The sequence below is a fragment of the Pelodiscus sinensis genome, chromosome 4 (genome assembly GCF_052426305.1).
Source record: "Pelodiscus sinensis isolate ZL-2025 chromosome 4, ASM5242630v1, whole genome shotgun sequence".
NCBI lineage: Eukaryota > Metazoa > Chordata > Testudines > Trionychidae > Pelodiscus > Pelodiscus sinensis.
The window spans coordinates 136,480,749-136,623,134 of NC_143055.1; the positions used below are offsets into that span (position 1 = coordinate 136,480,749).

Consider the following 142,386-nt stretch of genomic DNA (forward strand, 5'->3'; position numbering starts at 1 on the left):
GGATCTGCGTGCGCCTGGGCCAGCCCCGCTCACTGCCAGCCAGTTTCCCCCCGGCCATCCCTGCTCCCCCTGACCTCCTCCCTGCTGGCTGGTTCCCCTCCTGGCCAGTCCCTTTCCTCCCAACCCCTCCTGGCCAGCCCCACTCCCCTCAAGCTCCTCCCAGCCAGCCCTGCTTCCCGCCGGCCAATTTTCCCCACTCCCCCCCCCCCGATATTCCCCCAGCCAGCCCCACTCCCCACAACCCTCTCCTGGCTGGTTCCCCACCCCTCCCGTTCTGCGATCACGTGTGTCCAGTATTTTTTTGAAACCCATCTGGTAACCCTAAAGGCCAGCCCCGCCTGGAGAGTAGCTCTGTCCCTCCTGCCTGGCCCTTCTTTTTCCTCCCCCGTGCCAGAAGGAGGAAAGCGGCGTCCCCCGGGGAACCGCGTCACTGGGCGCCTGTTGGCCATTGTCAGGGCGTGCTGCAGTTGGGCAGGGTTCGCATGGTGCAGCACCGGCAGCTCACGAGAGGGTATCCCAATGGGCAACCCATCCCAGGGCATCTGCCTGCCAGTGGCACGGTAGCAGGCGCCCTTTCCCTGCAGAGGGTTGGCTGCTTAGCCATGAAGGGGTGTGCTGGGGAGGAGATGGAGCCGCTTCTAAACCCACAGGCAGCAGGGCGTCCGGGGTTCCCCTAACCCCACGGTGCGAGCTGCCCCACCAGCCCAGTCCCTGCATGAGGCCAGGGTGTTAGCATGTGTGGGACCAGCCCCACTGAGGATGGGCTGCCAAACTGGGCCCTGTGTACAACGGGCATTGTTCAGCAGCCATACACGAGACTGGGCTGGCCCTGTGCTTGCAGCCCACACCTGGAGGGGTGGCTTTAGCTGCTACCATGGGCAAGGGGTGATCTGCTGCCTTGGGAAGCCTCGCCCATGAGCTCTGCGCCTGCTGCCTGAGAACGCGCCACTTCCACGCCCACTGGAGCCCAGTCTCATTGTGGCTGCAGCCTGTGCTACATGCCTCTAGTCCCCCGCCCCCACGCATCCCCCAGCCCTGGAGTGCAGATGCCAGGCAGCATGGCACCAGCGCACCAGAGGCCCAGCCACAGCATGCCAGGAAGGCAGGCAGCATGGCACCTGCAGCCATGCTCGTGTAACCCGCATGCCTAGTGTGGGTCACTGGCCCACGCAGTGGCACCGAGACCACAGCAACAGCGAAGAACAAGAGACCTTCACCGCATGGGCTGGGAGCCAGCTGGCTTTTAGCTCAATGGGTAGCGGCTCCTGGACTGAGCGCCAGAGGTCCCAGGTTGAAATGCACCTGGTGGCGGTTACACTAGCACAGGGGAGGAACTGAGGGCAGTCACGGCTGGCTGTTTGGGGCGACTCCCACTGCTCAGGGTTGCCATGCTGCATTGTAAATGTGTTTGCCCACTTTGGTATCTTCCATGCCGTCCAGTAAAATGCCTTTGCCTCCTTTCCAGACTGGCTGTAGGGCTTAAAATCTCCCAAGCTGTGTCTACACTGGGCCACTTATTCCGGAAAATCAGCCGCTTTTCCGGAATAAGCTGCGAGCTGTCTACACTGGCCCTTGAATTTCCGGAAAAGCAACGACGCTCTACTGTACAAAATCAGCCGCTATTCCGGAAAAACTATTCTGCTCCCGCTCGGGCATAAGTCCTTATTCCGGAACACTGTTCCAGAAAAGGGCCAGTGTAGACAGCCCAGAAGTCTTTTCAGGAAAAAAGCCCCCATCGTGAAAATGGCGATTGGGGCTCTTTTCCGGAAAAGCGCGTCTACATTGGCCACAGACGCTTTTCCGGAAAAAGGGCTTTTCCGGAAAGCAGCCTGCCAATGTAGACGCTTCTTTTCCAGAAAAGCTGAAAACGGAATAGTATTCCGTTTTAAGCAGTTCTGGAAATTCATGCCAGTGTAGACACAGCCCCAGGGTATTTCCTGGAGCCCCAGGGCTTCTGCCCTGCCGGGGCACCTGGGCTTGTGACGTCTGCCCCAGAGTTCTGCTCTGGATGACTGTAGTGTTAAATAACAAAAGGCCTACAACCACTTCACCATGCCGTGTAAAAGCCAAAATGCCCAGCAGGGCCAGGCTCTCACCCAGCATTACGTTTTGCTTGTCATTCTTCGGCCCGTTTTCAGTCCATTTGTGCACGTAGAGCCCAGGGCTCTTTCCGACCACAAGGCCCTCTGCTAAAAGACAAGCATCTTATGTTTCCGATGTTTGGAAATGTTTCTCCTTTTTGGCAGGCTGCACTCTATAAACCAGTGCTGCTTCTTGGGTTAGTTCCACTATTCTCCACGGCCCTGGAAGATTTTCCCTTCCTATTTATTCCATTCCTTTACTGGGAACTGAAGTTAGTTAATAATTTACTGGCTGCTAATTGCCAGAGTCACCCTTCTTTTATGTTTTGATGACCCGTATCCTAAAGCCTGGGGTCAGGAGGAGGAGGACGGATGTGTTTACTTTGTTCTGCTGTGGGGCGTTTATGCATTTCTAGCACAAAGTTTTAAAGTACTGCATTGTACTCAGGCTAGTACAAATGGACCTTCTGTTTTCCAGCTGGCTTGCTTTGGAGCATAGGCAGTGCTCCAGCATGATCAACATTTAAAATCTACAAAAGCTTCAGAGGGAGAGCTGAGTTCGTCTGTAACTGGAAAAATGTACAAAACAACAAATAGCACTGTAGAGACTAACGCAACGTGGAGATGGTGTCATGAGCTTTCGCGGGCACAGCCCACTTCTTCAGCGGGGCATAGCTGCAGTGCTGAGGGGTGTGAAAACCCACCTCCTCCCATGCCAGAGCTGAGCTGACTTGCCTCCACAGCCCAGCTGCCAGCACTCAGGAAGGGGAAGCTCCTGTAGAGGGTGTAGGATGCATCTACCTTGGGGTGTGGTGCTAGCCCTCTTAGCCCCTGGCTATTGAAAGACAAAGCAGGTGCGAGAACATCTGTTATTGGACCAATTTCAGCCCTGCAGTGTTCAGCTCGCTCTGCTGGCCACTGGCGTGTCACGGCTCCTGGGCTAAGGGCCGAGGTGTCTGAGAATGCAGGAGCACAGACTGGGCCAGTCTGGAGCTGTGGGGTGGGGGGTTGCATGTAGCCTATATCAGTTCATCGTTTAATCGGATACACCATTACATCCCTACAGGAAATAGGGTGGGATCAGCTCAGCCACAGGAGAGATTCCTTGACGCTGAGCCTTGCCAGCTGCTGAGAGCAGACTAGAGAAAAGGCATCAGAACCCCCTCTCCCTCTGGGATGTTTCAACCCTGCAATCAGCAGCTCTCTGGCCAAATGCACAGCTCATGTTCAGGTGCTGGCCCACAGAAGAGCCCCTGGGGAATCCAGGGGACGGAGGATGAAAACGAGGGCTACAAACATGCAGACAAGAGCCCTGCTGACCTCTGCAATTGGGATTTGCCTTGCAGGTGGTAAAACGTTGCCCACGGATCTGGTATAAGCAAAGCCTGTTATTCTTAGAATATGCTTGGCCCACGGCTCATGGCTCCACCGCAGTCTTCAGTACAATGGATTGAAGTGTGGCTCGAGATGCCTACCCACCGATGACCAGACACGGCTCTGAACAGTTCCTGTCCTCCTTCGAGCGCAGAAGAGCAAGAGCTAAGGCCGTGATCTCAGGTGCTCACCTTTTTCTCTCTGCAGAGCGGAGCTCACAACTGAGAGCAGGCTTGGGGAGAGGGCTGTCCTTAGAAGTTTGGTCCCCTCTGCAGGGGGATGGGGCTGGCCCTTCCACTTGGGGTGGGGAGGAGGGGCTGGGTGGACAGGAGCAGGGCAGGGAAGCAGCAAAGATCAGGCCCACCCTCGCACTCCCCAGCCATGGCAGGAAGAGAGACTCCACTCCCATCTCCCAGCTGTATCGCTCGAGGGAGGCTTTGAGCAACAGGTGAAACTGGCCCACACACTCACCAGCCGTGGCGTGGTGTTGGCTGGGGCTGGGTCCTCTGCTTCCCTCTGGAGAGTGCGGGGGGACTCGGCTGCTAGCAGCAGGCACCCCCCACTAACCCTGGGTTGTGTTACTCAGAGGATGGGCTGGAATGGGCGTGGGGCAGGGATGGCCCTGCGGGGTGCCGCGTGCAGGGGGGCAGCCAGGGACCGGGGCTGGCCAGTGCAGCAAGCACCACCCCATACACAGCTGCTGGTGGCACAATGCAATTTGGTGCCCCAAGTTCAAGGGGCCCAACCTGGCTGTGCCTGTGAGTAGGGATGCTGCTGGGCGAGCTCTTCTTTTACTCCGTCATCAGACAATCTGGCAGCCCCATCTCAAGAGACGCAGGTGGCAGGTGACTCCCCAGTGACGAGGAGTTTGAGTCTAGTTCGAACAAGCACCCTACAGTCTGATCACTGATCCCCAGTCCTTCCCCTGACAGGCCAGGTTCCCCTGCCACAGATACGTCATCCTCAAAGGACCAAAGCCCCGAGTGCTCCATACAACTATGCTCTTAGCTTCTGGTGTGCAGTGGGTAGACGTGCGCCTGGGTCTCTCAGAGTCCTTGGAGATTTCTGGAACAGCATTATTGATTGCCAAGATGGTCATTGGCTGAAAGTCCAATCAGCACCTACTGCAGTCAGAGGGAGCTCAGGAACACACCATCCATCTCTAGGCGCTGTTTGAAAGATTCAAAATGATGGGCTCAGAGTTCCATCATCTCCAATCCAGAGTCAGGACTTGGTTAGACACCCTGACCCTTCGCTCTGGTAGGAGAGAGACTATTTTCTCTAATTACTGTCATTTCTATTCGCCAGTTTTATCAAGCCTTAAAACAAAGCCAGCTAAAACTTGAAGGCATCTCTTCTCCCTTTGATGCAAAGCCTCAATTTTCATGGATGCTACTGGAGATTACTTTTGCATGGAGAGAGGAGGTTATTCCCCTTATTTTATAGGCATCAATAATATTCATATAGACACTGATGAAAGCTTGTCCTGATATTCCCGTAAGATAACCTGGACTGTACACTTCACAAACAAAGAAGGAGCTGTGATCTGCCTCTGTAACATAGTATTTTGCTCCCACTAGCAATGACAGATCAATGGTGTCTATTAAAGGTGGTGAAGCTAAACAACATGGATTTACGACCTTTCAAACCAAGGACAAACTGAACCAGGAGGCAGTGATCAATATCAGAGCTTGGGAGACAATATAGCTTCTGACTTATAGCAAACATAAATCAAAGGAGAGCACCATTGTATCCAATTAATGTGTAATTCACCAGAACAGAGGAATTGCATTTGGAAGGAGATCAGTGGAACTGGAAGTGACCAGAATAAAATAAGGATGTAAATTAATTGCCATAGGATACAGTTTAGGATAGGAAGTGTCCAAAGAGTCAGTGCAGTTCAAATAATCAGTGTTTTGGGGTGCTAATTCAAGTGGAGGGGGCCTGGAAGTCTCTGGGGAAAAGGAGTTCTTCAGGAGAGTTTCAGCATCTGGGAAATGGTTACTTGTCTGTGACCGCAGGTCTTCTACAGGGACTCTGCACAGTCTCTGCAGCTGCACAGTTGGGCCCTCCAATCAGCATGAATGTGCAGAGGCCACTGAAAGAAGTGCCCGGCTCAGATGAGTAGCCCTATACAGAGCAAAGCATTATTCCTGGAAGCGAAGCACTCACCAGTGTGCATTTAGCACAACCATCAGGCCCAAGAACAGTTCATTGAAGTCCAGCCCTGGCTGAATGCAGCAATTGCAAAGATACGTGAATATTTCTAAAGTTAAAAAGTTGCTTAATTTTTTCCAAGCCTGCCATGGAGTTTGGATTCACTTCAGGGCAGACATTTTGCCCAGTTCTTATTTTATCCAAGCTTCTCTCTAGCAGGGCTTGATGATATTACTACCAAAATAATTCTAAATTCAGAGGACCCGTGCACTCTGATCCAATTCAGGATCCAGACTCTGTCTCATTCATGTCTATGTCTAATATACTCATGCCATGGGAGTCCAAAAGGACAAAGTGAGGGCAAGCTGGAGTCACAAGCTAAAGAGACGGGCTGAGTTTTGAGCTGAAACATGAACATCAGGAGAAGAAGAGCAGGGAGACAGACCCCAGCATCTGTCACCCACTGTGAAAGAAACCCAGAGAGGCAGGAAGAAATCTGGCATTTAAAGAGCAGAGAAAGAAGCTGGAGAGTGGGGCAAAAATTAGAGAGGTGGTGGGCCTGAGAGGAAAGCAGAACTGGCTGGAAATCTTCTGACAGAAGCAGCTGAGTCAATGGCCTGAAACATTTCATCACACCGATTGCAAATTTGCCAAACCAGTTCTTAGTTTGGTCACATTTCACAGTTTTGTTTTACACCAGTTTCAGGTTTTCTTCCAGAAATACCATGTTTCCAAAGCGAATCTCTTTGATTTCATCAAAGAGACTTAACTACCTGTATCCTGCTTTAAAGACATTTTAACACCAGACTTGAAAGAGAATCCTCTGAACTGTCATTCATGCTTAAATTTGACACTTTACACCCAGTTCTCAACAAAGATGCTAATTATCTTACCCATTACAAAGATAGCTTCCCCAATTATCACCTCTAATATCATTAGCTCACAGACATTTACCTACCTCCCTCATCCCCCCTCTCTTCTGAAATTTGATTTGTCCTTTTCATATGTGTTCATGGATGGTCATGTCAGTTTTCTTCCACAATTTGATCTGAGGAAGTGGGTCTGGCCCACGAAAGCTCATCACCTAATAACCATCTTGTTAGTCTTTAAAGTGCTGCATAGTCCTGTTTTTTTGTTTAATCAAGAATGTCAGTGGTTTGGGATTTGTTCCAAGATGGAACTGAATGGAAAAGCTAGAGGTAAGAGAGGCTCTGATGTGGAAAAGAAGCCCAAGCTCCTGAAGATGGTGACAGTGTTCTCTTTTCGTGGGGCGGGTGAAGTTAGGGGAGGGAAAAGTTTTTTGGAAAGATGAAATTTAGGGAGTGTATGAAAGAAGGGAAAGGGGATCAAATTTTGTAGCAGAATTTTTGAGTAACATCTAAGACAGATGATAACGTGGAGGTGATAAAATAAAGACTAGGATGTGTGGGAGAAGAGACAGTTTGGCATCCAAGCACTCCAAGGCTCCTGCTAGAAGACAAGTGAGGTATGTAAACAAAGTGAATATACATCAGAAAGGAGTTAGTCCAGGAAGAAATGAAGAAAATGGAGAATGCAGTAGTCAAGTTGGGGAAGGAGTATCCAATCAGTCACAAAAACAAAGTTGCTGGTACTTTTAGTGCATAGTGCACTTCCTGAAGAGCATCTAGGGTCCTCCTTTGCATACACACAGTTTGTCCTGGTGGGAATGGAACTGTACATTGATGGGAAAACACAAGCAAAGATGTTAGCAGTGATTACAGGAAAAAGGGCTGGTGAAACTAAATACGAAAGCAATTCATGTTGGTGAAAGAGGTCATTGCTCAAGACTCCGAGTCTTATGGACCCCTGCACCATGGTGGAAATGTTGATGAGAATCACGAAAGAGCAGGGAGTCCAGGATCACTGTGGATTTTTTTTCTGTTCTAACTGTGGCATTAACCCAAACTATAGGTTCAACCCCATATTCTAATCCATAAAAGAGTCTAGAACATTATATTTCTTTTCCCCTGGGATGTTGATACATTATTTTATAACTAGGGAATTTCGATGGCTAGCTTTACATAATGACTATCTTAGCAACAGCTGCTACCCAAAACATTCCAAAAAAGATTTGTGGATGTGGCACATAAACACTAAAGGATAAAGAGTACTGAGTTTCATAAAAAAAATCCTGAGTTCAGGAGCTCAGCAGTCTCTGAAGAACTCACAAAAGGTACTCAGTTATTGCACAGACTTTGCTCCTGGAAGATTCTGGCTTCAGGCACATGGTTTGCCAACATTCCAGGGGAAAGGAATGCCTTTTAATTATTCAGCCCCAAAAGTCATTACATAGAATTACGAGCTCTGAGACCTTAGTATCGTGCTACAGCCTGTTTTGTTTGCTGCTGAGTGAGGGCCTTTGTGATGTATTCATGAGGGCGAAATCCAGTGGCCAGAAAGGTGCATTAGGTGCTTGTGTGCATTTCTTATGCTTATGTGGAGGTGAGGCAAGGAGGGCCTGGGGAGAGAGCCCACACGATATTCCTGAGAAATATCACAGTAGCTTCATCTCTAGGAACTGGGACGAGTACCCTTAGAGGTACTCGAGACAAGTCTGGGGGGTACGTCAACACAACTGAAATTTGGAGTAAACTGATTTTTTGTTTAAGTTTTACAGCGTTTTATCATTTTTGTACTTTTTACACCCAAAAATGTCATCACCTGCCTGGCTACAATTAAGTTGTTTAAACAAATATGTTGCAATGGTAGAAAAAAACCCTGTGTGTGTCTGAAAACTGTAGGCACTGGGGGTACTTTTTTTTTTTTTTTATTAGAGGGGTACTTGATAAAAAAGGTTGAGAAACACTGGTCTAGCCTGCATCTATTTGCATGTCCACATGCGTTTCCTAGGAAACAGCGCTTTGTCCACATATTCATTCTGCTGATACCATTATTGGACCTAACCAAGTGAGTTATAAGATCAAGAACACATATTCCTGCGCATCCAGAAATATAATCTATGCTATCGTGTGCTGAAAGTGTCCGTCTGCTATGTACATTGGACAAACATCTCAGACACTTCGCCAAAGGATTAATGCCCACAAAACAGATATCAGACAAGATCACAAAGAGAAAACAGTTTCTTGCCACTTTAACCAGAAAGGACGCTCTCTCAATGACTTAACCACCTGCATTCTGCTACAAAGACCTTTTACATCTGCACTTGAAAGGGAATCCTCTGAACTGTCATTCATGTTAAAATTCGACACTTTCCAACAAGGACTTAACAAACATTTGAACTATCTCACCCATTACCAAGACAGTTTCCCCAATTATCACCTCTAATACCATTAACTCACAAACATCCCACTCTCCCTACCTCTAATATCATCAATTCACAGACACTTACCTTCCTTCCCCCTCCCCCCCACCGCATCCCCCTCCTGTTCTGCAATGTGATTTGTCCTTTTCATATTTGTTCTTTTTTTTAATTGTATCCTTTGGTATATACGGTTGTGACTACTTTCTTCCACTATTTGATCTGAGGAAGTGGGTCTGGCCCACGAAAGCTCATCATCTAATAAACCACCTTGTTAGTCTTTAAAGTGCTACATTGTCCTGCATTTTGCTTCAACTACCCCAGACTAACACGGCTACATTTCTATCCCTGATACTGGGAGCAATTCCCTCCTATGCTGTGACCATCACCCAGTGCTCCATCTGGTTATGCAGAGGTGCACCAGAGGAGCCTGTCGCAGCTTGCACAACACATGCTGGAGCTGGCACTATCTAAACGAGACAGCCATTAGTTGTAGCAATCATAATCCATGACCAACCATTATTCCAAAGGGTGACTTACTCTGCAGTAGTTTGAAATGGTGTAGTCAGTGCACTCCCATGTGATGGCCTTAAGGGTAGGGAGGCCATGATCCTGCCTCAGTCCCCCCTCAATTCAAAGCCTGTGTTAGCTCAGGACTCCAAAAGAGGGATCCACATTGACTACAGGATCCCCCAAAGCCATGGTGCCACAGCCAAGTCCTGCGCAGCCAGACCGAGAGCCGGCCCATCTATAAAATGGCTTGGGACAACCACCTCGGGTCCCACGCTGTGGGGGTCCCCGTGGGGCTGCAGGCAGCTCGAGAGACTAGCAGAGGGCCTGGTGTTAGCAGCAGGGGTTGGTCCCACCCATTCACTCACCAGCGACAGGAAGCAGAGTGAACCCACCCCAGTCCACTCAGCTCCCCTGGGTACAAGCCATGTTACTCAGAGGAGGGGCTTTGGGGAAAGAGGTGGGACAGCCTCCCGCATTCACTAGCAGCAGGAGCACAGCAGGGGCTGGGGGAATTGTGGGCGGGGGAGGGGGAAGAGTTGTTCCAGTCCCTGTGCTCTCCCAGGGATAGCCCTGGCCAGAGCTAGCAGTCAGAGGTACAATTAGCAGTCAAAAGGCAGGAGTCAGCTGGGTCAGGATAGCAAGAGGTCAGAGGCAGGAGACAAAACTGGAAGTCCAAACCATTAATCCCATGCCAGGAGTCATGGCAGGCAAGCAGGGTTAGGAAGCAGTCTTACCGTCTAGAATGGGCCGGCTTAATTAGGGCCAGCAGCTGTCCTGGGACTGTCAATAGGACCGCAGGGCAGAGCCTCATACTGGGGCTAGGCTTCATGGATCCGGGGTAAGCCAGTATCAACGGGATGTTGAGTGGAGAGCTGATTCAGGGCTGGTCCTCTAACCCTGTAGGCCTAGGTGCAAGCAGTGTGTCAGTGTGATTCCACTGCAGATGACTAGCAAGCAGTGTCCTCCTTGGATGGTGACAATGTGATTTCAGCCGCTTCAGTCAGAGCGATTGTAGTACTGCCCTCCAGAACTTGGCATCTGACCTCACAGCTAAGTCCAAGGCGCAGCACTAGATGGCGTTCCCACCTTGCAGATCTCGGAGAGCGGTGGAGGCCAGAAGCAGGCAGAAGAGGTCTTACTGATCAGTGGGAGAAGTGCTCCAGCCAGCTAGTAACACAGGGGGAAGCAGTGTCTCTCCTGTTTTCCGTCTTGAGACAAGATGCCTCGCTATAGCCAGAAATACAGGGAGTGTGTGAAAGAGTTAGTCCTGTCATTAGAGTAAAGCAGAGGCCTAGACACACATCCAGCAGGAGGGTTACAATTTCTTTTCTCCCAGTCCCAGCTGTGGTTCTGGGGAGCTAGTGGACTGGTTCCAATGTAATTCAGAGAGACCTTGGGGACACATTTGGCGAAGCCTCAACACCATCGCGTCCCTATAGAATTTTGTTTGGGGAGGTTCAGCCGTAAACTCGGGCTGCTCCCTCGCTCTCCCGGCCAAGGCAAAGGTGACGAGGAAGATTTTCAGTGTGACAGTGCAGGGAGTGTTCTGAGAGGGGTTAATGGAGGCCCTGGGTATCTCAGGATGATGTTGAGATCACACGGCAGGAGGGGGTCTCTGACTGGTGAGCGGGTAGTAACCCTGAGAAACGTCAGTATTGTGGGGTGGGAGGTCGCTGCGGCTGCACCAGCCTGAGACAAGGAGAAAGTGTTGCAAAGATGAGTGAGCCCAGGCAAAGGCCGGTTTGCTTGGAGGCAGTAGGTAGTCAAGGTTCCTGGTACGGAGGTGCAGGCTGGGTCCAGGCCTTTTTGGACTGCCCATCTTGAGAACCTCTTCCACTCAGGCCCACGTTCTGGTGGACACGTTCCTGTCCTGGGCTGTATGAGTGAAGGAGCAGACCTCTCCAAGGTGCTCATCCACTCTACCTAGTCACTAGTAGATGCAGCAATCCTGGCTCTGGGTGGAGCATTTGGCTGTGATATTGAGCCCCAAACAATACACAGACTCATTCCTTTCTGCAGTTCCCAGGAGAGTGAATGAGAAGGGAAAGAGATCACGGGGCTGCTCAGACACTGCATGCCTGTTTGAAAATCATCCCTTCACACTCCCACTGCAGCCCCGTTCATGTCATGTTGGGTATACCACCACCTGAGGCCTCTCTGCACTCTTATGGCCCCCAGGCTACTGCCCCAGCCCTCTCTACCTCTAGGGGTGAAAGTAACTTACATTTCCTACAAGTATTGTCCCATCGCAGTCCCCTGCCCAGGGTGGGGAGGCAGGGCAGGGCACGAGGAAGGGGGGCGTTGAGATAGGACAGTACCTGTAAGAAATGTGTGTGGGAAGCTCCAGGCAGGGGTGCAGGAAGGAAGTGTATTGCCCAGTCACCTGATCCCTGGGGCTGGCCTGGGCAGCAGAGACTGCACAGGCTGGCTACCAGAGCACCAAGGCACGCCCAGCTGGCCAATCTCTTACCAGTGTGCTGCACTGGGGCATACTGGCTTACTGCTCTCCCTCTCAAACTCAGCCCTTCCTGCTTCCTGCCACTCCAGCCCTGTGCATTCTCACATGTGCTTCCCTGCCACAGCCTGCAACCCTCTCTGCTCTACTACACACCTCTCACCCCCAATGCTCAGCCCTCAGCGCGCTCACTCCCTGGTCTGCACGACTCTCGCCTGTTTCCACTGTCACGACTCCAAAACAGGGCCCCTGCCTGTCTGCTTTCCCTCCGCTTTGTAACACCCTTTTAAGGTACTTCAATTGATGAAGTGACAGTTAAAATACTAGACATACCCTGAAGTGAATGCCAGTATTACGTGTTTTTTAAAGAGCAAGTTAAGTAACTATTTTATGAGTTTCTAAACTGCTTTATTAAAGGGTTATGCACTTGCGAAGTAAACTGGCCAATATGAACACCGCATTCAAAATGGATGAAAAGTAACAACATTTAGGTCTGCTTCTAATCTAAATTACTTTAAAGTAAACCTGGAATGGCGCCTTTCATTTTGCTAACTGAATATAAAAAGAGCTACTTCAGATTTCCAGTAATGTACACAAAAGTAGAATCTGGTCATTAATGTTTGTCCCACATTTCAAAATTTCTTTGCAGATATTTGCCAAAAACCGTCAGCTCTGTGCTTAAAATAACTGATACCAACTTGCAACTGTCCGTCACGTATTAAACCTACAGTATAATCTGTAACTAGGCTGGCATTCATTGGCCTAGTTGCCTCACAATAAATAGGTAAATAAGGTAACTGCAACTTGATCTAGAAAGGAGATGCCAATGTTTGATGAGAATGTTTGCTGGACTCAGCTGAATTTCACCATAAAGACCTTTACCACAATGATTAATCATATAAAAAAAGTTATTTTCCAAAATGTTTCCAAAAAGAGAGGACACTTTGTTTAGTACATGGAAAATCAAATATAAAAACATTTTGTACACGTCTGCAACCTTTTCAAACCAGAGCCAAACTACATCACAACTCAGAATAAGTAGTCAAAGAGCTGAATAAGAATGCCCATTTGTAGGACTGAAAATACACAATTTATTATTAATAATTGACATGATTAATAATAGCATAAATGAACCATTGTTCTCACAGACATTATGTAATGGGACTTCTGCTGCTGGGGGTGCAGGAGACAGGGATTGGGGTGTGTGGGAGGTGCAGGAGGCAGGGCAGGGCGCTGGGGGTTGGAAATAGAGTACCTTACCTGGCCAGGGCTGGGCTGCTGCACCTGGGCAACAGTGGCTGGATAGGAGACTGGGCCAGGATTGCAGCAGCCAGATTGCGGCCTCCCCTCCTACTTGTGCCACAGCAGGAGAGGGGCTGCCACCAGCCCTTCCTGTGGCCAGATGGGGGCTGGACAATGGGGCGTGCTCCAGGGTCAGGGCTGGGGGCAGCCCCCCACTTCTTCACCAGAAGCTGGATAAGAACATAAGAACGGCCATACTGAGTCAGACCAAAGGTCCATCTAGCCCAGTATCCTGTCTGCCGACAGTGGCCAATACCAGATACCCCAGACACACACAACAGGGAATCCTCATGTGATCCCTCCCATCACCCACCTCCAGAGAAACAGAGGCCAGGGACACCATTCCTACCCATCCAGGCTAGTAGCCATAGATGGACCCAACCTCCATGAATCTATCTAGCTCTTTTCCAAACCCTGTTAAAGTCCTGGCCTTCACCGCATCCTCTGGCGAGTAGTTCCACAGGTTGACTGTGCGCTGAATGAAGAAAAACTTCCTTGTGTTTGTTTTAAACTTGCTGTCTATTAATTTCATTTGGTGACCCCATGTTCTTATATTGTGGGAACAAGTAAATAACTTTTCCTTATTCACTTTTTCCAGTCATGATTTTATAGACCTGTAGTATAGCCCCCTTTTGGGTATTTCTGCACTTGCACCCTCTTTCGAGAGAGGGATGCATATGAAGACATTCAAAATTGTAAATGAAGCCGGGATTTAAATATCCCGTGCTTCACTTGCATATTCACATTATGGCGCTATTTCGAAATAGCTCTTGTGTAAATTACATTGCCATGGGATAAGAGCGAAGGTCCTTTCTTGGATTGAAAACTGGTTAGAAGACAGGAAACAAAGGGTAGGAATAAATGGTAAATTTTCAGATTGGAGAGGGGTAACTAGTGGTGTCCCCCAAGGGTCAGTCCTGGGACCAATCCTTTTCAACTTATTCATAAATGATCTGGAGAAAGGGGTAAGCAGTGAGGTGGTAAAGTTTGCGGATGATACCAAACTGTTTAGGATAGTCAAGACAGAAGCAGACTGTGAGGGACTCCAAAAAGATCTCACCAAATTGAGTGATTGGGCAACAAAATAGCAAATGCAATTTAATGTGGATAAGTGTAAAGTTATGCACATCGGGAAAAATAACCCCAACTATATGTACAGTATGATGGGGGCTAATTTGGCTATGACAAATCAGGAAAGAGATCTTGGAGTTATTGTGGACAGTTCTCTGAAAACTTCCACACAGAGTGCAGCGGCGGTCAAAAAGGCAAATAGGATGCTAGGAATTAGTAGGAAAGGGATAGAAAATAAGACCCAGAATATCTTACTGCCCCTGTATAAAACTATGGTACGCCCACATCTTGAATACTGTGTACAGATGTGGTCTCCTCACCTCAAAAAAGATATTTTGGCCTTGGAAAGGGTTCAGAAAAGGGCAACTAAAATGATTAGGGGTTTGGAACGGGTCCCACATGAAGAGAGGTTAAAACAACTGGGACTTTTCCGTTTAGAAAATAAACTGAGGGGGGATATGATAGAGGCATATAAAATCATGAGTGGTGTGGAGAGGGCGGATTAAGAAAAGTTATTTATTAGTTCCCATAATAGAAGAACTAGAGGACACCAAATGAATTTAATGGGTAGCAGGTTTAAAACTAATAAAAGAAAGTTCTTCTTCACACAGCGTGTAGTCAACCTGTGGAACTCCTTGCCAGAGGAGGCTGTGGAAGGCTAGGACTATAGAGTTTAAAGAGAAGCTAGATAATTTCATGGAGGTTAGGTCCATAAAAGGCTATTTGGTGGGGGATAGAAATGGTGTCCTTGGCCTCTGTTTGTCAGAGGCTGGAGAGGGATGGCAGGAGACAAATTGCTTGATCATTGTCTTCAGTCCACCCTCTCTGGGGCACCTGGTGCTGGCCACTGTCAGCAGACTGGGCTAGATGGACCTTTGGTTTGACCCAGTACGGCCATTCTTATGTTCAAGAAGATATTTTCTGTCTTATTCTATCCCTTTAATGACTCCTACCATTCTATTCGCTTTTTTGACTGCTGCTGCACCTGAGTGGATGTTTTCAGAGAACTCTCCACAATGACTCCAAGATCTCTTTCAGGTAGTTGTAACTAAATTAGTCCACATCATCTGGCAGGGCGGTTCAGTGTTTACCCTCCTCTCCTCACAGGAAGCTGGCGCTGGCACTCCAATCTTGCAGGGGGCTGCGAGGCTTGAGTGCCAGCGCGGGCTCCCTGCTGTGAGGGAGCAAGGGGGTAGTTGAGCTGGAGCTGAAAGAGAGCTATATTTGGCTCCCCACTGAACCATGTTTGGCTCAGGAGCCATATGTTGCCAACCCTGTTATACTTTAATGTCCAAAGTGCAGACAATGATACACACATGAACTTTAAAACCAAGATGCTCTCTTCATGCACTTAGTCCTGAGATCAAATTGATTCATATCTCTACTACATGAAGGAAAAATAATAGTTTCAGATTTATATTGGCTTGGTATAGAATTCAGCGTGTGTGGAAAAATTCCCCATCAGCTAGACAGTGATTATTTCTGAAGAAAGGCTATTTATGAATTCAGTTAAGCACCAGCAGCTTATTTCCTGCAATCTTGATTAAGCTATGAATACAAATGACAGATGAAGGATTAGTGGAATAGTCAATATTTTAAATATCTGTACTTCCGTCTCTTTAGACTCCAGATGATACATATGGATTAGACAGCTACACTTAATTTCAATTGGAATGAGAAGAGTAGAATACCCATTACCTGGAAGTATACAAAACCTGAAGCCGGTGAATGAAAGCTCTTTATTCAATACACAGTTTTTTGCCACCCAATCCTACTCAATTATTTAAGAGACAGAAACTGACAACTATATTCCTTAAAAAGTACGCTCCTCTCCAATGCTTTTAAAGTAATTAAAACAGTGAAGACGGTCCCCACTGTTCTTCTATGTTACATAAAAAGAGAAGGTTGTCTGCTACTGTGAAATGTGCACAGTAATAAAGCCAATCTGGTCAGTATACTGTACAGTTCTGGAAGTGCAGTATATGTAGGCAAAGCATTGTCAAGATGCTAAAAACTAGTGCAGTACATTGTGTTTTAAACAGTACTACAACATCACCTTTCCTATGACATGGGTGAGGGACGGCTAACCATGTGTTGTATTTTTCATTTAACTTTCTTTAAAAAAAAAAAATCTCAACATCCTGCAGCATACTATACATCAACCTTATACGAAAAGGTGTCAAGGTGACTTACAAAAAATATGATCAGGACCAAAAATGCTGTGGCACAAGTTTTAACAAAGAGTTTATATACTCCCCCATTATTTTAACAGCAAAAGTTGTTCAAGGTGCTTTTAGATTTTTGCATTGCAGAACTGATTCGCTGAAATGACCACTTGATAAGATGCATTAACAATTCATAGTTTCAGTCTTCACTATTGGACCCAAATGCAGCATGTTTCAAAAGCTAGTTTCTATAACGGGGCAGTTGTGGAGCAGGGGCGCCCTCTACTGGGGCAGAGGATGACACAGTCATTAGCTGCCCGCCATGCATTCTCTCATTCACACGCAGCTCACACCCATCCTGAAGCATGCGGATAGCTATCCGTGCAATGTTCTTAGAGTCATCAAGTCCACTATGAGGGCGTCCATCATAGTTCATTCCCAACTTTTCAAGCATGATTGTTAGCTTGGTCTGGTTTCTGGGAACCTGACAAAGAAAGTGAATCATGTTAAAGAAATCAGACCAAAAAAAAATCATCTCAGCATGAAACATTTGTCCTGCGTAAGTTCTCATACTGCAGTGTGTTTACACTACTGCCTAGTACTGCTGACACACTTTTGGTCCATATTTCAAAGAACTCTGCATACAGTCTGAACATGTGTGACATAGCAAAGGAATGTCCGATTCCTTTCATAGATGAAGACAAGGAAACAGAGATAAGAATGTTGTCACCCCAGTATTCCAAGCACCATATTACCTGACATTCCTCGAAAAGCATCTAACTGACATGGAGCAGATTCTCAAAAATACCCAAGGGAGTTAGAAACATTACAAGGGAAAATTTTCAAAACACTGGTGGCCCATCTACGCGTGGATAATTAATATTACTACCACTAATGTTAGCAATGGTGAGAAATTTTTGCACAGACTTCCAGTGTAGTCAAAGTTTAAGTGACTTGTCCAAGGCACCGGGCACTCTAGCATCAGAGCCCAGAAAACCATGAGCCTGGATTCCTAGCCCTCCACTCGTCTAATAACTAGATGAGCTGGCAGACTGCTCCTGGGGAGCAGTGCAGGGCTGGCTGCCAGTGCCTTGCCAGCTCATGTTTTGGGGCCACTGCTGGCTCTGGGCTAGCAGTCTTGGAGCTGGCACAGGCACTGTGGCCAGGGTCTACCCCTTTAATGGCTCCAGGGCTGGGGGAGAGGAGAGTAAGTTTTCCTGATTGTGCCCAGAGTGGCCACCAGGCCTCCCTGGGAAGGGCTGGAGGCCCCCTATTTCGAATTAAGTGTCTACACAGCACTTAATTCGAAACAGCTATTTCGAATTTGGCGTTACTCCTCGTAGAATGAGGTTTACCAAATTCGAATTAAGCGCTCCGCTTAGATAGTGCCTCAAGGAAAAAAAAATCATACATGCAAACTGTGCGGCAGTATTTCCCTTTCACAATGATGCAGTATTATACACAATTCAATTTAAAAAATATGATACACAACTAAAAAGCAGAGTAAGTTACTCATTACACATTTAACGTAACATTAATTATAATACCCCTACTTTTTTTAGTATTTTAGATAACCTCTTCCAAACACCTAAAATGTATCAAAAATTTTGAAATGTTTTCAATCCAGCAGTCTCTTAAGAAAATTTTTGGAAATCTAGAGGAAATGAAGAATTAATTCCAAAACTGATTTATAGCAGTTTTTATGTAATCTAGTAGTTTCACTGCCATTTTGGAATCAGACAGTAAGCCAGGCCCTATTCTGATTTCATCAGGGCAACCAGGCCACTAAACTCAGAGCTCATTAAAGCCTCAAAGAATCAATGTACACCATGTCAGGATAAAAAGCAGAAGCATGGTATAGTAGTCAATAAGTTCCTTGTTTAAATTCTAGCTCTGCATGATTTGTTGTGACTTTAGGCAAGTTGTGCAATCTCTCCTCCCCATGGCCCCTATAATACTATGCCTCAGAAAATGGGTAATACTGCTTGCCTACTATAATTCAGATGGGAATAGTGAGATTGGTTCTTTGCAGTATATAGTTTTTGAAGATGTAAAGCAGTAATTGCTACAGTAATACTAAACATGATCACATCTGGGTGAACTACTTCTAGCATGGTAGAACTGCACAACTGCCAGAGCACTATTATAGTACAGGCAGTCCCCGACTTACGTCGGATCCGCACTTACGAACGGGGCTTTTCTCGCCCCGGAGCTCAGGAGTGGCGGGTCGCCACCCGTGTCCTCCGGGGCGAGAAAAGCTTCTCCCGGTCTCCCTGGTCTGCTGGGGGGGGGGGGGGTCCAGCAAAGCCGCTGGACCCCCCCAGCAGACCAGGGACACCCGAGCAAAGCCGCCACCTGGGCGGCTTTGCTCGTTTGCCCGGGAGCAAAGCCGCCCAGGCGGCGTGACCCCCGCCGCCCGTGTGGCTTTGCTCCTGTCCCCCTGGTCTGCTGGGGGGGTCCAGCGGCTTTTCTGGACCCCCCCAGCAGACCAGGGGGACAGGAGCAAAGCCACACGGGCGGCGGGGTCCCTCCGCCTGTGCGGCTTTGCTCGGGTCTCCCTGGTCTGCTGGGGGGGGGGGGGGCGCGCAGCTAGTGCGCCCTCCCCCCCAGCAGAGCAGGCTTTTGTTGCGGGACGCCTCGGGTAGAGCAGCTGGGGTGCTGCCGGGTTGGTCCTGTGGGAACCTACCGGGCAGCGCCCCAGCTGTTCTGTCCCAGGCTCCAGATTCAGCAGCTGTTGAAACTGATCAGGCTGATTCCAGGAAGGTGGGGGCAGAGCAACTCTGCCTCCGGCTTCCTGTAGTCAGCCCCTGGTCAGTTTCAGTGGCAGCAGCTGAATCTGGAGCCAGTTCCGACTTGCATACAAATTCAACTTAAGAACAAACACACGAGCCAAGATTTTCAAAGATGAGGGGGTGCTCAAAATTAGAGCCCTTTGGCCTAAATAAATGCTACCAAAATTATCCCAACTGGAAGGTCTTACAACTTGACCCTGCACAGTACAAAAGGTCATTTACATAAAAACTCGAGCAAGACTTTAGTTATTCCATCTTTAGACTGAATATTCCCCTAGACAATCAGCAATCAATTCTAACCTTGTAGAAGTTTCCATAGGATTTGCGAATGTTGATCCACTTTTTGGCAAAAGAGGGATATTTGATACGGCTGATACGGCATTGGATATTCAGGAATTTACTCATATCCCAAGACCTTTGGGGGGTGGGGCGAAATCAGGAGAAACAGGGAAAAAAGGTAAAGAGAACACTTTAACAGAAAATCTTAAATGGAAGCAAAACAGATAAATGTTGCCTTTCGTTTGTGTTCATGAACAGGAGGTAAACCATATTGCATAAAGAAAATCATATCTCCTGTACTAACAGCAGCAAAGAGAAAGCAGGAGCTTTTGGGCTATTATCTTCAGTCACCTCTAGATACTAAAGTAAGAGCTCTTACTTTTAAGACCTTAACCTCACTCAGAGGATGTAGACATGGCCTGAGACATTTCCAACCCTGCATTCTAAAGCCAGTCATGCTTCCAATCTCATGCACATCCACCCAAAAGATGTGTTTTTCTACCTATACAGCAGACTTCTGGGGAATCCTGTTGTACTTTCTCCCCTTGAGTGAAAATCAATTCAGGAAGATATCTGAAGGTTACTTACTTTACTGATTTACATAACAAAACTGATTTATTTTTGTCTTTGGATAAGATGTAAAAACTGAAGTTATTATGACAGGTGACCAAGATGCCATGGTACCTTAAAACAAATAGGGCCAGCTCTCCAACCAAATTCTAAATCTGGATGAAAAGCAAAAAATCTGTTGTAGCAGCCTCCTCAGCATGCACTACATTTAAAATGAGTGAAAAACTTCCATTATGTGTTTTCATTCCTGTCTTCAGATGTTCGTGACCTTTTCAAATATTCACCTTTAGGCCTGAAATGTTTACTTCACCAAAATGTAGCCCTCTGGAAGTTGTTGGTAAGTTAAAGTACACTTTTTCCTCAGATACTATCTTGATGGGCACAATAGCAAGATAGTATCTGAGCCTCTAGCTATCATCTTTGGAAAATCATGGGAGATAGGAGAGATTCCAGAGGACTGGAAAAGGGCAAATCTAGTGCCCATCTATAAAAAAGGGAAATAAGAACAACCCAGGAAACTACAGATCAGTAAGTTTAACTTCTGTGCTAGGGAAGATAATGGAGCAAGTAATTAAGGAAATCATCTGTAAACACTTGGAAAGTGGCAAGGTGCTAGGGAACAGCCAGCATGGATTTGTAAAGAACAAATCATGTCAAACCAATCTGATAGCTTTCTTTGATAGGATAACGAGTCTTGTGGATAAGGGAGAAGCGGTAGATGTGGTATACCTAGACTTTAGTAAGGCGTTTGATAACGGTCTTGCATGATATTCTTATCAATAAACTAGGTAAATACAATTTAGATGGGACTACTATAAGGTGGGTGCATAACTGGCTGGATAACCATACTCAGAGAGTAGTTATTAACGGTTCACAATCCTGCTGGAAAGGCATAACAAGTGGGGTTCCGCAGGGGTCTGTTTTGGGACCAGCTCTGTTCAATATCTTCATCAATGATTTAGATATTGGTATAGAAAGTACGCTTATTAAGTTTGCAGATGATACCAAGCTGGGAGGGATTGCGACTAATCTAGAGGATAGGGTCATAATTCAAAATGACCTGGACAAATTGGAGAAATGGTCTGAGATAAATAGGATGAAGTTTAATAAAGACAAATGCAAAGTGCTCCACTTAAGAACAATCAGTTTCGCACATACAGAATGGGAAGCGACTGTCTGGGAAGGAGTACGGCAGAAAGGGATCTAGGGGTTATAGTGGACCACAAGTTAAATATGAGTCAGCAGTGTGATGCTGTTGCAAAGAAAGCAAACATGATTCTGGGATGTATTAACAGGTATGTTGTGAGCAAGACACGAGAAGTCATTCTTCCGCTCTACTCTGCACTGGTTAGGCCTCAGTTGGAGTACTGTGTCCAGTTCTGGGCACCACATTTCAAGAAAGATGTGAAAAAATTGGAGAGGGTCCAGAGAAGAGCAATGAGAATGATTAAAGGTCTAGAGAACATGACCTATGAGGGAAGGCTGAAGGAATTGGGTTTGTTTAGTTTAGAAAAGAGAAGATTGAGGGGGGACATTATAGCAGTTTTCAGGTATCTAAAAGGGTGTCATAAGGAGGAGGGAGAAAACTTGTTCATCTTGGCCTCTGAGGATAGAACAAGAAGCAATGGGCTTAAACTGCAACAAGGGAGGTTTAGGTTGGACATTAGGAAAAAGTTCCTAACTGTCAGGGTGGTCAAACACTGGAATAAATTGCCCAGGGAGGTTGTGGAATCCCCATCTCTGGGGATATTTAAGAGTAGGTTAGAGAAATGTCTATCAGGGATGGTCTAGACAGTATTTGGTCGTGCCATGGGGGCAGGAGACTGGACTCGATGACCTCTCGAGGTCCCTTACAGTCCTAGTATTCTATGATTCTATGAATATTTATAGGTATAGAAGTGCCTATGAATAAAATACAGATTGAACCTCTCTAGTCTGGCACACTCTGGTCTGGCTTTGGTGGTCCAGCATGATTTTAGCTAGACGTACACTTAGCATGGGTGTGACAAAGTTTCCCGCAGTCCCATAAAGTTTGTTTACAGCCACCAGTCCTGTTTTCAGTGTTCTTTGCTGTTATTTAGCTCTAATTTACCCCCATATCTAGGAACCCAGTAAGCAGTGGAAATGTTGTTAATGCTGCTGAACAATATTTACCTCAGGTGGTTTGACAAATTCTCTGGTTTGTCACCGGTCAGATCCTAAGGGTGGCGGACTACAGAGGTTCAGCCTGTACTAATAAATATCTTAAAGGACTACAGCAAACAAATACAGGCAGTCCCCAGGTTACGTACAAGATAGGGACTGTAGGTTTGTTCTTAAGTTGAATTTGTATGCAAGTCGGAACTGGTACATATTGTAGGGGAAACTCTAGCCAAATATTTCTCCAGAGCTCAGTTTTATTCTCCCACACCTCACTTCCCTCAGTCCTTTATTCTCAAGCTGAGGTGTCTGCTGAGAAAAGCCGCTTCGCGTCTCCCTGGTTTGCTGCGGGGGGCGCTAGCTTCGCGTCTCCCTGGTCTGCTGGGGGGAAGCAGCTAGTGCGGGGTTGCCTCACCCTGTTTGTAAGTAGGGATCCGATGTAAGTCGGATCCATGTAACCCGGGGACTGCCTGTATTGAGACATTAGGCTTGGTACAGGTGAGTCTTCGGTGCAAACTAAAGTCTTAGAAATTAAAAAAATAGTTAAATGAAAAGAAGTCAACTGCTGAGCAAGACACTGGCATCTACTGAAATCTTCGAGCTAAAATAAACTTAGCCCTCTCTGTGACATTACTGCATATTCTCTCAGTGTAACACAGAGGGGAGTAAAAGGGGAAAGGGCTACTACTGGGACAATTTACTTAAAAAGAAAGATTGCATCCTTCTGAAATTTAGCAATCTTAAATTCATTTTAAAGGATACCTTCACCCCCAGAGCAGGAAAAAGATATGGGCAGAGAAAATTGTTTTGCTGGTCCCCTGAGTAAGGGTTCTCTATATTTTTACTAAATTACACTTCTTCTGTATATATATTCTAGCATCAACTTCTGGCAAATGATACAGCAGTAACAACATAAGCTACACCAGGCAAACAGCAGCAATGATAAGAACATGATTGTCTTGGACACGGTGACGGGTGTCCATCCCACAAAGGACTGGAAGGGGTTAAGACGGTCAGACAGTCCAATTAACTTCCCAGGCTGCATCTGGAGGAGCCAAGGAGCAGGGCACTAAGCAAGGTCAGCTATACAATGACCGATAGGACCTGTATAAAGCCAGATAGTGCTCAAAAGGAAGCTGAAAGGAGGGAGCAATTGCAGTCTATTTGAGTGGAGGGTGATGAGGGGCTGTCAAACCTGGGGGCGGGGGTGTAAGTCAGGAAGATAGATGAAGGTTCAGGGGAATAGGAGCAAGGAACAGGAGTGTGGAGACTGTGGCTGCTGACCAGAGGGCATATGTTCCCCTGCCAGCCTCTGGGAACATGGCAGAGAACCAAGGACTGCCTGGGATAATTTGGTCAAGGAAAAACTCCTCCCTGGAAGGGGAAACAACAGTGACATTAACTGGTAGGCTGAGTGAGGAAGAGGAGGATGTGATTCCTGGCATGAGCGCTTCAGAGGACAAGACAAGGACAAGAGATCCTGTTGAAGGAAGGTACAATGCTTGGCCAAAGCTAATCCCAAGGATAGTCAGGAGGAGGTGCCTCCAGCAGAAAGCAACCCTATGACAGACACCATTCACTGCACTAAAGTGTGCACTGCATTATGAAGCCCAAATGGGAACATGTAAAGTTTGACACTTAAAATGGCCTATCCTGTTTCTCTCATTTTGAAAAAGGGATTGCAATAGCAGCTAACAGAATGGTGACATTTCTCAGTTAAAAAGAGATACACTGGCTTTGATGCTCTAGCCTGCACTATGCAAGTTAAACAAAAATCACCAAAACTGTTCCTTCTGACCTTAAAATATGTGAATCCATGACCAATGTTATGTTGGCTACATTGCACATCTGGCTATTTATATAGTCCTCATTGCCATTCTATCTGAGCACCTCACAATTAGTAATGTATTTTAGTCTCAAAATCCTTGTGAAATAAGAAACTATCAGTTAAGAAGCAGAGGGGCAGGGTAGATTAAACAGTGTTCTTGTGCGACAGGCTCTAAATGCTGGTCTCCTGACTCCAACTTCAATATTATATTCACTTGGCCACTCTTCCTATCATGTAGTATACAACATTTTCTAGTCCTGTTTTCTTGTTAAATATTAGCCAATATTACAGAGAACGGTAATGTAAATAAGATGTATTACAGTGAAACCTCTGTTATCCGGTACTCTGTTAACCAGAAAACTTTGTTAACTGGCATTGCCCCCAGCCACAATACTGACACATCTTCAGGCACACAGGCCTGGCTTGGTTTATCAAGATTGGCTTAACAATTCTTTTTTTATTTAAGTAGTACTAATCATCTTTGACTCAAAATAGAAATGTGAGACTAACTGCCTCACACTACAAAACTACCAGTATTAAAAACTTGAGTTTTACTATTATTGTCCATTGTTTTTTCCTAGGTTGATGGTACCTTCTGATAACCGGAATTTTTAGACAACCAGAATGTCTTAATCCCCAAGCCTGCCAGATAACATGTTTTACTGTATAAAGCCAATTTTAACACTGCTTTTAGATCAACATTCATATTTTCATTACTTTGAATCTAACTACACAACTTCAATACTACAGGTTATATTTTACATTCATATTTGTTTATTTTATTAATGATTTGAAAAGTGACAAGCTTTCATTTTGGGCTTACATAAGCCAGCATATGAGAATGCTGGAAAAAAATTGATGCCACGTACTACATTCAAACTTTAGATCCTACTCAATTTCATTTTAAGAACTATACCCAAATAAAAAAAGAAAGTACTCTAGTATGATTTTAGGACCAATGTTATATTCTAATGTTGGCAATACTAGTTACAAAAAGCAGATTAATTTAAGAATTGCTTTGCAATTTTAAAATGCATTTAATAAATTACTATATAAAACATGCACCCTGCTTTCCAAGACATACCCATCAGTCAGTATGGTATAGCTATATTTGGTTCCCAGCTCTCTCTGTTTCATCCACTCTACAACATTTTGTAGAACCTGAGGAAATGCATCAGCTTTGTCTACGTGGTCCTGAAAATATATAAACACAAAAAAGTCAGTTATGTTTGCTAAAGAAAATGTATACTGTAAAGCATTACAGTTAAACTAATGTACAGGAACAAACATCACATACTTTCAACAAACTAAAAACATTTAAAAAGGAGGACATACAAAACACCTGTGAGATAGCTCCTCATTATCCCAGGTTTCAGAGACAAAGAGAGCTTAAAGGCCTGATTTTCATAGGTAGTAAGTACTCAAAAGATCTAATTCACACCACTTATGGAAGGATGGGGATGAAAACCAGATCTTACAGCCCATATTTTTAAAGATATTGAGAAATTGCTGCTCTGTTAAAACACCTAGTTGATTTAACAGCCTAAATTCCACTGACAGTCAATTTAGGCTCCTAAATCATTTAGGCATTGCATCACTGAAAACACAGTATTTCAAAAATCTGGGTATAAGGGACTTGGCAGTAAGTCACACATTTAGCCACCAGCAGAACTTAAGACTAAAAGAAGTCTGAAGCAAAATGCAGGACAATGTAGCACTTTAAAGACTAACAAGATGGTTTATTAGATGATGAGCTTTCATGGGCCAGACCCACTTCCTCAGATCGATTTGATCTGAGGAAGTGGGTCTGGCCCACGAAAGCTCAATCTAATAAACCATCTTGTTAGTCTTTAAAGTGCTACATTGTCCTGCATTTTGCTTCAGCTACCCCAGACTAACACAGCTACATTTCTATCACTAAAAGAAGTCTGTCTCCCAGTCCACAATCACTGCCAGTCATCTTGCAACCATTTAAAATTCTTTGGTCTGGTAGGAAACTGGCAGTTAGAGGATCCATGTCCAGCTACGAGACAGCAATTATCACGGATGCACAACCATTAGTGGTGATAGAAGCAAAATCAGAAAACTCCCTATTCAAAAGCCATACCAAAAAAATACCCCCCTCAAGCAGCAAGTTTTGATGTTTATCAGATACCTAGCTGTACATACTCATGAGGTCTAAACACAAATTAGAAACACCACCTAAGTCTGTGTACCAAAGACGGATTGGATTGTTCTCAGTCCAGGAGCTCATAGTAAGACCTCATTTACACCACCAAGTTTGGTTAAACTTAATTTAACACTCAATTTTTTTTTCCAGAGTGTTCACACTTGTTCTGTCATCAGATCATATCATGGACATGTGAGCAAGCACTGTGGGTATGTATCCCATAGGGCAATGTTGTGGGAAGGCAGAGCCGATAGCTGCCCATCTTGACATTCCCTCTGAGTTATTCCATATCCACCTCAGCTGGCAGGAGAGGCATCATGAGTAGCTGTGAGCTCTCCATGCTCAAAGCAGCACAGCAGTCTTTTCAGTCACCATCCTGTCCCTTCATCACCCTGCAACAGCAGTCTGCAAGTTGCTATGTTCTTAGTGCAGGGCAGAACAGAAGCCTTCCAATGATTTTCTTTTTACTCTCCAAACTCACCTGTCAGATACTTGCAAGAGCTTTGAAAGGGGAGGGGCACATGTATGCAGGGCAGCAGACATCAAAACACTGAGCAGAGCACTCAGGATAGGCATTGTGGAATACTGGCGGAAGCCAGTTCTCTGGACAAAACACAGTAGTGTCTAACACTGGCTCTGCTGACAAAGGGAGGAGAAAAGAATAGTCTCTCCTAGGAGTGGAAGTTTTTTGTCCCCAATACTAGGTGTTTTTCCTGACAAGTCGCACTGCGGTTTGTATACCGTTTTGTTTCCAAAAGGCAGTTTTTTCCCCCTACAAAACTTGGAAATGTAGACAAGACCTAAGTTTTAAGATGATTCATAAAGTGGAGAGACTTTGCTCATTACATCATTCATGAACAAATCCAAACTGCTCAAAATGGCTAAACTCTTCATTAATGACATTACAAAAGTAGTAAAGAAGCCTTGGAATTGGTAGAGACTGAGAAAACTACTGAGGACTTCAAGAGTTTTAGGCCTCGAACTGTACTTACTTCCAAAGTTGTGTTATACTTCTAAGTCTCCATTTCCAGGTCTCCAAAGTATTACTGTTTCAAAAGCCAATCTTCAAGCAGAAAAAGCAAGATTTAAATCTTAATAGTCAAGTAATTCTTGGGCTACCTGCATAGGCCAGCAAATATTTGGACTTGGAATGAATCTGTGCTTTTCCTTTCAGCTCCCAACTTTGCTGCTTGAAGGACTGATAAAACCAAATTCTGAAACGTAAGTCTAAAAGCTTTGACAAAGCAAACTTTCCATTCATACTTGTGTCTGGACTCTCAGACACGTTACCTGAGTGATTCCTGTCAGACTGATGCAGAAGTTTGAAAGCTGAGGATTAATCTCTGGTTTCACATATTGTTGAAAGGTATCCTCCTACAGGAGGGGATAAAAAAAGTCAAATGTTTTACAGCCATATGGAGAAACACAAAATCACAAATCAGGTCTCATAGAAGTAATAGCTTTGTATCTGAAAAGAATAGTTAAATAGCAAACAGCAAGATAATATTCATATTTGGGCTCTATTAGCCATTGTTCATTGTTTACCAAATAAATGGGACTGCAATAATAGAAGTAATATATGATAATCACAGTTTTGATGACATATTGTTCCAAGGTAAAAGACATTTATCACAAACAAAATCTACATACATATATATATTTGCTTCCCTTTGTTATCCTTGATAGATGACTAGCATTTGCTAAGTTTTCCTTCATCAACTATAAAACCTGGGGATGATGAGCATTATGTTCTCTATGAAGTTACAGGGAAGCCATGGGCTGTATTCTAATGTAATATATGAGTGTTGGATGACCTCTGTTCCTAAAGCTTCCTGAGATATCCATAAGTTGAAGTGCACATATATGCTGGGTTTCATCACGTTACTAAGCACACGCTCCTCTCTCTTTTGCACTCCAGGAAACGGAAGGCTCAAGAGTTAATCTTTGGCCATATGAAGTACCCCTTATAAATGCTAGACAGTTTTGCTGTTGTAGTTATACTAGTATAGCTATACCAAAATACTGTCTAGTGTGAATACAATTGTCAGTATAAGAGAGCTCATATCAATATAGCTGAATATACATTAGTAGCTATGTTGTTAAAATAAATAAGCCATATCCCTAACCAACATAACTATAGATCAGGGATGTCAACATGTAGTGACTACATGATTAACCTGGGCTTGTTGGTTAATCCTATCGACTAGATGTCTCCTCCCTCCCCATAACTGCCTCTGTATCAGAGGCAGCAAGGGGGTGTGCAGGCAGGAGCTGGCATGCGTGGGGAGCCAGCTTTAAAGCCATTCCTCCACATGTGTCGGCTTCCACAGAACCACCTCCTGCTCCAGCCCCCCTGAGAGGCAATGAGGAAAGAAGGGAGGTGGGGGTCAAGCGGGAACTGATGCCATCTTAAAATCCAGCTCTCCACAAGCATTGGCTCCCGCCTGCCCCCAAAATGTATCTGCTAAAATTTCAAGCAATTACACATTTACACAAATACCTGATAGTTAACTTCCCTACTACAGATAGCAGCTAAAGTTTTAAGTATAAACCAGGCCTTTAAGATTATGCACTGAGGTCCTATGATCATTTGCCTTCACTGCAAAGTGAACCTGGACTCTTCTTCAGGCGTGGCTCCTCATTCAGCTCCCATCTACATGCTCAGCCACTAAAATGCTTTTAATTCTCCAGTGCCATCCCCAAATTCCACCCATGTGACCAGAGGGAAAGTTCTCTAATTCACTGGGAAAGAATCAGAACAGTTCAACTTACTACAGCATAAAGAAAAATGTGACCCCCCCTCCCCGAAGTCCTAATGAAACGCATCTGAGTGCAGCACTAATGAAATAGTGATTTGAATGTGGCTTTGCAGTGTGGCAGCTCATGGTCAGGCTAAGCTAACCTGGGTGCTGATGATCTGAAATAACTCTGCAGTGAAGACATACCCGGTGTTCCCTGTAAGTTGTGTGCTTGTGTCCCCCCCATAAGGAGAAATTCTAAAGCTGTCCAGCTGATTAGCAGAGTGCCCACAGCCAGGTTTATGTTTTTCTTGATGATGCACATTCTCACATGCTTTGGTGCGCATAACAATGTATTCTACACCTGGATGGGAAAGATAAAAGGGAATACTGGACATACAACTAATGATCAATCTGACCAGTACTAGACAAAACAAAATGGAGAAATAACATGCTGCCTCTCCTGGAATAAGAACTCAGGGCTGGAAGTCAAGAACTCCTGGGTCCTAAACCTACCGTGTGTTGACAGAGAGATGTAGATTAGTCACACCGAAATTGCTAATGAAGCAGGGATTTAAATATCCTCATTAGCATAAACATGGCTGCCGCATTTTTCAAAACAGTTTTTTTGGAAAAACGGCAGTCTAGACGCAGATTTGTCAAAAATAAAGCCTTTCGACAGATCCTGTAAACCTCATTTTTTGAGGAATACAGGATCTATCGAAAAGGGTTTATTTTCGACACATCGGGGTCTAGACTACCGTTTTTTCAAAAAACTTTCGAAAAAAGTGGTGGACGTGTTTATGCTAATGAGGTGTGGGATATTTAAATCCTGGCTTCATTAGCAATTTCGATGTGCCTGATTTGCATCCCTTTGTTGACAGAGGGATGCAGTCTAGATGTAGCCCTAGAGTTGATTGGCAACAAAGTCTTCAGCAAGTCCCTTAATCTGTTTTAAGTATCCCCATTTTATAGCTTTAGGGGGTAGCCGAGTTAGTCTGTTACAGAAAAAAAAAAAAAAAACCAGCACAGCAAGCAAATGGTCTTGTAGCACTTTATAGACTAACAAAACATGTAGATGGTATCATGAGCTTTCGTGGGCACAACCCACTTCTTCAGATGATTGGAGTTATGATTAGAGGATAAGGAAACTCGAAATAAATAGGAGAAGGGAAGGGGGGGGAGGAGAAGAAAGACCTTCTGTCGCCCACCCCCCTACCTCTATGCATAAAGTATCAGGAGAAAGGGTGCTAAACCTGAGTAGATAAAGATCAAAGTCAGTGGATGAATAAGGCAGGAAGAATACCATTCAGAAAGTAATAGAAATGTAGCCGTGTTAGTCTGGGGTAGCTGAAGCAAAATGCAGGACAATGTAGCACTTTAAAGACTAACAAGATGGTTTATTAGATGATGAGCTTTCGTGGGCCAGACCCACTTCCTCAGATCAAAAAGTAGTTAGCACCTTCATTGATAAAGGTTCCACCACCCCATATCTTGATTAAGTCCATAATTAACTGAATTTGCATATGTATTATAATTCCAAGCTTTCCCTGTGGATTTGACTTGAGGAATTGGCCTGTGACAAGACGGCCACCTTCAGATCTGTGAGATTATGGTTAAGTAAATAGAAATGTTCTGCTACTAGCTTCTGAGTATTTTCTTTACATATAATTAAACCACACACAGTGCTTCAGGTAGCCAAGTGAGCATGACTTTGAGGATCTAGACCCTCATATACAAAGTATTAACCCTAGGGAAGATATTCTAAATTAACTTGCCCAAGGGAACTCATTAATGGACCTCCCGGGCACCATATTGTTTCAGGCCAATTTCATAAGTCAACTCCACACGGAAGCCTTAGAACTTAACTTCATTTACAAGTTTGATTCCTATAACAGAAGTATGAATAAAGACATTGGCTGGATGGCCTGCTACATTCCACATCCTAATGATGTAAGAAAACCAAACAATGGGTACTGAAGAACAATTAGTACCTTCTCTATCAGCTTCCTGTAGCATGGACACTAATTGACTTTCTCCATTTTTTCTTTGTTTTCCTTCTCTCCACTCCCCCCCCTTTTTTCTTTAAAGACCTTTAATAACACCATTCATCTGAAGTGGATTGTGCCCCTGAAAGCTCATGATACCATCTACATTTTTTGTTTGTCTCTATGGTGCTACAAGACTATGTGTTATTTTTTAAAAGCTTCAGAGGGGTAGCCAAGTTAGTCTGTGCAGGATAACCTTAAAAAACAACAAATAGTCTGGTAGCACTTTAAAGACTAATAAAAACACATAGCTGGCGTCATGAGCTTTCGAGAAGTTAAAGTGGGCTCTGCCCACGAAAGCTCATGATACCATCTACATGTTTTGTTAGTCTTTAAAGTACTACCAGACTATTTGTTATTTTTAAATGTATGTTATTTTTTAAGTTTTTCCAGTTACAGAATACCGTGGCTACCCCCTGAAGCTTCTAAATTACTGTTAGCTAAACATGAGAGGTACACAAAGATACAGCAACATCTACGTTTCTGCCTGATTATTTAGAACATATAATTATAATCTCTTCCATATTAGAAAATTTGCACCAGTGAAACTAGATTGCTATTAAATTGACCTAATTACAATAGTGCAAATTTTCTAATATAGATTGCTCTAAGATTATCCTAACTGAAAAAAAGAGAAAAAATAATATTTTATTTGAGAATACTGTTTCTCCTGTTTGCATTTATCTTGGCATAAAGCAGGTATTTGAAAAATGGGAAACTAAACAAGGGCAAAAGAACTCAGTAGAACCCAGATATAAAAATGCAAATTGTAATTATTTAAGGTACATGGTCAACTCGTCTTTTTTTTAAATGCCAAAGCAAATATCACACCTGCCTCTCTCTCAAATAAAGAAAAATTGTCCTTTAAACTCCAAGTTCTATAATTATTTTAAAACTAATCAGTCTTTACTTTTTGAAGCAATGAGACAAGAGGTAGAGCAAGTAGATCACTTACTATTTCTAGTGTATGAGTATTTAATAAAACAATAGGAAATTCAATTATTTCATGCTTAAATTCAGGCTGATTGTCCTCTTCACAGGTCGCTTCAAAGTCAATAACACAGATATAATCATAGTAACTGTCTTCATTACTGGGCTCCTTCTGCATCAGCTTCTGTTTCTTATAGTAGTTCTTCAATCTCTTTTTCAGTACATCTTTTACTCCCCTGTAGAGGAATTAGACAGGATATTAGAACTCATATTCCAATCCAAATCTGTTCATATTAATTCCTTCATCATTCCAGATATGAAGCCAAATCTACTGCTTGAGCTTACTCAGAACAGGGTAATAAATGATGTACAAAGTCAATATGCAATGTTCAAAACAGCTGACTGATCCTACAGTGGAATTATTTACTTCCCATTATTTTGAAAAAAACCTTAATGCTGGGATCCTGCACCCTTGAAGGCAGAGGCATTTTGGATGATTACAATGGCAGAAGGTTAAAAACTGGCAAGATGTTTATTTTGTAACAAAATTACTTTAAAACTATTATATAAGGATTTAGATGAGAACTGTCATGTTACAAACCAAGAAGCAGATGAATTATTTCAAGACATAAGGCAAAATTGCTCTAAGAGGAAAATTAAGCCATTTTGCCATGATTACACACAACATAGGGTAAAAAGTGATATCAGACAGTTATCACAGTCAACAAAATGGAATAGATGAAGTAAATTTCCATTCACAACCAAGAAAAGAGGAAATTGTGGACGTGCAGGGGAGAAGTGGTAGAGCAAGAGAAACAATAGCAAGGAATAAGACTTCTTTCACTGTTACCTTTCTTTAAAATAAATCTAAATCTAACAGGAAAATGTCTGATTTTTTCAAATCTACTGACAATTTCAGTTAGGATTTTCTGATTTCCCCCCCCGCCCCCCTCACTCCACAGCTTGTCAATTACCTTCCTCCTAGTTGAATACATGTACATGAGGAGAACAAAATGTAAGTGGGGAAACTCAAGCATTGGGAAAGTAATACATTCTTTATAAGTTGTCAACATACTTAAATCTTCTATTACTTAGTATTCTAAGTATACAAGCTAAATAGCTATTTAAAAAACCCTAGTTAAGTTAGGAAAAAGTTAAGTGACAGCATTTTTCAGATAGTTAACTAGCAGAAATGCTATCTGAGAAAAAATAATCTCCAATCCTTCAAGTATGGTCAAATGTCACAAGTTCACTGTCTGGATCTGGTTTGTCAACTGCAAAGTTCAGCAAGATACTGGCATAGTTTGTGTATGAACCCACACCTCAAGAACATTTTTTTTACAGTAAAATATATTACTCACCCTGTGCAGTAACTATGGTTCTTCAAGAGTTGCGTCCCTGTGGGTGTTCCACTTCAGGTGCTGGTGTGTCCCAGTGCTGACTGGAGATTTACAGTGGTAATGTCCATGTACAAGAGGTGTCTTGTAATGCCATGGGTACTATACGTTCTAGAAGATGCACAACCCAATCCCTCCAGTTCTCTCTCTATTGTCGAGTCCTTACTGCAAACTACCAGCTAAGGTGGGGACAGTAGTGGAGCACCCACAAAGACACACATCCCGAAGAATTTCAGTTGCTGCACAAGGGGAGTAACCGTCTCCTCTTCTTTGAGTGCTGTCCCTGTGGGTGCTCGACTTCAGGTGACTGTACAGCAGTGTGTCTCAGACAGCAGAAGGGACATTGGGTTCCTTTGTGTTGCAGAGATTAGACAGGGCATCCAATCTGGAGACGTAAGTGATTGCATAGTGATAAAAATGTGTGGACAGTCAAGACTGAGGTACTCTCCATTGCTGTGAATGTTGTCATTGTCTTTGGTCCTCATATTGCCGCTGTTACTGTTGGCAGGATGAGGAATTTGTTCTTCTGATAAGGCTGTAATCAGTGTAGGTCCCCAAAGTGTAAAGAATAGCTCTAGGATATTTCCAGTGGAGCACCTTATCTGTCCTTGTTGAAAAGTGTTTCTCTTGGTCGAAAGACAAGTACTCAACCTTGGTTTGGAGTTCTTGAGGTATGCCAAAGGATTGTAACCAGGATGCTAGAATAACCACAGCTGTGTCTACTACTTCTAAGGATGCTTAGGAGTGCTGTTCAAGTGTGAGTTGGCCCTCCTTTAAAGCAGGCTTGAATCGTGCTTGTTCCTCCTCTGGAAGCTCCTCAGTGAAAAAGCTCAATTTCCTATCAAACATATTTAGCTAATAAAGCAAAATAGTTGGTAATGCTAAATAGTAGCATCATTGAGGAATAAACTGTTCATTGAGAGATCAAGCTTTTTGTTTTCCTTGTCTTGTGGGTCAGGTCCAGAATATGCCAGACCAGGGAGGTCCAACCCCTACCCCAAGTTCCTTCCTGGCCAGACACCCTACCCCCAGTCTGCTCCTACACCCTCCCTCAAGGCCACCCTTTAATGTGTAAGCAGAACTGAGACCAGGGTCTGCCAGAATGTATATGCTGGTTCCAGCAATGCATCGTTAATGGGCAGAGTGATTTTAAAAGCTGAGGATGTTTGCAGAATTTGGAACAGTTCGTGTTGGTTTGCCTGAACTTCCTCCAATGGACCGTGTTGCTTTTGAATGACAGGTTTGAACTGTTCCAGGAACTGTCTGAAGTCATCCACCATGGTAGCAGGCAGCAGCATGATTACTTCAAGACAGGAGGAGGAAGAACTGTGTGCAGGAAATGTGACTTCCTCATTCATGTCTGTATCAGTTTCACCCTCAACAATCTGAGCATCAGATGTCTGTGGGATAGACAGAGGATTTAAGCTCAGTTTACCTCTATGAGCAGGGAGTGGCCTCGAGTGATGGCCCTTGTGCAGTGCCCAATTTTCCCATAATGGCCACTGCATAGAAAAGGCCATCGGGTGGGTACATCCAGAGGGCCAATACCACAGTTGAACTACCCACCAATATTGGTGTTTTGGTCTCATATGCCCCCAAGATTTCAGAGATGAATGATGTAGTGTGAAGATGCAAAGCTGTATCCAAGCTCCCAGCAGACAGGCTGCTCCAGCAACCCACGAAGATGGAAACTCCATCTAGTGACAAATATATGCCAAAACAGAAGCCAGGTGAACTCTTTCAAAACTAGACAAACCTGATTATTTCAAGTGCAGGAAAAAATCCAGCACTTGCATAATTTCAGTAAAACGGGGTTAACACTTGGAATAGTGCCCAAAGAAAAATCTTTTCTACTTTTCTAGTTTTGCACTGGTCTACTGCAGCAGTTCTCAAACTATGGGTCGGGAGCCCAAAATGGGTTACAATGCCATTTAAATGGTTTCTCAAGGGCTGTCACAGACTTGCTGAGGCTTGGAGCTGAAGCCAAGGCTTGCGTTGCCCCAGGCTTTGGTGTGTCCCTCCCCCCCTCCCCAGTCATGTAGTAATTTTTGTTGTCAGAAGGGAGCTGTAGTATAATGAAGTTTGAGAATCCTGCTCTAATGGGCTTCACTCTGTCCCTCCAAACATGGCTCTCATGTTTTTCCCATGAGTGTTCCAACAGAAATCATCCATGTGGCAGGGTAAAGAGATTTGAAGTTCCGATGCAGAAGGTTGTAACAAGTAATAGTGAACCAATGAAGAGACAGGTTGATCCATAAGCTTGTAGTGTCTTGGCCAGGACACTTCAATAAGGATCAATCATGGTTTGTTCTGTTTCAGCTTCCTGAGTACTCTCAAAATGAAACAAAAGAGAGAGGGCATACAGTAGCTGATGTGATTAGGGAAGAAAGTCATGCTGAATAATAGAGCATAAATTTACCATTTAGATACAATATGGAAATAGGGTCACAGAAAAACTTAAATACCCTATCAGATTACAGAAGATGTTCTTTACTTTACTAAAGCAATCTTAAAGGTGGTCAAATAGCCTCCTCTTTACAAATGTAACCAAGAAAATGACATGGAGGCGCTTCTCAGAAATGATGTAAGATTAATAACTAAATCTTACCTGGTTTCAAGTTTGAATTCTGCAAGTTTAGCTCTGAGTTCATCTCTACTCATTCTATTAATGTAACCATTGGTCACAGCAATTTCTTTGTAAATTGGGTCACTGTAATCACTTGAACCAGAAGTGCAACATTTTCCATTATTTTCTTGGCCATCAAGTCTACAATGTTGCTTGCCCTAGAAGAAAAAGTCTGCAATTAGTTTTAAAAACTAAATAGAAATTAAGTAACTACTATTGACGTGTACCTTCATCACCAAAACTCAATGTAGCATTCATTATGCAATTTTCCTCACCGATGTATTGTTTTATATAACTAAATACATCAGTATACCAACTATCAGTTTTGAAAGGCCATTCTGTCTCCTTTTCACCATATATCTTTACAATATATAGATGGCAGAAAGAAAAGATAGATTTAAATTTGTTTGGTATAACATACCAATGGAGCATACGTTTGTCACACTGTAGCTTAATGAAAGTGTCACTTCTCCTAGAAATGTGAACTGTCATAGGCTTAGCTGGATAAGGGAAAATATAAGCATTTCTATACCAAGTATGACCAAGATTTGGTGGCAAATGTGTACACTATATATTTGAGAGAGTTTGTCTGAGTGTCTGTTCAAGAACACCTCCTAAGCGGCAAGAGCTAAGACCACCAAATTCAGTATACAACTTCTTACAGTAACTTAAAGCAAGGTAAAGGTTTGGTTGTGCCTGGAAAATGCAATGTGCCTGGAATCGGACTGCTTCTCATAAAACCATACAGAAAGGAAGCAATCACAAGCAGGTGAAAAGAGCTAGCTGGGGATGCGCTTCCTGCAAGCCTACCAATCCCAGTCACCCTTTAGGGAGAAGTGGAGTGGTATTCGTACAGGAACATTACTCACTGTTCCCCTTCATCAGGGAAGAAGGGGAAGTTCTCAGTTTGCTGTGTTCATCAGCCTGGCTGGGAAGCACAGAGGGCAGATGAGCCTGGACTTTCACCTGCCTGCTGGAGCTGCAGCAGCCATGGAGAGGTGCTTCTCACTTGGCCCCACGCTGCTATGGTGAGAGGACCAGGGTAGTAGGGCAACCTACATTAGGGATATAAGAATGCAACCGACGAATCGATACGCGGATGCTTATTAGTTCTAGTTACTGGCTGAACTGCAATCCTCAGGGCCATGCACCGTGCAACCAACGGAACTGTAACCGGCTCCATAGTTCACATGTTTAGCCAGAAACGCCCCTCTCCAGCCCCACCCAGAGCAAGGACGGAAAGGACCCGAGCTAAAGAGCTCAACTCCCGACTCCAGCGCCGCTTCCTCCCGCCCAGCTCCCCGCGGGGCGCGCTCGCTCCGGGGAACGGCCGGCGCACGCCCCCCACCCCCAAAGGCTGCGGCCGACGGCGCTCGGCTGCGACCAGGCACAGCCGTTACGCCGTCCCCTGATGGCGGTTAGGACCGTTGGGCGGGCGGACAGGCACTGACCGGGGGGTGGGCGGGGGACTCGGGCCGCTCGTGGCGGGCACCCTGCGGCCAGTTTTCCTTCTGCTCCTCCATGGCCGGCGCCAGGAAGAGGCGGGGCACCCGCCCTCCCGTGCACTGGGCACGCCGACAATGACGTCACGACGCAATCCCGCCTCTTCCGGTGGGCCGGCGGGAGGCAACACGGTGGCAGGTGAGTGCCCGTCAGGGGTGCCCTGCGCACCGTCCCCCACACGCGCGGCTCGGGCTGCCCACCCCCTGCGGAACAAGGGCGTTCGAGGCTCCCTCCCGAGCTAGGCCAGAGACCGGGCCGCAGCGGCGGCGACTTCCGGCCAAGCGCTGTGTTTTGCTTCCGGCGGGGCCTGGCGAGGTCAGGAGCAGCCGCTCGGCTGCGCGGCGTGTTCCTGCGCCTGCGCACAGAACGCACCTTTCGGAGCCGCTGTGACGTCAGAACGGCCAAGCGGCGTCAGAGCAGCTCGCCTGCCCAGCCTGGCTACCAGCCTGCATGGAGCGAGCTAGAACCCTGCGCCACATCCTCTGGCGAGGAGTTCCACAGGTCGACGGCGCTGGGTGGAGAAGACCTTCCTTTGCTTTGTTTTAACCCTGCTGCCTATTCCTGGCATTTGGTGACCCCTACTTCTTACATTGTGGGAATAAGGAACTAACTTTTTTCCACACCGGTCATGATTTTATAGTCACACCTGCCAGTACACACGGGAGGGGAATGAAGGGCCTCCACCCCCATTACCTAGTCTGACATTGGCCCAAAGAAATGGTAAGAACTGGTGTCTTATTCTTACGCTTTAATGTGATACAGCATCATTGTGCCTATGCTGAGGCCAGGGGCTCTGGCAATATAGCTAATCCATCTTGCTGCGCAGCTACAGCTAGGTAGGTGGAAGAACTCTTCCACCGACCTAGTGCTGTCTACGCCAGCAAGTAGGTCAATGTAACACTGCTGCTCAGACATAGGCAACAAAAGCCTTGTTTTGTTCTCTGGCTTGTGGAATAAGCTGGTGCCTCCATTCAGTTCCTGCTGGATGGGCTTCCCTAGGCCAAAATCCCCACCACAGAAAGCACTCACAGGGACTGCTCAGCTAGGACGTGAAGTAGTGACTTAAGCTGGGCCCTACCTCCCATAGGTGGTAGCTTCACATTAGATTGAAGTGAATCGACACATTACCTGGGCTGTGCTTATTCTGTGAATGGATAGGACTTTGTGTCTACAGGCTCTTAATGGGGGGAACATTTTTTGGGGCAGGGGCTGCTGACCCACAGAAAAATTAGTTGGGGGCCAAATACAATTGAGAAACCAAAACCAAACGCTCCCTGATGTGTCTCGTGACTGAGAAGGAAAAAGATGCTCCTCACATTCCCCTCATTCATAAGAGCCTAGGGGATCCCAGACTGGAAGAATTTGTGGGCTCCAGCCCTGTGGTGGGGCAGTAGGGGGGCTGGAGTGCCAGTGCAGGCTTCCCAATGCGGGGGGGGAGCCCTGAGCCCCAAGGGCCAGATCCAGGCAAGCCAGGGGCTGTATCCAGCCCCTAGGCTTGAGATTCCCCACCCCTGCTCTTAATCAAGCACCTGGAAGGAAAACATACAAAATGCTTTGGGTAACTCAAATAGCAGGTGACCCATAACATATTTTCAGAGAAATTAAAATTGCTGTACCACCATTGCCGTGGAAATATTTGACTCAAATCCAAGTGGAGATAGCAGAAAGCTTGTTTATCAGAGCCTGGGGGCAGGGAGAGGGAATTCGGCTGCAGGTCCATTACAGCATACCAGCAGTGGCCAGGTTTACTCAGCCTCTTATTCCAGTTGCATGGAGAGCAAAGGAGGCAAAAGTAGCCACTAATTCTGGGCTGCAAGAATGTTGCATCTGTCCATTTTCCCCCCAGAGATCTCATCCTGAAAGTCCTATATGAGAGTCGGATGTCCAGCCCTCTTCCATGTCACTCATCATTCTTTAACCACAAAGGAAAGGCTGCTCCTAAATGAAATCCCTGGAGAGAGGAATTCTCACGATACATAGAAAGACCCATAAAGCATCCTTGCCCATCCCTATTCCTGCACCAAGTGCTCCTCAGGTCCCCACCGTAGACAGGCTGTGAGTGGCAGTGTCCCATTTCTGGAGATATCTAACTTGCTCTTAACTAAGTTTATCAGGAATGGTCCTGCCATGAGGGAGGGGACTGGATTCAATGACCTCTCGAGGTCCCTTCCGGTCCTGGTATTCTATGATTCTGGGCCACATGCCCTGATCTCTCCTGCATTGAACAAGCATCATCTACTACACTGCCTCATTGGGCTCCAGGCCGCTGCCACCCTCTACTCCCCAGCGAGCCACAGCCCCACACCTTGCTTTTTGTCATGCAGGCTCAGCAGAACACTGCTCAGGGATGTTGTGTCTGGCGCCTCCTTCCTGATGCAGCTCCCCTCATCACTAGGGTGGCTTCAGCATGCATCCGTCATCCTCACTGCCTGCCAAAAAATGGGGTGAGAATGCGCAGAGCCCAGCCCTTCTTGTGGTGCAAGACAAGGTTGAGTGCCAGCCTAAGGCCACAGAGACACTGCCAGAGCTGAGTGCACAATATGCCAAAATAGGCACCTGCTGCTTGTGCCAAGAACTATAGGGCTGCGTCTAGACTGGCATGATTTTGCGGAAATACTTTTAACAGAAAAGTTTTTCTGTTAAAAGCATTTCCGCAAAAGAGCATCTAGATTGGCACAGATGCTTTTGCGCAAAAGCATCCATGGCCCGTCTAGACATGATTTTGCACAAGAAAGCCCTGATTGCCATTTTCACCATCGGGGCTTTTTTGTGCAAAACAGTTCTTCTCTGTCTACACTGGCCCTCTTGTGCAAGTATTCTTGCGCAAGAGGGCTCCTCCCCCCCCCCCGAGCGGGAGTGTGAAAATATTTGCGCAAGAAGCACTGATTTTGTAAATTACAGAGTCAGTGCTCTTGCGCAAATTCAAGTGGCCAGTGTAGACAGCTGGCAAGTTTTTGCGCAAAATCTTGCCAGTCTAGATGCAGCCTAGGTGTCCAGCTAAGCGTCAGGGAAGGACATTTCCATGGGGTTTCTAGCCAGCTCTCACTCTGCTTCCTCATAGCACAGTGACTCCATATGCCACGAGACCTAGACTCTTGTAATGGCTTTGTCAACTTTGCCACTTTGTTACCAGGTTTAGTGACTTTTTGAGAGAGTCACTTAGTTTGTTTCAGCGGAAACAGTGAGGAGTCCTGTGACACCTTAAGGACTAATACATTTATTTGGGCATAAGCTTTCCTGGGCTGGAGCAAATCAGTTGCATCTGACGAAGTGGGCGGCAGCCCACGAAAGCCTGTGCCCAAATACATGGTAGTCTTTAAGGTGCTACAGGACTTCTGGCTGTTTTTATAGTGACTTTCTGGTTTGCTTAGCAAGGAAATAAGTATCAAAGGCTATGTTTACACTGCAGGGACAAGTTGGAGAAAGATATGCAAATTGTGAACCACAATTTGTGTATCTTTTTCCGATTTTCTTCCGAAAGAGGCTTTTCCGACATTTGGCCTACTGTCGGGAAAAAACCCTCTTTCGGAACATCCCTTCTTCCTCATAGAATGAGATTTACAGGGATGCCGAAAAACTGTGTCTGCTTTTCCAAAACAATTTTCTGAAAAGTAGACACATTCCTTGGACACGGAAGAGCTTTTCCGGAATACCTCCAGTATCCCGGAAAAGCTCTGCTGTGTAGACATAGCCAAAGAGACCAGTGACAAATTAGTGACTTTAGCTGCTGACTACAGTAGCAGAGACAGAAGTTGCCAATTTGTATAGTCTCTCAAAATCCTTCCCAAGCAGCACAATAGTGTTAATAAAATCTGTGCTCTTACTACAAGTCACAGTCATTCCGTCTGACTTGGGCATGTCCTTGGAAGGAAGCACATTCCAGGGTTTGAACTGAGAGGCTATGACTGGGACAGGATTTGATTCCAGCTGCTGGTGGCAGAATGAATGAATGTAACTGGGGCTCAGCTTCAATTCTTTGATGGCAGGGTGGTGGTGAAAAGCCATATCTAATGGTGAGGAAAAGCTGGAAGAGGGAGGCTACAGCAGCTCCTCAGTTAAAAAGTTATGATCTTCTGCTTAGTAACAAGTAGTATCCCAAAATAGCTATTCCATGTCTTTTAAACAAGCCCATTATTTTGAAATAGCTTTCAAATAACAGGCTCACTATTCTGATGTCTCTGTAAATCTCATTCCATGAGGATTAAGGGACATGTTGGAATAGTGCTCTATTGTGAAATTTGGCACCAAATTTCAAAATAAGCTGTTTTTAAAAATGCACTCGAAAGAAGCTACGCAATTTGCATAGCTCATTTCTTGCTACAGGTGCAGTGTAGACATGCCCTTCGTGACCATGGCAGGTGCCACTCCCTGGGTGAGGGTGATTCAGGAAAATCCACGTGTCAACATTGGGCCTTTGAAACCTTAACTAATGGAAATCCCTCTCCAAGGGGCAGGAAGCTGGCTTGTCTAGCTGGGCGATTCCTTGGAACTTTGCTGAACTTGCCCGTCACTAGCTTCTGTGCTCAACCTGCCCGGCAGCCAGAAACCTCTTTCCAGCCCCTTACCAACTGAGATATGCCAACAGAGCTGGTCAGGGATAACAAAATAAACTCAACTGCCAAGATGCTTCAGCCAGAGAGGGAGTTTCCTGCATTGCTGCTGCTTTCTGGGCAGCACCTGGGAGTGTCCTCTTGCCCAGAGACAAGCTTATAGGTTACACCTTGACATCCCTGTCTGAGACAGTAGGGGGAGGGGAATGTGGGTATATTAACGGGATGGGACTCCGGCATAGTGCTAGTGCCTTCTCCACACTAAGCGCTCCCATTGAGCCCCACTAGGTGGCGCCCAGAGCAGGCACACAAGACCAGGTTGGTGGTAGGTGCAGATACAACAGCTCAGCTGTGGAGCCTGCCTAGTGGGTTTACAGAGGGGCATTCAGGGAAATGAGGCGAGGGGCTAGGGTAGGAAGCAGGGGGTAGGAGTGGAGGGGGTTCCCCTGAAAATGTGACAAGGACTTTTCTGAAGGCACTGATCCATGAAAGTACTTAAATGTGAAATCCAAGCACTGGAGTGGTTCCATTGATTTCAATGGACAATCAGATGCTTCTAACTGAACATATTCTTAAAGGGGTGCTGTACCGAGGCCGTAGTATTGGAGTAGATTTAGAGTAAGCACTTGAAAGTCATACTATTAAACTTTGTAATGTGAATGGCAGAAGGGCCAGCTGTGAAGCTTCAGTCCAAATTCAAGTTCCTAAATTTCAAATCCAAACCCAAGCCATTTGGCAAGATGTTTGGGATTTGGAGTTGTGAACTGGCCCTCTTAAAAATAAACTTGAGCTGTCAAGTTGAACTCTGGATATAGAGCTGATCTTCCTCATGTTTTGTTTAGTTTAGATTCTATGTTCTACTTTTGGGTCCATCTCTTGTTAGAAATTAACTGTAAAGAGGAAATGGAATTTCAGCTCAGATGTGACTTGAATGTCACTGGTAACTGGGCTGGATATAGGATATTAAAACAGATTTCTATGCTCCATTTTCCAAAAATTGTTTCATGCCACTATTCTCCTACCATGAATTTTTTTCCAGGCTTGCTAATGATGCAACAGATACCAGAAGAGTTAGCTGACAGAAGAGATCTTCACAGCCACTAGAAGATTTAGTAAGACATTTTCTGATATTTGTTATGCCGAAGAGAGCCAAGGTCACGTTATAAACTCAGAAGAAAAAGATGATTCAAATGGAGGATAAAAATAATAAGATTAAATTAGAAGAGATTCTTGATGTAATTATTGGGTGCTGCTATTATTACAGGAGCTCTCAAAGATACATTGGCATTGGAAAAGATTCAGGAAAGGGTAACAAATTATTAGGGGTTTGGAATGGGTCTCCTATAAACAGATTAAAAAAAACGGGACTTTTCATTTTAGAAAAGGGGAAACTAAGGGGGGAATATGGTAGAGATCTATAAAATCATGACTGGTATGGAAAAAGTGAATAAGGAAAAGTCATTTACTTGTTCCCATAACATAAGAACTAGGGGTCACCAAGTGAAATTAATAGGCAGCAGGTTTAAAACAAACAAAAGGAAGTTTTTCTTCACTCAGGGCACGGGCCACCTCTGGAACTTGTTGCCAGAAGAGGCTGTGAAGACCAGGATTTCAACAGGCTTCAAGAAAACTAGATGAATTCATGGAGGTCAAGTCCATCAATGGCTATTAGCTAGGATAGGCAGGAATGACGTCCCTAGCCTCTGTCAGAGGCTGGGAATGGGGGACGAGAGGGATTGCTTGAAGAGTAATTCCCTGTTCTGTTCACTCCTGCTGGGGCATTGGGCACACTGCAGACAAGATACTGGGCTAGATGGACCTTTGGTCTGACCCAGCCTGGCCATTCTCATATCAAAGGACTGGATTATAAATATCTCTGTACTCACAATCAGTGGCTCTCAATCTTTCCAAACCACTGAATCCTTTCAAAGAGTCAGATTTCTGCCCTGGGAAGCAGAACTTAGACTTCAGAATGTCTCTTAGCTTTGTGGAGGCCTCTGCTTGCCACCCCCTAATGCCAGCCCAGCACTTGCAGCTCCCTCTCTATCCCACCGCACACCGACCCCCTGGAGAAACACCATCAACAAAAAGAGGTGGAGTTTATATGTTCTCTGGTATTTAGACACAGGACCAGTGACTATGGGATCTCTGAAGGGTCACACACAGCGTGTCAGAACAAGGGTTTACAGTTTGTTATAGGAATCTGCCTGAATTTGTATTTTACCACCATAGTTAGTACTTAGCCTCTGGCTCCACCATCAAATCCCAATTGTGCAGAAATAAAAAAAATATAACTAGCCTCTGGGACTTCAAAGCCAGAAATAGATTTTTGGGAAAAAGTGGTGGAAATTCTGAGCCAAGTTAAATGAATGAGAAGAGATGCCTTGTTTCAAGTTAAGATCAGATTTATTTTCAATTGTTTTGGCGAAGATATTGTGTAACTTTCTGCCCCGTTGTGGAGATTAATGAATAAACTGTACCTGCAGCATCCGCTTTACATCCGTACCAGCTGATGTCCTTGCATGACAGCAAGTCACAAGGACAGGCCCAACATAAGCAGGTGAAGTTTTTCTGAGGGAAACCATTTGGGCAGTGTCTGACACACACCTGGGAAATGGCTCTTCTACCACACAAGGCACAAGCAGAAGACAGAACAGGCTCAAAGGGCAGTTTTTGGAATGGGAGGATCTGCCTGGTCAGAATTGTTGCTCTTGTGCTTACTGGCGTAGAAGTTTGGCCTTTCCTGAAGTGTCTGACAGTTCTGCCAATTATGCTGCCTCAACTAGATCCAGTCTGGAGTCTAAATAGCTCAGTTCCTGGGTGTCTGGTTCTGGAGCTGCCAGTCATGAGAAAGGAAGAAGATTCCTGCACGAAGGATGACTATTCCTGCCCAGTGAAGAAGCATTTCCAACTGTTTCTTCAGCCAGTCTCACACATTTCCTGCACTCCATCATCACAGTGCCGATCATACCTGGGCACAGGTTTTTCTGGCAGTTTTAGGAAACACCACAAAGAATAGTTCACCCTGGTGTAAACCCCCCATTGATCAGAAGCACTACAGCAGGGACTAAACATCCTCATGTCCTCAGAAGAGCTGAACACAGAGACCTGCCTTTACTTGCAAAGTTTACACAGTTACCAAAAATCCTTACAGGGAGATTGCCCAAGGGAACCATCTGACTCATGGTGCACAAACCCTGAACTGCCTTCACAGACTGGAGTGCATGCACACCTGGTTAACCCCAATCAATATTTAAGAATTCAGCTGTATTCAGATTTAAAAATGAATCTGAAAAGCATTTAGCAAAGACTGAACCTGGAGAGAAGGATGCATGTTGAAAAGGGACTAGTCAGCCCAACTCTGGCTTTAGGCTAAGCAGGCAGCAAAAACTGGAGCCAAACTCCCTTCTAGTAAGAACTCCAAAGATGTCAGTGCAGTAACAACAGGAATGTATGTGGTGCAGCAACAATCCAGTACTGCAAAAATACTCCAGATTCCTCAGTATACAAAACGTAAGGTAATACCCACTGACAGAGGTCCCAACTTTCTGAGCCCTCATTGAGTATGTACATGTAGGTATTGCTTTTAAATGCAATACAAGATTCTGCTTATTGCCCCTTATCCCCAAGAAAAATGGTGTTGTCTAACTCCCATTGTTGGCCCAACGTTAAAGTGATTTATTGGTTTACTCTTCTGCATCCTTCTGAACTGTGCTATTTCTGTAAAACACAGATCAGCCAGCAAGCTAGAGCCTGGAAGCAGATCAGTGAGCACAATATTGTGCTCTGGTTGAAAATATCAGCTGTTTCAAATTTATTCTCCTATTTAAAAGGAGTTGAATTCCCCACTAATTGAGGTAAATTCTTCTCCAATACAGCCAGTGCGCTCTACTTCCTCATAACATATTCTCAAAGATCATGTCCTGCCCTGCTGCCAAGGGCCCATAGTACAGGCCACCACAGTGGTTTAAAAACTATGCTTGATTGCAAGAGTTCATTAATTCTCAAGCATAGGAAAGCAGCCAGGGGCGAGTGCATGCAGGCTGACATGGTACATTTCCCTAGCACTCCCTAGCATCAACTCCTACAGCACGGAGTCAGCGAGACAAATCTCACCGGTGCTGCGCCTGTCCTTAGCCTCACATTATTCCCAGGGAATGCTAGCTCCCCTGCTCTTTGCCATTGCACAGTGCTGAAGCAAGGCACACAGAGGCAAGGGGATTTCCAAACTAGCATCTTCTGGCTGCCACCGCTTTGTTCTGCCACAGGCCGGGGCACTTCTGATTTTCTTGGAAGTGAAGAGAGAAAGACGATTAACACCAGGCAGTGTACCCTCCCCATGTGGAGTGCAGCACATCCCCAGAAGCAGCCTCCCTGGTGAGCTGTTTGACAGTGACAGCATGGAGTGTACTCAGCGAGCAAATATAGTCACAAGAACCTAAGAGCTATTTGGTAGGGCTCCCAAGTGGAATATTGCACCCAGTGGTAACTAACACTAAAAGCTTTAAACTGTGTAGAAAATTAAATGGTTTTGCATAATACAAAAATAAAGATACACCACATTGTTCTATGCTAGTTAGTGAACAGCAGTGAATTTCAGTTGAGTGATCCCTCATCTGCATGAAACAGATCCAAACCAGAGCGCTGTAAATACTGCCATCAATCCCGTAATTATGGCTATTTGAGTGAAGCAAACAGAATCCCTGAGAAACCATTCACACCATTCGTTTGTCAAGCAGCTCTTTCTTGGAGGATGATCGTGATTCTGAGGTTCAGCTGTAAAACATTTACTCTTTTCTTCTTTAGCAAGCCATGTCATTTATTCCTTGAAAACATCTTAACTCTTCTTAGCTGTGTCCACAGATCATGCCAAGTTACTGGGAAACAGTCCTCCAGCTGGGAAAGAGATTCCAGTCTGGGGTTTTCTTTTCCTCATAACATCACAGCAACAAATCACCAGGTTCTTCCTCTGGGGAAAATCAAAATAGAAACATACATCAGTGGCAGGGAACAGAACATAAGAATGGCCAAACTGAGACAAACCAAAGATCCCTAGGAGACACCACTAGTTACCCCCTACCTCTCTCTAGTCTGAAAACTGGCCATGTATAGCTACCCTTTGTTTCCTATTTTTTAGCCAATTACTAATCCATGAGAGGACCTTCCCTCTTATGCCACGGCAGCTAAATGGCTTAAGAGCCTTTAGTGAAGGAGCTTGTGAATGGTTTTCTAAAAAAAGCTAAGTACACTGTATCAACTGAATCCCCCTTGTCCATGTGTGTGTTGACTCCAATTCGAGTAGACTGGCGAGTAATCAGTTCCCTTTACAAAAGCCATGTTGACTCTCCCCCAACAAAATATGTGCATCTATGTATCTGGCAAGACTGTTCTTTACTATCATTTCAACCAGTTTCCCCAGGACTAAAGTTAGGCTTACTGGCCTACAATTACGAGAAAGACCTGTGGAACCCATTTAAAAAAATTAGCCATCTTCCATTCATTTGCTACACAGGCTGATTTAAATGATAGGTTACAGAATGGTTCCTGTAAGGAAGCAAAGAGAAGCTGCATCAGTACTCGCAGCGCAGGTACCTCCATTCGGGCACCTGGATCAGCCGGGGAATAATCCAGATGCATTGCGGGGATGAGGGCAGCTCTCTGTGCAGTGGCTTCTCCCTCTCACTTCCTGGTCCCATCGCTTTTTAGTCATGCGGGGGAGAAGTCACTACACAGGGCGTTTCTCCCCACTTGCCCAGCTCCCATGCATCAAACACAGCCTTGCATTTGGGGTCCCCACTCCACTCCTCCTGCACTCCCTACCCAGCCTCCCAAACTCCTGCCATGCTGAGGAGACATCCCAGGACATGATGTAATGTAAAATATACTGTGTGAAACATGCCTCCCATTCTCCCACCACCTCTGATTTAAAGAAAGCACTGTATCATCACAATCATCGGGAGCCCCTACACTTAGACCTCTCCACACCCAGAACCCCTGCACTCAAACCCTCACATCCCCCTGAATTGGGAGCCTCCCGCACCTGGAACCTCACCTCACTGCATCCTGACCCCCACCAACCAAGCTTCACTCCTCCAACATTCAGACTCCTCACGGAGTTCCCCACACCCAGACCCCTTCCCCATGAGGTAAAACCACCTTCACCTACACTCCCCTGCAGAGTCCTATTCCCCCTGCAACCAGAACCATCCAATGAGCCCCTGTGCATCCAGATTCTCTGTACTTCAGGGACTTGTATGCCAAAATAATTCTGCAAATATTTGTCAAAATAGCACAGAAACTCAACATTTTTAACTTTCAAAACACTTGTCAAAAGAGAACTGAGACTAGTGTGACTACACTGTGTGATTTTGATAAATAAAATATGCAGAGTTTTTAAATTATTGCATGCAGAATGTTTAACTTCTTGGCACAGAATTCCCTTGGAAGTAGCTGAGTGCAGTGTGCCAAGGTCTCTCCTAGAAAAACATGAACAGCAGGAATTTCAGAAGACTGGAACAGGGCATATAGTGCCCATCTATAAAAAGGGAAATAAGGACAACCTAGGAAGCTACAGTGCAGTTAGCTTAACTTTTGTACCACAAAGGTAATGGGGCAAATAATTAAGGAGCCAATCTGCACACTTCTAGAATAAGATAAGTTCATGAATTTGTAAAGAACAAATCATATCAGACCAACCTGAGAGCTTTCTTTGGCAGGATAACAAGCTTTATGGGTAAAAGGGAAGTGGCAGATGTGGTGTATCTAAACTTTGGTAAAGCAGTTGATACAATCTCCCATGACCACCCTCATTAATAAACTAGGGCAACTACAACCTAGATGGTAGGTACATAGCTGGCTGGCTGACCAGTCTCAGAGTCATTACCAATGGTTCACAGTCACTGTTGGAAGAGTCCAGGTATGGAGGGACTCCCGCAGGGACCAGTTCTGTTCAGAATATTCATCAGTGATTTAGATAATGGCACAGAGAGCACATCTGTAAAGTGTGCAGTTGATACCACACAGGGCTTTGGAGGACAGGACTAGCATTCAAAATGATCTGGACGAACTGGAAAAATGCTATCAGTCTCACACATACAGAATGGGAAGTGACTGTCTAGGAAGGAGTCTGGCAGAAAGGGATTTAGGGCTCAGTGAACCACAAGCTAAATATGAGTCAATGGGGTGACACTGTTGCAAAAAAGCAAACATGATTCTGGGCTTCATTAACAGGAGTGTTGTGCGCAAGACATGAGAAGTCATTCTTCCGCTCTGCTCTGTGCTGATTAGGCTTCAGCTGGAGTGTTGTGTCCAATTCTGAGCACTACATTTGAGGAAAAATGTGAAGAAATTGGAGAGGTCCAGAGAAGAGCAATGAAAATGATGAAAGATCTAGAAAACATGACCTGTGAGGGAAGACTGAAAGAGTTGAGTTTGTTTAGTTTGGAAAAGAAAAGCTTGAGGGGAGACATAACAGCTTTCAAGTATCTAAAAGGGTGTTCCAAGGAGGAGGGAGATAAATTATTCTCCTTAACCTCTGAGGATAAGACAAAAAGCCTAGGGCTTAAATTGCAGCAATGGAGATTTAGGTTGGACATTAGGGAAAACTTCCTGTCAGGGTTGTTAAGCACTGGACTAAATCTCAGATTGTGGGTTCTAGATCAGTGGATCTCAGATTGTGGGTTGGGACCCCAAAGTGGATCATGACCCTTTTTAATGGGGTTATCAGGGCTGGCTTAGCCTTGCTGAGGTCTGGGGGTAAAGCCCGAGCCCCACCATGAGGCCAAAGCTGAAGTTCAAGGGCTTCACCCTGGGCATTGGGGCTCAGGTTATAGGCTCCTTATTTGAGGCTGAACCCTTGGCTTTGGCCCCTCCTGGCTGGGTACGTGGGGCTCAGGTTTTGGACCCCAGCCTGTGGTCATATAGTAATTTTTGTTGTCAGACGAGGATTTACGTTTGAGACTGCTGCTCTAGATCAACTCCTCTGGCTGCTGAAAGGGGGAAGGCTCTCAGTCTCTCTTGTCCCTCCCAGGGACCTGACTGCTGACAGTGCAGGCGAGGGGTCCACTCTCACTCTGCTCTGTCTGTCTTTGAGGCTACTCACAGCTTTGCTAAGCGCAGAGCAAGGCTGCCCCCATTCTCAGTGATGTTACAGTTCTTCACAACTTCAGAAGCCCAAGTAGCAGTGCCAGTGCCATCTGCCGGCCGCCGCAGGAAAGGACACAGGACACTGCTGCGGGTTTCCCTTGGGAACTGCAGGGGTAGAGCTCTCTCGCGCAATCAAGCCCTTTTGGTCTGCAGACGATGAAGGCACTTGGTGAAGAGAGCTCTAGGTTCCTGCAAGCCATGAGCTCATCTGGGGCTGAATGCTCTTCTGGCCACCAACATGACTGCATGTGTGAATGCGCGGCCGCAGCTAGTCAGTCGGACACTCCCGCCAGAGCCAGTTCCAAAGGTATCTGAGAACAGGGAGTGCAGGCTTTTCTAGCCCAGCCATTTGCCGAGCAGGGACACAGTATTGGCAGTGCCTTTCCCTGCAAACCTCGAGGGAGCTCCTGTTTCTAGCCAGGCAATAATTCTGTCAAGATTTCAACAACCAGGTGTAATGGGGTGCACTCTCCTCTTGCATGTGCCTGAACTCTTCTGTGGTGGCTCTTTGGTGGCCCAGCCAGGGACTTGGTAGCTAGCAGCTGTCTGCAATGTCCCATTAAATAACTAGGTGTCATCTGAACAGGAAGGATAAGGCGAACATCCTTATGATCTGCATCATGATGAACTTAGGAGAGGATTCAAACAGCAGCGCTGGCTGAGATTTAAAGCGCTTCACTTCAAGGTTTACAGACTAGTCCCCTTGCAGGCACCACAGAAAACAGGCAGGGTGAGAGCAGTGTGCAGATTTGTGAGAGACACACAGCAACAGCACGTCAGGGACTTAACACATAGCTGATTGGATTGCTGCAGTTGACTTGCTCCTAAAGCCAACCTGCTACAGACCAAGCATCATGTGTAACTACAACTTAGCACATGCCAGCCCAGATCTGACTAGCCTCTTATTCCCCCTCACCCTTCGATAGGTGAAATCCCTTAGAAAGTGAATTAGGTTCACGTACATTTACAACCACATGGTTAAAACCGTCTGGGACAGTAATTTTGGTACAGGTTGGACCTCCCAGGTCCAGCATCCTCGGGACCTAATTGGTTCCAGACGAGGGGAGGTCAATGCTGGCCCCCTGGACTAGCCATTGCCGCCACCAGCCCTGCTGGGGCTGTCATCCCTGTCAGGACTGCTGCCTCCAGCTGGACTCCCAGGCCTTGCACTGCCATCCCGGCAGGGCTGCCAGCCCCGGCCAGACTCCAGCCCCAGAAGCAAGGATGTTAGCAAGTAGTCAACTGGAGTATCCACTCCTTGCTTCCTCCCTGCCTCTTAAAAGCCAACCCCCTCCCCCCCCGTTGTTTCTTTGCGATGCCGCCTGTCCCCCCTGCCTCCTGCTGCCACCAAGCAGCTCCTGTCTGGGCCACCACGAACAGGGGCCGCTGAACTCGGCGCGAGTAGAGACCAATCAGTCCCGGGCCTGGGACACCGCGCCTCTGCATTTTAAAATGCAGGAAGAGCCCGGCTGCTCTTACCCCATTTAACATGCAGAGCCGCAGTGCAGGTGGCTCCTGGTGCCAGCACGAGCTGGGACTTCTCAATCCCAGCTCAAGCCGGCCCCTGGACCTACCCGTGCTGCGGCTCTGAGAGCGGCCCTTCTCGACTAATCGTGTGGCTGAGATAAATGTTATCGACCACACCATTAGCCAGATCACTGCAATTTAACATCCTTACCCACAGGGCTGCCACCACCTTCCCACCCTGTGGCTGCCATCCCCAGCGAGGCTCCCGTCTGCACTGCTGCTGGCCCCGGCCAGGTTGCCACCGGCTCCACTGAGGCTGCCATCCCCACCCAGCTGGGCTCCTGGCCCTGGCACCACTGCCTCAGCAGAGCTTCCAACCACAAGCCCTCCTGTGCCCTGGGCCTAGCCACTAGGGCTCTCAGGCTCAGGAACATCTGTGGTCAGACCAGAGAGTCCGTTTTCAGAGGTTCAACCTGTATGGGAATGTCTCTATGACAAGCTGCCACAGCTCATCCCCTCCACCAAATACGGGAGGAACATGTGCGCCATACAGGGGCAGATGAGAGTTTTGCAAGGCCCCGGGCAGCATACTTCCGTGGGGCCCCCGCCCCGTTCGCCCTGCCGTATATCCGCCCCTGGCGCCATACATTGCTATGGTGAAGAAGGGAGCCAGATCCCACATGCCTGCTCTATGGGTCTGCTTTTAACGTGATAGGATTGCGATATGCATGCGGCCAGCCTCCCCTGAAAAACATGACTGATGCAACCTCACTCACCTGCATGGGAACAACTCCAGGAAGCTCTACAACAGCAAATCTCAACTGAATTTTCCTCAGTTACATCTGAATGAGACGGTACCGAGAACATTTTTACATTCATCAATAAGTCCAAATGGATCCACAACAGGTAATCAAAGGGTCCACAGAATTTCAGTCCCAGTGCTTCATCTCCAGCCATTAGTCCTGCCACCTGATTACTGCACGACTATGGTTTCACATCACATCTGTTCACTCGGGACCTCCAGGTACACTTAAGTTCTCAAGGGTATTTCAGGAGACACACAAACAGCTGCGTTCCCACCTCAGCAGTTCAGAGTTCTGAAGCCAGCTATCGCTGTAAAGGCAGGACAAAAACCCAAGACAGACAGTTGTGCTACAGATCCTTCAGCCACTCCATGGTTTCTGTGCTGCCCGATATAAAACCTTTAGCACTAGCATTTGCCATTCATCTGGAGGAGAGAAGAACAAAGAAACAATCACATAGCAGCAGTCCTTTATAGTGTTTATCATGGACAGATTAATACACATTGTTTTCTTCCAGTTGCCAAATACAGTGGGTACTCAGTCTAAATAAAATGTCCCTTTTTCAGACACTGCTTCTTTTGTCATGGATTTGCTGACAAATGAGCTATCACAACTTTTATGAGATGGGAACACTTGTGTTAGGTGCTGTGTAGGGCAGAATGAACTAGCGTTCGTGGGATAAGCCTTACAGTGTTTGTGTTCCTTCTCAAACTGAGGTAGCTGTAGCTCAGGAGACCCTAAGCTAGTTTAAACACAGCTAGCCCATTGCAGGGAGACACTGGCAAACGGTGTTCGGAAATAGCATCAGATAGCAAACATGACTTGTGAGGCCCTAAAAGCAGGAAAGAAGAGTAAGGATGCTGCCAAAGAAGAAAGCTGGACATGTACATGTGTACACTTTTTTCTGCTACCATTATAAAGTACACCCCTCTTCACAAGGGGGAACAGCTGGGACATGAATCTCTCTCTGAGGAAATTCATGTCACCGAAAAAGTTTGTGAACTCTGCCACAGCAATAGCTTGCATCCAGAGAAGTGAAGGTGCCATTTTAAAACCTTGCCCTTTCTATCAAGTGATAAAAACAACAAGTGGTCTGGTAGCACTTTACAGACTAACAAAAGTGCTACCAGGCCATTTGTTGTCTTTTTCTGTACAGACTAACTCGGCTACCCCCTAAAGTTACCAAGTGATAGGCAGTCAGAAGAACAAAAATAAAGGTTATTTCCTGTAACCAGAAGTTCTTTGAGAGGTTTGGTCCCTCTCTGTATTCCACAGGTGGGCAGGCACATGCCCCCGGTGCCTGTTCAGCCATTGAACAGTCAGTGTCAGTCGGCCTGCATACAAGCAGTAGATCTCCCCTTGGCTCCCACATGAGGATACAAGAGGCAGTGAGGGTTGATTCCCCCTCAGTTCCTCTTCATACCAATCTAACCAGCTGTGAAGCAGAGAGGAGGGAGGGTGGGTCATGGACCACACATCTCAGAGAACTTCCTCTTGCAGTCTGCAAACTTCACCTCTTTCAGGAGAGTCGCTCCCTACGTGTGTTTCACATGCAGGGGAATGGCAAGCAGGGCTCAAACTGGAGGTGGGTGCAAGGAAGCCAACAGCAAAGATACTTGCACTGCTGCAGATGCCCGGACTAGTGCACAGTGCCATGCAAACGTGTGTCTGGAGCTCCAGGGCCTGCTCTGCATATGCCCTGCATTGAGAGTTCTGGCAGGGATACCACCATGGCGGCCTGTGCTCTCATGGAGGGGTGCTATGATGCCTCTGGCAGGTGGGGCATGAACTAGCCTATTGCACTCAATGCAGCCAGAAACCCACTTAGAAATCTTTTGAGAAGATACAGCTTGAACTTGGGATCTCAGCTACTGCAAGAGTATTTTTGGTGACTCTCTCATGGGTTTGGTTCTTTCCAGGTAAAAAGCCAGTGACTGCCGGACGTCAAAGGAGTGAAGTCTCTTCTCTTCAGAAGCATGGGGTTTGACCAGAGAGACAGGTAAGTGAACCTGCTGGTGAGGACAATGAAATTCAGACTGGCCTGAGAAGACATTCAGGATGAAGACACAGGGCTGTCTTGTCCTTCTAAAAGACTGTAACCCACAATGCCACTCTCCTGCGTGGTGGGATAGGAAGTGAGAGAAGGGGGCTCCCACTCATACCTTTTCTGGGTTTGACTATCAGACAAAGGAGATGGTCCGGGTGGGAAAAGTTGGATTTAATGTGGCTGCTGCTGAGCGAGTAGACTGAGATGAGCCAGGTCTGTAGATAACATACATGATGTCTGGCAAAGTGTGTCACATTCATACATGCCACTATATGGCATAGCGGCAATAGCCAAATTCCCATTGTGGATTTGGTCTGCAGGAAATCAAAGAAATCAGGTTGCACATCTGCAAGGAGAAAGGCTCTCGCAGAGAGTCCCAACTCTGCCCCACCAAAGTTTCTTGTTCTCATGAGGGATAAAACAGATTTCTCTTAGTTCATGCCAAACCCTCAGTCCTGCAAGAAGCTGAATGAAGAACTGACGAACTGACCTGACTTTCAACAGAAAAGATTCTAACAGGAGTCAGACATCCAGATAGAGAAAAACTGGATAGCCCTGACATCTCATCTGTGCTGCTACCACGGGGGAACATTCATAAACATTCTGGGTGCTAACACTAGTTCAGTGGAGAAGATTCAGAATCAGAAGTGCTCCTGTTCCAGTAAACTGTGTGAACCTCCCTGTGGGAAAGGTAAATGTCTGTATGAAAATATGCATCCATAATGAGGGCTGCAAATCATATTGCCTCCATGACATTAATGCTAATATAACCATCCGAAATTTTCACTTTCAAAGGAAGATGTTGAAGATCCAGAATAGGTCTCCACTCTGTTTTTTGGGGAACTAAGAAATATGGCCCCTCTTCCTTGATATGGAGGCAGGACGTGTTCCATTGACCTTAGATGTAATAGGGATTCCACTTCCTGTTGAAGAGAAGGGAAGGGGAGGAACTCTAGAGTGTATCCCTGATGGATAATCGCCACGACTCAGCTAGCTACCATGATTAACTCCCAGTTAAAGGAGTAAGGTGCCCCCCAAAGGTAAAGGAAAAAAGGGTAGGTGACATCAGATATGGGTCTCGACTAAGATGTCAGAAGTAGTTCCTAGCAATGGGCTAGGAATGGGTCATGGTTGAGGTGGTGCTTAAAAGCAGTGCCTGGTGTCTTCTGTTGCTTGCATGAAAGCATGAGGAGGAGGAGGTGGTTTTGCTTTATCTTTCTGCCTATGCTCCTTCCTTCTCCAGGCTTGTGGGCAGATCTCCAAGGAGCAGAAGGTAGACAGATTATTCATTAAAGGACTAAGGGAGCCATCAACTCTCTCACTGAAGAGGTTCAGGTTTTAAAGGGAAGATCTAGGATGGTATTCTGCGCTTCCCTGGGAAATCCCAGCAGACTGCAACCAAGAATCCCTCCTCACAACAGTACCAAGGCCAAGCTTGTTGATGCTTTATCCACTGCATCAACTGCAGTCTGAAGAGCCATTTTTCCCTGCTCTAGAACTGGGCTCTGTCACCAGGTGCAAGTTTGTCCTGAAATGCTGCCAGCCTAGAGTAGTTGTTGCCATTCTACTTGGTGATGCAGAATTGCAAGCTCACAAAGGACAAGACCTTTGTCCCTACGGGGTCCTATCGCTAGGAGCCTCTCTCTGATAGGACAGTCCATAGGTACTGTGACCTAGTCCTTTCTGTAGCAGCCTGTACCACCAGAGAGTCTGAAGCAGGCTGAGAACACAAACAATTGGCTCTTTCCTGGGATGAAAAAGCACCTTTTGGCACTGAGAGGTGTGGAGGCGCAGGATGCTGGAATGTGCCAATCCTGCTGGTTCCAATATGGTCTCATTAACTGGGAGGCCCAGTCTCTTTGGGCCCTGAAGCTGCAGAATGTTCAACACTGGATGGGTCTCTGACTTCATCCAGCTGGGTCTAGGTCTCATTAGCCATTTTTCGCACAAGTCACGGTATTACCGAGGCTGGTTAGTAAGTATGGAGAAGAGGAAAAGATTCTTGTTGGTACCTTGGTTCCGGTTCGACATCCTCCTCCTCATCTACCAGTGAATTTGGTTGCAGGCAAGAAGAGTGGAAAGCTTCCTGGGTGGGTCCCGGGCATCTACCATCCAGGATCCTACAGTCCCCAATAAGGCCCAAAAGAGGGCCAACCATTTGAATAGGAACCCTGGGCATGGAAAACAGCCAGTCCTTACGAAAGCGACTACAAAAGTGGCAACAGTAAATCTTGGGTCACCTATTTGGGTTTGGCTCTCTTGGGAGCTGCGGGGGGGGGGGGGGGGGGGGGAGGGGGGGGAGAGAGGAGCCAGCTCATCAGGTTCATTCAAATCTGAAAATTGCTTCTGTTAGAATGGTAGAACTCTCAGCCCCAGACCAGTTCTGCCCAATGGCTGCAAGACGACTCCAAAAACACCAAGCAGCATCATGTTCTGGTGCGGTGACCCACCCGCCTCAGGAGGGCTGGGCCAGAGAAGAGGCGAGACCCCAGGTACAGGAGAAAGAAACCCGCAGGTGCCACGTAGGTCTGCAAGTCACTGCCTGATGCATGGGAGGGTCCAGAGTCAGCATGGACAGTACCAGTACGTCCCGGGGTGTGGTGAGTCCTTTGGCCAGGTAAGTTGTACCAAAGGGTCTGGGCCCACAACTATGGGCAGGATCAGCAGATGTAGCTGTATGCTTGTGGCAGAATCCACAGGCGGATTCTTCTTCCTACAGGCTTTACCCTCAAGCCTGGCTTGTGTGTGGAGTTTTGTTTTGGTCTGCATGTAAGGGTTTGCCTGACCTCAATGGGCTTGGGGAAGGAGCACATTCTTATGGACAGTCATTGATGGGGGTCAATCTTCATGGCCACGAGTGCCTTTTACTTCCACGGCAAACTGAAGGCTCCCCACTTTGAGGGCGCTACTCATTTGGTGAGGACAGTGTACACGAGTGTCTCGCTGGCTGGCTTGGAGAGGGGGCTCAGTCTTCTTCATCAAGTGTTCCTATGACAAAGGGCACAGGCTTTGAGTTCTCACTGGTAAGGAGACAAATGCTGCACTTAGCAAAAGTATGCATCTCACCCAGATAGTAGAGGCAGCCTTGCTATTCGTCACCGATGGGAAAAGATCTAAGGTGGGAAAGGCAGGTTTTGCAGCCCGGAATTGTGGGCAGACTCCCACCCACATAATGGGGAAGAAGTCCTGATCTGGTAAAACAAACTCTATTAACTACACTAAGCTGAAAAGAATAGCTGTTCCATTTTTCAGAAAAGCTGTAAATAAAATGGTGAAGAAAAAATATTGGATTCCACCTGAGGCTGCATGGTGTTAAGGAGGAACTTAGATGGCCTCTAAGTTAGGAGGCCTCAGTTAGGAGCATCAATGTGCAGGCCAACAGACACCGCTTGCCAAAATCTCTGGGCTTAGGAGCATGGTGCGCATGGATACCCACATGTGGATATGCACAGGGTCCAGCACTCAGAAGAATCACCAGTTAAACACTTGCTTTGTTTAGCAAAACAAACTGAGGAGGATTTTGCTTTACTGTACCTTTATTCTGAGAATGGGATGTCCATGTCCCACCAATAATTAGAACAGTCCCTGGGCTCTGTGGCCACTAGTGTTCAAAAATGCTTAGCGAGGGCTTGTTTTGTGTAGGGTTTTGGCGTGTACTGAAATTGGGGGTCTGTGCGTCTCTCGGAGCTCACTTGGAACAAGGGCTGATCACTGTTGGGGTGGGGGGGTAAACCAGTGCAACATTGACTCGCTCGCTGCCATTCCTGGGACAGATGATCTCTATCACTCCCTCTGGTCTAGGCTGACTCAGCAATTCTCCTGCAAGAGAAAGAGGGGAAAAAAAGCACCCATTGAGCACCACAGCCATATTCACAAGGCAGGTCATTGCACAAAGACCCGTGAGAGAGGCATCTAAGACTAACATCATACAAGGTTTTATTTGGAATGTTATGTTTCAACCCAACAAAATTCTCATGCATAAGCATGGTAGTGATTACAGCTGGGAGACATGCTGCTCCAGACAAAGGCAACATCTGCCATTACTCCTGTTCTAACCTGTATCACCACAGACTGGCTCAAAAGCAAATCGGGGTGGGTCTCTACAATGTAAGAGGCAAGGTCTGCAGGTTAGGTGTTCCTAATTAGAATTCAAGGACAGAGGGGATCTCAAATTTACATTCCAGCAAAGCTCTGCATACATACAAAGCAGCATAGGTGTCCAAGCAGCTGGCAGATCAGTGGAGAGAGCTATAGACAGCTCCCAGTTATTTGTGTCTATGCAATACAGTGATTGGCAACCAATGCACCGGCTCTACCCCACCCCCCGACAGAGTACCCCACCATGAAGTCAGTCAGTCCCAATCTAGCCAGAGGGATTGTATGACTCCCCAATAGAGACTGCATTCCTTTGCATTTTTGGCAAAAATGGCCAAATATCAGCATTGTTAAAAATTTAGATTCTGGGATGCAACTTCCCCAGGACTGCTGCTCTCTAGTTCGGAAATCACGCTGCCCTAAGCGCCACACCCAACCTGTGCCCTGAACCCCCCTACCCCGTCCTCTGCCCCTCCACGACTCCCAGCCCCCTACCCTGTCCTCTGCCCCTCCACGACTCCCAGCCCCTACCCTGACAGGCTGGTAGTAGGTGAACCACAAATACTATTTCTTTTCTTTTTACAAGGCAAATACTTATAATCTAGAGGTAACAGTGAGCGAGCGCAGTATACTTGGCATTCTGTGTTATAACTGAAATCAATACATTTGGAAATGTAGACAAGATCCAAAAATATTTAAATAAATGGTATTCTTATGTTTAATTGCATGATTGAGATTAATCTTATTAAGGACACTACAAAATAAAATTAGTCATTTCACATTTGCATAGATTAAAAAAATGAATGGAAAGAGACAGCAGAGAGAGGCTGGGTATGGTTTCTGTCTGTCTGCAGGTTTGCATGTTGATTAGGGTTGCCAGATGGTTGAAACAAAAATATTGAACCCCCCCCAAAAAAACCGGGAAAAAATTCTGTTGGGGGGAGGAAGGACTCCAAGGACTTAAGCCATAAAAAACATGGGGAACCAGGTAAGCATGGGGGCTGGGGTCGGGGGGCACCTCAGAAGGGGGGGGGGGGAGGAGAAGAGGCCAAGCGCTGAGTGTTTGTAGGGTTGCCAGGTGCCCAGCATTTTTGCCTCCTAGCCGGGGAAAAATTTAGAAAATACCTGACATTTTAGGTGTCCAGTATTCTCTGAATTTTTTTTTACTGGACAGGAGCCGAAAATACCGGACTATCCAGGTGAATACAAGGCACCTGGCAACCCTAATGTTGATAATTCAAACACCAGTTCCCTTTTAAAGCTTCGACTCCCCATGTATTTAGTGCAGTTGCTAATGAGGACAACAGTCCAAGAGATCTGATGAAGTTCTTAAACTAAGAGTCTGAAGTGACTGAAAACAGAACCATGATCATGTACACTGCTTCACTGAGCTCATTCTTCTTGAGCACAGAACTCCCTTCCCCCTCCATGCTCTTGCATCTTGCACATGGATTGGGGAGAAGCCACTTTTGCTGCTTAGTGTAGGCCCGTGTTACAGCATGACTGCAGTGGCTTTGGACCTAATGCCAAAGCATCAGTATGAATGCAAGCAGCTGCCAGTTGTAAATAGAATGAACTTTGCAGTAGGATGAAGGACTTCTGGGTGAAGCTTACTCATTACTGTTAAGACCTTCCTGGGAAAAGGTCAAAGACTTTTCCAGAGGCAGAACTAGGAAAGTAAGAGTGATTCGTGCTTTTAAGACTCTTTCCAGTCAGGACTATTTGAATCTTATGTTTCGGAGCAGCAGCTATCATGGAAGGCTAGCATGCCATGTTTTGCTTATAAAGGGTTGCATCTCAGGGCTTGCCTCAAGGTTGACAACTTTCAGTAAAGTCACAGACAGTCCCCCAAAAAAGAGCTAACACTGGATAGGTCCATAAATTCTGTAAAAACACTTAGATCTCAGTTTAAAACACACTGAGTTTTGCAGTGGAGCTGAGAGGTCCCCCCCCACTGGCCCCTGGGCAAGCTCCAGAAGTCGACAATGCCTGGGGCAGACGTTCAGGAGAATTCTCCTGGCAGAGGTTCTCTACTACTGCTGGCTGGTGGGGACAGCTCTTCCAGCTGCTGGCTTTGAACTGTTCTTCAACATCACTAGTGCTAGCACAGTAGCAGCTTTTGGTGGGTGTACGTGCAGTACACACCACCACCAGGCTCCCTGCAGCTGGGTACAGTTGGCCAGGCGTAGCAGCCTCCCACAGGCTCCCCGTCATTGAGTCACACAGACAGTCACAGGTGGTCCCCTCCTGCGCCGCTGCCTCATCACAAACTGGAGAACTTGGAGGGCACTGACGAGGTGAGTAAGTAGGTTAAGCTATCGTAACACTGTTGTTGTGGCGTATAAGTAAAAACATTGAATACTGTTCTTTTTGAGCCCTCTTCAGAGTACACAAGAACGTGTCTGTAAAAGTCTGCTTCTCCATAATTCTGTACCATCCATAAAAATCACGTTCAGCAACCCTGGCTTGTCTACACACAAAGCGCTACAGCAGTGCAGCTCCACAAATGCGCTGGAGCACACTGGTGGTGACACTAGCACAACAAGAGAAAGCTGGCCCGTTAGCACAGTAAAACCATCTCTGCAAGTGGCATCAGCTACACCGGTCGGATCAGCTCTCCCACCAACAGCGTAGTCTACGCCGGCGTATAGGTCAGTGTAATATGTGTCACTCAGGGGAGTGGTTTATTCATGCCCCTGAACAACATAACTTACACTGAGGGCTTTTGTTGGTACGGTAAAACTCCAGTGGTCCGGCATCCAATGGTCCGGCACCATCTGGAACCCGGAAGTGCTCCCGGCAGCCGGATAATTGGAGCTGCTCTGCCCCCGGCTTCCCCGAGTCAGCCACTGGTCAGTTTCAACCGTGGCTGACTTGGGGAAGTCTGGGGCAGAGCAGCTGGGTGCTGCCGGGTTGGTCCTGCGGGCCGAGGGGCACATCCCCCCCACTTCACCCAAGACCCCTCATAGCCCCCCCCTTCCAATAGTCCGACATATCTGATAATCCAGGACCCCCTGGGTCCTAAAGGTGCCGGATGATCGGAAGTTTACTGTATAGGTCTACCCTGCAGTAAGATATTCATGGCTGAACCAGGTTCGAGTTTGCAGGGCTAACCATTGAAGTGTAGATGTTCAGGTTCATGCTGGAATTGGGCTCTGAAAGCCAGCAAAGAAGGTGGGTCTTGGAGTCTGGGCTCCAGCCCCAATATTTACACTGCAAATTTTAGGCTCATAGCCCAAATCCCACAAGCCCAAAATCAAGTCTAAGCTATGAGACTTGATGCCACAGGTTTTTTTATTGCAGTGCAGACAGACCTTCAATGACTGACTCTCCGCAGGCAAGCTCACTCCTCCTAAAGTCACACAGGAGACCTCTCTCTGCGCTGGTGGTTATGCATTTTTCATACCCTCATAATACTGTGCACCACACAGTGAGACTTACGTAGATTCTACCCAGGAAAGCCATTGCTTCTTACTCTTCCCTTGAGTTATAATGGTTTTCCTGCTCCCGTGGTTGTTCACGGGACTCAACAGTTGGTTGTGAGCAAACACAGACAATACTAAACTAAATCATTTGTTCTTCAATAAGCAGAAATTGTCAAGTTTCATTAGTTACTGCAGCATTTGTGTGGCAGGAGTTTGAATCTTGTTTTCAGGGCAACAGAACTCCAGGAGTAAAGAAGATAAGCCATCCCTTATAAGCCTTTAGAGACCCAACCACCAAGTGGGGTTTGCATAAAAAACACAAACACATTCCAACCTCAGGTACCTTACAGCCAGTTAGCAAAGCATTCAGCTCACTAAAGACTGACCATTGCTTCCTGCTGTGAGTGACAGTACTGATGAAGTCATATTGATCTAATTCTGAATCTGCAGAAAGGGGGTCAGTGAACTCCTCCTAATACAGAGGTCTCTTCTCAGCAAAACTGTACAGTTTTCTAGGCTGGCATCATTTCATAGGATGGAAAATATTTGTAGAACTGCATAATAATGCCCTCTATCTACCTCCTGCAGTCCGGGCTCTGCCAGAACCTGATGACTGATGCGTGTATATGCCAAGACATTCATCAGAGCAGGGCCCACTGACCCAGGGCAGGGCAGGACGCAGTAGAAGTGCACATAAAAGATGTTTTAAGCTAGAAATCTCAGGAATGCTTTTTTCATGCTGGCAACTGGAGTACTTCTGAACTACTCTTCCCAGCAAGTACTGTGGATTCTCACCCCTCTTAGCCAGCTTTAAAGTATCTCTAGCTATGGATGTGGACATGCCCACAGGAGCTAAAGAAGGCTATTCTACACATGGTTGTTTCATGTATATGTATGTTCTCACCATCAGTTGGAGGAGGATGTCTACAAGAGCTGAAATTTACAACCCTCCCCCAAATATACAAGATCAGCTTCCTCATATGCTAACAGAAATTACAATGAGCACAGACCATGAAGCACCTCCTCACTGCAGAGCATTACAATAATAAAAACACAAGCACTAGAGAAGGTGAAGATAAAATAACCATCCTATTCAGAGACAAATCTCCCACCCGTAGAAAAATCCACTTCAATAAAATGCTTGAAATAATCAGATACAGATGGGAAAAAGCAGTCAGCTGCTAAAAATTAAACACCAATAATGGCTCTACCCAGACCCATTGTTAAAGATGTGACCAGCATGCTGAAAAGGAATAAGTAAGTCATTAAGGACTTCCACATCAGAGCCATGCCTGCCTTCTCCAGCTCTAACCCACATAGTGCTATCATGAATAATGCAAGGGCTGAGAGCTCTCAAACAGCTGTTCTACTTTCAGGTGAATTTCTGTGGCAGGAAAAAAAGATCAAAATTGCAGACATTTAGTTTCCATACAGAACAGACTGGCAAGAAAGCAAGAAATAATAAGACTATTTCTAAAACACGTTTGTCAGCCACACTGATTTATATCAAACATTTATATCTAACCCAATGTTATGTCCCTACATGGAAATATAGGTAGAACTGGCTATAACTGCTAATTCTGCCACTAACACAGAAATCCACAAACAGGTTAGGAAGCCATTAGTTGAAAGATTCTGTAATAAAAAACATTAACTTATCAGGTGTTAGCAGCATCTTTAGAGAAAGAACCATTCTATTCCCTTAAGAATATAGTCTAATTCATGCACTTAAGCACTTTCTGCTGTCACACAATCCCTCTTAAATGCTGTTAAGTATTCTGTACATGGAATAGTGCACACTGATACAGTGCAGCTATTACATTTACATACGGTAGTTTATAACTGGATTACTTTTGGTACTATTTCCATTATAAAGCTGGACCTTTTCTTGTTACATTACCATGAATGGTGCAACACAAGCTGTCAGCCAAATCCAATTGTATTTAGCATCTAACAAAAATGATCTCTGTCACATTTTGCCTCTTTTTGGTTTAGAACACTGAAGATGGCAAAAAGGTCATAAATTTGTAAAAGCACAAAAAAATTCTTTGCCATGTCTGTTTGTGCCCCCGTGAAGCCAGCTGCAAAAATGGGACACACAGACTTCCTTCCTCCAACCTACTGCTAGTCTTGCTCACTGAGGCCCAGTCCTGCAGATACACAAGTAATCCCAGTGACCAGGGGCGGATATAGGGCAGGGCGAATGGGGCGGCCGCCCCGGGCCCCACGCTTCAGAAAGCCCCACGCATGCGCCGTGACGACACTGCGCATGCGCATGGCGTCACTGCGCATGCACCGTGGCAAAGGGGGGGCCCTGCGGAATTATGCTGCCCGGGGCCCCGCAAAATGGTCATCTGCCCCTGCCAGTGACCTTAATGAGCATTGCTGGATGCTTAACACTTTGGAAAAGCAGCAGTTGGCAACCCTGGTTTGGGGAGCTAGCTGCTACCCAGGCTGCTGCCTCTGATACAGAGGCAGCAGCATGGAGTGGCAGGCGACTCTATGGGAGCTAGTGCATGCAAGGAGCCAGCTTTTAAGCCAGTATCAGAGGCAGCAGCGTGGGCAGCAGCCAGCTCCCCAAACCAGGGTTGGACCGGGAGCTGCATGTAGTCATTTAGGTAATCAATAAGCACAAGCTTATTGGTTACACATTGAAATGGGTACACTCTTCCATCCCAGTACCAACATTAACAAACAGACACAGCTGTCCAGTGTGCAATAGTACTGGTTCCAGGCTTTGGACATCCCTGCGGCAGGTGCTGAGCCCGGGACCATGGGTGGCATGTTGTTGGGCCCTGTGTCTGATCTCAACGGCACTTGCTCCTTGTCCCATGACAGTTCATTCTGAATACTTGGTATTTCACGGGAAACCAGACGCTTGGCTTGTAAGATTTCAGTACAGGCTCTTGTTTACAAAGCCAGGTGTCTGGTCCTCCAACAGCTGAGAGAGAGAAGGTGCTTTCTGGAGTATGACAGAAACAGAACAGAATTCTAACTTGCCTTCTTCACTTACTCAGAACTGCCACCAAACATACAATTTCAGCACATCTGGACTCAGCTTAAATGTACTGAGTTAAGGTGCATCCCAAAGAGGATCGGGTATAGCAGCATAGGTCCCTTGTCACAGATCTCTCTTGAAACTGACTTGTCAAGGCCGTGCTGCATAGTCATCAGCAGGGCTTGACAAACGGCTGAGAAAACCCTCGCCAGCCCCGTACTGCGCATGCATAAGAGCTGCATTGCTCATGCACACGCCGCGAATGAACGGGGCGCGGGGCTGAAATCTATTCACCACGGGCGAACAGACTGTATAGTTTGTCAAGCCCCGGTCATCAGCATATGCAGGGAATGAGGCATCTCTCCCAATAAGAATTCCCCCAAGTGTATGGCACAGCTGGTTCCTATGCCAGCCACCCCTCTCCCAACACAGCATAGGGACTGAGTCAGGCATAGCCACACTACACCGCCTCCGAGGACACATCTATTCTGCAAGTCTCTTGTGGCAGCATGCAAGATATGCACAGCTACCCATCCCAGAAAAACAGACTACGCCCATCTTGTGTGTCAGTGAAAGGCTCTGGGAGGAGGGAGGCACTGGGGAAAGGCTCTGGCAGCAGAAGCCTTTCCTTGCAAGGAAGAAAGTCTCCATCCGCAGGACAGTACGCTGCTAAAAAAGCCAGGGCAGAGGAGTGAGTCAAGCATCCTGTGCGGTGCATACCTGGGTGAATGCCCACAGGCTCAGAAGTGTCTGTAGTTGCCCAAGAGGCGCCTCCCCGTCTATACTGCTATTGAAATTCACTGGCCGGGGGAGGGATCGTCGTGTACGTGCTCTACACTCCTCTGAGAAGAGTGCATGGTGCAGACACACCCTAAACTGTGCTTATGCTGATGGGCCAGCAGAGGTGAATCTTGTGTCCCTTCCCAACTCCTGTACCAAGCCTATGCCAAGCTCAGAGTCTCTCCTGCACTAGGTTGCTCTCTCCTTTCTAGATGGAAGGTGGCTCTGTAGTATACATGGTAACAGTCTCAACTTGACAAGCGAGGCACGGTGTACATATGTGCAGTACCCCTTTAGCAGACAGCACTTTACGGCATATGTTCTGTTGGACTGTACAACAGTAAGAACAGGCCACTACCACCATCCCATTCTGTGTGGAAATGGAGACCTCCTCCTCCCACACACACGGCTGCCAATGCAGAATAGAGCCACTGAAGTACACAGACTTGCACTAGATGTACCTTACCATGATGCAGGGCAGGATATAGTCCTGATAGGCCAACTCTCCTGTTCACACCAGTGAGACTCCCAACCACATACAGTACTACTATTGCTCTAGAGCTCCCCTCCCAGAGAGATTAAGATGGCAGATTTCCATGCAAGCTCAGTATTGGGCAGTTCCCAGATAGAGTAACTCCTTTTAAAATCTGGCCTGGTATCTTTTGTTTAAAAGCATTTCCTTCTTCTGCCTATGTCTTTTAATGCCATAAACAAGCCACTGGTCTTGTGTTGCAAGAGAAAGGAGAGCTGCATTCCATTTGTCCTCTAATACCAGCATTTATTTTTAAAAGCTTATAACATTTCTCCTCCTATATGTCCCCTTTCCAAAGGGAACAGGCTTAATCTTTTAAATCCCTTTTTATACGGAATCCCTAAACCCCAATGTTTCCAATCAATTCACTGTCCTTCTCTGCACATTTCCATTTCTGACATTTCTCAAGATGAGGTGACTAAAACCAAGCTTTGTAGTCACACCAAAGCAGCAGCAGTCATTTGGGATGGCATTTTCATATTTCCTGCATTATTCCTTATTATCGTGAAGTTACAAGATACCCTCTTACTCACTTTTCATTCATTTAAAAAAGAACCCTGCAACTTAAAGCCACTTTTCAGTCTTCTGATACTGTTTTAGGTCCATATTATATAATTTTAGACAGTAGCTAAGCTACTTTGCTCTTTAGTTCCTTCAGAATTAATTCTCAGATAAAGGCCATCTGTTATGGGTCACAGTGCAATTTTTTCATCTCTTGCTTTAAGATCTCCATCTCTTATAGCATCTCATTTTTATTACCGGAAGAATAACCTTAAAAGCAGTAAATAATTAATCAGTGTTGAAAGCAGGTAAAATCTGATGCCAAAAAATCATTTAGCTTCTTTTCTTATTGTGCCCCTTTCACCTTCTTGGCTTAAGGATTCCCATCTCTCTGGAGAGACTCTTGCATTTATTCAAAATCTAGCTTGGCTTTATAGCTACATTTGCTCTTCACATTTAATCTCTATTTCACATTTTGACAGTCTGTTTTATTAGCAACATTTAGAGAGGAGATCCATTTTTGAGAGAGACATTGTGTACCTAATGAAAGTGCATGACTTTATTTCAGGCATGTTTGGATTTGCTTGTTTTTACCCATTTCCCCATAGCACCAAAACAGCATTCTTAAGATGCCTCCCTACTGACTGTATGGATTTTTGCTTGCCAAGTTTTCCCTTTAAGCTGTTTTGGTCGTCTTCTTTTTAAAAGCCTCTCCCCTCCTTTGATGTTTAGCATCCAAGTGCCAGCGCAGGGGACTTCTGCCCTGGGAAGCAGCTGAATTATCCAGGGACAGTGTTACGTAGTGGATCAATCTAGACTTTTAGAACTCCCTCCTGTGGGCTATTTGGAACTAAATCAAGGAGTCACTCCTCTGACTTTGCAGAATTCCTTACCCGTTAAATCTCTCAGTGGCAGCCCTGACAGCAAATAGGACCGTCCTACCAGCAGGTGGAAATGGAGCTCATGTGAAGGCACCCAGGTAAGCAGGACTGTCTAGATGGCCCTGCTCACTTTGGGAGACGGTACCGAAACCTGAGCTGCAGCTCTCTACTGCCCTCATAAGCTGGAGTGAAGGTTCCAGCCTCATGGGATACAAATGCAGCATGCAGAGACAAGGGTCATTCAGAAGTCTGTCTGTCAAATAGCTCTCACTTTTCTAGGTGACGGCTTCTTTTGCCTGCTACCATAAGAATAGAACCACCATACTGGGTCAGACCCATCTGGTCCGGGGTCTCGTCTTCCGAGAGTGGTCAATACCAGGTGTCCCAGAGGCAGTGAACAGAACAGGGAATCGTCCAGTGATCCCTCCTGTCACCCATTCCCATCCTCTGACAAAGAGGCCAGGGACACCTTTCCTGCCCATCCTGACTAATAGGCTTGGATGGGCCTGTCCCCCATGAATTTCTCTCGCTCTCTTTTGACCCCTGTTATATGGGCCTTCACAACACCTTCTGGCAACAAATTCTGAGGTTGTTAGGATTGCCTCTGAAGCCTTTTTAAAAATTGGAATCACAATAGCCACCCTCCAATCATTTAAATGATAGGTTAAGAAGTCCTTGAGCCAGAACTTCTACACCGCTGCTCTTAGCCCCGCACATGAGATCTGCAAGCCAAGTCAGTTCCCCAAGGTTTGACACTTGCTACCGCAAATGATTGGTTTTTTTTTTCCTGGGTGAACATCTCTCTTAAAAGCTCTAGGAGTCCACAAACTTTAGTGAAGAACCCACCAGCATGTGCTCCTCAAACACACTATACACTAAGCCATGTCAGGACCCACCCCACCACCCTACTTTCAAGGTGTCCCTTATGCTGCCTTCCTTAATGCCAGAGCCGGCTCCATTTCCGGGGCAGCCAGCGTTGGCAGTCCTGCTGCTCCCGGGGTCGGGGAGAAGGGGACTTGAACCCATCACCCAGCACTCCCCAGGAGAATGCTGTATTCGCTAACTAGAGTGGTAGATGGCCCAGCATATTGCAAATGGATGACAGAGCTCGTCATCTCTGGAGTGCCGATGTAGGTACCCACGTCAGGAATTATCTCGCTGCTGCCATCCAACTTCTGACTGACAATGTGAAGCGAGCTTGTGGTCTTTACAAGCTTTGATGGTACAAAACCCGTCACCAACACTCAAGACCTTCATCAGCATTCTCAACAGCACACAATCATGTCAGCTGAAGAGACCCAACTGCGCTCTAGACTGTAAACTCTCATGTAGGGGTTCTTGGAGACCACGCTAGCTCAGAAATCCTGGGCTGGATTCTCTGGCATGTACCATGCAGAGTACATGATTATAATGGATCCTTCTGACCTGAACATCTGTGAAGCTTCAGCATTAATGTGATGCATGTAATAACCGGACCTAGAGGGAGTTCTTCCACATCAGAAGTAAGGCACCTTGGCACAGCAGGAAGGGAACACTTGCAGTACTGTTGCTGTCAGACTGCATGTAGGCTGAGGAGAGAGGCTTGATGTTCCCAACATCATAAGCATGGCATCCAGCAACAGCAAATGATACAAAAATGTATATACATTAGTTACACACACACACACACACACACACACCCCTCTAGTCCGGCGACATCTGCGGCCCTACCTGATGTTAGTTAGCTGGACATCCACTTAGCATGGGTGTGGTCAAGTTTCCTGTGGTCCCATAAAGTTTGCTTACAGTCACCAGTCCTGGCTCCCAGTGTCTGTGCTACTACTTAGCTTTAATTTACCCTTAATGTCTACTAAGAGCCCAGTCAGCAGTGGCGCTGGTGGTCATGCTGCTAGACAATACTGACTTCCTGTGGTTCGGCAAATTCTCTGGTTTGGCTCGGTCAAGGGTGCCTGATTTAGAGAGGTGCAACATGTATATTAAAGTGAGAGAAACTAATGTACAGACAACTCCATCTTTACCACAGTATGTAAAGATTTTTGAAACCAATCTTACAGCCCTCACCAGTGCTATGCTGAACACTAGAGTTATACAAAGAGATAAAGTTCTGTTCCAACACTGATTTATTCCACTAAAAAGGACTGGCAGACAACACTAAATCAAAGATCACATGAACAATGAAAGCAGCAAATGTCCGTTCTGGCCAAAGGCTGTTTATTCAACATTCCTTCTTCAGCCCGAAGAATTTTATCACAGTGCTGTGCTTCAGTTCCTAACACTTGCATAATCTTGCCTTGTTTGGCAAAACGTTCTGAATGTTATATGTATTCCAAGTGTCCGCAGAGATACTAAGCACAAAGCATTAGGCTCTCCAGAAGGCAGCCTTCTGCTGGGAGAGGAATAAGTAGATTACTTTATAAAGGCCAAGCAAAAAGTTAACAACAGGCACCTTGAAAAGAAGAAAATGCTCTTGGTAGATTTCTGGAAGAAAAAAGAAAGAAAAAAAAAAGTACTTTTTATTCTCCCACAAAAAGACTTCTGTTTTGGTTTAAGTACCCATTCTCCAGATACTTACTGATGCTCTGTCTCCTACCCCCTTCCCTTTATTTCCCTCTCTCCTCCCATATTTATTTTGAGTGTACACACCCCAAACTCATAACTCCAGTCATCTGAAGAAGTGGGCTGTGCCCACAAATGCTCATGATACCAACTACATGTTTTGTTAGTCTATAAAGTGCTACCAGACCATTTGTTGTTTTTTTCCTGTAACAGACTAACTCAGCTACCCGCTAAAGCTTCCAAATATTCATCAAAACTACAAAATAATTCAGGGACAAATCCTTCAAGGGGAGCTGTGCCCTTACAAGCACTGAAGTCCATTCTCAGCAGCAATGGACCACTCATGCAATTAATATTTTGCGCACACAATTACAGTATCCCTGATAAAAAGGATAAAAAAAGGTACAAATAAAGATAATGTTTGCAAAACATCTGGTTTTATAAAAAGCTGTGGACCAATTTCAGCCTGTCAGTGGATTTAAACTAGAAATTAACTTGGTTCAATAGACTTTAGTCTCTGCTCATCTGAGGAAGTGGGTTTTGCCCATGAAAGCTCATGCTACTATATATTAGGGATGTTAAGAAGCATACAATTCGTTAATCGTGTGGTTGACATATTTTATTGGTTACATGATGAATCAATTAGCATTACAAGCACTCAGTCCCAGTTTGTGCTGGGTCCTGGCAACTACCCCCACTGCGGATCTGCATAGAAAGGATTTTCAGAACCAGCGGGCAGGCACACTGGCTCAGTCCTGTCTCGTGCCAGGTCTCAGCAGCTACCCTCAGCTGGCTCTGAAAATCCTTTCTATGCAGAGTAAGGGGGAGGAGTGGGATATAGCCAGTACCATTAACCTATAAGCATCCACGTATTGGTTCATCAGCAACACTACTAAATCCCTAGTACAGATATATTTGTTAGTCTCTAAGGTGCCAGAGTTCTACTTGCAGTTTTCAATAGGGTTTAGAACAGCCATGTCTTTCTTGCATTACTATTTTTCTTTTTTTGGTTACTGCTGTGAAAAAGCTGAGGTAGCTACTAGCAGGGCAGATTGATTTAAATCAAAGCCATTTAAATCAGTGATTTAAATCACTAAAAAAAGAAAAAGAATCATTGATTTAAATGATTGCATGTCCACTTGTGCTTTCTGCAGCCTGTTTCTTTGGGCATCTGCCACAGAACGCCGCACTTCAGAATTTCATCTTTGACAGCTGCTCTGCTTTAAAAATCCATCCCTGCAAAATGGAGAAACTACACTGCAGCTTGGAGAGGGAATTCAAATGCGACATTCCACTCTCTTGCTTCCTGCTGTAACATGCAAACTTTTCCAGACAGCTATTTCATCCTGCAAGCTAGCTCAGGCTGGACCAGCTGTCTTTCGCAGACGATTAAATATACTGCCCCAAGAAAGCTACCAATCCTTAAGGCAAGAGAAAGCTCGCCACAGTATGCAAGTAAAATTCCACTTCAGCTGAGGTCACTAACACTTCCCACACATCATCCTGTATTTCCCATAAGAGCCTGGGCTCTCGAGATCGACTTTGGGCAGTAGGGATAATCTGAGACTCCTATCTTGGACTGATCACTTGACATATTCCTGAGCAACCCAGAGAGGGGCCAATATGGGATCATTCCCTAGAGACAATGGCATTCCACAGCGTTTATTCCTCACCTTGGGGGCACCTCTCTGAGACTCATTGGGGGATTCTCTCCTCCCCCAGATTATGGGGATAATGACCCCTCCTTGCTTGCCCTGTGGTCAGGTTACTTTTAAGCCAGGTCACAACAGCTACCCATCTGGGATAACAAAGGCCCATCAGCCAAACACTATCTGCAAACTCAGTCTTCCAACCCACTGGCTAGTGGCAGGCAGAGAATCCAGGCCCTCTCATTTCTCCAGCATCCAGCCAAAGGACCCTACGTCCAGAAACCAAGGTTGACTCAAGTGCTAACCTTGCTGCTGTTTCCATGGCCTCTTTCCTGTCTTTCTTCCCTATCTTCCTCTGCTCCCTGTGGCTACTTCACCCCACTCGGATTCTTGCCATAGTCTACAGTACAAGGTAGGATTCCAGCGGTTACTCTCCCCTAGATCTCCTTGTCCTTAGCCAATTCTCAGCTATCCTCAGCTATCCAAGGAATGACTCCAGATTTTCTCCCTGCTTGCTATAACACTTCCTGGTTTTATACTTGCTCTACCTGCTTCTGCTCTCTGGGCTTCCTCATCCACTAGGTCTTCTCAGCCCTGACTCTAACCCTGTGACAGGCTGCCCTGGGAGAAATTACCCTTTTCCCCCACTCAGGTCTTGTGTGCCATAGGCACCAGACCTCAGGCACTCAGTGAAGAGTGGGATCGAGAGAAGGACTGTCACGGGTTAGCGCAACTGCTCTTGTATTCCCATTCCTAGGTCCACCAACGGCACGCACTCCAGGCTTCCAGTTACCAGCCATCACCTCTGCTCTGCAGAGGCCCACATCTCTTCCTCTCTCCCGTGCAGGTCTTAAGGCTGCACTCAGCTCCCTGATATACACAGATAGCCCCAGCAAAACACACTATCTAAACCACCAGCCTGCACGCAGCCCATCAGGGTAATCAGACTGCGGACCACGAGATGCTTTGCTGAGGTCAGCATGTCCCTGTAACCACTTCACCTGCAGAAGAAAAAAGAAACCAGTAAAATAACCAGGCAAGTGAGAACACTCCTATTCGGTCCAGGCCAGTCTTTAAGATAAATGCTGCTGTGGAAACCACGGCTAGTACACTGTAATGAAATACTTCAACAACATCATCAGCATTAAGCAGCATGAGCTGTGTCACACTGCAGTCTAGTGCTCACACATCTTTGAACGGAGCTAACTGAGCCACAGGATGCGTACCTGACGGGAAAACACTTCCTTTCATAGTCAGATACTTGCCAATGACATGGTGAAAGTCCTAAAGAGAAGTTACAAAAGAAGAATTCTCATATTAGGTGCCCCAACATCCAGTTTGTGTTAGTTACATTTGGCATGAATTTTATAATCTAAACAACTATTTTCTCCTTCCTATAACTCACTGTAGTTGGTGGGAATATGAAACCTCTTAATAAAATAAAAAACAAACAAAAACAAAAAACCCATCACAGGATAGCTTTGGGTTCCTTCATCAAAGCATGGTCATTGTGTTATAATGGAAAGCAAATTATTAAAGTGCCATCTTGTGAACTGTGGCCAAGAAGTTATATGAAAGTAGCCAAATGAAACTCCATGCTTTGTGCTATGCAAAACTCTACATGACCATAATGCCCTTCTAATATCAAATTTATGAAAATCCGTTACTTCACAATGAGATGTTCACATCTGCACTATCAGCTTACTAGTGTGCAGTGAGAGCTCCTACTTAAGAAAAAAAAGTTCTAACTATCTGTAGTTACCTACCCCGTATGAAGTCAGCTGCCAGACTGAAAGACACACCCTGCCAAACTTACAACCCGAACCCCAACTTCATTATCATTTATGTAAGACCTAAAGAGAAATGTGATCATGGAGCTCTCACCACTTTCAGCTTTGTAATAGTTAGTTGTCGGAAGGTAAGGTTACGCTTGCACCTTAAATAGCGTTATAAAGTTTAGAAATGTGCAGAATACCAGCTGAACAACCTCGGGAGCCTGCCAGTCCCTGGAGTAAGAATGCTGGAGTTCTCTGAGGGGGCCAAACAAACATGTGGACAAGGGGGATCCAGTGGATATAGTGTATTTAGATTTCCAGAAAGACTTTGACAAGGTCCCTCACCAAAGGATCTTCAGTAAAGTAAGTTGTCATGGGATAAGAGGGAAGGTCCTTTCGTGTATTGATAATTGGTTAAAAGACAGGAAACAAAGGGTAGGAATTAGTGGTAAGTTTTCGGAGCGGAGAGAGGTAACTAGTGAGGTCCCCCTAGGGTCTGTGTCCTGGGACCAATCCTATTTAACTTATTTATCAAGGATCTAGAGAAAGGAGTAAACAGCGAGGTGGCAAAATTTGCAGATGATATCAAACTGCTCAAGATAGTTAAGACCAAAGCAGACTGTGAGGAGCTTCAAAAACATCTCACCAAACTAAGTGATTGGGCAACAAAATGGCAAATGAAATTTAATGTTGATAAATGTAAAGTAATGCATGTTGGAAAAAATAATCCCAACTCTATATACACAATATGATGGGGATTAAATTGGTTATAACTACTCAAGAGAAAGATTTTGGAGTCATTGTGGAGAGTTCTCTGAAAACATCCACTCAGGTGCAGCGGCAGTCAAAAAAGTAAACAGAATGTTAGGAGTCATTAAAAAAGCGATAGAGAAAAAGCAGAAAATATCTTCTTGCCTCTGTATAAAACCATGCTACGCCCACATCTTGAATACTGTGTACAGATGTGGTCTCATCTCAAAAAAAGATATATTGGCATTGAAAAAGGTTCAGAAAAGGGCAACACAAATTATTAGGAGTTTGGAATGGGTCCCATATGAAGAGAGATTAAGAAGACTTGGACTTTTCAGCACTGAAAAGAAGAGACCAAGGGGGGGGGGGGGTTATAGAAGTGTATACAATCATGACTGGTATGGAAAAAGTGAATAAGGAAAAGTTATTTACTTATTCCCACAATATAAGAACTAGGGGTCACCAAATGAAATTAGGTGGCAGCAGGTTTAAAACAAACAAAAGGAAGTTTTTCTTCACTCAGTGCACAGTCAACCTCTGGAACTCCTTGCCAAAGGATATGGTGAAGGCTAGTACTTTAACAGGATTCAAAAAAGAGCTATATAGATTCATGGAGGTTAGGTCCATCAATGGCTATTTGCCAGGATGGGTAGGAATGGTGTCCTACCCATCTTTCTCTGGAGATGGGTGACATGGAAGGGAACACATGAAGATTCCCTGTTGTGATCCCTCCCTCTGGGGCAAATGGTATTGGCCACTGTCAGCAGACAGGATACTGGGCTAGACCGACCATTGGTCTGGCCCAGTACGGCCGCTCTGATGTTCTTAAGACCTACTGAACTCACTAGCACTTCTGTTTTTTTGAGAAAAATATAGAATGGGGTTCTCTTGGAGAAGGAAGTAAAATAGGGAACAGACTTATGGCATCACCATTATAGTCTATCCAGAATAAGAGGAATGTATTATGGGACAAAATAAAAAAGGCACTCATGGCAACTCACAACTAAGGATGTTACATTTCCGATTAATCAACTAATCAAATAGTTGATGGAATTTCCATTGACTACTCAATTAGTTGATAAGGGGGGCTCTGTACCTCTCCCTTTGAAGTGTACCAGAGCTGTGGGCAGCTCTTGTACATTTCAAAGAGGTGCAGCAGTAAGGATGCCTCTGCTACCCCTTCCCTCCCAGAGATGGTGCTGGGAAGAACCAGCTTTTAAGCTGGCTTCCACCCCCCCACTCCCGCTGCCTCTCTCTGAGAGAAGCAGCAGGGGTGGGGCGAGAGTGACTAGTCCAGTCAACTCATCACTTACATCCCTCCTCACAACTCCAGATGTCTCTTACTGCAGCTTTCTGTATTGTATACAATACTTGGGGGATAGATTCTAAACCTAGTTATCTAATTAAACAAGCCATAAGGATTAGCTAAAACTTTTTTTTTTCTAGCAATATCCAAACAGCTTGGGAATTTGTCAAAATCACAGTTATACTAAAAGGCGTAGAGAGGGTCTTGAATGATGCATTGCAAAGTGAATTATTTATGTTATTAAGCAGTTGATCCACTCATCCATATCCACATCATTTTCTCCCAAGGAACTCATTTCTTCAAAATATTCCCAGATCTGGGTGTGAGAGAGACCCTAAGCTATGATAGTTTTTCCTGTGGTAAAAGTGTAGGGGAATATAGAAAGCTGTATGCACTGAATAGGGTCTTCCCTTTTCCTTTCCAGCCACTCCACTGTTCCTTTCTCTGCTGCCTCCGTCCTTTCCTAGATACTGCGTCTCTGCCTTTAGACAATGACTTAACTAACTCTGCTGAGCTTAGGCCAGGTTCACCACTATGTAAGCACAGAACAAAAACAATCCTATCCAGCCTATGTCTGTCTTTGCACATGTTACTTTTTAGTCTGCTGAGAAACAGAAATTGGAAGCCCAGAACTTTCAAGAAGCAAGAGCTGGTTGTTAGGCTGTAGCAGATACTGTACAGAAACTAATTCATCTTTATGAGACTGTCCGTGTAGGTGTAGCATGTTTATGATGAGATTTAATTATAACTTATTTTTAAATGAAAAAATGTATTATATTGATTGGTTAAAAAAATAAAAAATAAAAAAATCCAAATTAATTTTTTTAGATCATCGATTTGTAACCACCCTGTAAAAAATCCTACTGTGGAGATTTTATAGCATTAGAACAGGACTGTTGAGACAAAGTATTCATTATGCTGCCATTAACCAGAGTTCCTCGCTATAATACAGGCCAAGATACTGTAGGAAGATATCTGCTTAATACTCCAGCATCAAGATGACATTGACATTGCTGACAGATTATACCTGTATTTTCCATACTGTTGTGCAGCTGTTTATATTTGTAGAGCACCATTTAAAAATGAGTTAAATTATCCTCTGAACACTTCAGTGATGTATGTAAGAACAGCCATTTCCTCTATACAGTAGATGGGGACAGGAGACACAGACGAAGGCTACACACTGAGGCAGATGAGCACGTGAGAAGATCCAATTCCTAAATCTAGTGCACAAAGCCACATTGCTCAAGTGGCATTTCAACATGGCCCTGAGCATGAACCTGACAAACAGCTGAAAGTGGAAAAGAACAGCCTTGTGTACAAGTGCCAGGGCTCAGTGCATTTCCCATTGTCTTGGTTTCAGTGGAAAAAAGCTCGTTTGGTTAAGCAGTGAGAGTTCGATTTCCAATACTAATGCATTCATACCCTCTTCTATCTCTAGCCCCTCACACTTCTCCCTTTTCTTTGGCTCCCACTATTTAAAGTGGTACTCTGCAATTATTCTGATCATTAGATTGCACATTAATACAGGTTTCACCTCCCACAACTGGGATTCTCTGGTCCAGCAACATCAGTCATCTGGTAGGAACACAAACGTTCCAGAGCCACACAGCTCCAGAGCCAGGAGCCTACTGGGAGAAGGGTCAGCGGCAGTGGAGCAGGAGATAGCGTCCGTCAGTCTGGCTGGGCCAGAACATCTAGCAGCCTGGCTGTGGCCGGCATCTGGGACCAGCAGCAGTGGGAGCCAGTGTCCGGGCAGCCCAGGAGGAATTGGGATGGCAGGTAAGGGGGCTGGCATCCGGCAGCCAGAGCTAGTGGCAGGAAGGGCCAGCAAGCTGGGGGCAGGGGTCTGTGGCAGAGGACCTCTCCTAGTCCAGCAAATTCCCTTGTTTGGTACTTGTCAAATCCAACCTGTAGTATTTTCCATTGTAAAAGATACCTGCAGGGGTACATCTGTATTGCTAGAAAACAAACACCTTGTCAAAGAATTTTTCACAATAACGGCAATATTTAAGGAACTTTGAACCTTTTCTCTCTAGCTTACTTTGATTCACTCTTGTTCTGCATGAACATATTATTCCTAGCTTCCATGGCCAGAAGGGACCATTGTGACTTCCTGCAGAACACAGGCTACACACTTTCCCAAAAATAATTTAGACCCAATCTTTTTAGGAAAAACATCCAGTCTTCAATGCCGTTCCATGGAAACTGTTGTCAATAGCATGCATATTGATGACATGAATTTCTAGTTAACTAAGACTACCGAATTGTACCCTAACGATGTAAATTAACGCCACTAGAACCACAACTTACCAAGTTTTTAAACCAAGGAGACAATACAAGATTCTGATAGAAGTGATCACAAGTGATCAGAAATGGAAGAGATCACTCACTACAGAACAGCATCTCCAGCCAGCTCACAAGACACATCAGCAAAGGGGATGAAAAACAAAAGATCAGTCTTAATGTGAATGCAATCACTCTAACCCTTAAAGCAAAAATCTACATGAGCCTTACATCAACAAAATAAACAGAGAGGCAGCTATTAACACGTATGCAACAGAAAACAAAGACCAATTCAAAGCAGCACACTCCTTTTACAGGTCACTTCCTGTACAAACAAATTTCAGCAACTCTAAAAAGTAATGTAATAAAGGCACAGAATTCTGTTTTGCTTCACTAGCCAAACTGAAAGATCCATTCATCTGAACATAGTGTTACTCTATAGTCACTGAGCTGTGGAATCATCCTAAGAGCCTACAGCAAGAGATGACTGTCTACAAGGAATGTCACATCCTGCCATGCTTGCACCAAGAAACCAGATGATAAGATTAAAGGAAACTTTGCTGAGTTAACAGACCCATTTTATATTGCTTACCCATGATTCCTTACAGCACACTGACTGTCAGCTTTCCTTTTTGATTAAGAGCTGTTTTTCCCAAACTCTCAAGTGACACCTCAGTAAGGGTATGTCTACACTACCCTCCTAGTTCGAACTAGGAGGGTAATGTATGCATACCGCACTTGCTAATGAAGCCCGGGATTTGAATTTCCCGGGCTTCATTAGCATAAGCGGGGAGCCGCCATTTTTAAATCCCCGCTGCTTCGAACCCCGTGTAGCGCGGCTACACGGGGCTCGAACTAGGTAGTTCGGACTAGGGTGCCTATTCCGAACTACCGGTACACCTCGTTTCACGAGGAGTACCGGTAGTTCGGAATAGGACCCTAGTCCGAACTACCTAGTTCGAGCCCCGTGTAGCCGCGCTACACGGGGTTCGAAGCAGCGGGGATTTAAAAATGGCGGCTCCCCGCTTATGCTAATGAAGCCCGGGAAATTCAAATCCCGGGCTTCATTAGCAAGTGCGGTATGCATACATTACCCCGCTAGTTCGAACTAGCGGGGTAGTGTAGACATACCCTAAGTGATTAACGTGCATTCTCAGGGCTCTACTTACTGAAGCATCACTAGACCTAACCAAGTGAGTTATAAGATCAAGAACACATATTCCTGCGCATCCAGAAATATAATCTATGCTATCATGTGCCGAAAGTGTCCGTCTGCTATGTACATTGGACAAACATCTCAGACACTTCGCCAAAGGATCAATGCCCACAAAACAGATATCAGACAGGATCACAAAGAAAAAACAGGTTCTTGCCATTTCAATCAGAAAGGACATTGTCTCAACAACTTGATTACCTGCATCCTGCTTCAAAGGCCTTTTAAGACCACACTTGAAAGAGAATCCCCTGAACTGATATTCATGCTTAAATTCGACACTTTACACCTAAGTTTGAATAAAGATGCTAATTATCTTACCCATTACAAAGATAGCTTCCCCAATTATCACCTCTAATATCATTAGCTAACAGACATTTACCACCCCCCCCACCCATTCCCCTTCTGTTCTGAAATTTGATTTGTCCTTTTCATATGTGTTCATTTTTTTAATTGTATCCTTTGCTATATATGGTTGTGACAATTTTCTTCCACTATTAGATCTGAGGAAGTGGGTCTGGCCCACGAAAGCTCATCACCTATTACACCATCTTGTTAGTCTTTAAAGTGCTACATAGTCCTGGTTTTTGTTAGAGAGTTTGGGGCTACCCAAACATTTTCAAGAAAAAGGGCACCAGGGAAGAATAGGGAAAGAAGAGTTTTACAGTACAGGTTAAACCTCTCGGCTATGTCTACACTGGTGGCTTCTTGCACAAGAACTCTTTTGCAGAAGAGTTCTTGTGCAAAAAATCTTCAACAAGAGGGCATCCACCCTGCCATGTGCTTTTGCATAAGAGCATCCAAGGCAGTGTGGACGCTCTCTTGCACAAGAAAGCTCTGATGGCCATTTTAACCATAGGGGCTTCTTGCGCAAGAAATTCATGTAGCCTGTCTACACCGCCCTCTTGTGAAAGAGCTCTTGCGCAGGAGGGCTTATTTCTCGTGGGGGGAGGAATAACTCTTCCAGAAGAAGCCCTGTTTGACAACGCTATACTGTAAATTTACTTGGGCAAGATCACGCGTGCAGTGTAGACAGCAGGCAAGTTTTTGCGCAAGAACTACTGTTCTTGCACAAGAAGCTGCCAGTGTAGACATAGCCCTCTAGTTTGGCACTCCAGTCTGGCAACATCCACCATCCCATCAAGTTTGTTTGCAGCCTCCAGTTCTGGCTCTCAGGGCTCTGTGCTGTTATTTAGCTCTAATTTACCCCTAGATGTCTTCTAAGAGCCCAGAAAGCAGTGGCAGTGCTGGTAATGCTGCTGGACAATATTGACCTCCTGTGGTCTGGCAGATTCTCTGGTCCAGCACTGGTCAGGTCTAGATAGGCTCAACCTGTATTTTTAGAAATTTAAAAATTCAAGTATTATTTGCATTTAAAAGGCACATATTCTGTGCCAACATTAAAAATGGAGAGACCACATTTCTAGTCTTCCAATCTTCTTTGCTTTAAAGAAGAAGAGCAACACATCTGGAAGAAGAGTTATGACAGACAATCACCTTTTCTTCTTTGGGTGCTTACTCATGACAGTTCCATGCTTGATGACTGCTTCAAGGATACTGCTTGTGAGTCTGGCATCATCCTGGTCCTGCTGGGTGACAGTGTCATGGGCCAGAAAGGTGCGGAGCGAGAACCACGCAGCAGTCCTGCAGACATCTTGAACTGGGAGTTGCGCGAGGAAGGCCAGAGGAAACTTGCACTTTGGTGAAATGAGTGGTAACTTAAGGATATAAAAATATAGAAAAACACTAGCCATGTAACCGATCAAAACTGAATCGGTTACGCGGTAAACCGATGTAGGGGATGTAGCACTAGGGAGTCAAAGTTCGCTGCCTGTCACCACAGGCTCTGCACAACTCCTGGCCCTGTGGGCCAGCCCCACCGCCATGGGCTCTGGAGTCCTTCAACCAAATTCAGCCTGGGGTCAGCCTGTGGTGAGAAAAAACACACTGCCCTTGAAAGGTAATAGAGGTGTAGCTGTGTTAGTCTGGTGTAGCTGGAACAAAAGACAGGACTATGTAGCACTTTAAAGACTAACAAGATGGTTTATTAGGTGATGAGCTTTCGTGGACCAGACCCAGTTCCTCAGATCAAATTGTGGAAGAAAATTGGCCTGGCCATATATATACACCAAAAGGGATACAATCAAAAAAAGTGAACGCATATAAAAAGGACAAATCAAATTTCAGAACGGGGGGGGGGAGGGAGAGGTTAATGTCTGTTAGCTAATGATATTAGAGGTGATAATTGGGGAAGCTATCTTTGTAATGGGTAATTAGCGTCTTTGTTGAGACCCAGGCGCAAAGTGTCAAGTTTAAGCATTAATGACAGACTTGAAAGAGAAACCTCTGAACTGTGAGAAAAAATCTGGTGCCTAGGAACTGCGCCGGTAATGCCCTGAGAACTGCCTGGGTCACACTCTGATCCCAAGGACTGTTCCCGGGGAGACCATGATGTGCTGTGGAGACCAGCTGTCAGTGGCTTTGCTAAGGGGAGCGTCTCATGGAGGCAGCGACGGATGCCTCGGTGCCAAGAACAGAGTGTGCGGAACCAGGAATGGGGCCGCTCAGCTGCAAAACGGAGCTGGCGATCGGGGTGTCACAGCAGTGACCAAGCACAGCCGACTGGGCACCAGCGTGCCTTCACTGCGGGTTTCCCGGAGCACTGAAATCTTGCAAGGTCTCAGGCTGGGGGTAGCACAGGAAGAGTTGTCAAGCCAGTCACAGCTTGTAAGGGCTTCCAGCGTTGAAGGCAGCAACAAGTGAACAGAGTCCCTGCTAAAGTCTCACTGGGCTGGGTGCAGTCCCCACCTCAGATACCAAATTGGGGAAGACCATTAGCCCAGCACGGGTCTCATCTCACCTACAAGCTCCGACTGCAGAGGGGAGCCATTCCTGGCTGACCCTGACGTCTTGTGCCTCTTCTTAGGCACGGATGAGGGGGCTGGTGCCAGTATGGGCCCAGTACCAGCAGCTCCAATGCCAGGTGCAGGGCAGCTTCCATGAGAAGGGCTGTAAGCCAAACATCTGTCCCCCTGAGAGCGCACGGTCTCAAATCTGATCGATTTGGTATCTCTCCTTAACGGGCACGTCACCCAAACATTTCCAACATTGTGTGCTGGTCACTCCCCTGCACTGGTTTAGGACAAGCAGCCCATGGCTAAACCCCTCGTATTCCATCCCTAGAATAAAGTCCCTGAACAGAAAACAAAGAGTATTCCAGCCACTGTCAGAGTGCAGGGCTGGCAATGCCCAGTATACACCTGAACCTCCTTATTCTGGGTGTCTCTGATCCCGGAACACCCCTGGTTTGGACGCTGGCAGAGGGAGGAGAAAATGGTTCTGTGCATTGCCACTCCACCCCATCCCCCAGCTGGGGTAATGGCAGTGCAGCGAAGCACTTCTCTAGAGACTTTTTCTCCTGCCACTCCTATAGCAGCAAGGGGCACAGAGCCAAGTGTGCCCCTGGAAGTGGGGTGCCAGGTAAGCACCCTAGCCCATCTTCCTCACACCCCTTCCCTCCCAGACCTTGCCCCAGCACCCTCTATGGCCCACGAAAATTCCTTAATCCAGCATATTCTACATCCCAGAGTTGCCAGATTAAAGAGGTTCAAGTGTACCAGCACACGAGAAAGCCAGCCCTACATATACTGCTAATGAGAAAATCTCTGATCACCATCCACATAAGCATGCATACTGAGCAAGCTCTCAAAGAAGAAAACCAAAATACAGTAGAACCTCAGCGTTACAAACACCGATGTTGCAAACACAGCAGTCAATCACACACTTTATCTGGAACCAATAGTATGCAGTCAGCAGCAGAAGAGTCAAGTGAAAAAAAAGCAGTTATACTACAGTACTGTGTTAAACGTAAACATCAGAAAAGGGAAGACAAATTGAAAAGGTAAGGAAATGGTTTAATTGAAGGATGGTTAAAAGCAGCACTTTTCTCTGCATAGTAAATTTTTAACCCTATTAAGTCAATGTTCAGTTGTAAACTTTTGAACAAGCCACCATAATGTTAAAAAAAAAAACTTAAACAATGGTCCTGTAGCACCTTAGAGACTAACCAAAAATATATAGAGATAGTATCATGAGCTTTCATGGGCTCTGCCCACTAGGGATGTAAGTGACTAGTTGACTACCTGATAAAACAAATGTTTACTGGGTAGTGGGGTAAAAACACGACTAGTCGCTTCCCCTGCCCCTTGCTGCCACTATCAGAGAGGGGCAGCAAGAGGGAAAGCAGCAGCTGGTGCTGGGGGGAGCTGGCTTAAAAGCTGACTCCCCTACCCCACAACACCATCTCTGTAGGGGGCCAGGGAAGGCAGAGGGCAGTGGGGAAATGGTGCGAGCGGGGATTGAAACCGTCCGTCCCCCCCCCCCCCCCCCCCGCGATCCCAACTGCTGCTTCTCTCCTTTTGAAACATACAAGAGCAGCCTGTGTATATTTTTTGGTTAGTCTCTAAGGTGCTACAGGACTATTATTATTTACGGTTTTTTTAGTTACAGACTAACATGGCTCCATCTCAGACTTTTACACCACAATCTTGGCTCAGAGTTACAAATATTTCAGTTACAAACAGCCTCCATTCCCAAAGTGTTCATAATTCTCAGGTTTTACAGTATCAAGGAATCAATGATGTGCCTGGCACAGTAACTTTAACCAAGTTAAAGTTTTAAAAGTATCATTATTTTTACAAGTAACTTGATTTCTGCCAACATATGCAGCAAGTCCGTTGGCATTTTCCATTCCCTGTAGTAGCAGCTCAACAGAGACATCTTCAACATGGATAACTTGGACCCCAATCCCAAGAAGAGGTGGCAAAATGGTAGTTTCTCTCCTGAGTGACTTTCAATGCAATCTGACAAAGTGAACAAATACAGATTAAAAAAAAAAACCTAAGAAAATCATATTTAAATCAAACTTTTCTTTTGATTTAAATCTGGGTTTCTTTTATAAAATAAACCCATTTCAGATTGCCATAATTTTAAATGTAATCTATGCTAAAGCCTAAATTTAATTCTAACCTACTAAAAGAATTTAAATTAAATATAAAAATACTAGTATTTGCTGTTCATTTCTAAAGAAAGTCAGACTACTAGACTGGTAGAAGTCTTTGGCTAAGCACCTGAAACCAGCACCTGCCAAAAAGCTAAGCCAGCTTTCGATAGCAGTAGCCTCTTCTGCAGAAGCAAAGAGAATATTTGCTTCATTTCTGTTTATTCAGCTAGTTCAGTTCAATGACTAATTCATTCAAAAACCAACTTGGAGTTGAAAAAGCAGGAAATAAGAACATAACATAACAGCCATACTGGGTCAGACCAAAAGTCCATCCAGCCAATATCCTGTCTGCCGACAATGAACAATACCAAGTACTCCAGAGGGAATGAACTGAACAGGCAATGATCAATCCATCTCTCTCCTGCCATTCATCTCCACAAACAGAGGCTAGGGACACCATTCCTTACTCATCCTGGCTAATAGCCATTAATGGACTTAACCTCCATGAATTTATCTAGTTCTCTTTTAAATCCTGTTATAGTCCTACCCTTCACAACCTCCTCAGGCAAGGAGTTCCACAGGTTGACTGTGCGCTGCGTGAAGAACTTCCTTTTATTTGTTTTAAACCTGCTGCCCATTCATTTCACTTGGTGGCCCCTAGTTCTTATATTATGGGAACAAGTAAATAACTTTTCTGAATAAACTATAGGAGGGTAAATTCTGTTAGCTCTAAAATCTTGAAAGACATGGTTACCAGAAATAATTAGTTCCATTAATTATCTACAGATATTTCCCTTGATGAAAACGGTAGTTTTGCATTTAAAGTATATTTTAATTGCATATTTTCTTATCTATCTTGCACTGTACAGTAGCTTTATTTAACAAAAATGCTAATTGTATATATTAAATGACATTTTCCATCCAGTTTCACAAATTACAAAAAAGAAATTAATCTAGTAAATAAAAAAAAATTATTCACCATTTTCTAACACAAAAACATAAACCATTAAGATGAATCATAGTAACTTAAGCTATTTAATTGCTTAAATGAATGTATATAGATTAGAATAAGCTCCCGATCAGCAAAAAGAACCATCAAATGCAGTGTAAAGATACTACATTGCAAATAGTAGGTTTTAATAGTTACCAAGAAAAGTCAACTTAAAACCTCTAAAAAGTACAAATGCAAAACATGGCTAAAATCAATTATTTAAATCAAGCTTTCCTACTTGCTGATTTATAATCAACTCATCCTGCAAAATCTGGGGACCTAACTGCCCTCTGTATTTCTGACATTCTCTCCCATAGATAATGTGGCCTTTAGGGAAGTTAAAATTAGATGAATCAGCTAACTGAATAGTCGATGGAATTTCCATTGACTATTTGATTACTCGATAAGGTCACTTCCATTTTGAAATGTAGCAACAGCTGGGCGGGCTGTTGCTACATTTCCAAGGCGGAAGTGCCGCACAGCATTCTGCCTTTGAAATGTAGGGGCTCTTGTGCATTTCAAAGATTGAAACGCTGCATGGAGCCTGGGGCCAAAGAGGAGCTCCACTGGCCCCCAGGCTCCATGTGGCACTTCCACTTTGAAATGTACAAGAGCCTCAGCAGGGACTCTTGTACATTTCAAAGATGGAATGCCACCGCTGTGCCCCTGCCCCTTCCACGGAGCTGGAGCTGAGGGGAACCAGCTTTTAAGCCAGCTCCTCCCAGCGCCCCATCCTCTTTTCCCCCCTTGCTGCCACTTCCTGATAGAGGCAGGGGAGAGGGGGAGGGACTAGTCGACTAGTGTGTTGACTATCATAGAACACTAGAACTTGAAAGGACCTTGAGAGGTCATTGATCCAGTCCCCTGCCTCATGGCAGGACCAAGCACCATCTAGCTCATCCCTGACAGGTGACTGTCTGACCTGCACTTAAATCTCTCCAGGGATGGAGATTCCACAGCCTCCCCAGGCAACTTATTCCAGTGTTTAACCACCCTGACAGGCAGGAAGTTTTTCCTGATGTCCAACCTAAACCTCCCTGGCTGCAATTGCTTTTGCTTATCAGTTAGTCAACTAGTCGATTAGTTGCTTACATCCCTAGTAGGCAAATGGTTATCGGAAAGTCAACAGGATAGTCGACTAGTCGCTCCCCTCCCCCCCATTGCCTCTATTAGAAAGAGGCAGTAAAGAGGGGCAATAGGGGGGTACTTAAAAGCAGCAGCACTGCATAGAGCCCAGGGTCAGCTGGGGACTCCCCAGCTGATCCCAGGCTCCACCCAGCATTTCAAAGCAGCAGTGCTGCACTGAGCCCGGGTCAGCTGGGGAATCCTCACCTGATCCCGGGCTCCAAGCTGGTTTGGGCTCCGTGCAGCATTTCAAGGTGGCAACACCACTTAGAGCCTGGGATCAGCTGAGGACTCCCCAGGTGACCCGGGCTCAGTGCAGCGCTGCCACTTTGAAACGCTGAGTGGAGCCCGGGGTCAGCTGGGGACTCCCCAGGTGATCCTAAGCTCAATGCCAGGTTCAAACTTTGAAATGCACGAGAGCCCCCGCTGCGGCTCTTGTACATTTCAAAGGAGGAATGCAAAAGTGCCTCTCAACTAGCAAGTAGTCGATGGACATGCCATCGACTACTCGACTAGTAAATTAATCATTACTTAACATCCCCAATCCCTTGTGGGCTTGACCAATTCTCCCCTCTTTGTAACATTTCACATAGATTTATTAAAAAGAGAACAAAAATACATTGCCATCCCAGGTGCTGGGCCTCCTCTACAAAACATGAACCCATAGTATGTATGTACAGTTTGAGGTGGGCATTTTGGCCTTTTTCCTGTAGATCTGATTGAAGTCTTTGGGGAAAATAGAGTAGTTAGTATCCCATTATCCAAAACTAACATTCAGTAATATGGAAAACCTGGACACATTTAACAAACAGCTCTAAAGCTTAATGGTTTACTTACATTTTACAGCTAATCTTCTATCCTCTTAACTCAACAAATTGATTCAGCTTGAACTGTGACTGTCCACAGCCTAAACCCTAAACACCCAGTGGTTCTATAAAAGTAAGCCTGGGCGCACAGATTTAGAAGTGATTGACCTTTTCCTCCATTAAGAGGAATAATATCCTTTAGAAGAATGCAAGACTAGAACAAAACAGCTACTGCAACTATTGTTTAAAATAAGGCAAGAAAAAGGCAACCCAGCCACACACAGCCCCCTCAGTGACAGGCTATGTAAATCCTGCCAGATGCTAGACTTGATCTCCATTATAGGAGATGTTGCTGCGCTAATTACTTACAGTTGATAAGTTAGTTTTGATTTTACACCAACATAGGCACTGATTGCTAACACATCTTTTTCTGGTTCTCTCTGAGGCTATCACAGCAAAGTTGGCAACAGTTTTATAAACTGAGATCGCAGCATCTGCATACGTACTAAATGGAACAGAATCCAAACCACAGGCCATCTGAAAATTTCCATTACCACAAAACATACCATTGTGGTAACTACCACCTCTTTCAAACATTGCTTTTAAAGTTTCACATATAAAGCATCAATGAAAATTTGTTTTAAAACAGTTTCAGAGCTCTTCTCCAAACACTGGCACTCAAACTGAGGTCTGTGACCCACTTCCAGGTGGTCTGCAGAGCTATTTAACGGAAGATAAAACACCCTCCCGTATTCAGGAAGTAACTTTTCCTCCTAGATCTAGACAGGAATTTGAGACGTTCTGAAGGCTTTTTTAGACAAACACAAACCTCTGCATTCCAAATAGCTGTTTCATAAATTCTTTTTGGTTTTCTGAGTATGTAAATTCAAACATGACTGACTTACAGACAGCCCCAAAGAGAAGGCGAAACAATAAAAAATTAACAGAAAAATGGGAAGTGAGGAACTCAAGTAACTTGGGGGTTAAGTCTTACTCCATGTGCAGACTCTACACTAAGGGACAAAAATAGAGTATACAGTTAGAACGGGCATGGGGCGGGGAGAATATTGCCATGTAACAGCACCCATCTCCAATTAAGCTTATTTTGAGCCTTTCCCCTTCAGGTCACACTTATGTTCTCCCAGGTAGTCACGCACTGTAGTGTAGGGAAGGGACCGAATCAGGTTAAGAAAGGTACTATCCAAAAGAAGTTACCCACAAAACCAGACAACTTTGAAACCCAATGCCCTGGAAGAGGGGGCGATAGTTACATTACGTAAGGGCTGCTAAAGCAGAGTGGACTCCCACCTTACCTGGAAACGCATGCGGGTTCGGCGATCCTCTTTTAAGGCACTTGGAACAGAGGACGTGCACAGTATAGTACAGACCTGGCCACTCGTGCAGCAGTACATTCAGTTCTTCCACTAAGGGGGTTATAGCTTGCCAGGCTGTCCATATATTTGGTAGAGATGCGTGACTAGCAATAGATAGAGTATCTGGTTGGAGAGTGCCCCTAGCAGGCCTGTAACTCACCACGACAGGCACCTTCCCCCTGTAGGCATAAATCTGGTATTTGCCATCGGACCGCTGAACCACGTGGCTGTTAATCTGGACACTGTAGCGGGCGAATAACCCGGGGGGGAAGATGAAGGGGAAGATGTATTCAATCTGCAGCTGTTCAATGACAAGGGACTGTCCACTCAGGTTGGTCCCATTAATCCAGGCTTCTGCGTGGGGCACCTCGTTCTTCACATAGCAAGGGAACTTGTACCAGGCAGCAGCCCCATTCAGGGGTTTGCATTTGGGCTTATTGATACAGTAGCAGAGCCCCATTTTCTCCAGCAGCTCCAGGATAAGCAGCAGGTCCTCCCTGCTCTGGATATGGGGCTTGAGAAGCAAGCGGATAACATGGGCAGGAAGGAGCCCATACAGCAGGAACCCTTCCACATAGTGGTGGAGCTGGGTGGCTTTCAGCTCGTCTGTCTGGGTGTCACGGAGCAGCTTCCGGAGCAGCACCGTGGCATCCCGCTGGCAGAAGACGTTGAGAATGTCAATGAGCCTGGGCAGATTGTGGAATACGTATTCCCGCAGAGTCAGATGCTCCTCAAAGTACAGCAGCTTTCCACTTTCATGCAGATAGGACAGGGCACTCTGGAGTCGGTCCTCAGTCAGACCCGCCTGCAAGCCCAGACGCGCTGAATCCCACCAGCTGAGCCACAGTTGTTGAGCCTGTGGCTGGAAGTGCAGCTCTTCCAGCACCTGCCAGGATTTGGGTAGCACCCGGTGCAAGTTTGGGAAGATGTCCCGATGCTCAGCTACTGACAGTAGCTTCTCCCGCAGGCGGCACACGTGGTCGTTGTCCTGGCAGCTGATGGGCAGCACCGGTGAAAGGATCTGCAGGCGGTGGTTTAGCAGATACTGGAACTGGGCCTTCTTGCGCCGCAGGTTCTTGTCTGAAACCCCATGAAAGGCAGTGTGGGGGCTGGAGCAACGCAGGTCAAAGTCCTGCCCTAGGGCTTCGTCCACCTGCTGGGCCAAGTGCTGGAGTCCCTCAGCATCCCGCTTCTCCTGCAGGGCAATTTGGTGGTGGATGTCCAGGCACTTCTCCTCCAGCTCCCGCTCAGCACACAGGTCAGCATGGGTGCCCACCATGCACACTACAGCATGGGGCACTTTGGCACCTAGCCAGTGCAGGAAGTAGCCCACTGAGGAGTAGAAGCGATGGGGGGTGTAGGCACTCAGATTCACCACCAGCACATACAGGGCTCCAGGAGAGAGGAAGAAGGACTGGATCACATCATAGCTCGGGTCCCCAGCCAGCTCGTATACAATGAAGGTCAGACCCCTCTCTGCATCTGCTGTCCAGTCTGTCACCTCAATGCCCTGGCTGGTGCCTGGCAGCCCTGCTACCAGTGGCCTGAGGGGGGCGTGACAGTCCAGCAGCATGGGGAAGTGTCCTGTCTGGGCTTCCCCATTAACTGGTGGGGATGGAGATGGGCAGACATCCTGGTGCTCAGTAGAACAATCCTCTAGCGTGGTTTTTCCAGCAACTCTGAGGGACGGGGACAGCAGCGGGTCCTGCTGCTCGACAGAGGCAGGTCCTAGCGAGGAGTCTTTTGGAGACACAGCATCTCGGGGCTCAGTAATGAGGCAATGGCCTTGCTGTATTTTTCCAACCCTTTCAGGAGCCAGGCCCAGGTTGATGTCTCGCTGCTGCATGGAGTATCCTCTGGGCTGGGTTCTCCCAGCATCTTTGCCGGCTGCAGCCAATTGAGAGTCTCTCTGCCTCTCCTCCTGCATCAGGCACTTTCTCAGCAGGGTCTTCCCAGCATCCTTCAGGCCCATGAGGACCAGCTTGAGCCGGGGCTTAAGTGCAGGCTGGGAGTGTGCTAGCTCCTGCTGGTAAGCGGCAATGTAGGGGATGCCCTTCATGCAAACCTCATAGGGCGGCTGGATGAGCGGGTTGTCCTTGATCTTCCAGAGGCTGACCCGGGAGAGCTGCCCAAAGCCCTCGGGCAGGATGGCGATCTGGTTGCCCTGCAGCACGAGCTCCTCCAGGCTGTGGAGCTGCACGATGGAGTCAGGCAAGTAGCGGATGCGGTTGTTGTCCAGCCAGAGGGCGCGGAGCTGGCGCAGCTGGCAGAGGTGGGCAGGCAGCAGGGCGAGCTGGTTGCGGCTCAGGTAGAGCTCCTCCACGCTGGGCAGGGCCAGCACGGCCTCCGGGAACTCCCCCAGCAGGTTGGAGGAGAGGTTCAGCATCTTGAGGCGGTGCAGGCGGCCAAAGCCGGGGGGCAGGGCCCGCAGCTGGTTGCCGTCCAGCATGAGGCTCTCCAAGGCCGGCAGCTGGCACAGCCCCTCGGGGAGCGCGCCCAGCCCCGTGCCACTCAGCCACAGGATCTTCAGGCGGCGCAGGGCGGCGATGCCCTCGGGCAGCGCCCGCAGCTGCCGGTTGCCCGAACAGTCCAGCTCCTCCAGCGCGCCCAGCTCCAGCAGCGGCGCCGGGAAGGCGGGCAGCTGGTTGTGGTCCACGTCGAGCGAGCGCAGGCGCTGCAGGCGGCCCAGGGCCTCGGGAAGGCGGCGCAGGCGGTTGAAGCTCAGGTCCAGCTCCTCCAGCTGCGGCAGCGCGCCCAGCCGCCCGGGCAGCGCCGCGCCGTCCGCGCCCAGCTGGTTGTGGCTCAGGCTCAGCTTGCGCAGCTCCCGCAGCGGCGCCAGCGCCTCGCCGTCCCCGAGCCCGCCCAGCCGGTTGTGGCTCAGGTCGAGCTCGGCCAGGCGGCCCAGGTGGCGCAGCGCGGCGGGCAGGCGGGCCAGGCGGTTCCTGCGCAGGCTGAGGACGCGCAGCCCGCCCAGCGCGGCGCCCAGCCCCTCGGGCAGCTCCTCCAGGCCGCAGCCGCTCAGGCTCAGCGCCGCCGGCTCGCCCGGCCCGGGGCGCGGCCCCTCCGGCTCCGGCTCCGGCTCCGCGCGGGGGCCCAGGCTGAGCTGCCGCAGGCTGCACCGCAGCTCCCGAGCGCGCAGGGCGGCGTCTCGCCAGCGCCGCGCCGCCGCGGGGGGCTCGGGCTCGGCCATGGCCAGGGTCGGGCCGGGCCGGGCCGCGGGGCGCTCGGCGCAGCCCCCGCTCGCCGCCAGCGCCATGCGCGGCGCCCGGCCGGCTCCGGGAGAGGCAGCGCCGCCCCGCCCCGCCCCGCCGGGGGAGGAGCCGGCCCGGCCCGGCCGCCGCCAGACCGCGCGGGGCAGAGCGAGCCGGCCGCCTCCGGGGGCTGGAGACGAGGCTGCTGCTGCCCGGCTGCGATCGCGCCCCGGGGTTTACAGGCGGGGTCGGGGGCGCTCACACCCCACAAATGTTCCAGCGCCCTGCCCAGGGCGCCCTTTGGCGTCCGCCGGGGGAGCGGAGCCCCAGCCCCGTGGCCGGCTAGGAAACAGAGCGCACCCTGGCTGGGTTGACTGAGTGGGGATTGGCCCTGCCTGGGGCAGGGGGCTGGACTTGATGACTCCCGAGGTCTCTGCCAGCTCTATGGTCCTATGGATCCCCGCCCCGCCCCCTTTAACCAGGACAGCCAGAAACCTCTTGCCAATCCCCTACCAGCTGGGCAACGCTAGCGGAGCAGGTCAGGGATAATGCAATAGACTCCACCAGGGAGGGAGTTCCCGGCGTCCTGCTGCTTCCTAGGCAGCGGCTAGGAGCGTCCTCTTGGCACAGGTATGTGTGATCTCTGTTGAATCCTGGGGAGATTTCGTACAGGGACATTTGGGTGCCTTTTGGATGCTTATGTAGCGACTTTGCAGGACTTCTGTGGCGCCTGGCTGCAGTGTCTAGTTCTGCATAAAATCATTGTTAGTAAAGTTAGGAGCGGTTGCATACGTTGATAGAGCAGTAAATGGTGCTAAGGGCAAATCAGAGGTACAGAGAAATCTGTATCTTATGGTAAGGTGGCTAGCTCTCAGGTCATAAACCAAGAATATAGCACACGGGAGAGAAGACTACATCCTGGGAAACAGTGTCTCAGAATAGGACTTAGGGGTCATGATGGAAAGCAGCTGACCAGGCGCTCCCCATGTGGTGCTGTAACTAAGGCAGCAAACATGATCCTTGGATGAATAAGCAGGAGAATGGTGAAAAGGAACAGGGAGGTGGAATTACCACAATAGATGCCATCTGATTTTTCAACTTTAAAATATATTTGTGACTCCTGTCAATGCCTGTGTTTTGAAAAGAGGGAAGAAAAACAAACAAAACATTTCCACTGGCTGTTTGATCCTTCATGTAAATGGGGCCAAGATTTCAACCCAGCTCTTGCCTGGGTGAACAACAGAGATCTGCCAATCCCGAGTGATTCTGAAAATCCTATCCCTAAAAGCCGAGGAACCCAAAAGTGTATTAGCACTACTAATATTTTTTTAAACTATTTCTTGCAGCCTCTGTTACTGAGTCTTTATATCCCACTCCCCATTATAAGGCTATTTTTAAATAATGTGATGCATTGTTAGAAATATTTAAGAAAGTAAAACTTAGCCTGATGAATTGTATGTCTGTCTAAATAAGTGTATTACCAGCACTGTACAGTAGCATCTAGAGGTCCTGGCTGAGATAAAACCCTCAGTGTACCAGTGCCTAATACATACACGTAGAAAGACCATATCTCCAGTTACTGAAGGATCAGCAGGCTGGCGATCGAGCTTCTGGGGTTCAATATAGCAGGTCTAGTAAAGACCCACTAAATCAAATGCTAAGAAGGGCCCTGTTGGCACAGGTACCCCCTCCTGTTGCGAGGAGTGTAAGAAGTTGACGGGACTTCTCCCCTGGACCTCCTGCTGTAGAGATGGTGCCAAGCTCAGCTTAAAGTATGTCGACTCCAGCTACATTTTTATGTGGCTGCAATTCCATACCGGAAGCCAACCTTCCAGCTGTAGTGTAGACTTGGCCTAAATCTCTGCCCAGAAGAATTTACAGTATAAGGTCACAATCCTGCTCATAGAATCCTAGAACACTAGAACTGGAAGGGACATTGAGAGGTCATCAGGTCCAGCCCCCTGCCCTTAAGGCAGGACCAAACATGATCTAGATCAGGGCTGGGCAACCTTTTTTGGATCTAGGCCTCTGACCCACAGAAAGATCAGGCAGGGGCAACACACAAGTGAGAAACCAACCAACCCACAAACAACCCCCCACCCCCCGCACTGTGGGCTTCCCAATGCTGGGGGGAGCCCCAAGCTTCAGGGGCTAGATCTGGCTCCAGAGCCTTAGGTTCCCTGCCCTGATCTAGATCATCGCTGATGAGGAAGGTTAGTAATTGTGCAGCTAACACATTTTTTTTTTTGTCATTTACAGAATTAACCAATAAGCAGCTCCGCATTGAAAGTATTTTGGGAGCCAGGGGGTAGGCACGCTGGCTCAGTCCCAGCTTGTACAGGGTTCCCACAGCTACCCCTGCTGCCACTCTGCATTTCAAAGAGCTCAGGAGCCAGTGGGCAGGCAAGCTGGCTCAGTCCCAGCTCGTGCCAGGTCCCGGCAGCTACCACTGCTGTTGCTCTGCATTTAAATCCAGCCTGCCTGCACGCTGGCACTTGAAGTGTTTCTAATGCAGAGCCACAGTGGGGGTAGTTGCCAGGGCCTGGCCCGAGCCAGGAGTGAGTCAGCTAGCCTGCTAAAAAATTGACTTGCAGAGTCGCGTGAGGGGGAATTGGATGTAGCTGATAGTTAACTGACAAACCCCCGCTTATTGGGTAATGGTTTAATTGACTCCATTTCTAGCAGCAACCCTTGATGGCCAGCTGGGGCTCTACCCTGTGTGTATTTCCACCAATTGAAGCAGGGATCTTCCCCCTTTCCCACGCAAGGAAGCCATGCTGTACCCTATTTTTACCTCTAGACTAGGTAAAAATAGGGCACAGTCCAGGAGAGGCAGCGCTCTGTATTCCCCCACCCCACACAAACTCCTTGTAGCCACTTACACAGAGCACTGGATATACCTCCCGCACATGCTCAGTGACCTCTCGGGGAAGGGCCCGGTGTGTTACCCTCCCCACACCATGGAAGTAGTGTCCACCACCCCCACACCTCCATGGCCAGGTGTGGCAGTTTCTGAGTTGGAGCCCTGACCCATACATACACCCCTTCCCTTGTGCCAGTGACTGCATCAAGGCCCAGCAAGGGGTGGGGGGGGGCAAGGGAGAGGGAACGGGGCCAGGAGGGCGGGGGACAGGTTTGGGGCAGAGGAGAGGAAACAAGGTTGGGGGCAGGGAGTTCCCTACACCAGCCACGGAGGGAAGCCTCCGACCCGCGCTCCCTCCGGACTGACCGCAGGGCAGCCAGGCTGGAGTGAAGAGAAGCGGCTGCCCGGAGAGCTGGTCGTGGCGCTCAGCCAGGGTGCACCAAGCTCCACGTGGGCAGGGGCAGAGGAGAAGCCGCCGATCAGCTGGAGCGCGGGGCAGCGTCTTTCTGCTGAAAGCCACAGTCAGCTGGCTGGGGTGTTTCAGCCCTCCAGACCTCCCAGCTCCCACCATTCCTTGCAGCTACACACCTGTGTTGTTGCTCGGTGAGTAGCTGCTCCTCAAATGAGGAAATCTAATGTAAATGTACTGCGCACGCACGCAGTTCAGAGAGGGCTGAAGAGCTACTCTTAGATCACGATCTACCGGTAGATGTTGAGGCTCTATTGGTTGGTGACCATGGGGCTAAAGGCAAGAATTCCCGCAGCCACAGACCTTAGTGAGTGAGAGCTCACGCTGCGCTTTTTCTGCCGCCCTTGCAGAGGAATCAGTGCGGGGCCGCGGGCGGAGAAGAAACCGCCCGAGATGGACTTGAGCTGCCTGGACGTGATTCTCGGAACACGTGAAGGGTCCTCAGTGTTCGGCCTTCCCATGGCTCTGTGTGAGTAAGAGGTGCGTGCTTTGAAATCTTCAAGCGTCCTGGCAGTATGTTTCTTCTGAGGCAGAGAGCTTCCTGCTGGGGCACGGAGCCTGGTGGCTTGGGGACTGGTGAAGGGGCAGTAGGCGGTTCAACAGAGCGTGGATAGAGATTCAAGGCCTCCGTTCTCTCCCCGTTCCTGGAGTGGCAGCGGCAGGGGGTGGCCGATGGTGGGAGGCTGCGGTGCGATGGTGGGAGGAGAAGCGATGCCGCGTCCTTGCGGACTGAAAAGCTAAGTTGTTTGTTTGTTTTTTCCCCTCTGCTGTGTTCGGTAGCGAGCGATAAGAAGTCAACCCTCCCGATGTCCTCCCGTCTGGGGATGGAACGGAAACGAGAACGGCGAGCTCGGGAGCTTGGTCGAAGCGAGGCGAAAACCTTCCAGCTGGGAGCGGAGCAGCCATCGCTGACCGGGAGATAAGTATCGGGTCTGGAAATCTCTCGGCTTACGGCCCACTCGGGTCTAGGAAGGGAAGTCACGTTTGCTGAGACAGCGAGTCCGAGCGGAGGTTCCACTCCCGCAGTACATTTCAACATCCCCCTCACACAAGCTGGTCCCCCACCAGTGCTCTTCCCTAGCCCATACCCCCTAGTCCTGGTGTCCCTCAGTTTCCCTTCTTCTCTCCACAGACTCAGAGCAACCTGCAACCCCAGAGCATCCCTCCCTTCACGGGGCCCATCAGCCCCTCTTTTTCCTCCCTAGAACACTCCCCCATCCCGCAGTCTATCCCTATCCCTACCTTTCCCCCATCTATAGGACCCTTAAACCCCGTTTCTTTCCTTCCCAACCCACAGTCCCTCCCCACACACTTCCATCCCGCCTGCCATGTGACCCCCATCACTACCTTCCCCCCAGGCCTCCTTCCACACGTAAGGACTCCCTCAACCACTCTCCTCTTCCTCCTCAGCAAGCCCCCATCCCAAGCCATCCCACACTCCAGACCCTTCCAATCCATGCTCCCATCCATTGGGTCCCACCCCCCTTCTCTTCCTTTCTACACCCACATCCCATGGCAACCTGCACTCCTAACGCTGCCCTTCCTCCATGCATGCCTACACCCATACACGGTATGCGTGCTTTATTTTGTTTTGATAAACGACAGCAATCTCTCAACTGTAAAAGCTAGATTTTAATCAAACAAATGTAGTTTGTGTAATTTCTAACAGCAGGAGGGGAGCGGGAGAAGTTGTGCGTATGTTACTCCTCATTGAGGGGATGGGCAAACGTATGCGCTTGCATTGTAGTGATTTCTCTCCCGCGTCAGATAATATTATTTTGGGTGTACTTTCCGGAGGGGAACTGCAATTGAGTGCTGGGCGATTTTCTAGCTAAGCCTTACCGTATAGAGCTGTTTCCAGACTCTGTGTTTCTACACTTGGTGCTTCCCAACCTGCGTGGGCTCCCAGAGGCCAGAGAGCCTAAGTCAGCAAAACAGGGAGAGGCAGCCAAGGCTAGTGGAGCAAGTAGTCTCAGTGAAATCCCACCACATCCGGTGGCATCCCAGAAGGAGGACCAAACCCATCAGAAGCTGGGCCTTTGAAAAAAGGTCTCTCCATGTACTGGGTAAGCTTGGAGGCCTCTCAAGGCGTACCTGCTCCCGGCAATGCACTTACTGCGTTACAGAAATGTTAACAGTGACACTCGGTGAATGGGATGTTAGCGTATAGTCGTGTATACGATTAACTGATAAGCCTGGGCTTATCGGTTAATCCTGACAACTACACACGCTTCCCTCCCCCTTGCTGTCTCTAATACAGAGTCAGCAAGGGCTGGGGGGAGGTGAGAGTCTGTGCGCGTGGGGAGCTGGCTTTTAAGTCATCGCCCCAGAAGCACCAGATCCCGCGGAGCTGCGTGCTCCGTATCCATCGGTGCACTTCTGATACTGATAAGAACATAAGAATGGCTATACTGGGTCAGACCAAAGGGCCATCTAGCCCAGTAGCCTGTCTGCCAACAGTGGCCAGTGCCAGGTGCCCCAGAAGGGGTGGACCGAAGACAATGATCAAGCAATTTGTCTCCTGCCATCCATCTCCAGCCTTTGACAAACAGAGGCCAGGGCAACCATTTCTTCCTTCCCCCAGGCTAATAGCCTTTTATGGACCTAACCTCCATGAATTTATCTAGTTTTTTTTTTAAACTCTGTTCTAGTCCTAGCCTTCACAGCATCCTCTGGCAAGGAGTGCCACAGGTTGACTGTGCGCTGTGTGAAGACCTTTCTTGTATTAGGTTTAAACCTGCTACCCATTAATTTCATTTGGTGTCCTCTAGTTCTTATATTATGGGAACTAGTAAAGAACTTTTCTATATTCACCCTCTCCACACCACTCATGATTTTATAGACCTCTGTCATATCCCCCTCAGTCTCCTCTTTTCTAAGCTGAAAAGTCCTAGTCTCTTTAGCCTCTCTTCATATGGGACCTGCTCCAAACCCCTAATCATTGTAGTTGCCCTTTTCTGAACCCTTTCCAAGGCCAAAATATCTTTTTTGAGGTGAGGAGACCACATCTGTACACAGTACTGAAGATATGGCGTACCATAGTTTTATACTTCCCCTCCTTCCCCTGGCTTCCCCCTTCCAGCTCCCTCCTCCCAGGTTTCCACCTCCCCTCTCTCTTCCCCTCTGCCACCACCTTTTACCAGTCTCCCCAGAGGTTAATCCCCACCCCTGAGTTTTCAAAAATAGAAACTCTCTTTATTTAACAACACACGTGTCATTTATTTTTTACATCAGGAAGGGGGCTAGGGAAGGGTAAGTGGAAGGAGGTTAGGGAGGAATGGGGCATGAGCCCCTGATGGGGAGGACTGGGCTGGCTCTGCGGGCTCCTCGGGGTGGAAGCTCTCCTGCAGGGCCTCCTGGATCCTGACAGCCTCCCAATTGATCCCCTTGGATGGCAGCCTGCGGCAAGTGCAGCCGGGCTGATGGCCAAGTGCTTTGATGTGCCGAGTGTGGGCACTCCAAGACAGGACCGCTTTGCTGTCCCTTATCGAGGTAGACAAGCAAGTGGGGAACCCTGAGAACTGTCTGTCCGGGGTGGGGGTCGGGTTCCTTTAAACACAACCCTCGGCTAGACGGAGGCAGCAGCTCCACACTCTAAGTCCTAACCTGATGCCCTGCAGGCACTGGTTCTGGCCAGCCTTAACTTCGGTTCAGGGTCCACTCAATGTGGATACGCTATTTCCAATTAGCAAAATGCTAATTCGAATTAGTTTTTAGGTCTAGATGCACTAATTCGAATTAGCTTAGTTTGAATTAGTGCTGCAGTGTAGACATACCCTAAGGGTGTGTCTACACTGTACCATTTTTCTGGAATAAGGGACATTATTCTGGCAGAACAACAGTAGCATCCACACAGCAATTGCATTATTTCAAAAGAAAATGGAAACAATTGAAACAATGGAGGGCTTATTCCTCATGGAATGAGGTTGATCAGTGTCGGAAAAACTTGTTTGATCAAGAGCGTGTTGGGCTGGGGGCCGTTAGGGAGGAAGAGGAGGGTGGGTGAGGGGGTCCTTATGTGTTGAAAGATGACTGGGGAGAAGGTACGGTGAGGGTTGAGGTGAGCTGGGAAGGTGGCTGTGACGGACCGGGCCAGGTCTTGGCACAGCTGAGGGCGTCCGCTCAGGGCGAATTGCTCAAAACTCGGGGCTCCTTACAGCCCCAGACTGGAAGCCTTTCCCAAATAGGCCATAAACCGGTCACACTGAGTGCTTTAGCTGCCAATGTGGCCAGCCAGAAGCCTCAGGAGCAAAACCCCTCAGACACCCCAGCTCTCCCTGTGCCACAATTAGCCCCGGGCCTGCACACAGGCGAGGGGGTTGTAGAACCCAATCTCACCTTCCCCGAACGGGTCTTTCCGGTCCCAAAGAACCAGCCACAAATCCCCGGTCAGTTTACACTTTGGATCTTACCCACAAGATCACGCAGGGCCAATCCTTTAGAATCTAAAGGTTTATTAATAGAAGAAAGAAAAGCATGGATTGATATTTTGGGATTCTTGGATCTATGGAAATAGCCAAGCATTACATTGTAGCTGTAATGTTTGGCTATGTTCACACTGGGGAATTATTTCAAATAAGGTGTTTTGGGGGTTAAAGTATTTGAAAATATTTTTCAAAATAGAGTGTTCCCACAACAGGGAAGCATCAAAATTTGTGAGAGGTAGGCTCCCTTAGTAAGGACATGCTACTTTGAGTCAAAGTATGTCTACACTACACACTTGTTTTAGCATTTCCCCATTACAATTTCAGAATAGCATGTTCTATTTCAGAATACAAGGCTTCTCAGATACTTTGGCTGGTTTTAATTACTCTGAGGCAGGCTTCCCTAAAGTGGCTGTGCTACCTTGATTTAGAGCTCCAGGAAACACTAGAGCGTAATTACTTTAATGGCCCTAGGAAGGAGCTATTTGTAAATAGCGACAGTGGAGCACCCACAATATTGCTATTTAAAAAGAGCAATTTCTACAATGGCATTATTCTGGAACAATAAACTCTCATGTCACAAAAAATAAGAAGCCTGTTATTCTGAAATACATCACTTTAGAAAAGTGATAACGTGAGCATCCACAAGGCAAGCCCGTTATTTTCAACGTCTTATAGAGGTGCTGTTAGTTACTCCCCAGTGCTTCCCGGGACTCCATTGGGAGTGACTGCGGGGAGTACGTACTTTGTAAGGCTTGTGCTGTGGAACATTTCCATTGAAATACCATTTCCTGTGTGACATGGATTCAGTGTCTATGCTCAGAGGGTCTTAGTTCGGAATGGGGCATTTCTACCCTAAGGACAATCTTTTTTATTTGGAAATAACGGCCCTTAGCAGAGCAACAGTGCCGCTCGGTAGTCACCGGCGGTAATGCACGTGTAATTCCGTAGCGCCCCCACAGTGCCGCTCGGTGGTCATTGCGGGTAATGCACGTGTAATTCCGTAGCGCCTCCACAGTGCCGCTCGGTGGTCATTGCGGGTAATGCACGTGTAATTCCGTAGCGCCTCCACAGTGCCGCTCGGTGGTCATTGCGGGTAATGCACGTGTAATTCCGAAGCGCCTCCACAGTGCCGCTCGGTGGTCATTGCGGGTAATGCACGTGTAATTCCGTAGCGCCTCCACAGTGCCGCTCGGTGGTCATTGCGGGTAATGCACGTGTAATTCCGTAGCGCCCCCACAGTGCCGCTCGGTGGTCATTGCAGGTAATGCACGTGTAATTCCGAAGCGCCTCCACAGTGCCGCTCGGTGGTCATTGCGGGTAATGCACGTGTAATTCCGTAGCGCCTCCACAGTGCCGCTCGGTGGTCATTGCGGGTAATGCACGTGTAATTCCATCGCCCCCAGCTGCTGTCCCTGCTCCGCACGCCACGTGGCCCCAGTCTTGCCCTTTGACAGCAGGCAAAGTAAGAAGCTCGTTATTTCCAGGCTCCGCGCAGCCCTCTCCCCTCCTGCCCATGGCCCCCTCATCCCACACACCAGGCTCCGCGCAGCCCTCTCCCCTCCTGCCCCCGGCCCCCTCATCCCGCACTCCAGGCTCCGCACAGCCCTCTCCCCTCCTGCCCCCAGCCCCCTCATCCCGCACTCCAGGCTCCGCACAGCCCTCTCCCCTCCTGCTTCCTCACCCCAGCCTGCACCCCGTCCATACTCTTATCCCGGGGCCCTTCCTCTCCCCAGCCTGCACCCCCGTCCATATGCTTATCCCGGGGCCCTTCCTCCCCCCAGCCTGCACCCCCATCCATATTCTTATCCCGGGGCCCTTCCTCACTCCAGTCTGCACGCCCATTCATGGGAGCCATCAGTCCACCTTTTCCCTGTACCACATTCAATAAAGTGTCTGATCAGGGTATGAGAGCAGCCCTGAGCCTTTGTCTCCACTCAGCAGGTTGCACCACACAGGATATGTGGATGGTCCTGGGCTTTGTACAGCACTCCAGACTGACCCCTGGACACGGCTTCTGGGTCCTAGCCCTTTGCTGTCACTCCTGCCCGAGGGCTTTGCTGGCTCCAGACTGGGTAACAGCTGGGAAACTGGCTGGGCAGTGGGCTGAGAAGATACCGTCCGAGATGGACTTGAGCTGCCTGGACGTGATTCTCGGAACACGTGAAGGGTCCTCAGCGTTCGGCCTTCCCATGGCTCTGTGTGAGTAAGAGCTGCGTGCTTTGAAATCTTCAAGCGTCCTGGCAGTATGTTTCTTCTGAGGCAGAGAGCTTCCTGCTGGGGCACGGAGCCTGGTGGCTTGGGGACTGGTGAAGGGGCAGTAGGCGGTTCAACAGTGCGTGGATAGATATTCAAGGCCTCCGTTCTCTCCGAGTTCCTGGAGTGGCAGCGGGAGGGGGTGGCCGATGGTGGGAGGCAGCGGTGCGATGGTGGGAGGAGAAGCGATGCCGCGTCCTTGCGGACTGAAAAGCTAAGTTTGTTTGTTTGTTTTTTCCCCTCAGCTGTGTTCGGTAGCGAGCGATAAGAAGTCAACCCTCCCGGTGTCCTCCCGTCTGGGGATGGAACGGAAACGAGAACAGCGAGCTCGGGAGCTTGGTCGAAGCGAGGCGAGAACCGTCCTGCTGGGAGCGGAGCAGCCATCGCTGACAGGGAGATAAGTGTCGGGTCTGGAAATCTCTCGGCTTACGGCCCACTCGGGTCTAGGAAGGGAAGTCAGGTTTGCTTAGACAGCGAGTCCGAGCGGAGGTTCGCGAGGTGATTCCTTGGTAGTGGGAGAAACAGGGCTTCCGTTTGTCAGGGGTGCTGATTTCTCTGGAACACGGTGTCCTTCTCAGCAGACGCTTGGCTCGAGGAGGAAGACGCAAGGCGGTAAGGTTTCCGTCTGCCTCTCATGTGTTTCTCTCTTGTTGCTCTCTCGTATTGGCCAATACGTTCTGTCTGTCTGTTTCTGTCTGTGTCTTTGTCCTTGCTCTGCTTCTGCCGTGTCCTTGTATAGCTCACGTGCAGGCATTCCAGGTGAGCATCTCCACGGGTTAAGGGCTCAGGAGCCAACGGGAATTCTGCAGGTACGCCAGTCGCCCAAGGGAGAGCGGTGGTGCGTCATGGCTGACTGACTCAGTGTTCTTGTAGAGGGCCCTATACATAGGCGAGGGGGAAGGGCTAAAGGATAGAATTCCCACAGCCACAGACCTTAGTGAGTGAGAGGTCTCTTCAGTCACGCCGCTCTCGGATCTCGCTGCAGGGAGGGATTCTGGTGCCGCTCTCAGGTCGTGCAGCTTGGGGGTGTCTCTAGCGCTGCTCTCGGGTCTCGCTGCTGGGGGGGAGGGGTCTTTGGGGCCACTCTCAGGTCGTGCTGCTGGGAGGGAGTCTGTCGCCTCTCTCGGGTTATGCTGCTGCGGGGAATCTCTGGTGCCGCTCTCGAGTCGCGCTACTGGGGGGGGTCTCTGGCGCCTCCTTGGGATCATGCTGCTGGGGGGGTCTCTGGCTTCGCTCTCCGGTCGTGCTGCTGGGGGGGGGGTCTCTGTTACCGCTTTCGGGTCGCGCTGTTGGGGGGGTCTCTGGTGCCGCTCTCGGTAGTGGTGCTGGGGGTGGGGTCTCTGTCTCCACTCTCGGGTCGCGCTGCTGGGGGGAGGTCTCTGGCGCCGCTCTCGGGTCGCACTACTGGGGGTGGTCTCTGGAGCCTCCCTCCGGTCATGCTGCAGACGGGGGGTGTCACTGGCCCCGCTATCAGGTGATGCTGCTGCGGGGGGTCTCTGGCACCTCTCTCGGGTTTTGCTGCTGGGTGGGTGTCTGGGGCCGCTCTCGGGTGATGCTGTTCGGGGAGGTCTCTGGCGCCGCTCTCCGGTAGCGGTGCTGGGGGTGGGGTTTCTGTCTCCACTCTCGGGTAATGCTTCTGGGGGGGTCTCCGGCGCCGGTCTCGGGTCGCGCTCCTTGGGGGTGGGGTCTCTGTCGCCACTTTCATCTCATGCTGCTGGGGGGGGTCTCTGGCGCCACTCTCGGGTGATGCTGCTGGGGGGGGCCTCTGGCTCCCATCTCAGGTCGTGCTGCTGGGGGGGGGGGGGAGATCTCTGTCGCCGTTCTCTGGTGATGCTGCTGGGGGGAGGGTCTCTGGCGCCACTCTTGGGTCGCACTGCTGGGGGCGGGTCTGTGGTGCCGCTCTCGGGTCTTGCTGCTGGGGGGGGGGTCTCTGGCACCGTTTTCGGGTCACTCTGCTGGGGGAGGTCTCTGGCTTCGCTCTCGGGTCACGCTGCTGGGGAGGGTCTCTGGCGCCACCCTCGGGACTTGCTGCTGGGGGGGGTCTCTGGCGCCGCCCTCGGGTCGCAATGCCGGGGGGGTTCTTTCGCGCTGCTCTCGGGTTTTGCTGCTGGGGGGGGGTCTCTTGTTTCGCTCTCGGGTCATGCTGCTGGGGGGGGGACTTTGCAAGCGGGGCCGGGTACTAAAGGCACCAAGCAGCTGGCGGAATCACTGAGAACAAGGGTCATGGGGTCGGGGGTTGGTTGAGACTCTTTGGACCAGAGGCAGGGGGTCCAGGCTGCCAAATGTGTCGCGGAGAACCTCCATCTATCGGACGCGGCTTCCTCTCCGCGCTTGCAGAACCGAGCAGCTAAAAGTGTTAGAAGCCAAATCAGAGCGGCTCATGTGTGTGTTAGAAACGGCTACGGGGAGCCAATTGCACTGGCACCTGACGCCTTCTTCAGCCCTTTGTTGCTGCATTCTCAGGCTGGCACCTCTCACAACTATTCATTCATCGTCCAAGCACTCTCTCTCTTATGTACATTCCCTAATTAATGTTTCCCATACAGTATTTTGCATAATAATACAAGAGTTGTAGTTACAAAAAGTTACAAAAGTTTCTGGGTGGCATTTCTTAAAACATTCTCTCTCTGAGCGCTGAGTTAGTTACTGTTATAGTTACAATGCTTCACTTTGCGATTAGGGTTAAGTGCTTCACAATGCTTTGAAGAGAACGGTTGTCAATTGTGTAACAGTAAGTTTGAGCGTTCCCTGGCGCACAGCGAGGGGAGCTGTTTCTGGCTACATAGTAGTATATTTTTAACAGTTTGAAGATACATGACCTAATATTACATTCCTAACCAATTATATTCTAGAGGGGCAAGAATGTTTAGATTTATAATTAAACAATCCTAACAAATAATAATAATAATAATAATAATTATAAATCTAAACACTTCTCAAGCTTGATAACACTAAATCTAAACCCTTTCACAAGAATAAATCTAAACACTTCTATGCTTCTTCTACTTAACAAACTTCTCCTCCTTAGACTTTTAGTTGTGGGGAACAAATTCTGGGGAGTCACTTCCACTTGGGGAATCCTGTTTCATACTTGACTATGTTATCCCTACACTAAGGCTGGCCGAGAGACTGTCCCAGACTGATCGTAACAGACTGTTCTGTCCGCGAATGGGCTGAGAGTAAAGGGCGTGTTCGGAATCTGTGGCGCCCAATCTGAGGCTGTCCGAGGTGACTCTTAACGGACTGCTCCGTGCGCCAATGGGCGGTGACTAAAGGCGTGTTCTGGGGCTGCTGGCGGCCAATAGGTTGTCCGGGGTGGATTATAACAGACTCTTCTGTCCGCGAATGGGCTGTGACTAAGGGGCGTGTTCTGAATCAGAGGCACCCAATAGGCTGACCCGGCTGCATCTTAACGGACAGCTCTGTCTGCGAATGCGGTGTGACTAGGGGGAATGACCTGCCACTGCTCTCGACCAATAGGCTGTCCGGGGTGGATCTTAATGGGCTGCTCTGTCCTCGAATTGTCTGTGACTTAGGGGTGGTTCCTGGCTGTGTGCCAGCCAATGGGCTTTCGGAAGACAGCCTTGAGGGGGATAGTGTCGCCCAATGGGCTGTCAGCAAAGGGGATCCTGCCTCTGGTTCGGCCAATGGGCTGTCGCAGGGGGGCGTTGTCTGACTGGGCGGCCGGCGCCGCCATGACAGGAAGGTCCGAGGAGCGCGCGGGGGCGTGAGCGAATCCTGGGTCCGAGTGCGAAGCTGCCCCGCCCCCAGCCCGCCCCTTGTTGGTGTCTGGCCCGGGGGAGGAGGGGGCGCGAGGGAAGGTGGGGGAGCGGGCTGGGGGTGGGGTGTCTGGCCTGGGGGAGAAGGGGGCGCGAGGGAAGGTGGGGGAGCGGGCTGGGGGTGGGGTGTCTGGACAGGGGTGAGGTGTAGGAGCAGGCTGGGTGTGAGGGGCCGGGGGGGGGGTGCTCGGCACTGGGGGGGCAGGAGGGGGTGAGGGGCCGGGGGGGTGCTCGGCACTGGGGGGGCAGGAGGGGGTGAGGGGCCGGGGGGGTGCTCGGCACTGGGGGGGCAGGAGGGAGGGGGAGGGGGGGGGGGAGGGGGGGGGCCTTGGCACTGGGGGGGCAGGAGGGGGTGAGGGGCCGGGGGGGGTGCTCGGCACTGGGGGGGCAGGAGGGGGTGAGAGGCCGGGGGGTGCTCGGCACTGGGGGGGCAGGAGGGGGTGAGGAGCCGGGGGGTGCTCGGCACTGGGGGGGCAGGAGGGGGTGAGGGGCCGGGGGGGTGCTCGGCACTGGGGGGGCAGGAGGGAGGGGGAGGGGCCGGGGGGGGCCTTGGCACTGCGGGGGGCAGGAGGGGACAGGGCGCGGGAGAGCGCAGGCGCGGGCGGCGCTGGCTGGGCGGGAAACTCCCGGGACGCTCGCGCCCACGAGGCGGGCGGGAAAACGCTGCGGGGGGCGCTGAGGGGCGGAGCCTGGGGGGCGGGGCGGGAGCTGGCAGTGACGTGGAGCCCCCCCCCCCCCGCCTGCTTCTCTCCGGGCCCCAGGCTGGACATCGGCGGGGCGGCCCCTGGCGGAGGTGGGGGGGCGATTTCTGCCCCCCCCCCGGCGCTGCTGCCTCCCCGGGGAGCAGCGCCCCTGTGACCCCCCCCAGGTGGTGCCGGGCGCGGGAGCTGACCCGGGCTCCAGTCACGTGGGTGTCTCGGGGAGGGGGGGCTGCGGGCCACCGGGGCCCGGGAGTGTCACGTGCCCCTTCCCCCCGCCGGGGAGCCGCGCGCCCTCGAGGGGTGGTTCCCGCGGGCGGGGCACGCACAGAACGTGTCCCGCACGCGGGGGGGCGGGGCGGCCTGAGCCCTGCTCCCCGCGCTGCTCGCTGTCTGGGGGCGGGGCCGGGTGCCCGCTGAATCCCCCCTGTGCCCGGGGGGGGGGGCAGTTCGGCGGGGGGCGCTGTGGGGGGGGATGCTCTGGCCCTGGCTGCCCGCAGTGCCGCCCAGTGCCCGGCTGTGCCTCCTGCAGAGGCCGAGAGCGTCCTGGGTGGGGGCGTGTGGGGAGAGGGGGGGAGTGGCTGAGAATTGGGGGGCAAACAGGTGACAGACAAACCAACCGACAGAAAAGCCTCCCTGCCTGGCCCCCAGCTGAGCGGAGAAACGTCCCCCTGGCGCCAGAGCACTGCAGGGCCCAGCCTAGTCGCTTTGTGCGCTCCAGCCCCACGGCGTGGGGAGGGGGCGACGGTGGAGGAGCCCCACGCACCCAGGCCTTAGGTTCCCCACCCGCCTTCTAAGCACTGAGCATTTTAGGCCTGGCTGGACTAGAGAAGGGGGCACCAGGGGAGTTGCCGCTGAAGGCGCGCGGCCGCGCACAAACACCCCTCTGCCGCCCACCTCCCTTGCGGAGCCTTGCAGCGGCACTCACCTTCCTGCTGGCCGGGGAATGGCGCGGTTGTTTTCCTGATCTGGTGGAGGGCGGCTGCCCCGTTGTGTCCCTGCTGGGGCAGCCTCGCCCCACCTCCAGCTGCGATTGGGGCTTCTGTTTGTTTCTGTTCATACAGTTTGCTGCAGTTTTCCATCCCCGAGGACCTGCGTGAAGCTGGTCCGACCAGAGATACGGGGATCGATTTTTAAGAGTAAGAGGTTTTGTTTTTAAAGCAGGGGTGAGGAACCTAATACCCCAGCTCACGTGAGTGTGGCCCTCGAGACTCAAGGTTCCCACACTAACGCTCTAGCTCCCCTCCAGATTGGTGATAGAAATGTAGCCGTGTTAGCCTGGGGTAGTTGAAGCAAAATGCAGGACAATGTAGCACTTTAAAGACTAACAAGATGGTTTATTAGATGATGAGCTTTCGTGGGCCAGACCCACTTCCTCAGATCAAATAGTGGAAGAAAGTAGTCACAACCGTATATACCAAGGGATACAATTAAAAAAAAGAACAAATATGAAAAGGACAAATCACATTGCAGAACAGGAGGGGGATGCGGTGGGGGGGAGGGGGAAGGAAGGTAAGTGTCTGTGAATTGATGATATTAGAGGTAGGGAGAGTGGGATGTTTGTGAGTTAATGGTATTAGAGGTGATAATTGGGGAAACTATCTTGGTAATGGGTGAGATAACAAACATTTGAACTAAGTCCTTGTTGGAAAGTGTCGAATTTTAACATGAATGACAGTTCAGAGGATTCCCTTTCAAGTGCAGATGTAAGTAAAAGGTCTTTGTAGCAGAATGCAGGTGGTCAAGTCATTGAGAGAGTGTCCTTTCTGGTTAAAATGGCAAGAAACTGTTTTCTCTTTGTGATCTTGTCTGATATCTGTTTTGTGGGCATTAATCCTTTGGCGAAGTGTCTGAGATGTTTGTCCAATGTACATAGCAGACGGACACTTTCGGCACACGATAGCATAGATTATATTTCTGGATGCGCAGGAATATGTGTTCTTGATCTTATAACTCACTTGGTTGGGTCCAATAATGGTATCAGCAGAATGAATATGTGGACAAAGCTGGCAACGGGGTTTGTTGCAAGGGAAGGTACCAGGGTTGGTATTAGTGTGGTATGTCCTGTGGTGGTTGGTAAGAATGATCTTGAGGTTAGGTGGTTGTCTATAGGAGACTATGGGTCTGTCTCCCAGAGCCTCTTTGAGTATGGTATCCTGTTCCAATATAGGCTGTAGTTTATTGATAATGTGTTGGACAGGTTTAAGTTGGGGGTTGTAGGTGATGACAAGTGGTGTTCTATTGTTGGTTTTCTTGGGTCTGTCTTGAAGTAGATGGTTTCTAGGTATTCGTCTGGCTCTTTCAATTTGCTTTTTTATTTCTCTGGGTGGCCAGATTGGAGCAGACAAATTCTGCTAGCCTGCCCCGCCCCGCCCCCCGCCCCCCCCTCCTCACAAGGGAAGCCTTGTGTGCGAGGGGAATGTGGGAAGCCTCTTCCTCCTTCTCAGTTGGGGCATGTGTTAATGCGGATGGTGGGGTTTGGGATTTTTTTTTCTTCACACTTGTGTGTAGGGTTGCCAGGTGTCTAGCACTGAGCCAGACAGCCCGGTAGTTGCACTTTTTGTCCGGTAAATAAATTTAGAAAATACCGGACATACAAAATGTCCAGTATTTTCTGCTTTTCCTCTGTGCCCAGCAGAAATAAGCCGGGGCGGGGAGATTGGCTGACTAATTAAAGGGGTCACAACTGGATTTTGCTCAACAAAAATGTTCCTGGTGGGGTTTTTTTGTTTGGTTGGCTTCTTTCCCTCAACAAAAATTTTCCTGGCCCCTTTTTTTTTTTTTTTTTGCTGAAACCATCTGGCAACCCTACTAGTGTGTGCCTTCCGCCCCCCCAATAAGGTTCCCCACCCCGTCTGAAAGCGAGAGTTGGGAGAACAGGTTACCTTGCGTTCCTGTGTCCTTATAAGGAAGTTGAAGGCTACTATAAAATCCCCCCTCATGGTCTCCTCTTCAGACTAAAGAAACCTAAATCCCTCAGCCTCTTCATAGAGCAATTGCTCCAGCCCCCTAATCGTTTTGGTTGTCCTCTGCTGGACCCTCTCCAATGTGTCCACATCCCTTCTGTAGTGGGGGGCCCAGAACTGGACACAGTACTCCAGATGTGGCCCCACCAAAGCCGAATAAAGGGGAATAATGACATCTCTGGATCTACTGGCAATGCTCCTCTTAATGCAACCTAATATGCCATTAGCCTTCTTGGCTACAAGGGCACACTGTTGACTCATCTCCAGCTTCTCATCCACTGTAACCCCCAGGTCCTGTCTGCAGAACTACTACTTAACTGGTTGGTCCCCAGCTTGTAACTATGCTTGGGATTCTTCCATCCCAAGTGCAGGACTGTACACTTGTCCTTGTTGAACCTCATCAGATTTCTTGTGGCCCAATCCTCCAATTTGTCTAAGTCATTCTGGACCCTATCTCCGCCCTTAGGCATCTTTTAGCCTTTTTGTTCTATTATTGTTTTTCTATTTGGTACTAGAAAATCAAACTTTCCTCCTGCTTGGGCCTCAAGTTTCACTCCAGCAGCCCTTCCACAAGTAGAATCGTCTGCAAAATAAAATGTCAGGGCTACCGTCATTAAGGTGCTTGTCCCTGTAAGGACATGTGACTGAACTGGTTGTTCAGAAGGTTTCTGGTGAATTGGTTTATGCACAGGTATGCCTCCCGTTCTTCTTTAACCACCGCAGTCTCTTGTTTTTGTCCGGAAGCAAATTCTCTGCCAAGCCACCTTTTTTCCCTTTCATGTAATTGTCTGCTCTTTCGTTCGGTGTGGTAGACTTGTTCTAGTGTGGCATTAGACAACCGAGCCACAGAAAAGTCTGCCTTGGTACCACTGAGTACCGGCCCAGACCAAAGTAGCTTTCAGACACCTTAAGAGAGTCTTGATTTGCAATTCTCCCCTTTCTTCTCCTTGGATTTTCAACTAGGAAAGTGTGCTAATCATCTGCTTTTGCGGAAAAACTTGCCAGCTGCCTACACTGGCCGCTTGAATTTCCGCAAAAGCACTGACGATCTCATGTAAGATTGTCAGTGCTTCTGCGGGAATACTATGCTGCTCCCGTTCGGGCAAAAGTCTTTTTCCGAAAGACTTCTGCGCAAAAGGGCCAGTGTAGACAGCAGAGAGTTCTTTTCCGCAAAAAAGCCCCGATGGCGAAAATGGCGATTGGGGCTTTTTTGCAGAAAAGCGCGTCTAGATTGGCCACGGACGCTTTTCCGTAAAAAGTTTACATACCCAGTATCTTGTGAAGAACTTGTCACCTCAGCACAGGGTCCCGGGGCGGGCTTTACCATAAGGGACCCGGAGAGATCATCTAGGCCAGCTGGAGGGGGCAGGGGAGGGGAGGGGAGGGGAGAGGAGAGGAGAGGAGAGGAGAGGAGAGGAGAGGAGAGGAGGTTGGCCACTGAAAATGTTGCAGTATTAATTTTCCTTTTATTTGACTTCATATCAAACAAATATTTACAGTTTAAATGACCTTGTTAATTCTCCCTTGTGTTAGTACTCTTTCTTCCAGAACGTTTTAAAAACACAGACGAGACATGTCTTCGCCTGGGTGGCAGGCATCCGAAGAAGGGCACGTGACCTCGATCTTGGAGCACGAGACAAAACTCACTCCTCTCCTGGAGGGGAAATGTTAGAGGCAACACTGGGCTCCAGTGAGCAGCAGCCAGGTGACGCACGTGTCTGTCCTTTCCACACATCTAGGGTGGCCTAGCTCCTAACCGTTCTCTGTCTCTTTTTTGGTCCCTGTAGACTTGGAGGAGATGAGAGGCTGGCCATGTGGTGGCAGAGACCGAAAGGAGCCACCCTCCCGAGACCCTGCCGGCAGATGGAAACCAGACAGCGATCTATGGAAGAAGAGCAAATAGCAATTGGCTCAAGGTAAGTATCGAGGGAGGGCCGCACAGACGTTTGCGAGCGTGGTACGGGTCCCTGAGAAAAGGCCCTCTGGCTCGTGGTGGAAGAACTTGAAAATACGAAGTACAAAAGTCACAGTGTTGTACTTAAAAGAAGTACTCGGGATCTTTTTCAGAGGGGTAAGGCAACACGCCACATTTATTGATCACACACACACACATTAATTTATATATATATATATATATTTATTTATTTATTTATTTACCACATGCATATGATAAGTATTGATTATTCTGTGTCACTCACTCTCACACACACACACACACACACACACGTGCACAAGCACACTCCGTCTTGCTGTTGTTACCAACTTGTTGCTCCCCTTAACTTCACTGGCCAGGTGAGTTAGATGGGGGAGGGGTGGAGCCGGGCTTCTGCTGATCCGGATCGATGCTCCGATGGTGACAAGATGAGACCCGGAGTCCTCTGCAAGACAACTCACTTTTATAGCAGCTTCCCTCTTATGCAAATATATCCCAGATTCAAAATCTGGGTCTGTGTCCTTTGGTCCCTTTGTGGGTGCTGTCTGTTAAGAGAGGGTGTTTTCCAAAGAAGGTGCTTGCTTCTAATCCCCAAGGCCTTCAATATGTCTGCTCTTCTTTCTTGAGCCCTCTTGACACCTTGGGTCTGGCTTCTACCCCCTTTTCAACTGGTGTAGCTCTCTGGAGGTGCTTGGCTCCCAAGTGTTACTCATTCACACCTCGTTCATTCAACTGGGCAATTGATTACAGAGTGGGGGGAGAGAGTGGGGGAAAGATCTTATTCTACTCCTAGCAAATGACATTTTTACCTCTTTAACTATATACTCTGTATTAGAACCCTATGTAGAAAACTAAGTTACAAGGTTATATGGATTCAAGTTCTAATACAAAGTGACAAGGTCATATGGATTAATACAAAGTTACAAGGTTATATGGAGAGGCACAGTGTCAAGTCATATGAAGTACATAGGTTTATCTACAACAGAAACTGAACACCGATTTTTGTATTTTTAAAAATGTCATTAATCCCCCCCTCCCCCCCCCCCCGCCACCCTCCCCGAATCTCCTGGCTGGCGATACTTAACGTGTCTAGGATCATACGGAAAACTAAGTGAGTAGGCTGCCAATTGACCTAGCGTCACGCATGCCGAGAGTTGGCAAAACTGGGATTGAAATAAAGACTTGGTCTCCCAGCAGCACCGAGGAGCCCCAGCCATGGATTAGGGCCTCGTGGGAATAGTTGTCTCCTAATTGATCTAATCTTTGGCTTTTGAGTTTGATATTATTGGTGAGTCCTTCTAGGCGACTGTTACTCGGCGTGCATGCGTGCGCACGTAAGTATGAGTGCAAGTGTGTGCGTCCGCAAGTGTCCATTTGCGTGTGTGTGCACGTGCCTGCGTGCGGGCAGATTGAGCAGATGCGTGTGTGGGCATCTGAGCGAGGGCACGAGTGGGCGCCCAGGCGTGTTAATCTGTTAATTCGCGTTTGTGAGTGTGTACACGCATCCCTGCGTGTGAGCATTTGGCAGGGTGAGTGGCTGTTGCACGGGCGTGTGCGTCTGACGTGTGCCAGTCAGACGGTGCCCTGGCAGCAGTAGCTCCTGGAAAGCGACACCCCTCCCCTCCCATCTGGAGCATGCAACTGGGATGAGAGGGGCAGGGAAGAGTAGCACTGCTGCAGCGCGTTTCAGCACGAGGCCCTAACTGCCGCACGGTAGCTGCTCCTTTTGTATCCGACGTGGGGCAACAAGGAGCGGCCTCGCATCATGCCGGCGCCACGTGCGTTCAGTCCCACGGACCGGAAGTGACGTTTGCTCGGTCCACAGCCTGACAGCAACCGACTGGGAACCGTGACCGGAAGGTGCCCAGGTACGAGCGCTCAGCTGGTGCCAGGTCAGCGGGTGGTAGGCAGGAGACACGGGGCCAGGCGGGACGGGTTCAGACACGGGGTGCCTGGCTGGGACAGCGACTGGGGTTGGAGGTTTCCTGCGGCGGTGCAGCCAGCGTAGGCCACCAGCTCCCGTGGTACGTGGGGCAGAGGAAGGACAGCAGAGCGGAGGCTGGAACCGCTCCGACAAGGCACCACTCTGCTTATGGTTGCCAGGTGTCCGGTTTTGAACTGGACGGTCCAGGCTTTCAGCTTTTTCTTCGGGGAAACAAATTGAGAAAATATAAATGTCCGCGAAAGCGGCAAGGAGTTCTGTGCCACAGGACTCCTCGCTGCTTTTGCAGATTCAGACTAACGCGGCTACTCCTCTGATAAATGTCTGGTATTTTCTAAATCAGATGGAATGCAGATTGTGATGTCATGTCAGGCGTGTCTGGTATTTTGGTGAAACCATCTGGCAACCCTAGCTCTGCTCCTTGCTTGGCCGGGGTGGCGCCCTGCCTCTGTGGCAGGCCCTGATGTCACAGGGAGCGTGTTCCCCAGGAAATCCGGGCAGTGCAGCGGCTTCCGGTCCGCGCCACCCGGCCCCAAGGGAGAGGCGGCGGGAGGCGGCAGCGAGGTCAGAGCGTGACGCTGCCCCGCCCGGATCTCAGCCCTTGGGCGCCCCAGTGTGCACCCCGCCCGGCCGGGCCGCTCCCCTGTAGCTCCGCCCCCAGCGCTGCGCCCGCTGCCTCGTGGCCCGGCTCGGTGCGAAGCTGCCACTGCCGGCTACGAACAGCAGCGCACTGCTAGTGACGTCATTGCCCTGGCGCGGTGCATGCAAATGATGGAACGCGGGGCACGTTCTATCGGCTCCCCGGCGAGTGACACGTGGGTTTGTGGGGCACACAGACGGGTCCCAGGCTCCGTCATTAATGGCAGGGGCGTGGCCTGGTCTGGGGGCGGGGCCACTGACCGGCAGGAACTCAGCTGGGACACAGAAGTGAGCGGCAGAAAACTCCTCGGGGTCTCCGGAAAATCCTCGCGCGGCCCCTCTGGGCTTGTGAACGGGACGCAGCAGAGGCAGCCGCCCCCCCTCCCCCCCACCCGCCTCACGCTCCCCGCTGCACTTTCGAAGGCAACAGCAGCATCAGCCTGTCCCGCTGCCAGTCCCCACACAAGCCGGCTGGGAAATTTGGTGTTGGGGGGAGCAGACTGCATGGGGGGGAGAGGAGTTTGGTGGTGGTGGGGGATCAGACTGCATGGGGCGGGGAGGAGTTTGGGGGGTAGGGGATCAGACTGCACGGGGGGGAGGAGTTTGGGGGGGATCAGACTGCACGGGGGGAGTTTTGTGGGGGGTAGGAGATCAGACTGCACGGGGCGAGGAGTTTGGGGGGGATCAGACTGCACGGGGGGAGGAGTTTTGTGGGGGGTAGGAGATCAGACTGCACGGGGCGAGGAGTTTGGGGGGGATCAGACTGCACGGGGGGAGGAGTTTGGGGGGAACAGACTGCACGGGGGGAGGAGGAGTTTGGTGGTGAGGGGGAGCAGACTGCACGGGGCGGGGAGGAGTTGGGGGGAGCAGACTGCACGGGGCGGAGAGGAGTTTGGTGGTGAGGGGGAGCAGACTGCACGGGGCGGGGAGGAGTTGGGGGGAGCAGACTGCACGGGGCGGAGAGGAGTTTGGGGGGAGCAGACTGCACGGGGCGGAGAGGAGTTTGGTGGGGGGAATCAGACTGCACGGGGCGGAGAGGAGTTTGGTGGGGATCAGACTGCACGGGGTGGGGAGGAGTTGGGGGGAGCGGACTGCACGGGGTGGGGAGCAGTTTGGGGGGGATCAGACTGCACGGGGGGGAGGAGTTTGGAGGGGGATCAGACTGCACGGGGCGGAGAGGAGTTTGGTGGTGAGGGGGAGCAGACTGCACGGGGCGGGGAGGAGTTGGGGGAGCAGACTGCACGGGGCGGGGAGGAGTTTGGGGGGAGCAGACTGCACGGGGCGGAGAGCAGTTTGGTGGGGGGGAGCGGACTGCACGGGGGGGAGGAGCTTGGGGGGGATCGGACTGCACGGGGCGGGGAGGACTTTGGGAGGGGATCGGACTGCACGGGGCGGAGAGGAGGTTGGGGGGGATCGGACTGCACGCGGCGGAGAGAAATTTTGGGGGTGATCAGTCTGCAGGGAGCGGGGAGGAGCTTGGGGAGGGGAGCAGACTGCACGGGGCGGGGAGGAGTTTGGGGGGGGTTCAGACTGCACGGGGCGGAGAGGAATTTGGGGGGGTTCACACTGCATTGGGCGGGGAGGAGTTTGGTGGGGGGGAGGAGACTGCACGGGGCGGGGAGGAGTTTGGTGGGGGGGAGCAGACTGCATGGGGCGGGGAGGAGTTTGGTGGGGGGGAGCAGACTGCACGGGGCGGGGAGGAGTTTGGGGGGGGAGGAGACTGCACGGGGCGGGGAGGAGTTTGGTGGGGGGGAGCAGACTGCATGGGGCGGGGAGGAGTTTGGTGGGGGGGAGCAGACTGCACGGGGCGGGGAGGAGTTTGGGGGGTAGGGGATCAGACTGCACGGGGGGAGGAGTTTGGGGGGGATCAGACTGCACGGGGCGAGGAGTTTGGGGGGGATCAGACTGCACGGGGGGAGGAGTTTTGTGGGGGGTAGGAGATCAGACTGCACGGGGCGAGGAGTTTGGGGGGATCAGACTGCACGGGGGGAGGAGTTTGGGGGGATCAGACTGCACGGGGGAGGAGGAGTTTGGTGGTGAGGGGGAGCAGACTGCACGGGGCGGGGAGGAGTTGGGGGGAGCAGACTGCACGGGGCGGAGAGGAGTTTGGGGGGGAGCAGACTGCACGGGGCGGAGAGGAGTTTGGTGGGGGGAATCAGACTGCACGGGGCGGAGAGGAGTTTGGTGGGGATCAGACTGCACGGGGTGGGGAGGAGTTGGGGGGAGCGGACTGCACGGGGTGGGGAGCAGTTTGGGGGGGATCAGACTGCACGGGGGGGAGGAGTTTGGAGGGGGATCAGACTGCACGGGGCGGAGAGGAGTTTGGTGGTGAGGGGGAGCAGACTGCACGGGGCGGGGATGAGTTGGGGGAGCAGACTGCACGGGGCGGGGAGGAGTTTGGGGGGAGCAGACTGCACGGGGCGGAGAGCAGTTTGGTGGGGGGGAGCGGACTGCACGGGGGGGAGGAGCTTGGGGGGGATCGGACTGCACGGGGCGGGGAGGACTTTGGGAGGGGATCGGACTGCACGGGGCGGAGAGGAGGTTGGGGGGGATCGGACTGCACGCGGCGGAGAGAAATTTTGGGGGTGATCAGTCTGCAGGGGGCGGGGAGGAGCTTGGGGAGGGGAGCAGACTGCACGGGGCGGGGAGGAGTTTGGGGGGGGTTCAGACTGCACGGGGCGGAGAGGAATTTGGGGGGGTTCACACTGCATTGGGCGGGGAGGAGTTTGGTGGGGGGGAGGAGACTGCACGGGGCGGGGAGGAGTTTGGTGGGGGGGAGCAGACTGCATGGGGCGGGGAGGAGTTTGGTGGGGGGGAGCAGACTGCACGGGGCGGGGAGGAGTTTGGGGGGTAGGAGATCAGACTGCACGGGGCGAGGAGTTTGGGGGGGATCAGACTGCACGGGGGAGGAGTTTGGGGGATCAGACTGCACGGGGGGAGGAGGAGTTTGGTGGTGAGGGGGAGCAGACTGCACGGGGCGGGGAGGAGTTGGGGGGAGCAGACTGCACGGGGCGGAGAGGAGTTTGGGGGGGAGCAGACTGCACGGGGCGGAGAGGAGTTTGGTGGGGATCAGACTGCACGGGGTGGGGAGGAGTTGGGGGGAGCGGACTGCACGGGGTGGGGAGCAGTTTGGGGGGGATCAGACTGCACGGGGGGGAGGAGTTTGGAGGGGGATCAGACTGCACGGGGCGGAGAGGAGTTTGGGGGGGAGCAGACTGCACGGGGCGGAGAGGAGTTTGGTGGGGGGAATCAGACTGCACGGGGCGGAGAGGAGTTTGGTGGGGATCAGACTGCACGGGGTGGGGAGGAGTTGGGGGGATCAGACTGCACGGGGGGAGAGGAATTTGGGGGGATCGCACTGCACGGGGCGGGGAAGAGTTTGGGGGGATCGGACTGCACGGGGCGGGGAGGAGTTTGGGGGGATCAGACTGCACGGGGGGAGGATCAGACTGCACGGGGCGGGGGGAAGTTTGGGGGGATCAGACTGCACGGGGGGGAGTAGTTTGAGGGGGGATCAGACTGCACGGGGCGGGGAGGAGTTTGGGGGGATCAGACTGCACGGGGCGGGGAGGAGTTTGAGGGGGGATCGGACTGCACGGGGCGGGGAGGAGTTTGGGGGGATCAGACTGCACGGGGCGGGGAGGAGTTTGGGGGGGAGGGGTTGCCGCGGAGTCTCCTCTCCCGAGTGGGGGCGGGGCATCAGCTAAGGACGCTGCCGTCTCTGATGCAGGAGCCCCGCCCAGCAATGGGGAGGGGCCGGATGAGGGGGAGTAGGGAAAGTAGCCGCAGTGGCTTGTGGGAAACTGAGTGCCCCTGTCCGCAGCTCCCATCGGCCATTGCAGGGCCAGGGCAGGCCCGGCGCTGTTCGGTTGGGCGGGTGCAACGGAAGTGACATCACAACGGGGCATTGACCAGGGAGCGACGCGGTTGGTCCCGCGCTCCTGTCACTCCAAGTGTTAGCGACGCATCCTGGGACTTGTAGTTCTCATAGTGCGGCCTCCCGGGGCACGTCGCAGCGCGCCCCGCCCCTATCATAGCCCCGCCCCCCGGCATAGCCCCGCCCAGCGTGTTCTTAGTTCGGAATGGGGCATTTCTACCCTAAGAACAATCTTTTTTATTTGGAAATAACGGCCCTTAGCAGAGCAACAGTGCCGCTCGGTAGTCACCGGCGGGAATGCACGTGTAATTCCGTAGCGCCTCCACAGTGCCGCTCGGTGGTCATTGCGGGTAATGCACGTGTAATTCCGTAGCGCCCCCACAGTGCCGCTCGGTGGTCATTGCGGGTAATGCACGTGTAATTCCATCGCCCCCAGCTGCTGTCCCTGCTCCGCACGCCACGTGGCCCCAGTCTTGCCCTTTGACAGCAGGCAAAGTAAGAAGCTCGTTATTTCCAGGCTCCGCGCAGCCCTCTCCTCTCCTGCCCGCGGCCCCCTCATCCCACACACCAGGCTCCGCGCAGCCCTCTCCCCTCCTGCCCCCGGCCCCCTCATCCCACACACCAGGCTCCGCGCAGCCCTCTCCTCTCCTGCCCGCGGCCCCCTCATCCCACACACCAGGCTCCGCGCCAGGATCCCACACACAAACTTCTCCTCCTTAGACTTTTAGTTGTGGGGAACAAATTCTGGGGAGTCACTTCCACTTGGGGAATCATGTTTCATACTTGACTATGTTATCCCTACACTAAGGCTGGCCGAGAGACTGTCCCGGACTGATCGTAACAGACTGTTCTGTCCGCGAATGGGCTGAGAGTAAAGGGCGTGTTCGGAATCTGTGGCGCCCAATCTGAGGCTGTCCGAGGTGACTCTTAACGGACTGCTCCGTGCGCCAATGGGCGGTGACTAAAGGCGTGTTCTGGGGCTGCTGGCGGCCAATAGGTTGTCCGGGGTGGATTATAACAGACTCTTCTGTCCGCGAATGGGCTGTGACTAAGGGGCGTGTTCTGAATCAGAGGCACCCAATAGGCTGACCCGGCTGCATCTTAACGGACAGCTCTGTCTGCGAATGCGGTGTGACTAGGGGGAATGACTGCCACTGCTCTCGACCAATAGGCTGTCCGGGGTGGATCTTAATGGGCTGCTCTGTCCTCGAATTGTCTGTGACTTAGGGGTGGTTCCTGGCTGTGTGCCAGCCAATGGGCTTTCGGAAGACAGCCTTGAGGGGGATAGTGTCGCCCAATGGGCTGTCAGCAAAGGGGATCCTGCCTCTGGTTCGGCCAATGGGCTGTCGCAGGGGGGCGTTGTCTGACTGGGCGGCCGGCGCCGCCATGACAGGAAGGTCCGAGGAGCGCGCGGGGGCGCGAGCGAATCCTGGGTCCGAATGCGAAGCTGCCCCGCCCCCAGCCCGCCCCTTGTTGGTGTCTGGCCCGGGGGAGGAGGGGGCGCGAGGGAAGGTGGGGGAGCGGGCTGGGGGTGGGGTGTCTGGACAGGGGTGAGGTGTAGGAGCAGGCTGGGTGTGAGGGGCCGGGGGGGGGGTGCTCGGCACTGGGGGGGCAGGAGGGGGTGAGGGGCCGGGGGGGTGCTCGGCACTGGGGGGGCAGGAGGGGGTGAGGGGCCGGGGGGGGGGTGCTCAGCACTGGGGGGGCAGGAGGGGGTGAGGGGCCGGGGGGGTGCTCGGCACTGGGGGGGGCAGGAGGGGGTGAGGGGCCGGGGGAGTGCTCGGCACTGGGGGGCAGGAGGGGGTGAGGGGCCGGGGGGTGCTCGGCACTGGGGGGGCAGGAGGGGGTAAGGGGCCGGGGGGGTGCTCGGCACTGGGGGGGCCGGGGGGGGCCTTGGCAGGGGGGGGGGGGGGGGGGGCAGGAGGGGACAGGGCGCGGGAGAGCGCAGGCGCGGGCGGCGCTGGCTGGGCGGGAAACTCCCGGGACGCTCGCGCCCACGAGGCGGGCGGGAAAACGCTGCGGGGGGCGCTGAGGGGCGGAGCCTGGGGGGCGGGGCGGGAGCTGGCAGTGACGTGGAGCCCCCCCCCCCCCGCCTGCTTCTCTCCGGGCCCCAGGCTGGACATCGGCGGGCGGCCCCTGGCGGAGGTGGGGGGGCGATTTCTGCCCCCCCCCCCCCGGCGCTGCTGCCTCCCCGGGGAGCAGCGCCCCTGTGACCCCCCCAGGTGGTGCCGGGCGCGGGAGCTGACCCGGGCTCCAGTCACGTGGGTGTCTCGGGGAGGGGGGGCTGCGGGCCACCGGGGCCCGGGAGTGTCACGTGCCCCTTCCCCCGCCGGGGAGCCGCGCGCCCTCGAGGGGTGGTTCCCGCGGGCGGGGCACGCACAGAACGTGTCCCGCACGCGGGGGGGCGGGCGGCCTGAGCCCTGCTCCCCGCGCTGCTCGCTGTCTGGGGGCGGGGCCGGGTGGCCGCTGAATCCCCCCTGTGCCCGGGGGGGGGGGCAGTTCGGCGGGGGGCGCTGTGGGGGGGGATGCTCTGGCCCTGGCTGCCCGCAGTGCCGCCCAGTGCCCGGCTGTGCCTCCTGCAGAGGCCGAGAGCGTCCTGGGTGGGGGCGTGTGGGGAGAGGGGGGAGTGGCTGAGAATTGGGGGGCAAACAGGTGACAGACAAACCAACCGACAGAAAAGCCTCCCTGCCTGGCCCCCAGCTGAGCGGAGAAACGTCCCCCTGGCGCCAGAGCACTGCAGGGCCCAGCCTAGTCGCTTTGTGCGCTCCAGCCCCATGGCGTGGGGAGGGGGCGACGGTCGAGGAGCCCCACGCACCCAGGCCTTAGGTTCCCCACCCGCCTTCTAAGCACTGAGCATTTTAGGCCTGGCTGGACTAGAGAAGGGGGCACCAGGGGAGTTGCCGCTGAAGGCGCGCGGCCGCGCACAAACACCCCTCTGCCGCCCACCTCCCTTGCGGAGCCTTGCAGCGGCACTCGCCTTCCTGCTGGCCGGGGAATGGCGCGGTTGTTTTCCTGATCTGGTGGAGGGCGGCTGCCCCGTTGTGTCCCTGCTGGGGCAGCCTCGCCCCACCTCCAGCTGCGATTGGGGCTTCTGTTTGTTTCTGTTCATACAGTTTGCTGCAGTTTTCCATCCCCGAGGACCTGCGTGAAGCTGGTCCGACCAGAGATACGGGGATCGATTTTTAAGAGTAAGAGGTTTTGTTTTTAAAGCAGGGGTGAGGAACCTAATACCCCAGCTCACGTGAGTGTGGCCCTCGAGACTCAAGGTTCCCACACTAACGCTCTAGCTCCCCTCCAGATTGGTGATAGAAATGTAGCCGTGTTAGCCTGGGGTAGTTGAAGCAAAATGCAGGACAATGTAGCACTTTAAAGACTAACAAGATGGTTTATTAGATGATGAGCTTTCGTGGGCCAGACCCACTTCCTCAGATCAAATAGTGGAAGAAAGTAGTCACAACCGTATATACCAAAGGATACAATTAAAAAAAAGAACAAATATGAAAAGGACAAATCACATTGCAGAACAGGAGGGGGATGCGGTGGGGGGGAGGGGGAAGGAAGGTAAGTGTCTGTGAATTGATGATATTAGAGGTAGGGAGAGTGGGATGTTTGTGAGTTAATGGTATTAGAGGTGATAATTGGGGAAACTATCTTGGTAATGGGTGAGATAACAAACATTTGAACTAAGTCCTTGTTGGAAAGTGTCGAATTTTAACATGAATGACAGTTCAGAGGATTCCCTTTCAAGTGCAGATGTAAGTAAAAGGTCTTTGTAGCAGAATGCAGGTGGTCAAGTCATTGAGAGAGTGTCCTTTCTGGTTAAAATGGCAAGAAACTGTTTTCTCTTTGTGATCTTGTCTGATATCTGTTTTGTGGGCATTAATCCTTTGGCGAAGTGTCTGAGATGTTTGTCCAATGTACATAGCAGACGGACACTTTTGGCACACGATAGCATAGATTATATTTCTGGATGCGCAGGAATATGTGTTCTTGATCTTATAACTCACTTGGTTGGGTCCAATAATGGTATCAGCAGAATGAATATGTGGACAAAGCTGGCAACGGGGTTTGTTGCAAGGGAAGGTACCAGGGTTGGTATTAGTGTGGTATGTCCTGTGGTGGTTGGTAAGAATGATCTTGAGGTTAGGTGGTTGTCTATAGGAGACTATGGGTCTGTCTCCCAGAGCCTCTTTGAGTATGGTATCCTGTTCCAATATAGGCTGTAGTTTATTGATAATGTGTTGGACAGGTTTAAGTTGGGGGTTGTAGGTGATGACAAGTGGTGTTCTATTGTTGGTTTTCTTGGGTCTGTCTTGAAGTAGATGGTTTCTAGGTATTCGTCTGGCTCTTTCAATTTGCTTTTTTATTTCTCTGGGTGGCCAGATTGGAGCAGACAAATTCTGCTAGCCTGCCCCGCCCCGCCCCCCGCCCCGCCCTCCTCACAAGGGAAGCCTTGTGTGCGAGGGGAATGTGGGAAGCCTCTTCCTCCTTCTCAGTTGGGGCATGTGTTAATGCGGATGGTGGGGTTTGGGATTTTTTTTTCTTCACACTTGTGTGTAGGGTTGCCAGGTGTCTAGCACTGAGCCAGACAGCCCGGTAGTTGCACTTTTTGTCCGGTAAATAAATTTAGAAAATACCGGACATACAAAATGTCCAGTATTTTCTGCTTTTCCTCTGTGCCCAGCAGAAATAAGCCGGGGCGGGGAGATTGGCTGACTAATTAAAGGGGTCACAACTGGATTTTGCTCAACAAAAATGTTCCTGGTGGGGTTTTTTTGTTTGGTTGGCTTCTTTCCCTCAACAAAAATTTTCCTGGCCCCTTTTTTTTTTTTTTTTTGCTGAAACCATCTGGCAACCCTACTAGTGTGTGCCTTCCGCCCCCCCAATAAGGTTCCCCACCCCGTCTGAAAGCGAGAGTTGGGAGAACAGGTTACCTTGCGTTCCTGTGTCCTTATAAGGAAGTTGAAGGCTACTATAAAATCCCCCCTCATGGTCTCCTCTTCAGACTAAAGAAACCTAAATCCCTCAGCCTCTTCATAGAGCAATTGCTCCAGCCCCCTAATCGTTTTGGTTGTCCTCTGCTGGACCCTCTCCAATGTGTCCACATCCCTTCTGTAGTGGGGGGCCCAGAACTGGACACAGTACTCCAGATGTGGCCCCACCAAAGCCGAATAAAGGGGAATAATGACATCTCTGGATCTACTGGCAATGCTCCTCTTAATGCAACCTAATATGCCATTAGCCTTCTTGGCTACAAGGGCACACTGTTGACTCATCTCCAGCTTCTCATCCACTGTAACCCCCAGGTCCTGTCTGCAGAACTACTACTTAACTGGTTGGTCCCCAGCTTGTAACTATGCTTGGGATTCTTCCATCCCAAGTGCAGGACTGTACACTTGTCCTTGTTGAACCTCATCAGATTTCTTGTGGCCCAATCCTCCAATTTGTCTAAGTCATTCTGGACCCTATCTCCGCCCTTAGGCATCTTTTAGCCTTTTTGTTCTATTATTGTTTTTCTATTTGGTACTAGAAAATCAAACTTTCCTCCTGCTTGGGCCTCAAGTTTCACTCCAGCAGCCCTTCCACAAGTAGAATCGTCTGCAAAATAAAATGTCAGGGCTACCGTCGTTAAGGTGCTTGTCCCTGTAAGGACATGTGACTGAACTGGTTGTTCAGAAGGTTTCTGGTGAATTGGTTTATGCACAGGTATGCCTCCCGTTCTTCTTTAACCACCGCAGTCTCTTGTTTTTGTCCGGAAGCAAATTCTCTGCCAAGCCACCTTTTTTCCCTTTCATGTAATTGTCTGCTCTTTCGTTCGGTGTGGTAGACTTGTTCTAGTGTGGCATTAGACAACCGAGCCACAGAAAAGTCTGCCTTGGTACCACTGAGTACCGGCCCAGACCAAAGTAGCTTTCAGACACCTTAAGAGAGTCTTGATTTGCAATTCTCCCCTTTCTTCTCCTTGGATTTTCAACTAGGAAAGTGTGCTAATCATCTGCTTTTGCGGAAAAACTTGCCAGCTGCCTACACTGGCCGCTTGAATTTCCGCAAAAGCACTGACGATCTCATGTAAGATTGTCAGTGCTTCTGCGGGAATACTATGCTGCTCCCGTTCGGGCAAAAGTCTTTTTCCGAAAGACTTCTGCGCAAAAGGGCCAGTGTAGACAGCAGAGAGTTCTTTTCCGCAAAAAAGCCCCGATGGCGAAAATGGCGATTGGGGCTTTTTTGCAGAAAAGCGCGTCTAGATTGGCCACGGACGCTTTTCCGTAAAAAGTTTACATACCCAGTATCTTGTGAAGAACTTGTCACCTCAGCACAGGGTCCCGGGGCGGGCTTTACCATAAGGGACCCGGAGAGATCATCTAGGCCAGCTGGAGGGGGCAGGGCAGTGGAGGGGAGGGGAGGGGAGGGGAGAGGAGAGGAGAGGAGAGGAGGTTGGCCACTGAAAATGTTGCAGTATTAATTTTCCTTTTATTTGACTTCATATCAAACAAATATTTACAGTTTAAATGACCTTGTTAATTCTCCCTTGTGTTAGTACTCTTTCTTCCAGAACGTTTTAAAAACACAGACGAGACATGTCTTCGCCTGGGTGGCAGGCATCCGAAGAAGGGCACGTGACCTCGATCTTGGAGCACGAGACAAAACTCACTCCGCTCCTGGAGGGGAAATGTTAGAGGCAACACTGGGCTCCAGTGAGCAGCAGCCAGGTGACGCACGTGTCTGTCCTTTCCACACATCTAGGGTGGCCTAGCTCCTAACCGTTCTCTGTCTCTTTTTCGGTCCCTGTAGACTTGGAGGAGATGAGAGGCTGGCCATGTGGTGGCAGAGACCGAAAGGAGCCACCCTCCCGAGACCCTGCCGGCAGATGGAAACCAGACAGCGATCTATGGAAGAAGAGCAAATAGCAATTGGCTCAAGGTAAGTATCGAGGGAGGGCCGCACAGACGTTTGCGAGCGTGGTACGGGTCCCTGAGAAAAGGCCCTCTGGCTCGTGGTGGAAGAACTTGAAAATACGAAGTACAAAAGTCACAGTGTTGTACTTAAAAGAAGTACTCGGGATCTTTTTCAGAGGGATAAGGCAACACGCCACATTTATTGATCACACACACACACATTAATTTATATATATATATATATATATATATTTATTTACCACATGCATATGATAAGTATTGATTATTCTGTGTCACTCACGCACTCACTCTCACACACACACACACACACACACGTGCACAAGCACACTCCGTCTTGCTGTTGTTACCAACTTGTTGCTCCCCTTAACTTCACTGGCCAGGTGAGTTAGATGGGGGAGGGGTGGAGCCGGGCTTCTGCTGATCGGGATCGATGCTCCGATGGTGACAAGATGAGACCCGGAGTCCTCTGCAAGACAACTCACTTTTATAGCAGCTTCCCTCTTATGCAAATATATCCCAGATTCAAAATCTGGGTCTGTGTCCTTTGGTCCCTTTGTGGGTGCTGTCTGTTAAGAGAGGGTGTTTTCCAAAGAAGGTGCTTGCTTCTAATCCCCAAGGCCTTCAATATGTCTGCTCTTCTTTCTTGAGCCCTCTTGACACCTTGGGTCTGGCTTCTACCCCCTTTTCAACTGGTGTAGCTCTCTGGAGGTGCTTGGCTCCCAAGTGTTACTCATTCACACCTCGTTCATTCAACTGGGCAATTGATTACAGAGTGGGGGGAGAGAGTGGGGGAAAGATCTTATTCTACTCCTAGCAAATGACATTTTTACCTCTTTAACTATATACTCTGTATTAGAACCCTATGTAGAAAACTAAGTTACAAGGTTATATGGATTCAAGTTCTAATACAAAGTGACAAGGTCATATGGATTAATACAAAGTTACAAGGTTATATGGAGAGGCACAGTGTCAAGTCATATGAAGTACATAGGTTTATCTACAACAGAAACTGAACACCGATTTTTGTATTTTTAAAAATGTCATTAATCCCCCCCCCCCCCCCGCCACCCTCCCCGAATCTCCTGGCTGGCGATACTTAACGTGTCTAGGATCATACGGAAAACTAAGTGAGTAGGCTGCCAATTGACCTAGCGTCACGCATGCCGAGAGTTGGCAAAACTGGGATTGAAATAAAGACTTGGTCTCCCAGCAGCACCGAGGAGCCCCAGCCATGGATTAGGGCCTCGTGGGAATAGTTGTCTCCTAATTGATCTAATCTTTGGCTTTTGAGTTTGATATTATTGGTGAGTCCTTCTAGGCGACTGTTACTCGGCGTGCATGCGTGCGCACGTAAGTATGAGTGCAAGTGTGTGCGTCCGCAAGTGTCCATTTGCGTGTGTGTGCACGTGCCTGCGTGCGGGCAGATTGAGCAGATGCGTGTGTGGGCATCTGAGCGAGGGCACGAGTGGGCGCCCAGGCGTGTTAATCTGTTAATTCGCGTTTGTGAGTGTGTACACGCGTCCCTGCGTGTGAGCATTTGGCAGGGTGAGTGGCTGTTGCACGGGCGTGTGCGTCTGACGTGTGCCAGTCAGACGGTGCCCTGGCAGCAGTAGCTCCTGGAAAGCGACACCCCTCCCCTCCCATCTGGAGCATGCAACTGGGATGAGAGGGGCAGGGAAGAGTAGCACTGCTGCAGCGCGTTTCAGCACGAGGCCCTAACTGCCGCGCGGTAGCTGCTCCTTTTGTATCCGACGTGGGGCAACAAGGAGCGGCCTCGCATCATGCCGGCGCCACGTGCGTTCAGTCCCACGGACCGGAAGTGACGTTTGCTCGGTCCACAGCCTGACAGCAACCGACTGGGAACCGTGACCGGAAGGTGCCCAGGTACGAGCGCTCAGCTGGTGCCAGGTCAGCGGGTGGTAGGCAGGAGACACGGGGCCAGGCGGGACGGGTTCAGACACGGGGTGCCTGGCTGGGACAGCGACTGGGGTTGGAGGTTTCCTGCGGCGGTGCAGCCAGCGTAGGCCACCAGCTCCCGTGGTACGTGGGGCAGAGGAAGGACAGCAGAGCGGAGGCTGGAACCGCTCCGACAAGGCACCACTCTGCTTATGGTTGCCAGGTGTCCGGTTTTGAACTGGACGGTCCAGGCTTTCAGCTTTTTCTTCGGGGAAACAAATTGAGAAAATATAAATGTCCGCGAAAGCGGCAAGGAGTTCTGTGCCACAGGACTCCTCGCTGCTTTTGCAGATTCAGACTAACGCGGCTACTCCTCTGATAAATGTCTGGTATTTTCTAAATCAGATGGAATGCAGATTGTGATGTCATGTCAGGCGTGTCTGGTATTTTGGTGAAACCATCTGGCAACCCTAGCTCTGCTCCTTGCTTGGCCGGGGTGGCGCCCTGCCTCTGTGGCAGGCCCTGACGTCACAGGGAGCGTGTTCCCCAGGAAATCCGGGCAGTGCAGCGGCTTCCGGTCCGCGCCACCCGGCCCCAAGGGAGAGGCGGCGGGAGGCGGCAGCGAGGTCAGAGCGTGACGCTGCCCCGCCCGGATCTCAGCCCTTGGGCGCCCCAGTGTGCACCCCGCCCGGCCGGGCCGCTCCCCTGTAGCTCCGCCCCCAGCGCTGCGCCCGCTGCCTCGTGGCCCGGCTCGGTGCGAAGCTGCCACTGCCGGCTACGAACAGCAGCGCACTGCTAGTGACGTCATTGCCCTGGCGCGGTGCATGCAAATGATGGAACGCGGGGCACGTTCTATCGGCTCCCCGGCGAGTGACACGTGGGTTTGTGGGGCACACAGACGGGTCCCAGGCTCCGTCATTAATGGCAGGGGCGTGGCCTGGTCTGGGGGCGGGGCCACTGACCGGCAGGAACTCAGCTGGGACACAGAAGTGAGCGGCAGAAAACTCCTCGGGGTCTCCGGAAAATCCTCGCGCGGCCCCTCTGGGCTTGTGAACGGGACGCAGCAGAGGCAGCCGCCCCCCCTCCCCCCCCACCCGCCTCACGCTCCCCGCTGCACTTTCGAAGGCAACAGCAGCATCAGCCTGTCCCGCTGCCAGTCCCCACACAAGCCGGCTGGGAAATTTGGTGTTGGGGGGAGCAGACTGCATGGGGGGGAGAGGAGTTTGGTGGTGGTGGGGGATCAGACTGCATGGGGCGGGGAGGAGTTTGGGGGGTAGGGGATCAGACTGCACGGGGGGAGGAGTTTGGGGGGGATCAGACTGCACGGGGGGAGTTTTGTGGGGGGTAGGAGATCAGACTGCACGGGGCGAGGAGTTTGGGGGGGATCAGACTGCACGGGGGGAGGAGTTTTGTGGGGGGTAGGAGATCAGACTGCACGGGGCGAGGAGTTTGGGGGGGATCAGACTGCACGGGGGGAGGAGTTTGGGGGGATCAGACTGCACGGGGGGAGGAGGAGTTTTGGGGGAGATCAGACTGCACGGGGCGGGGAGGAGTTTGGGGGGATCGGACTGCACAGGGCGGGGAAGAGTTTGGGGGGGATCGGACTGCACGGGGCGGGGAGGAGTTTGGGGGGGATCAGACTGCACGGGGGGGAGGATCAGACTGCACGGGGGGGAGGAGTTTGGGGGGGATCGGACTGCACGGGGCGGGGAGGAGTTTGGGGGGATCATACTGCACGGGGGGAGAGGAATTTGGGGGGATCGCACTGCACGGGGCGGGGAAGAGTTTGGGGGGATCGGACTGCACGGGGCGGGGAGGAGTTTGGGGGGGATCAGACTGCACGGGGGGGAGGATCAGACTGCACGGGGCGGGGGGAAGTTTGGGGGGATCAGACTGCACGGGGGGGGGAGTAGTTTGAGGGGGGATCAGACTGCACGGGGCGGGGAGGAGTTTGGGGGGATCAGACTGCACGGGGCGGGGAGGAGTTTGGGGGGGAAGGGTTGCCGCGGAGTCTCCTCTCCCGAGTGGGGGCGGGGCATCAGCTAAGGACGCTGCCGTCTCTGAGGCAGGAGCCCCGCCCAGCAATGGGGAGGGGCCGGATGAGGGGGAGTAGGGAAAGTAGCCGCAGTGGCTTGTGGGAAACTGAGTGCCCCTGTCCGCAGCTCCCATCGGCCATTGCAGGGCCAGGGCAGGCCCGGCGCTGTTCGGTTGGGTGGGTGCAGCGGAAGTGACATCACAACGGGGCATTGACCAGGGAGCGACGCGGTTGGTCCCGCGCTCCTGTCACTCCAAGTGTTAGCGACGCATCCTGGGACTTGTAGTTCTCAGAGTGCGGCCTCCCGGGGCACGTCGCAGCGCGCCCCGCCCCTATCATAGCCCCGCCCCCCGGCATAGCCCCGCCCAGCGTGTTCTTAGTTCGGAATGGGGCATTTCTACCCTAAGAACAATCTTTTTTATTCGGAAATAACGGCCCTTAGCAGAGCAACAGTGCCGCTCGGTAGTCACCGGCGGTAATGCACGTGTAATTCCGTAGCGCCCCCACAGTGCCGCTCGGTGGTCATTGCGGGTAATGCACGTGTAATTCCGAAGCGCCTCCACAGTGCCGCTCGGTGGTCATTGCGGGTAATGCACGTGTAATTCCATCGCCCCCAGCTGCTGTCCCTGCTCCGCACGCCACGTGGCCCCAGTCTTGCCCTTTGACAGCAGGCAAAGTAAGAAGCTCGTTATTTCCAGGCTCCGCGCAGCCCTCTCCTCTCCTGCCCGCGGCCCCCTCATCCCACACACCAGGCTCCGCGCAGCCCTCTCCCCTCCTGCCCCCGGCCCCTCATCCCACACACCAGGCTCCGCGCCAGGATCCCACACACAAACTTCTCCTCCTTAGACTTTTAGTTGTGGGGAACAAATTCTGGGGAGTCACTTCCACTTGGGGAATCATGTTTCATACTTGACTATGTTATCCCTACACTAAGGCTGGCCGAGAGACTGTCCCGGACTGATCGTAACAGACTGTTCTGTCCGCGAATGGGCTGAGAGTAAAGGGCGTGTTCGGAATCTGTGGCGCCCAATCTGAGGCTGTCCGAGGTGACTCTTAACGGACTGCTCCGTGCGCCAATGGGCGGTGACTAAAGGCGTGTTCTGGGGCTGCTGGCGGCCAATAGGTTGTCCGGGGTGGATTATAACAGACTCTTCTGTCCGCGAATGGGCTGTGACTAAGGGGCGTGTTCTGAATCAGAGGCACCCAATAGGCTGACCCGGCTGCATCTTAACGGACAGCTCTGTCTGCGAATGCGGTGTGACTAGGGGGAATGACTGCCACTGCTCTCGACCAATAGGCTGTCCGGGGTGGATCTTAATGGGCTGCTCTGTCCTCGAATTGTCTGTGACTTAGGGGTGGTTCCTGGCTGTGTGCCAGCCAATGGGCTTTCGGAAGACAGCCTTGAGGGGGATAGTGTCGCCCAATGGGCTGTCAGCAAAGGGGATCCTGCCTCTGGTTCGGCCAATGGGCTGTCGCAGGGGGGCGTTGTCTGACTGGGCGGCCGGCGCCGCCATGACAGGAAGGTCCGAGGAGCGCGCGGGGGCGCGAGCGAATCCTGGGTCCGAATGCGAAGCTGCCCCGCCCCCAGCCCGCCCCTTTGTTGGTGTCTGGCCCGGGGGAGGAGGGGGCGCGAGGGAAGGTGGGGGAGCGGGCTGGGGGTGGGGTGTCTGGCCTGGGGGAGAAGGGGGCGCGAGGGAAGGTGGGGGAGCGGGCTGGGGGTGGGGTGTCTGGACAGGGGTGAGGTGTAGGAGCAGGCTGGGTGTGAGGGGCCGGGGGGGGGGGTGCTCGGCACTGGGGGGGCAGGAGGGGGTGAGGGGCCGGGGGGGTGCTCGGCACTGGGGGGGCAGGAGGGGGTGAGGGGCCGGGGGGGTGCTCGGCACTGGGGGGGCAGGAGGGAGGGGGAGGGGCCGGGGGGGGCCTTGGCACTGGGGGGGGCAGGAGGGGACAGGGCGCGGGAGAGCGCAGGCGCGGGCGGCGCTGGCTGGGCGGGAAACTCCCGGGACGCTCGCGCCCACGAGGCGGGCGGGAAAACGCTGCGGGGGGCGCTGAGGGGCGGAGCCTGGGGGGCGGGGCGGGAGCTGGCAGTGACGTGGAGCCCCCCCCCCCCGCCTGCTTCTCTCCGGGCCCCAGGCTGGACATCGGCGGGGCGGCCCCTGGCGGAGGTGGGGGGGCGATTTCTGCCCCCCCCCCGGCGCTGCTGCCTCCCCGGGGAGCAGCGCCCCTGTGACCCCCCCCCCACGTGGTGCCGGGCGCGGGAGCTGACCCGGGCTCCAGTCACGTGGGTGTCTCGGGGAGGGGGGGCTGCGGGCCACCGGGGCCCGGGAGTGTCACGTGCCCCTTCCCCCCGCCGGGGAGCCGCGCGCCCTCGAGGGGTGGTTCCCGCGGGCGGGGCACGCACAGAACGTGTCCCGCACGCGGGGGGGCGGGGCGGCCTGAGCCCTGCTCCCCGCGCTGCTCGCTGTCTGGGGGCGGGGCCGGGTGGCCGCTGAATCCCCCCTGTGCCCGGGGGGGGGGCAGTTCGGCGGGGGGCGCTGTGGGGGGGGATGCTCTGGCCCTGGCTGCCCGCAGTGCCGCCCAGTGCCCGGCTGTGCCTCCTGCAGAGGCCGAGAGCGTCCTGGGTGGGGGCGTGTGGGGAGAGGGGGGGAGTGGCTGAGAATTGGGGGGCAAACAGGTGACAGACAAACCAACCGACAGAAAAGCCTCCCTGCCTGGCCCCCAGCTGAGCGGAGAAACGTCCCCCTGGCGCCAGAGCACTGCAGGGCCCAGCCTAGTCGCTTTGTGCGCTCCAGCCCCACGGCGTGGGGAGGGGGCGACGGTGGAGGAGCCCCACGCACCCAGGCCTTAGGTTCCCCACCCGCCTTCTAAGCACTGAGCATTTTAGGCCTGGCTGGACTAGAGAAGGGGGCACCAGGGGAGTTGCCGCTGAAGGCGCGCGGCCGCGCACAAACACCCCTCTGCCGCCCACCTCCCTTGTGGAGCCTTGCAGCGGCACTCGCCTTCCTGCTGGCCGGGGAATGGCGCGGTTGTTTTCCTGATCTGGTGGAGGGCGGCTGCCCCGTTGTGTCCCTGCTGGGGCAGCCTCGCCCCACCTCCAGCTGCGATTGGGGCTTCTGTTTGTTTCTGTTCATACAGTTTGCTGCAGTTTTCCATCCCCGAGGACCTGCGTGAAGCTGGTCCGACCAGAGATACGGGGATCGATTTTTAAGAGTAAGAGGTTTTGTTTTTAAAGCAGGGGTGAGGAACCTAATACCCCAGCTCACGTGAGTGTGGCCCTCGAGACTCAAGGTTCCCACACTAACGCTCTAGCTCCCCTCCAGATTGGTGATAGAAATGTAGCCGTGTTAGCCTGGGGTAGTTGAAGCAAAATGCAGGACAATGTAGCACTTTAAAGACTAACAAGATGGTTTATTAGATGATGAGCTTTCGTGGGCCAGACCCACTTCCTCAGATCAAATAGTGGAAGAAAGTAGTCACAACCGTATATACCAAAGGATACAATTAAAAAAAAGAACAAATATGAAAAGGACAAATCACATTGCAGAACAGGAGGGGGATGCGGTGGGGGGGAGGGGGAAGGAAGGTAAGTGTCTGTGAATTGATGATATTAGAGGTAGGGAGAGTGGGATGTTTGTGAGTTAATGGTATTAGAGGTGATAATTGGGGAAACTATCTTGGTAATGGGTGAGATAACAAACATTTGAACTAAGTCCTTGTTGGAAAGTGTCGAATTTTAACATGAATGACAGTTCAGAGGATTCCCTTTCAAGTGCAGATGTAAGTAAAAGGTCTTTGTAGCAGAATGCAGGTGGTCAAGTCATTGAGAGAGTGTCCTTTCTGGTTAAAATGGCAAGAAACTGTTTTCTCTTTGTGATCTTGTCTGATATCTGTTTTGTGGGCATTAATCCTTTGGCGAAGTGTCTGAGATGTTTGTCCAATGTACATAGCAGACGGACACTTTCGGCACACGATAGCATAGATTATATTTCTGGATGCGCAGGAATATGTGTTCTTGATCTTATAACTCACTTGGTTGGGTCCAATAATGGTATCAGCAGAATGAATATGTGGACAAAGCTGGCAACGGGGTTTGTTGCAAGGGAAGGTACCAGGGTTGGTATTAGTGTGGTATGTCCTGTGGTGGTTGGTAAGAATGATCTTGAGGTTAGGTGGTTGTCTATAGGAGACTATGGGTCTGTCTCCCAGAGCCTCTTTGAGTATGGTATCCTGTTCCAATATAGGCTGTAGTTTATTGATAATGTGTTGGACAGGTTTAAGTTGGGGGTTGTAGGTGATGACAAGTGGTGTTCTATTGTTGGTTTTCTTGGGTCTGTCTTGAAGTAGATGGTTTCTAGGTATTCGTCTGGCTCTTTCAATTTGCTTTTTTATTTCTCTGGGTGGCCAGATTGGAGCAGACAAATTCTGCTAGCCTGCCCCGCCCCGCCCCCCGCCCCGCCCTCCTCACAAGGGAAGCCTTGTGTGCGAGGGGAATGTGGGAAGCCTCTTCCTCCTTCTCAGTTGGGGCATGTGTTAATGCGGATGGTGGGGTTTGGGATTTTTTTTTCTTCACACTTGTGTGTAGGGTTGCCAGGTGTCTAGCACTGAGCCAGACAGCCCGGTAGTTGCACTTTTTGTCCGGTAAATAAATTTAGAAAATACCGGACATACAAAATGTCCAGTATTTTCTGCTTTTCCTCTGTGCCCAGCAGAAATAAGCCGGGGCGGGGAGATTGGCTGACTAATTAAAGGGGTCACAACTGGATTTTGCTCAACAAAAATGTTCCTGGTGGGGTTTTTTTGTTTGGTTGGCTTCTTTCCCTCAACAAAAATTTTCCTGGCCCCTTTTTTTTTTTTTTTTTTTTTTTTTTGCTGAAACCATCTGGCAACCCTACTAGTGTGTGCCTTCCGCCCCCCCAATAAGGTTCCCCACCCCGTCTGAAAGCGAGAGTTGGGAGAACAGGTTACCTTGCGTTCCTGTGTCCTTATAAGGAAGTTGAAGGCTACTATAAAATCCCCCCTCATGGTCTCCTCTTCAGACTAAAGAAACCTAAATCCCTCAGCCTCTTCATAGAGCAATTGCTCCAGCCCCCTAATCGTTTTGGTTGTCCTCTGCTGGACCCTCTCCAATGTGTCCACATCCCTTCTGTAGTGGGGGGCCCAGAACTGGACACAGTACTCCAGATGTGGCCCCACCAAAGCCGAATAAAGGGGAATAATGACATCTCTGGATCTACTGGCAATGCTCCTCTTAATGCAACCTAATATGCCATTAGCCTTCTTGGCTACAAGGGCACACTGTTGACTCATCTCCAGCTTCTCATCCACTGTAACCCCCAGGTCCTGTCTGCAGAACTACTACTTAACTGGTTGGTCCCCAGCTTGTAACTATGCTTGGGATTCTTCCATCCCAAGTGCAGGACTGTACACTTGTCCTTGTTGAACCTCATCAGATTTCTTGTGGCCCAATCCTCCAATTTGTCTAAGTCATTCTGGACCCTATCTCCGCCCTTAGGCATCTTTTAGCCTTTTTGTTCTATTATTGTTTTTCTATTTGGTACTAGAAAATCAAACTTTCCTCCTGCTTGGGCCTCAAGTTTCACTCCAGCAGCCTTTCCACAAGTAGAATCGTCTGCAAAATAAAATGTCAGGGCTACCATCATTAAGGTGCTTGTCCCTGTAAGGACATGTGACTGAACTGGTTGTTCAGAAGGTTTCTGGTGAATTGGTTTATGCACAGGTATGCCTCCCGTTCTTCTTTAACCACCGCAGTCTCTTGTTTTTGTCCGGAAGCAAATTCTCTGCCAAGCCACCTTTTTTCCCTTTCATGTAATTGTCTGCGTTCGGTGTGGTAGACTTGTTCTAGTGTGGCATTAGACAACCGAGCCACAGAAAAGTCTGCCTTGGTACCACTGAGTACCGGCCCAGACCAAAGTAGCTTTCAGACACCTTAAGAGAGTCTTGATTTGCAATTCTCCCCTTTCTTCTCCTTGGATTTTCAACTAGGAAAGTGTGCTAATCATCTGCTTTTGCGGAAAAACTTGCCAGCTGTCTACACTGGCCGCTTGAATTTCCGCAAAAGCACTGACGATCTCATGTAAGATTGTCAGTGCTTCTGCGGGAATACTATGCTGCTCCCGTTCGGGCAAAAGTCTTTTTCCGAAAGACTTCTGCGCAAAAGGGCCAGTGTAGACAGCAGAGAGTTCTTTTCCGCAAAAAAGCCCCGATGGCGAAAATGGCGATTGGGGCTTTTTTGCAGAAAAGCGCGTCTAGATTGGCCACGGACGCTTTTCCGTAAAAAGTTTACATACCCAGTATCTTGTGAAGAACTTGTCACCTCAGCACAGGGTCCCGGGGCGGGCTTTACCATAAGGGACCCGGAGAGATCATCTAGGCCAGCTGGAGGGGGCAGGGCAGGGGAGGGGAGAGGAGAGGAGAGGAGAGGAGGTTGGCCACTGAAAATGTTGCAGTATTAATTTTCCTTTTATTTGACTTCATATCAAACAAATATTTACAGTTTAAATGACCTTGTTAATTCTCCCTTGTGTTAGTACTCTTTCTTCCAGAACGTTTTAAAAACACAGACGAGACATGTCTTCGCCTGGGTGGCAGGCATCCGAAGAAGGGCACGTGACCTCGATCTTGGAGCACGAGACAAAACTCACTCCGCTCCTGGAGGGGAAATGTTAGAGGCAACACTGGGCTCCAGTGAGCAGCAGCCAGGTGACGCACGTGTCTGTCCTTTCCACACATCTAGGGTGGCCTAGCTCCTAACCGTTCTCTGTCTCTTTTTCGGTCTCTGTAGACTTGGAGGAGATGAGAGGCTGGCCATGTGGTGGCAGAGACCGAAAGGAGCCACCCTCCCGAGACCCTGCCGGCAGATGGAAACCAGACAGCGATCTATGGAAGAAGAGCAAATAGCAATTGGCTCAAGGTAAGTATCGAGGGAGGGCCGCACAGACGTTTGCGAGCATGGTACGGGTCCCTGAGAAAAGGCCCTCTGGCTCGTGGTGGAAGAACTTGAAAATACGAAGTACAAAAGTCACAGTGTTGTACTTAAAAGAAGTACTCGGGATCTTTTTCAGAGGGATAAGGCAACACGCCACATTTATTGATCACACACACACACATTAATTTATATATATATATATATATATATATATATATATATTTATTTATTTACCACATGCATATGATAAGTATTGATTATTCTGTGTCACTCACTCTCACACACACACACACACACACACGTGCACAAGCACACTCCGTCTTGCTGTTGTTACCAACTTGTTGCTCCCCTTAACTTCACTGGCCAGGTGAGTTAGATGGGGGAGGGGTGGAGCCGGGCTTCTGCTGATCGGGATCGATGCTCCGATGGTGACAAGATGAGACCCGGAGTCCTCTGCAAGACAACTCACTTTTATAGCAGCTTCCCTCTTATGCAAATATATCCCAGATTCAAAATCTGGGTCTGTGTCCTTTGGTCCCTTTGTGGGTGCTGTCTGTTAAGAGAGGGTGTTTTCCAAAGAAGGTGCTTGCTTCTAATCCCCAAGGCCTTCAATATGTCTGCTCTTCTTTCTTGAGCCCTCTTGACACCTTGGGTCTGGCTTCTACCCCCTTTTCAACTGGTGTAGCTCTCTGGAGGTGCTTGGCTCCCAAGTGTTACTCATTCACACCTCGTTCATTCAACTGGGCAATTGATTACAGAGTGGGGGGAGAGAGTGGGGGAAAGATCTTATTCTACTCCTAGCAAATGACATTTTTACCTCTTTAACTATATACTCTGTATTAGAACCCTATGTAGAAAACTAAGTTACAAGGTTATATGGATTCAAGTTCTAATACAAAGTGACAAGGTCATATGGATTAATACAAAGTTACAAGGTTATATGGAGAGGCACAGTGTCAAGTCATATGAAGTACATAGGTTTATCTACAACAGAAACTGAACACCGATTTTTGTATTTTTAAAAATGTCATTAATCCCCTCCCCCCCCCCCGCCACCCTCCCCGAATCTCCTGGCTGGCGATACTTAACGTGTCTAGGATCATACGGAAAACTAAGTGAGTAGGCTGCCAATTGACCTAGCGTCACGCATGCCGAGAGTTGGCAAAACTGGGATTGAAATAAAGACTTGGTCTCCCAGCAGCACCGAGGAGCCCCAGCCATGGATTAGGGCCTCGTGGGAATAGTTGTCTCCTAATTGATCTAATCTTTGGCTTTTGAGTTTGATATTATTGGTGAGTCCTTCTAGGCGACTGTTACTCGGCGTGCATGCGTGCGCACGTAAGTATGAGTGCAAGTGTGTGCGTCCGCAAGTGTCCATTTGCGTGTGTGTGCACGTGCCTGCGTGCGGGCAGATTGAGCAGATGCGTGTGTGGGCATCTGAGCGAGGGCACGAGTGGGCGCCCAGGCGTGTTAATCTGTTAATTCGCGTTTGTGAGTGTGTACACGCATCCCTGCGTGTGAGCATTTGGCAGGGTGAGTGGCTGTTGCACGGGCGTGTGCGTCTGACGTGTGCCAGTCAGACGGTGCCCTGGCAGCAGTAGCTCCTGGAAAGCGACACCCCTCCCCTCCCATCTGGAGCATGCAACTGGGATGAGAGGGGCAGGGAAGAGTAGCACTGCTGCAGCGCGTTTCAGCACGAGGCCCTAACTGCCGCGCGGTAGCTGCTCCTTTTGTATCCGACGTGGGGCAACAAGGAGCGGCCTCGCATCATGCCGGCGCCACGTGCGTTCAGTCCCACGGACCGGAAGTGACGTTTGCTCGGTCCACAGCCTGACAGCAACCGACTGGGAACCGTGACCGGAAGGTGCCCAGGTACGAGCGCTCAGCTGGTGCCAGGTCAGCGGGTGGTAGGCAGGAGACACGGGGCCAGGCGGGACGGGTTCAGACACGGGGTGCCTGGCTGGGACAGCGACTGGGGTTGGAGGTTTCCTGCGGCGGTGCAGCCAGCGTAGGCCACCAGCTCCCGTGGTACGTGGGGCAGAGGAAGGACAGCAGAGCGGAGGCTGGAACCGCTCCGACAAGGCACCACTCTGCTTATGGTTGCCAGGTGTCCGGTTTTGAACTGGACGGTCCAGGCTTTCAGCTTTTTCTTCGGGGAAACAAATTGAGAAAATATAAATGTCCGCGAAAGCGGCAAGGACTTCTGTGCCACAGGACTCCTCGCTGCTTTTGCAGATTCAGACTAACGCGGCTACTCCTCTGATAAATGTCTGGTATTTTCTAAATCAGATGGAATGCAGATTGTGATGTCATGTCAGGCGTGTCTGGTATTTTGGTGAAACCATCTGGCAACCCTAGCTCTGCTCCTTGCTTGGCCGGGGTGGCGCCCTGCCTCTGTGGCAGGCCCTGACGTCACAGGGAGCGTGTTCCCCAGGAAATCCGGGCAGTGCAGCGGCTTCCGGTCCGCGCCACCCGGCCCCAAGGGAGAGGCGGCGGGAGGCGGCAGCGAGGTCAGAGCGTGACGCTGCCCCGCCCGGATCTCAGCCCTTGGGCGCCCCAGTGTGCACCCCGCCCGGCCGGGCCGCTCCCCTGTAGCTCCGCCCCCAGCGCTGCGCCCGCTGCCTCGTGGCCCGGCTCGGTGCGAAGCTGCCACTGCCGGCTACGAACAGCAGCGCACTGCTAGTGACGTCATTGCCCTGGCGCGGTGCATGCAAATGATGGAACGCGGGGCACGTTCTATCGGCTCCCCGGCGAGTGACACGTGGGTTTGTGGGGCACACAGACGGGTCCCAGGCTCCGTCATTAATGGCAGGGGCGTGGCCTGGTCTGGGGGCGGGGCCACTGACCGGCAGGAACTCAGCTGGGACACAGAAGTGAGCGGCAGAAAACTCCTCGGGGTCTCCGGAAAATCCTCGCGCGGCCCCTCTGGGCTTGTGAACGGGACGCAGCAGAGGCAGCCGCCCCCCCTCCCCCCCCACCCGCCTCACGCTCCCCGCTGCACTTTCGAAGGCAACAGCAGCATCAGCCTGTCCCGCTGCCAGTCCCCACACAAGCCGGCTGGGAAATTTGGTGTTGGGGGGAGCAGACTGCATGGGGGGGAGAGGAGTTTGGTGGTGTTGGGGGGAGCAGACTGCATGGGGCGGGGAGGAGTTTGGGGGGTAGGGGATCAGACTGCACGGGGGGGAGGAGTTTGGGGGGGATCAGACTGCACGGGGGGAGTTTTGTGGGGGGTAGGAGATCAGACTGCACGGGGCGAGGAGTTTGGGGGGGATCAGACTGCACGGGGGGAGGAGTTTTGTGGGGGGTAGGAGATCAGACTGCACGGGGCGAGGAGTTTGGGGGGGATCAGACTGCACGGGGGGAGGAGTTTGGGGGGATCAGACTGCACGGGGGGAGGAGGAGTTTGGTGGTGAGGGGGAGCAGACTGCACGGGGCGGAGAGGAGTTTGGGGGGGAGCAGACTGCACGGGGCGGAGAGGAGTTTGGTGGGGGGAATCAGACTGCACGGGGCGGAGAGGAGTTTGGTGGGGATCAGACTGCACGGGGTGGGGAGGAGTTGGGGGGAGCGGACTGCACGGGGTGGGGAGCAGTTTGGGGGGGATCAGACTGCACGGGGGGGAGGAGTTTGGAGGGGGATCAGACTGCACGGGGCGGAGAGGAGTTTGGTGGTGAGGGGGAGCAGACTGCACGGGGCGGGGAGGAGTTGGGGGAGCAGACTGCACGGGGCGGGGAGGAGTTTGGGGGGAGCAGACTGCACGGGGCGGAGAGCAGTTTGGTGGGGGGGAGCGGACTGCACGGGGGGGAGGAGCTTGGGGGGGATCGGACTGCACGGGGCGGGGAGGACTTTGGGAGGGGATCGGACTGCACGGGGCGGAGAGGAGGTTGGGGGGGATCGGACTGCACGCGGCGGAGAGAAATTTTGGGGGTGATCAGTCTGCAGGGGGCGGGGAGGAGTTTGGGGAGGGGAGCAGACTGCACGGGGCGGGGAGGAGTTTGGGGGGGGTTCAGACTGCACGGGGCGGAGAGGAATTTGGGGGGGTTCACACTGCATTGGGCGGGGAGGAGTTTGGTGGGGGGGAGGAGACTGCACGGGGCGGGGAGGAGTTTGGTGGGGGGGAGCAGACTGCATGGGGCGGGGAGGAGTTTGGGGGGTTCAGACTGCACGGGGCGGGGAGGAGTTTGGGGGGGAAGGGTTGCCGCGGAGTCTCCTCTCCCGAGTGGGGGCGGGGCATCAGCTAAGGACGCTGCCGTCTCTGAGGCAGGAGCCCCGCCCAACAATGGGGAGGGGCGGGATGAGGGGGAGTAGGGAAAGTAGCCGCAGTGGCTTGTGGGAAACTGAGTGCCCCTGTCCGCAGCTCCCATCGGCCATTGCAGGGCCAGGGCAGGCCCGGCGCTGTTCGGTTGGGCGGGTGCAGCGGAAGTGACATCACAACGGGGCATTGACCAGGGAGCGACGCGGTTGGTCCAGCGCTCCTGTCACTCCAAGTGTTAGCGACGCATCCTGGGACTTGTAGTTCTCAGAGAGCGGCCTCCCGGGGCACGTCGCAGCGCGCCCCGCCCCTATCATAGCCCCGCCCCCCGGCATAGCCCCGTCCAGCGTGTTCTTAGTTCGGAATGGGGCATTTCTACCCTAAGAACAATCTTTTTTATTTGGAAATAACGGCCCTTTGCAGAGCAACAGTGCCGCTCGGTAGTCACCGGCGGTAATGCACGTGTAATTCCGTAGCGCCCCCACAGTGCCGCTCGGTGGTCATTGCGGGTAATGCACGTGTAATTCCGTAGCGCCTCCACAGTGCCGCTCGGTGGTCATTGCGGGTAATGCACGTGTAATTCCGTAGCGCCTCCACAGTGCCGCTCGGTGGTCATTGCGGGTAATGCACGTGTAATTCCGTAGCGCCTCCACAGTGCCGCTCGGTGGTCATTGCGGGTAATGCACGTGTAATTCCGTAGCGCCTCCACAGTGCCGCTCGGTGGTCATTGCGGGTAATGCACGTGTAATTCCGTAGCGCCTCCACAGTGCCGCTCGGTGGTCATTGCGGGTAATGCACGTGTAATTCCATCGCCCCCAGCTGCTGTCCCTGCTCCGCACGCCACGTGGCCCCAGTCTTGCCCTTTGACAGCAGGCAAAGTAAGAAGCTCGTTATTTCCAGGCTCCGCGGAGCCCTCTCCCCTCCTGCCCATGGCCCCCTCATCCCGCACTCCAGGCTCCGCACAGCCCTCTCCCCTCCTGCCCCCGGCCCCCTCCCCTCCTGCCCCCGGCCCCCTCATCCCGCACTGCAGGCTCCGCGCAGCCCTCTCCCCTCCTGCCCATGGCCCCCTCATCCCGCACTGCAGGCTCCGCACAGCCCTCTCCCCTCCTGCCCCCGGCCCCCTCATCCCGCACTGCAGGCTCTGCGGGGGAGCAGTTTGGGGGGGATCAGACTGCACGGGGGGGAGAGGAGTTTGGGGGGGATCAGACTGCACGGGGGGGAGGATCAGACTCCACGGGGCGGCGAGGAGTTTGGGGAGGGGTTCAGACTGCACGGGGCGGAGAGGAGTTTGGGGAGGGGATCAGACTACACGGGGCGGAGAGGAGTTTGGGGGGCATCGGACTGCACGGGGCGGGGAGGAGTTTGGGGGGATCAGACTGCACGGGGGGGAGAGGAGTTTGGGGGGATCAGACTGCACGGAGCGGGGAGGAGTTTGGGGGGATCAGACTGCACGGGGGGGAGGATCAGACTGCACGGAGCGGGGAGGAGTTTGGGGGGAGGATCAGACTGCACGGGGCAGGGAGGAACTTTGGGGGGGATCAGACTGCACGGGGCGGACAGGAGTTTGGGGGGGGATCAGACTGCACGGGGCGGAGGGGAGTGTGGGGGGGATCAGACTGCACGGGGGGGAGAGGAGTTTGGGGGGGATCAGACTGCACGGAGCGGGGAGGAGTTTGGGGGGGGATCAGACTGCACGGGGGGGAGGATCAGTCTGCACGGGGAGGGGAGGAGTTTGGGGAGGGGTTCAGACTGCACGGGGCGGAGCGCAGTTTGGGGGGGATCAGACTGCACGGGGCGGGGAGGAGTTTTGGGGGAGATCAGACTGCACGGGGCGGGGAGGAGTTTGGGGGGATCGGACTGCACAGGGCGGGGAAGAGTTTGGGGGGGATCGGACTGCACGGGGCGGGGAGGAGTTTGGGGGGGATCAGACTGCACGGGGCGGGGAGGAGTTTGGGGGGGATCAGACTGCACGGGGGGGAGGATCAGACTGCACGGGGGGGAGGAGTTTGGGGGGGATCGGACTGCACGGGGCGGGGAGGAGTTTGGGGGGATCAGACTGCACGGGGGGAGAGGAATTTGGGGGGATCGCACTGCACGGGGCGGGGAAGAGTTTGGGGGGATCGGACTGCACGGGGCGGGGAGGAGTTTGGGGGGGATCAGACTGCACGGGGGGAGAGGAATTTGGGGGGATCGCACTGCACGGGGCAGGGAAGAGTTTGGGGGGATCGGACTGCACGGGGCGGGGAGGAGTTTGGGGGGGGTTCAGACTGCACGGGGCGGAGAGGAATTTGGGGGGGTTCACACTGCATTGGGCGGGGAGGAGTTTGGTGGGGGGGAGGAGACTGCACGGGGCGGGGAGGAGTTTGGTGGGGGGGAGCAGACTGCATGGGGCGGGGAGGAGTTTGGTGGGGGGGAGCAGACTGCACGGGGCGGGGAGGAGTTTGGGGGGTAGGGGATCAGACTGCACGGGGGGGAGGAGTTTGGGGGGGATCAGACTGCACGGGGGGAGTTTTGTGGGGGGTAGGAGATCAGACTGCACGGGGCGAGGAGTTTGGGGGGGATCAGACTGCACGGGGGGAGGAGTTTTGTGGGGGGTAGGAGATCAGACTGCACGGGGCGAGGAGTTTGGGGGGGATCAGACTGCACGGGGGGAGGAGTTTGGGGGGATCAGACTGCACGGGGGGAGGAGGAGTTTGGTGGTGAGGGGGAGCAGACTGCACGGGGCGGGGAGGAGTTGGGGGGAGCAGACTGCACGGGGCGGAGAGGAGTTTGGTGGGGGGAATCAGACTGCACGGGGCGGAGAGGAGTTTGGTGGGGATCAGACTGCACGGGGTGGGG

At 50.1% G+C, this 142,386-nt stretch overlaps 2 protein-coding genes and 2 long non-coding RNA genes across 10 annotated transcripts; 2 read left to right on the forward strand and 2 right to left on the reverse strand.

The window, feature by feature from the left end:
- Positions 1-15,953: 15,953 nt before the first annotated feature.
- Positions 15,954-37,497, reverse strand: ERI1 (exoribonuclease 1). Its single transcript, XM_075929196.2, has 7 exons — positions 37,367-37,497; positions 35,898-36,073; positions 31,918-32,128; positions 27,467-27,550; positions 25,091-25,200; positions 19,491-19,605; positions 15,954-16,882 (listed from the first exon to the last, which is right to left on the reverse strand). The coding sequence occupies exons 1-7, from the start codon at positions 37,436-37,438 to the stop codon at positions 16,640-16,642; spliced, it is 1,011 nt and encodes a 336-aa protein (XP_075785311.2). The 5' UTR covers positions 37,439-37,497; the 3' UTR covers positions 15,954-16,639.
- A 254-nt stretch (positions 37,498-37,751) lies between these two features.
- On the forward strand, positions 37,752-55,968 carry LOC149524590 (uncharacterized). 2 transcript variants are annotated; one of them, XR_016349543.1, is made up of 3 exons: positions 37,752-38,138; positions 43,008-43,080; positions 54,303-55,968. It is a non-coding gene; the product is annotated as an uncharacterized LOC149524590 (long non-coding RNA). The 2 variants fall into 2 exon arrangements; XR_016349542.1 differs by lacking the exon at positions 54,303-55,968 and having other exon boundaries at positions 43,008-44,454.
- Positions 44,304-91,753, reverse strand: MFHAS1 (multifunctional ROCO family signaling regulator 1). 6 transcript variants are annotated; one of them, XM_006112298.5, is made up of 4 exons: positions 88,415-91,751; positions 58,123-58,249; positions 52,357-52,808; positions 44,304-46,937 (listed from the first exon to the last, which is right to left on the reverse strand). In XM_006112298.5, exons 1-3 carry the CDS (start codon positions 91,728-91,730, stop codon positions 52,805-52,807), a joined length of 3,447 nt encoding a protein of 1,148 aa, XP_006112360.3. In that variant the 5' UTR covers positions 91,731-91,751; the 3' UTR covers positions 44,304-46,937; positions 52,357-52,804. The 6 variants fall into 6 exon arrangements, with proteins under 6 accessions (XP_006112360.3, XP_075785306.2, XP_075785308.2 ...); XM_075929191.2 differs by having other exon boundaries at positions 57,965-58,249; XM_075929193.2 differs by lacking the exon at positions 58,123-58,249 and having other exon boundaries at positions 88,415-91,752.
- Positions 91,665-100,402, forward strand: LOC149524591 (uncharacterized). Its single transcript, XR_016349544.1, has 3 exons — positions 91,665-92,295; positions 95,348-95,477; positions 95,778-100,402. It is a non-coding gene; the product is annotated as an uncharacterized LOC149524591 (long non-coding RNA).
- Positions 100,403-142,386: the final 41,984 nt, after the last annotated feature.

What these genes read in the sequence shown, in the direction of transcription:
- MFHAS1 (XM_075929190.2), bottom strand. Translation starts at nt 91,730, where the DNA reads ATGGCGCTGGCGGCGAGCGGGGGCTGCGCCGAGCGCCCCGCGGCCCGG. An exon ending in GAACCCGCATGCGTTTCCAG is followed by an intron (nt 84,040 to 88,414) that starts GTAAGGTGGGAG and finishes TCACTTTGTCAG; the next exon opens with ATTGCATTGAAAGTCACTCA.
- ERI1 (XM_075929196.2), bottom strand. Translation starts at nt 37,438, where the DNA reads ATGGAGGAGCAGAAGGAAAACTGGCCGCAGGGTGCCCGCCACGAGCGG. An exon ending in GTCTGACAGGAATCACTCAG is followed by an intron (nt 25,201 to 27,466) that starts GTAACGTGTCTG and finishes ATATATTTTCAG; the next exon opens with GACCACGTAGACAAAGCTGA. An exon ending in TATACCATACTGACTGATGG is followed by an intron (nt 19,606 to 25,090) that starts GTATGTCTTGGA and finishes CACCCCCCAAAG; the next exon opens with GTCTTGGGATATGAGTAAAT.